The 144,179-nt window shown below is 39.0% G+C and overlaps 9 protein-coding genes and 1 long non-coding RNA gene across 13 annotated transcripts; 5 read left to right on the top strand and 5 right to left on the bottom strand.

Moving 5' to 3' along the window:
• Positions 1–2,713: 2,713 nt before the first annotated feature.
• ano9b (anoctamin 9b) lies at positions 2,714–26,574 on the bottom strand. The gene is made up of 24 exons (XM_042434460.1): positions 26,290–26,574; positions 22,836–22,901; positions 20,467–20,589; positions 20,179–20,315; positions 18,252–18,301; positions 18,026–18,084; positions 17,383–17,462; positions 15,510–15,644; positions 15,066–15,159; positions 14,100–14,160; positions 13,930–14,012; positions 13,589–13,693; positions 11,426–11,590; positions 10,209–10,245; positions 8,405–8,516; positions 7,542–7,596; positions 7,314–7,411; positions 6,758–6,954; positions 6,247–6,399; positions 5,255–5,399; positions 5,017–5,139; positions 4,816–4,909; positions 4,594–4,706; positions 2,714–3,774 (listed from the first exon to the last, which is right to left on the bottom strand). Exons 1-24 carry the CDS (start codon positions 26,308–26,310, stop codon positions 3,741–3,743), a joined length of 2,340 nt encoding a protein of 779 aa, XP_042290394.1. The 5' UTR covers positions 26,311–26,574; the 3' UTR covers positions 2,714–3,740.
• Positions 26,575–29,945: 3,371 nt separating this feature from the next.
• tssc4 (tumor suppressing subtransferable candidate 4) lies at positions 29,946–36,644 on the bottom strand. Its single transcript, XM_042421667.1, has 3 exons — positions 36,537–36,644; positions 34,867–35,004; positions 29,946–31,573 (listed from the first exon to the last, which is right to left on the bottom strand). Exons 2-3 carry the CDS (start codon positions 34,867–34,869, stop codon positions 30,569–30,571), a joined length of 1,008 nt encoding a protein of 335 aa, XP_042277601.1. The 5' UTR covers positions 34,870–35,004; positions 36,537–36,644; the 3' UTR covers positions 29,946–30,568.
• Positions 36,645–38,033: 1,389 nt separating this feature from the next.
• On the top strand, positions 38,034–48,313 carry shcbp1 (SHC SH2-domain binding protein 1). Of its 2 annotated transcripts, none has more exons than XM_042407749.1 (13): positions 38,034–38,372; positions 41,255–41,470; positions 41,592–41,707; positions 42,368–42,576; positions 42,691–42,786; positions 42,875–43,105; positions 43,242–43,419; positions 44,109–44,229; positions 44,387–44,518; positions 44,620–44,738; positions 46,478–46,564; positions 46,860–46,998; positions 47,174–48,313. In XM_042407749.1, the coding sequence occupies exons 1-13, from the start codon at positions 38,183–38,185 to the stop codon at positions 47,500–47,502; spliced, it is 2,163 nt and encodes a 720-aa protein (XP_042263683.1). In that variant the 5' UTR covers positions 38,034–38,182; the 3' UTR covers positions 47,503–48,313. The 2 variants fall into 2 exon arrangements, with proteins under 2 accessions (XP_042263683.1, XP_042263682.1); XM_042407748.1 differs by having other exon boundaries at positions 47,171–48,313.
• A 1,489-nt stretch (positions 48,314–49,802) lies between these two features.
• On the bottom strand, positions 49,803–59,056 carry spg21 (SPG21 abhydrolase domain containing, maspardin). Its single transcript, XM_042407750.1, has 9 exons — positions 58,766–59,056; positions 58,420–58,482; positions 53,363–53,524; positions 52,144–52,224; positions 51,882–52,027; positions 51,682–51,790; positions 50,906–51,013; positions 50,656–50,796; positions 49,803–50,476 (listed from the first exon to the last, which is right to left on the bottom strand). The coding sequence occupies exons 2-9, from the start codon at positions 58,480–58,482 to the stop codon at positions 50,351–50,353; spliced, it is 936 nt and encodes a 311-aa protein (XP_042263684.1). The 5' UTR covers positions 58,766–59,056; the 3' UTR covers positions 49,803–50,350.
• A 2,623-nt stretch (positions 59,057–61,679) lies between these two features.
• On the top strand, positions 61,680–66,578 carry pdcd7 (programmed cell death 7). The gene is made up of 5 exons (XM_042409957.1): positions 61,680–62,829; positions 64,442–64,580; positions 64,708–64,938; positions 65,068–65,155; positions 65,973–66,578. Exons 1-5 carry the CDS (start codon positions 61,798–61,800, stop codon positions 66,115–66,117), a joined length of 1,635 nt encoding a protein of 544 aa, XP_042265891.1. The 5' UTR covers positions 61,680–61,797; the 3' UTR covers positions 66,118–66,578.
• Positions 66,579–67,990: 1,412 nt separating this feature from the next.
• On the top strand, positions 67,991–78,489 carry ubap1lb (ubiquitin associated protein 1-like b). Of its 2 annotated transcripts, XM_042415015.1 has the most exons (6): positions 67,991–68,241; positions 70,824–70,941; positions 72,471–73,070; positions 75,559–75,768; positions 77,689–77,790; positions 77,937–78,489. In XM_042415015.1, the coding sequence occupies exons 2-6, from the start codon at positions 70,837–70,839 to the stop codon at positions 78,069–78,071; spliced, it is 1,152 nt and encodes a 383-aa protein (XP_042270949.1). In that variant the 5' UTR covers positions 67,991–68,241; positions 70,824–70,836; the 3' UTR covers positions 78,072–78,489. The 2 variants fall into 2 exon arrangements, with proteins under 2 accessions (XP_042270949.1, XP_042270954.1); XM_042415020.1 differs by lacking the exons at positions 67,991–68,241; positions 70,824–70,941 and adding an exon at positions 72,031–72,127.
• Positions 78,490–79,349: 860 nt separating this feature from the next.
• Positions 79,350–80,873, bottom strand: kbtbd13a (kelch repeat and BTB domain containing 13a). The gene has a single exon (XM_042410164.1). It carries the CDS (start codon positions 80,856–80,858, stop codon positions 79,350–79,352), a length of 1,509 nt encoding a protein of 502 aa, XP_042266098.1. The 5' UTR covers positions 80,859–80,873.
• Positions 80,874–82,658: 1,785 nt separating this feature from the next.
• rasl12 (RAS-like, family 12) lies at positions 82,659–88,182 on the top strand. The gene is made up of 5 exons (XM_042414507.1): positions 82,659–83,099; positions 83,903–83,959; positions 84,087–84,160; positions 85,243–85,433; positions 87,617–88,182. The coding sequence occupies exons 1-5, from the start codon at positions 82,988–82,990 to the stop codon at positions 87,957–87,959; spliced, it is 777 nt and encodes a 258-aa protein (XP_042270441.1). The 5' UTR covers positions 82,659–82,987; the 3' UTR covers positions 87,960–88,182.
• A 2,806-nt stretch (positions 88,183–90,988) lies between these two features.
• si:cabz01068815.1 (solute carrier family 51 subunit beta) lies at positions 90,989–96,931 on the bottom strand. Its single transcript, XM_042410152.1, has 6 exons — positions 96,911–96,931; positions 94,907–94,948; positions 94,426–94,809; positions 92,537–92,707; positions 92,270–92,360; positions 90,989–92,147 (listed from the first exon to the last, which is right to left on the bottom strand). The coding sequence occupies exons 2-6, from the start codon at positions 94,944–94,946 to the stop codon at positions 91,793–91,795; spliced, it is 1,041 nt and encodes a 346-aa protein (XP_042266086.1). The 5' UTR covers positions 94,947–94,948; positions 96,911–96,931; the 3' UTR covers positions 90,989–91,792.
• Positions 96,932–104,268: 7,337 nt separating this feature from the next.
• Positions 104,269–111,815, top strand: LOC121901454. Of its 2 annotated transcripts, none has more exons than XR_006097293.1 (3): positions 104,269–104,303; positions 104,769–105,015; positions 111,620–111,815. It is a non-coding gene; the product is annotated as an uncharacterized LOC121901454 (long non-coding RNA). The 2 variants fall into 2 exon arrangements; XR_006097292.1 differs by lacking the exon at positions 111,620–111,815 and adding an exon at positions 105,867–106,130.
• Positions 111,816–144,179: the final 32,364 nt, after the last annotated feature.

The following is a 144,179-nucleotide window of genomic DNA, read 5'->3' as shown; positions in this document are numbered from 1 at the left end:
ATGTTGTGAGGGCAGCCGCTATTCTCCAGATGATGTGACTGGATCAACATGGACTCAAGAAAGTGTACAAAAGCTCAGAAGATCAAGATCATGCGGAATGATCCTGCATACATCAGGCAAACATTAATACCTGCTGCTGTTTGATGACTGAGGAGTTTAATCAATTCAAATAAAGGACTTCATACATTCTACAAACAGTTGTGAATGATAATATAGGTAAGAGTTAGACATTAATTGAACACAAGCACAGTCTTAACTCCACTTGCTGTTGACAGTAATGTTTGATCATTATTAATAAAATCTAGCAGGATTGGTTTGTATGTTATTATTTTATTTTGCTGTTTACTGATTAGCCTTTGAGTTATCTGTTCAATTTTTTGAAGTTTATTGAAGGTCTATGTCACACTAACCCTATAAATTAAATCGGTCATTTAACAGCAGCTAATCCAGAATCGGGGTTATTAAGTGACTGTATTTTTATGATGAGATACATGCTGGTGATGCAAAGGGTAAATGTAACCTAACATGAATTTTCACTTTACAGCCAAAAGAAATGGATTGTTGCCTGCAACACACTGACCTGAAGAGAAAACCTTTACATTTTTTTAGGTTTATTTCAAGATTTAGTTTACTTTATGTTAATTTTTTTGTGTTTTGGTTGTGTTTGGTTGCCTTGTCTTGCTTGCATGGCTACATGTACTGAATAGTGGATGTTACGGTACTAATGTTTGCTGTTTCCTGTTGCTCTGCATGACTCAGACACTGTCTTAAGAATGCTTATTTTGTTGCTATTGTCTTACTGTCTGTTAATCCCTTCTGGATTTGTATTGTTTTCATACTGTAGATTCAAAAGTAAACTCTAATGTGATGATCAGGTTAACCAGTCTGACTCAGTCCTAAAATAGTGCTACAGTGCATAAACAATAAAAGCTGACTAATGTCTGACTAATGTGGGACTGTAAACATCTAACTTTCCATCTCAGTTCATGCATTAACAGAGAAACCCCCCAATAATCTTGCTGACAGCACAGGATTGTTTTGGATCCAGAGAAAAGGCTTTAAAGATTTGAGTCAGAGTCCTGAGATCTTTGATAAGAGTTCAGGAAATGGATCTGGATCAACCTGGAATCTTTTACAGATCACCAAAGTGTAGAATGAACTGAAGATGAAAGTGTGTTAAATCCTAAAGCATGTTGAAATATTGAATTAGTGAAATGAAATAACAGAAAACAATTATGATCAAATATTGCTGGAATCAAGGGAACTACAAGGTCTCTTTCTGCTTGTTTCTTCTCCTCATCAGCCTTCGACCTCTAACTTGGAGGAAGCAGGAAAGGAAGGAAAGGAGACAGAAGGTTTTATTTATTTGTATTATTTGGGGGGGTATTTCTATGCCTTTATTTGATAGTTGAAAGTAGAAAGATGACAGTAAATGAGGGGGAGAGAGGGCGCAGTTTCCTCAAGATAGAGGCAAATAGAAGTGAGACAGTAGTTTGTATCTTCATAAAAGTCCTTGACCTATATAGTGGCCCTATCATAAACTGGAGTTCAACAGCCAGTCATAAAAAGTTACTCAAATAATTTTCTTTTATTTGTTTCTGAATTTGAAATGGCAGAATTGGTCTGGCATTAAACTACTACATCATGCTTCTTCAGGCAGAGTGTCTTGGAGAAGATCTCCATGTTGCTTCATTCATGTCATACTGCAGGAGTGACAGTCAGGCTGGCTGGTGTGAAAATACATTTCCAGGTCACAAAGGAAAGGAAGAACTCTTTAAGGGTGATGTGCACACCTGGATACCGTCTAATACTTTCATGCTTGGGACAGAGCTAACATACAGACACAACACATTTCATATGGACATTTTAAAGTCTCAGTAGATCATGCAAACAGGCAAACTCCATGCCATGAGGTGTTCTGAATCTGAAAGGTTTCAAAGATGGTGCTCATATTAACGGTTATGTTTAAATGACTGTACAAAATCATGTGTATGCTAAAAGATAATACAGGGGCTCAAATAATGTAAGGCTTCACAGATCAGTAAGTGGTAAAACAAAAGACAGCCTCTCCTGGTGTCTGATCCCAGAGAAAGCTCAATAATAAAACCCAGAACAGCTGTTTTAATATCAATCCATGTTCCAGATTTAAAGGAATATTTAGAAATTTAGAATAGAAAACACTAATTCACTCTTGCTGGGAGTTAGCTGAGAAGATCAATACCACTCAGCTGGAGCCAGGACAAGGATGTTATTAGCTTATCTTAGCATAAAGACTAAACTACAAACAGCTAGCCTTAACTTACTCTCTCTGAAGTTCAAAAATAAGCCTACCAACAGCTCTAAATCTTTGTTTCAATCCTTTGTTTCAATCTGCAGACAAACCAAAATGTAAATATGATCAATTACACTGTACTACTTGCTTTTAGTGCAAAAAGGCTCTGAAAACCACTGTACACTAGCTGTCCTGTACTTTATTTAGGATTTGATGGAGACCATCAGGTGGACAGAAATGCAACAAATGAATACTAATGTTGCTCTGCACCCGCTGGATATGTAAATGGGTAACTGTTTGCCAACATGTTAGCCGTATTAACTTAAATTAACAGTTTCCTTCCAAGTTTAGCCAACTAAGCTAGGCTAACCACTTCCTGGCTCTCACTCAACACTTAATGCACAAACATAAAATAGAAATAAATGAAACTTTACAGTCCTCCAACATGGAAAATTGTCTTAAGTCTATTTAGCACTTTGTTGAAATATTAAGGCATAGTATGTTCACAACATACTAAAATAACAACATTGACACTAAGTCATAAATACGATCAGAGCAGGAGACTAGACTCAGACTTGCCCTCAGAGACTTGAGACTTAAATCGGGCTTGGACTAAAAGACATAAAAACATCTCTGAAATACAATACACAAATATTAAGAAAAACACAATGAAGGAAAGGAGAAAAAAGTCACTAAGTACTGAACAACCAATTACAGTGGGATAAATGGCTTCTTATATGTTCTTTATTGCCAAAGGTATTGTGTAGCACCTACCAGTTTATCCTCTCAGACCTGGAGAACAGGGGATGTAAAGGTTTCTTCCTGCTCATCCTCTGGTCTTAATAGCAAGCTACATTGACAATCCTTGCCTGCATGTATCTGTATTTACTGTTCAGGTTGCCGTACCATGCAGGGATATTGTATGACGAAATTCTTTGAATGGGACATTTAAGGACTACTTGTACTAATTTGTGGGCTTACTTAGTTGTTTAAGTGGTATAAATCTTCTCACACATTGCCCAAACTATTCCTTTAAGGTTCTGGCTTATCTAGATAACTCAATGATTGTGCTTCTTCAAACAGGTCCCAGACCATAACAACAACATTATCATCTGTTTGCAAAACTTCCATGTAAATGTATAATGACAAAAATATATTCTTTCTTATATTTTAATATATATAAAAAATAACATTCATGTTACTTAGTGGAAAACAATGTATATGTAGTGTTATGGTTGGTCATGACATGCCAGTAGGAGTGAATAAAAGTTAAATAATATCATGCCAGATAAACACAACTTAAAAACTGATAAAATTACAATATTGTACAGCAGTTGAGGGCTGAGGTGACAGCAGTCCAGCCTCAACAGGAAGTATAAATAATAAAAGCAAGGCAACATCATTCCCCTGAGATGTCAATAAGTTGAGGCTTGTGAAAGGATGCAGATCTGAGGGCAGCTGTGGGACGTTAGACGTCTGTTGAATTTCTGCGTTTTATTTCTCTGTGAGGAAAAAAAGAAAAAACAAAACACACACATCACAACTCCCATTATGAAATAACCAGAAGAGCCTGCAAGACTGTAATGTCACTGAAAAGAAGCCAAATCATTACATGAGTAAGGGTTGAGGTCCGAAAAAGCTGGAAATCAAACTTTCATATATTTCATCAAACTGGACTTAACATTGTAAATTCAACCTCCACTGTTATGGTATTTAATTTATTGCACATGTCACATTTAATTTTTGCACACCCCATTTTACAACTATAAAAATTCTACTCTCTGAATAGATTTTACATTTAATTTTAATATTATTTTGTTTTATTTCATTATTTGTTATTACCTTACTTTTGCTCTGTTTCTATTCTTTATTCTTTGTTATTGGGAGAAAACACCAAGACACATTCTTTGTATGCTAGCATACTTGGCTAATAAAGCTGATTCTGAACAGGTGTTGAGATATTTTAGTCTGAGCCAAAGTGATGGACCAACTGATGGACATCGTCATCACTAGAGCCATGATGCAAGCTAGCACAATTTTGAACAGCATTCATCTATGTAACCTGTTTTGTTAAAAAGTCTGCAAGTCACAGTGTTCAAAAATCTAACTTAAACATCCACCACATCTCTGCTAAGCTACACTGTCCAGTCAACAGTTAAATGTCAACTGCTGAGAAGCTTTTACGACTTTACATAGTCTAACTTTTTCTGAAAGTGTTCCCACAACATTATTGTGTATTTTCAGTGATTTACTTAAATATGTTGTGATGTCAGTATTGTAATGTGTTACTGGTTTCTTGTTAGACAGAAAGCTACACTTACTGTAGCTCCTTCCTCAGTCGTTCCTGTTTGTCATGCAGACGATCATTCTTCACCTGAATGGGATTGTTGGGGACGAACCAGGCAGCTATAAACTTACACACCACCACAACATGCTGCGGAAAAACACGGACAAGAAAGAGACACCCAAAAATTATTTAAAATAGGTATTAAAATTAAAATGTGCAACAGTGTCTAAGCCAAATCTATCTAACCAAAATGTACCTCAAACAGGATGACGAAGGCAAAGCGCACAGCCAAGACCAACCAGAACTGAGAGGTCAGAGTGTAGTCCTCATTACTCCTGTAGTCTCTATAGCTGCACAGACATGAGACATACAATTACAGTACAATTTGTCCTGTTCATGCAAATCTGAGTGATTCCTCTGTATGTTTGGACTTAGTACAGTAAGTTGGTCTTCCCACCTGCACTGTGTGACATTGATTTTGTTGTCTATCAGCATCTGATCGTCTAAAAAGTCCTTTCTAACTGCTGGGTGTGTCAGGTAGGCCGTGGACAGAGTGTCATTAATGTAGCCCTGCATACAACTGAACAAAAGCACAGAAGTTGAATTATGAGATACGGCACATGCCAGTATCTTGAGGTGTCTTATATACAGTGTTAACAGGGTGTTTGTACTGTAACAACTGAAATGCTACTGACTGTGTGTGTGTGCTTCCATTGGCACAGGGTCCATAGCGGTAGCGGTAGACGAGGCGTGGAATGAAGTCTGATGAGACTCCAATGACCAGGCCGTTGGCTATCACTGCCAGCACACCAATGGCCTCCAAAACCTTCGTCCATATACCTGCGGGCAGGACACACGTGTGGAAGTGAAGGTAGGACAAGCAAACAACAAAACTAGAATTGATTGTCAACCTGTCAATCAAGCAGACATGCCCCAAAACAAACTTATCTCTTATCCTTAATGTAAACAGGAATCTCAAGTGACAAAAGCTAGTGACATATTTTCAGAGAGGTTGGAGGACCACTGACTGCATTTTGCCTGGGTCATCTTAATGCTGTATATGTGGTACAAAGGATATTTATATGTAATTGCTCACTTACTTCAATGTGTTATTTTTTATGAATGCACTTTATCTTTCATGTTTACAGACACCCCCCCATTCAATTTCAAACCTTTCTTATTTTGAGTATAAAAGGCACAAGATCACCTGTGGGTATATAAGCTCTGGGTTTGCGCTGCGGTCTACAGTTGGCAGTTAACACCTGAACCAGTAAAGCCACTGAGGATCAGCCAGGATCAGGATCAGATATTTTGTTTTTCATTTATTCGTTCAGGATAAAAAAATTCTAAAATATGTCACCCCTTGAGTCAGCTTGCACTCTATGGGTATAACATATGTAGCAATTTTAGTTCAGATTGGTTAGAATTCATGGTAATAGTGGTGAAAAATCACCCCAAGTAATTATTGCTTCAACAATTCAACCATTCTGCTACCAAGAATCCTAAAAACAACAGGTTTATAAATGACCATATGGTGGCACTATTTGCGCAAAAAAAGTAATCTTTTGTTATTTTGCCCATGGCCTAAATTAGCACCAAATTTCTCTCTACACACAAATCTATACAATACCACAGCATGCGCCATTTATCAAGGCAAGACTTATAAACAAACATACACACAGCTCACCAATGTCATTGGTCTTCCTGGGAACTAGTCGACGTTCCAAGCTGACCATCTTGATGGCGTCCAGACGGATCTCAAAGATGTTGTTGATGAGAGCAAGCAGGGGGGCCAGAGGGAACGCTGCCACAAATATGGTGGTGAAACTGAACTGGACCACTAGAGGATGGGGGCAGTAGAAAGTAACATAAAAGACAAATCATATTACAAATAGTTTTATTATTTGGGGCAATTTTACAAAAGATTCGGCATTCAGTTGTTTTCCTTCCTTGGTGCCAAAATTATTTTATTATTATGAATTAATTGTTAATTGATATTAAGATTATATTCAAATAATACATAATCAAAGACATGATGAAATTGCTCATTTTGTCCGCCCAAAGGTCCTAAGGCCATGTGCTGACATTGCTTAATCAGGTTTTGAACCATTTCAGATATACTACATATCAATTAGGGTGAGGTTTGGATCATATTTGTCCAGGAGGTTAGAACTTAGAGGGCTAACTGTGGGACCTACCCATCTCTAGGAACTCGTTAAATAGGCTGAAGGCGTCAGTGTTGGCCAGGTGGTAGTTACGCATCCAGTCCCGAAGTTTGCAAATGTCACACGGTTCAACGCGTCCCTCTTCATCCCGGCAGGCCTTCCTGTAACAGAGACCACACTTCCTCTGCAGCTTCTTTGCAGTGTTTCTGTTGAAACAGCTCTTCAGCCAGCTGGAAAACACAGATGGAAAGTCTGACATGTTTACACTGTGAGATCAATCTGCCAAGTCATTTTAATAACCCTTTTCTGATGAGGTCTTATAAAGTAGATAGTATAGAAAAGGCTGGTGTATCTATTTTCATCAAACTAGAAATGAGAGGAATGCATTTGTTGCTGTGGGTCAAGGGTGAGTGTATAGGGCATCCTGGTTTATTAGCACATATAGTTGCAAAGTGACTGTTTAATGTAGGATGCAGAGAAGTACACAGAAAACAAAGCACCTGTGTTGTCTGGATCAAAATAAATCTGATAAAACTCTGGACTGTTTAATGTTGCCTCACAACGTAACAAAATGAAAAAGCATACTCACGGAACGGTGTACTCAAAGATGTTGTTAAGAGTCTGTTTGAGCAGCATGATAATAGCCATCTGGATAAAGAGGTCTGTCAAACAACCACTAGGGTGGCACTAAAGGACACGCAGGCAGGACAAAGAGCATTACAAAAAGGCATTAGCACAGAATTAACAAATCTAAGGTTTTAGTTTTTTGGTGCAGACATGGTGAATAAATACCTAAAAAGTAACTGAATCTACTCACCTCCTCCAGTCTCCACCCAGCTATACGCACATAGTCTCCTGGATGGCCATTTATCCTATGAGAAGACAACAAGAATTTTAAATCTGTTTCACACCATAGACAAAGAGAGTAAAAAGATGGGCATAGAGTTATTCTGGGATATTTCTGACAACAAATACCTTCCTCCAAACTCCATCTTCAGTTAATGAAAAATACAAAATTCTAGGGTATAAATTATTCAATTCAAAGTTCAGTCAGAGACACAAATGGACTGTACATGCTACAGTATTTGGTGGAAAAAGGCCTATACAAGTATTTCAAATACTACTCCGCCAGAAGGAAATGCATGCAATAAGTTTGTTAGACCTAAAGGATACACACAATGAGTTTCGGTGAGCCACACTCAATGTAAACTTAACTTTTGTTTGTTTACAAGAAAACCCCACAGGGCACCTCTATGCTGCCGGTCAAATAGCTCACGCTAAGTCTTTATTCAGGGTCCAAATCTAGATACAGATTAAATTCTAAGACCAGATGGAAATGGTGTAAAACCCAAAGCTAGCAAGCTCACTCACCAATATATTTTTAGCCTCCACATAATATTGTGTTTGCTTTGTTATCATGTTTTCATTAAAAAAATATTAGTATATATGAATTTTAGAGCCATAGCCAGGACTTTAGCAATACTGCAGTCAAGCCCCATGCACTCCCTCCACCCCAAAAGATCTGCTGGAAAAGACAGTTCAACAAATATATATTGCAATACCTATGAAATGTTTCATACTTGGAAAAAAAGATTGACCGAGCAGGCAAAATTCACGTAACAGTTTTAAAGACTTCACCAAATATATTAGAACTGTCCCTCTGATACAGACACACAGTACCTGCCGAGGAAGAAGGCCACATAGAAGAGTGAAGAGAAGAGAGTGAAGAACTGAAAGGTGAACATTTTGACTGTGAAGCTTCTCTCTGTGGCAGCGGATGAATTTGTCTTCTCTGCATAAACAGGAAACACACAGGTTTGCAAATAGATTCCCAGCAACGCATATGGAATATACAGTGCTGCTTGAAAGTTTGCAAACCCTTTAGAATTTGCTCTATTTCTGCATAAACATGACCTAAAATGTAATCAGATTTCCATTCAAGTCCTAAAACTAGATAAAGAGACATCAGTTAAACAAATGAGACAAAAACCTCACACTTGTTCATTTATTTACTGAGGAAAATGATCCAATGGTACATATTTGTGTGTGGCAAAAGTATGTGAACCTCTAGGATTATCAATTCATTTGAAGGGGAAATTAGAGTTTGGTGTTTCAATCGATGGGGTGACAATCAAGTGTGAGTCTGGGAGGTAGAAGAGAAATCTGGGTTTTCACTGTCAAACTCTGAGCTTCACAACACAGGTTTGTGGAGGTGTGTCATGGCTCAAAAAAAGGAGATTTCTAAGAGTTTGGACCCCACCAGTCGACTGTCAGGCAGATCATGTACAAATTGAAGACATCTAACACCATTGTTACCCTTCCCAGGAGTGGTCAAACAACAAAAATCACACCAAGAGCAGGCGTGTAATAGTCTGTGAGGTCAAAATGGACCCCAGGGTAATGTCTAGGAAACTGAAGGTCTCTCTTGCAGTGGCTACAGCCGATGTTAATGAGTCCACCATCAGGAGAACATTGAACATCAATGGTGTGCATGGCAGAGTTGCAAGGAAAAAAGCCACTTCTCTCCAAAAAGAACATTGCTGCCGTCTACGGTTTGCTCAAGACCATGTAGATAAGCCAGAAGGTGATTGGAAAAATATTCTATGAATGGATGAGACCAAAATCGAACTTTTTGACTTGAATGAGAAGCATTATGTTTGGCGATGAGCAAACACTGCATTCCAGTATAAGAACCTTATCACATCTGTGAAACATGGTGGTGGCAGTATCATGGTTTGGTTTGGCTGCTTTGCCGCTTCTTGACCAGGACAGCTTGCAATCATTGAAGGAGCGATGAGTTCTGACTTGTACCAGCAAATTCTACAGGAAAATGTCAAGGTATCTGTCCGTGAACTGAAGCTCAACAGAAAGTGTGTCATGCAGTAAGACAACGACACTAAATGCACATGTCATTCTACCAAAGAATGGTTAAAGAAGATGAAAGATAATGTTTTGGAATGGCCGAGTCAAACTCCTGACCATAAACCTATAGAAATGCTGTGGAAGGACCTGAAGCATGTAGTTCATGCAAAGAAGCCCACCAACATCCCTGAATTGAGACTATTCTGTAAGGATGATTGGGCTAAATTTCCTCCAAGCTGATGTGCAGAGCTGATAAACAGTTACCAGAAACGTTTGGTTGAAGTTATTGCTGCAAAAGGGGGTCACACCAGTTACTGAAAGCAAGGGTTCATAATCTTTTGCCTCCCACAAATATGTAAGATTGGATAATTTTCCTCAATAAATAAATGAAAAAGATGAAAAAAATGAATTTTTTGTCTCATTTGTTTAGAAAGCAGAAATACAGAAAATTCTAAAGGGTTCACAAACTTTCAATCAGCCATGTATATATTTTAGCTTGTACTAACTAACAATTTTGCTTTACATATTTTTGGAAACAACATTATATTAAAAACATTTGTAGTTGTTTCTATTATACTTTTTAAAAAACATTATAAGGTGTCTTGTAAAAAAAAGTTCTCACCTATGTCACACAGCTTGAGGGACACCCATCTGTTTACCTACAGGAACGTAGAGAGAGAGACACCCACAAACACCCAGAGAGATGTAGAAAAATATTAGTTATTTTATATTAGTTGTAGATATTAGATTTTTGGGAGGAGGACCTCTGTAAAGCCAAGATCTGTACATTCGCAGCTCTGAAGATCCCACCTGCCATGTAGAGCCTCCCCTGAGCCTCCTGCAGCTAGCACCCAGGATAATAAGCTAAACTGACGCCCAGCTCTCATAACACAGCCAGGCTAGGGGTGAGCTGACTGAGTGCTGATGCTCAGTAGTTGAAAACACGTCTGTATGAATATTTTGTCTCAGTTATATGTTTAAACTCTCCCGGGTCACCAAGCAGCTGAGCAGGCTGCCATTTAACCTGTAAGGTAGTTTTCCACCAATCATACAATCTAAAGGCGGGTCCAGGCAGACTCCATTCATAAATCACAGGTTTAAGGGTACTCGGCTGTAGGCCAATGTTGTTTCCTGCCACAACATGATTTAAAGTGTTTTATGTGTCTGTCAGGTACTGCTGCTCCATTCAGCTGACACATAATCAGACTAACATACGTTGATTTTCACAAAAATTTGCTAATACCACGTGGACTGCATACCGTGCTGTTGAGCCACCCTAATTCACTGCAGGGGAAATTCCTTCACTGCGACAGCCTCTGCACAAGACAGAGATCCTGATTATGGACTTTATGTTCTTACTTCTGGCCAGGTGATATTACACTCTTTTGTGGCCATACTTGAGGGACTCCTCAACTCTAGGAGTTAAGGCACAACTAATCCTCCAATAGAGCTCTGTCAGGGTGCCAGCTGTGGTTCCTTGATGATTTGTTTCTTCAAGCAACCAAGCAGAGACTTGTTTTCTTTTCTTTTCTTCACTATGCATTCCTGTGACATGTGAGCCTGAGTTAAGTTTGGCCTACAGTAAGTGGGATGTGGGGCAGTGTTCCACTCAGTGCCAATACAACACATTGTATTTTAGTGATCACATATAATATTATTCTCTCTGAGTTCAGGTTGTGGGTCGGATGAATGAGTTCACTTGAGCCAACGAGATTCAGGGTGGCACTTTAATTTAGTGGGTACCTGCAAAGTACACTTCAGGGTGTTGATTGGAGTAAAAAAGAATCCAGGTTATTGATCTGAGGCTCTTTAGTGCGTTCACTGGTAGAGAATGCTTACCCGGGTCATGATCTGAATGGTGACATAGTGAAGGACAGCTCCCAGCATCACTGCCACAGTGTTGGCATGGTCCTTGATAAAATCCCACTTGCCCTCAGACAGCAAGGGCGCTGCTACCACTCGAAACACCACCAGGGCATGAGCAAGACCGATGATCAGCATCAACTGGAACACAAACACACCAAGATGTTATGTGATACAGCTGTTGTTACTCTTTTCACTTTATTTTCTTTCCTGTAAAACTGCAATGCAATTGGTAGCTTTTTTTGTCTTATTTTGCAATAACTTTCACTCATGTTTACAAATCAGCAGGAGGAATCTGAGCTTGTTTAACTGACTGATATTATGTTACTCCAGGAAGATTAACAGTTATTTTGAGATATGATGCAGTTTCATTTTGGCAGGTAAACATGTGAGCTGTTTGTGAGCATTCCTGTAAAAGCCAGTCATCTGTGCAGATCTCTTCCCATGAAGATATGTTTCTTGAGAGGCATTTTTGCTCTAAATAAAGCCTCCTCTATCTACGAAGCGCTTTATCTCACGCTGCATACTACACCCAACAAAGTCCATAAATAACATGATGAGTTTCAGGTGTCGTTTGGCACTTCAACAGAATGAAAAGTCGATTTCAAAGGAAAGCAAAACTCTTTGCTCTTAACATACACACATCTGCAAGGCAGTTGGTGTTTTGAAGTCAAGCTTTGTTTTAATTTGATATGTAACACTGGTACTGAAATAGATGATTTTAGGTAGAAAAGGTCAGAGACTGGTCAAATTTTCAAGCATTCTTCCAAAGTATTGTGTTGACTGAGCAAAATTGTATGCTCTCACAAATAAGGTGAATGATGATCTAATTTACAATTCATTTGTAAGACTGCAAATTCAGCCAAGGCAAAAGGACTGGGTAACAGTTAAAGGATAGTTCCAGTTTATTTCAACTTGGGTCTTATTTTCAGCTGTAGTTTCTATGAGGTATGACAACACCGTACTCACCAAAGTAATTGCTGAGATCTAGAAGCACAGCAACACTGCTACAATGAAGTCTGACAGGGCGAGAAACAGTCAGACAATAAGACAGATCAGTTAGGTCCAACAAAATTTGTAAAGTCAGCCGGCTCGGCTGGAGAGGGACTCTAGTAAGCATGATCCATTGCCACAAAAATGTGGAAGTATGAGGAAGCCAGTAGAAACTTCTTTTGACATATGTGCCCATTGAAAACTTTCATAGGGATTAATATTGCGCCATTTTAGAACAGGGTGTCCAGTTTTCTTAATACATCCATGGTCAACTGTGGATGTTCAAAACAGATGGTTTGGATGATAATTTAACTGTTTTTGTTTTCTTTTTCACGTACATTTGGCTAACTTGGGGTTGTTTAAAACCTGTCTGATCTTCAGACTGCTCCTGTTCTTTCCTACATCAGACTTCTATCTAATGATATCACTGTGTGCCCCATTCTCAGTCATTACCTTGGTGAGTACAATGTCAATATTAAAGATGCAAGCAGCGTTGAACAGGCCCTTGCACCTCGCCTGCGTCGGAGGGAGCAGCAGCTGTTGTGTTGTTACTGGAGGTCTGTTGAGACGGCTCTGAACCATGTAAATTTCATGTAAATCAGATGATGTTTGTCACATGAGGCTGACTTCCTGTTGTCAGTAGGTGGCGCTATGACTATGGCTCAATATTGACATGTAGATGTGTTCAGGGCAGGACCTTTATCAAGCATGAGAAATTTAGGGCAGATTGGATGGTGTACGTTAAAGTTATACTAACTCCTTGTTTCATGTCGAAACATCAAAGTTTGCCACATCGTCATGGCAACAGCATTCAATGAAAACTCAAAAAGATGGCTGACTCAATGTTTGACTTAAGGTATGGCTACAAGAGGCTTTTTGTGCGTCTGGACATGATACATGTACCCACCAAATTTCGTTCATCTTTGTCAAATTTAAAGGTGGGAGCTTTTAATTTGAAATTTTCACCTTTGAGCCATTTTGCCATGCCCATGGGACTGTTGGACCCCTGGCACTAAAATAAGATTCAAGTTGCAATAAACTGGAGTAAATGTAGAGGCCCCCATATAAATGAAAGTACTGTGTGTGTGTGTGTGTGTGTGTGTGTGTGTGTGTGTGTGTGTGTGTGTACGTGTATAACATCCTTACCATGAGTGTAACCAGTATGAGGACCAGAGTGCTGCGGAAGTAAGAGTGTCTGAACTGTTTGGGTTGACAGTGTGGATCATTGACTATTTCCAGAATCAGTTCCTCCTGTCAACACACACAAGCAGACAGAGATTCACCGCTCAACTCATACATCACGTTCTATTAGCCTACAAGGAATTTTGTGTCTAGGAATCATGTATCTTGTGTCTTGCAGAGATTTTACAAGTGGCTTAACAAGGTAACTTCAATGATCAAGGTAACTGTTTCAGATTTAAACAGATTTGTTTACTTTCAGAATACAGATTTCTCTTTGGTCAAAGAACAGTACAGAAAAGCAGTACCTCCTCCTCACACCAGTCATAGACCTTCCACATGGAAACATGTCTGGCCCTGGTTCTCTTCCACAGCTCCAGGAACAGAGTAGCTGTGAACACAGGGGGAACAAATCAAAGAGGGGTCATCTGGAACATCAGATCAGATTAGATTAGATCAGATCAGATCAGAGACTCACCCCAGATTGCCATAAACATAGCAAAAGCCACAGTTCCCTCATTGTCAAACAAATGGCTGACCTGTGTGGACAAAAATACTTTATTGCATGTATCCCCTGAATTGGCAAGATAACGTATAAATTACAAATTACAATTTTAGGGAATGTCTTAACTAGTAACCTACAGCTCTTACAACTGAGCTGCTAAGAAGTCAAGCACAAGGGCCAGCTTGTGTTAGTTGGTTTGTGGTAATGCAATTAATTATCTGTTCGCTTAAACCCTCCCCTGAAAAGCGATTGTCCAATCTTAGCTTAGCAACCATAACTGTACTACAGGCACTACAGGCCTGTCAAGCATGCTCTCACTGCAGCCCCGTGCTGAAGCGGCTGCATGTGGCTGTAGTAAGAATCATACTCTGTATATAACAGGTTTAGAGGGTTGTGTCTGTTTTTTTTTAGCCTTTTCAAAACCTTAAAAGTGTAAGTGTATCTTAAAAGTGTAAGAAATGGGATGTCTGTCTACTCTAAGTAAGTAAGTAAGTAAGTAAGTAAAGAAGGAAGGAAGGAAGGAAGGAAGTTTATTGTCCACACTGTGGACAATTATCATGGTTTCACCACACAACTTTGATTGGACAACACTAAACAGGACAACTGACAATACAGGACACAGCAACACAATATCTTTTAAAATACATAAATACAGTTAAAATAGTTAAAATAGCTACAGTGCAATAAAATAAAATAAAAGGCTATATTTTAGGTTATTATTATGTAGGAGCAGGGCCTATAAATGCAGTTTACCCCAAATATTAGCTTGATCATACAAACTCATCATGTGATCATTATCATTTTTATACCTAGTAGCTGGTAGGTGTGAATATTTAGCCATGACTGAGCTCTAAGTCAGAACTAGTTTGAACTCACAAGCAGCTGGTGCAAGAGAAAGGTAAACAGAGTAAATTAGTGACACAGATGAGATTAGTTTACCTTTGCATAGGTGCAAGTGTCTGACAGCTGCCAGACTGTACACCTCTTGTCACACCGAGGACACATGGTGATGTTGGACTGACATACTTCCTTACTGAGGACAGAAAGTTAAGACAAATACTCACAATTTAATCTGTGCAATGATAAAAGGGAAAACTGAATGAAAAGTCATTGTCTTTAATAAGAGTCGTGTTGTGGCAGTGATCAGCTGGTGCTTTTATGCATAAACATGCTTAACAGGAAGCGCTGGCTTCTAATGGCTTTCCTAAATGCCAATTTAAGAAGTTCCCTGCTTACCAGATAAAGGCTTGCTGGAAATGCTTTTTTTTATTATTACAGCTAGAAGTCACCATAGTCTGAAATTTTCAAATTCTACAGTTTAAAATTTTAAAACAATAATGATGAAAGGAAATTTAAAACAAATCACTTAGACATCTGACTCACATGAGAGGATTGGTGTTGAAAAAGGCCAACCCATACAAGAACACTACAACACCCAGTGCAGCAGCTGGCACCAATAACTTGGTGTACCAGCCCAGCCACAGGTAGTACAGGGCCACCTTCTCCCCAAAGTAACACCTAGAGAGAGGAAAAATACAGGGAGACATGTTGGAACACAGAAAGCCATAAACATACCAGTGCCTTTAAGAAACATTAATCTGACTTGATCCTTTTCATGTTTTATTGTTTGAATCACAAATTACATCATGAAGACAAACGAACATCTTAGACAAATACAGGACAAGGTGATTAAAAAGTACATATCAGGTTACATGACTTGGTCACATATAACCGCAACATCCCAGTTCGGTTCTAGCCAGATAACTTGAATGCTTGTCACACACACCCCTGTCTCTCTCTTAACCCTTGTTTCCTGTCTGTCTCAACTATCACATGTTCAATAAAGGCAAAAAATGCCAGACTGCCAACACAACAGCAGGCCAAATAAAGCCAAAGCTAATCAGCTTTTAATGGCTTCAAAACAACAATGTTGATGCACTGGATTCTAACTTTTTCTTTTAAGTTTTAAATCTGCATTGTTGCTGCATTGCATTGTTCTTCATTTGCAGGCACATTGCTATGTATCTTAGTGCATTACTGCCACCTATAGATCAGTGGAATAGAGGGAAACATTGCTCCATCCATCTACTAAAGGAAGGAATCTCTGTCTGTATGTCTTTCACGAATTTCATGAACCATTCATCCAATCAACTCCACACTTGGTGGGTGCTTTGCTGGGGAACAAAGGGAGTGCAGCGTCAAATTTGGTGTCATTTGGACACGCGATAGATTTAATATTAATAAATTTTGAATAAATCAGCAGTCAATGAGCTGCTCCGCTCTGTGTGAGTCAGAGAAAAGTAGAAAAAAAGAGAACAAAAACAGAGCTTTTAATCAAGAGTGGACACTGTTACCCTGTGTCTAGACAGAAAGCATAGTGTTAGCAGCATGTTTAGCAGGTCACCACCATCAAGTGTCTACACAGGAGGTGTTCAGGTACATTGTTGAGCGTAGGTCACCCATGTTTTGGAAGCACTCAGAGCCCAGTACACAATGACTGTAGTTACAAACGTAAAACAGAGCAAATACTTCCACGGGCAATTCAAGATCAGTTTGTCTCCGTCTATGTCTATGTCTATGCTCCGAGACCTTGGAGATTTGTGACGTGCCACTACAAAGTACAAATCTTTTGAGCAAACATACCCACTCAAATCCGAACTGAAGGCACAGAAAATAGGAACGATCTAACAGCCCAATATGATCCACTTTATTTTATTTTTAAATGCTACATGAAATGAGAAAATAACATTTATTTACTATTAGAGTACTTAGCCTATTATTTATATCATCTGTGTGTAACAGAATGTAAGTTTCTTTCATGTTGTTGGTGTATATACTCATTCACACATCACATCTGCATTACTTTTTTTATGCGTTGTAGTAGCAGCCAGAGGCCAAGCAATCTGCTTTCCACTGACAAAGATCCTGTCAATCAGTTTTAGAAACCTGTTATCACTTCCCATGTGATTCAGTGCTGTCAAACAATAAAACACGAACAAGTCCAAGGGGTGTTTTTAAAGCCATTGAACATACAGTACATATATGCACGTATGCACTTCAAGCTTGAAACAATTTACTCAATTTGTCTACAATTATGATTACGCATTTTGAAATTATATTTTTGCTAACTGCATGGACTGTACTTCATTTTAGACATTTGTCTCAATAAATGCCACAGGTTTTTACAATGAGCTTTCCTTAATTCACTATGCTAACATCAACAGGGACAGACAGATGGACAGACAGGTAGACTGACTTGACTTCATTGAATGGCTGGCCAGTGAAGAGACCCGACCATCGAGCCCACTTCTTCTTCAGTTTCTTTTGCTCTGTCCTCTGGGAATCGGAGGAAGGGGGGTGGGGGGGAATCAACATAAAGACATCAGGTTTGTAGCTGACATGTCTGTTCACAGTTTATATGTTTATGTGCTGTACAAGGGTCAGATCAAGTTTTACTAGGAAATACTTGGAGGGACCAAGTGATCATTATGTTTGGCACAATTTATTCTTTACTAAGTGTTAAACACACTTTTGCCACTCAGTATTAATCAAAACATGGTTTATTAAACCATGAGGATGATTTAATGAGAGTCTTCCCTACTGCTGCTGCTGTTACGGAGTGATAACTCAATTGATAGGATGTTTGTGTAATTTTTAGCAGTTACCACAATTACTGTAGTCTTTTCAATTTTATATGTCTGGCTTCACTTTATACCAAATAAGTCCTAGTTCTGATCCTGCATTTCAACTAAAAATGGCAGAGTCTTTACCTGCTCATCATATTTACAAAGACTCTGAAGCGAACTAATACTGCTTCATGCTCATATAGTTTTTCTGTTTAAAGATGGATACAATAACAGCAGCAGTGGTTCAATCAAATGAGTCAGAGGTTTTCTCACCTCATGGAGGCAGAACCCGGTCTCAAACACATCCTTCATCAACAGTTCCTTCAGGTTCTCTGACAGAATAAAACACAACATTAAACAATGAAAAGATGCTGTGTGGGATTTTTAACTGTCCCACAATACAAAATGTTCCACATTTATTTGTGATGTTACGTTGTTCAATTATAGTTAAGTCCTGCTGGTTGCTGTCACAGATTACCTCCTTATTAATCACACTCACCTCCTGTGTTGATGAAGGTATGATGAATGATGAAATTGACAATTCGGATCCTGAGAAAAACAATAAAAAGGTTTAATTATAGTGAAGAAAGTCTATGTGCAGGACTGGATTATTAGGGTCAAATTGAGTAGGTTCATATTACGTTGTATACAACGAACGGTTGTTGGTATATGACTTGTACTGATGGTACATCCAACAGTCTAAAATTAGGCCTAAAATGAATTATTTTGTGTGCAAGGGCAGGATCACATTAATGACCAGGGTTTTGGAATTAAAAACTTCAAGTTCAAGTTTACACTGCAAAATGAATGTGGCCACATGCGTCCCAGACCACCTCCGAATGTGGTCTGAGTGATTGGATCTCAATGCATCCTCAATGCGTCATGGGTGCGTTCACACCTGTGCTTAGAGCTGTCCACTTGTGATCAGATCACACAAGATGGATGTTAATGCCAGGTGTAAACAGGGCCTCTGTGTGTGTGAGTGTGTCTGGTAGAACAGTGCTACAGATGTTACATCTGCTTCTCCCAGACATTAAATTTAAGGCACAGCTTCCTCTCCCACAGTTGTCCATCTGCGATGATATGTGCTGAGGGTATTTTTTAAAAATTTCCACTCCCTCCTCCTGTATTTTGCACGTCTAAACAGGAACTGGGCTTGCTGCAGTAGTCGGTGTTACTGGTGTTACATGGTGTTCTGGCATACACCGATTACATTATTTGCCACAATCCCTGCCATCGTTTTGCTTTTTTTAAATGCAAATAAAGCCCATTTAGTTCATATTCGTGTATCAGCACCCACGTTCATCAAATAAAAAAAGGAATTTGTAAAATACTAAGCGTGTTATCAATACTTAGTTGGATGATGGATGCTGTGAGACATCTGTCCTCCTTCCTGCTCTCTGTTGTAAACACATGTAGGTGTTAGCGAGCAGCTGCTCTCATGTCTCCCCTGGTCTCAGTGCTTGTTTTCGTCAGAAACTCTCCCGCTCTCTGCCTGCTCAGCCTGCTCTCGGTGTGTCTCTCTCCAGATGACAGGTGGGTTGCTCCATTTCTGGTTCTAAGCAGCGGTCGTCCTTTAGCTTATCCCCATGTCTGTGTACACTGCAGACCGGCTGTACACAGAGGAAGACCGGCTGGAAGCAGCCTGAAGCCCACCGTCACTAACTCGTAAATAAGGGGAAGATCTAAACTAGTGATCTAATGTTCAAGATCAAAGTAAGTGCTCTACAGATAATGAGCGTCATCAACGAATATCTCATCTTGTAGGATGTCCACTGTAACCGGTAACACCGGTATTGTCACAAGTTTATTAATCTATGGGAAAATTTTCTCACCATAGCATCCCTAACAGGAACACCTTAAAATACATACTGCATGAGACCAAACCTTGCAAAATCTTGGTGTGGTCATTTAGTAAATAAGGAGGAATGCAGTTTGACTTTTTAGAGTACAAAAAACTTTGGCAAAGATGTAAGAGTGGTATCAATCCTCTTATCTGATTCTCAGTAAGAAAGCAAATAAGCATATTTTAGATGTCAAACTACTCCTTCACAGGAAACCATTTGTGCGGAAGTAAGTTGGAAGTATTCATGACCAAGGGCCATTACATAAGCCTGTAGTGTTGTTACATTATACAGGATACTTCCCTACCTATTGCTGTGTCGATGAACATAATGTTATCGTTAAAAACAACTTTTTCACATGATAAAACCTTTCAAGGACCAGCGGCTCCACCAACTTCAGTTTGCTAATAAGTATCAGGTGTAACATGGGGAGATAGAAAAGCAGTTACATAACTGTAGCTTTTTCTTGAAACAGCACGCCAATCGTCAGACCAGCATTTCCTGGAACCACCTTTACAGGATTCGCCATCGTGTGTGGTTGTGACAGTGGTGTATGTATGTATTTGTGTGTGTTTGTGGTACCTTGTAGCCTGAGTGATGCTGCCCCGATCATCTCCACTCCAGTTGCAGGAATCAGAGACCTTGAGCAGGTAAATGTAGTCTTCAAATATTTCACTGGGGGCACGTAGGCCGTAAAACACCTTGTCTTGGACGATTTGCTAATAAATGACAAGACAAGCATCAGCAGGAACACTACACCCTCTCAGAGTTGTAAGCTTTTACTCATACACTCATTCACACAGTATTACATCACAAGCCAGGGAATGATGTTTTGTAGATACTTGGAAAAGGTGAAGGAATGAGACTCACGGTGACAACGATTTTTTTCTTTTCCAGCTGCTTTATAAAGGCTCGCTGCTTCTGAGCCCTCTGGTCTGTGTCATCCTCAACTTTGTGGGCCACCAGTACATAGTCAAATGTCCTTTGGGTGGGCTGTTTAAAGACAAGATACATCCAGTGAAAATGGAGACTAAAGACAGGAACACACAAGAAAGAAATCAAAACTGATGTGACTTTTGCAGATTTCAGTCGTCTTCTTTCATACTTTTTGTGAAGCAGCTCAAAAATAAAGTACTGTATCATCCTAAAATAAATAATAATGAAATTGTGATGGGTCTATTTTTCAGACAAGACTCACAGTCTGGGTCAAACCTGGGCAACAGTCTTTGTTAACTAGGTATGTGGTGATAAATGGGATACAATAGCAGTGTAGCAACAGTTTGCAACGCTGGAAGTGCTGCCATTAAGTCAATTTTATTTGTATAGCCCAATATCACAAATCACACATTTGTCTCAGGGGACTTTACAGTCTGTACAGCAATACAACATCCTCTGTCCTTAGACCCTCGATTCAAATAAGGAACCCCCCCCCCCCCCCCCCTAAAAAAAACCCAAAAACTTTTAATGGGGAAAAAAATGGATCCCTCTCCCCTCCTGCCTCTGTATAAATGAAACAATCCAAGAGAGTTATGCTACAATAGTTCTATAATTAATCCCAGCTTTGTGAAACTATATGTTTTGTTTGTGTTGTTATCATCAGAAAGGAGCTGATGAACCTCTTTTTTCATTTGGAGGTATTGGTCATATTGTATTATACTGCATTATATTCAAAGGTGTTACTAATATTTTGTCTGCCTCGTTTACATCTATGTACACATATACAAGCATGTGGACACCATCTACTGAGCACTTTTCGTTTTTGTTTTTCATGGCTACGACTAGGCACCTTAGTTCCTGTTAATCTCAATGATACAGCATGCAATGACATTTTTCAACTTTGTGACAACAGATTAGGGAAGACCCTTTCCAGTTTCATCAAGAAAAGTTTTCTCCCAGTTTAGTGTGGAACAACTTGACTGGTATGAATAGAGCCCTGACCCCAACCCCATCCAACAACTTTGGGATGAACTGGAATGCTAACAACGAGCCAGTCCATATCACCCAACATCAGTGTTCAGGTAAACAGATTATATTACAATATAATTCTCACCCAAAACGACTGAATTGTCCTGAGGAGTAGAGGTTGGTGGGGCTGTTAAATTTTTGATTGCCACTATAAACAGATGGAAACTTAGTTAAAGGTGCTCTACGGAGATATAGTATTGCACTTCCATGAAATTGGAGAAACAGATTAAAAAAAGAATGAGCAACCTTTAAAAGGGCCAGATCCTACACTTCCCATAATGCAACTTGATAGCGTCAAACTTCCCTGCCTGGTAAGCATTCACGTCTTTCAAATTGCATGCCCCCAGTTCATAACGCAAACTTTCTTATACAAATTTGAAGTCTCAAGTCTAATCCAAGATGACATCATCAGATTATAAAAAGCTCCTCCAGAGCCACAGAAGACAATATACAGCTGTGTTCACAGTCTAAGTAGTACTCCTCATGAGTAAACTGGTCTTCAAGTGTAAAATTGCATGAGTGTCTGTTTAAAGTAGTTTTGCAACTGATGGCATTTAGTTTTAACAGCCTCGTTCACTGTTAGATGTCATCAATCCATAATGTGTGACACATTAATAGCCAAGTAATCTCAGTAGTCCACCAGCCTAGTTTAGCACAGAGACTGAAGGCACGCCAAACCTGATAGAAAAAATATTCTTGGAACTACAACAAAGCTGTCTTATCTAGCCTACATGTTGCATCATGTTAGCTTACAAGCTAGTCACTCACTCATCCAATGAGTAAATTGGGTTATGGCCAAAGATGCAGATTTGCTCTGAGTAAAACCCAGAGCAGGTGTTTTTACATCAGTCCATGTTCCAGATTTTGGCAGCTTTCAGGTTTTATTCAGAAAAGTTACTATAAAGACGACTTCATGAAACAGACAGGACAGCACTGAGCAAACCTGGCAACCCCAGAGGACAGAACTTCATGTTGGTCAGATAATAACTCAGATACTTTTTCCACATTTGCTTTTTTGTGCAAATGAGACAGCAGAGAGGCAACAGAAGGACCTTTCAAGACAGCCTGTTTATCTCTGAAGCACATGTCTGATAGCGAACAGCCTCACCTTTTCAACACAGAGTCAAAAGAATCCTTTCATAGTCATGTGCAGATATTCCCTTTTGCATGATTTGATACAGAGCTGACTGATGAGGCCATGCAGAGCCTACAGTTATCTTATTGATGTAGGAAAAGCACAGATGAGAGGAGCAGTGAGACAGGAGGACTCTTACCATTGAAGGAAGTAAAGGCTCTCTGCTGTAGCCATCCTTCCCTCCTTCCCTCAGCTCAATGTCTTCCTTTAACACACACACACACACACACACACACACACACACACACACACACACACACACACACACACACACACACACACACAGAGAACAGGTCAGCAATAAAACAACAAACAAAGGCAGGCTTCATGGCAAGTTGTTTTATCATATTACCCTGAAGGTTTTATATTACCATTAACCATAAAATGCCTGACTAGAGTGAAATACTGTGATACTCAATTAATAATTGATCCAAATTGATGCAGATACATTTTCTGTTAATCAATTAACTGACTAGTTGTGTCAGAGTGAAAGCACATACTGAGTGTTTATCTTGAAAGCTACTTGAAGATTCCCTCCTGATATGTTTTAAGACATAAAAATACTGTACTTGGAATAATAATTTGTGTCTGATTTGGTTTTTCCACAAAAAATTTCAATTACTTAGTTAGACATTCCTGAAATGATATCTACTCTTTCCTGAGAGGAAAAAGTACATTGCCAACTCAGATATTGTGTAAATGTCCTGCTTTGTTATTAAACCAGACAGTGTAAATACTGGTAAGTGAAAGGTGTGTATATCCATTGATGATTCCCAAAGTCTTTGCTCAGTAGGTCAAATGTGAAACCTGTTATCTGTTTACCGAGAGCAGTTAGGGTCACACCCAATGCTAAAGGTTTCACTATATGAATGGAAGTCACCGCTCTCCTAGAATATTAACAGCTCAGTTAATCAGATTGTCCTAACTGTAAGTGGCGTGAGGTCAATAAAAGTGTCCGTTACAATATTGACTGCTGAAGAGAAGACAGCGGTGGGTGAGAGAGGGGAAAACAAAAACGAACACCTGAACATGATGGCAGTTTCACTGCCGGGCAGGTCGGGACCTGCAGGCTGCTAAATGTCAGTCGTGGAGAAAGACAAAAGCCATACTGCACGCTGCTCTATCAAGAAATGCTTTGCTTGACTGTCCAGGAAACATTTTAGATGTGACAAAAACGTGTCATTATAGACGTATAAAGAATCAGAGGGATAATTTAAGATATCTACATTTACATTTGTCCATTAGTGGTATTTTCATATATACACTCAGTTTATTAGGCACACATAAGTAAAAAATAATGCAGTGTGATATAACAGCCCTGAATTACATCCTACCTTCATCATTTTCTGTTTTAGTTGGAACTGTTATACATAGGTGTTCATTCAACCTATTATTGGTTTTGGAGGCTTTAATTTGTTGTGCTGTTTAAGTGTATTAGTGGGCTAGTGTTTCTAATATTTAGTCTCCTGTCATTGACATTTGAGTGTTTGATTCAGATTTTTGAATTCTGACCAGACAAAAATCTATTGTGCCAGATGCAACTCCAACAACACTGGCTGGTAGAAGCAACTGTATCTCCTCTTTCTCAAGAGAATACATTATAGAAAACAAGGGCAAGGGCAAAGGAAAGTACTCTGAAGTGGAAAGAGGTCATCAAGGAATTTTGGGGAACAAGAGCTTCATTTGATTGGCCTCTGCTCCAGACATGCACTGATAATTACAGATTTAAAGAGAAAATACAGCAGCCACTGTGGCCACAAGTGATTATCCAGGAACAATGGTAAATGCTAAACATAACACTAACACAAGTAAACAAGAGTCATAAAGCCAGTGGACTGACTCGGAGAAGTCAGTTACAGGACAAACATTAGCTAACATTAGTTAATATTAGCCACCATAAGCTCCTGGTCACGCCAGACCAAGAAGGGCTGTGGCAGTAAAAACACATTGTACTGAACTGATTAAGGGTGCGTTTTATTTCTTATGAATTTATATTTTGCATTTGTAAGGAACAGAATGTGTCATTTTCTTCTTTCAAAACTTACAAAGCCTTATTTTATTTTATTTTTTTTAAATAATGTCCAATATTTCTCTAGATTTTGCTTCACAAATGTGAATATTTGCTGTTTTTCCTACTCTTCTTTGATATTAAACTGAAGATCTTTGGGATTTGCAAACGACATTTGAAAACATCACCTTAAGCAATCATCACTATTTCCTGACATTTTATAGACTAAATGATTCATTGATTTATCAAAAAAGTAATCAGTGGATTAGTCAATAATGAAAATAATCATCAGTTGCCGCCTTAGTCTGCTTGTTTCAACATGTCTTGATGTTTCACAGTGCTTTTATGTCATACTTTTACCTGCTGCAATATTATACAAAATTGAAATGTTAGATGGCTTATTTGGTATTGATGAATATGTGGAGATCTTGAGTTGACTTTAAAGTGAAGTTTGTACAGGTTTGAACCAGTGGGTCTGGCAGCTAACAGCTTAGAATAATGCATCAGTAAGAATATGGGTTAGCAAAGTTAATTTTTGCTTATCCCAGATGTAAAGCAGAAGTGTGAAGTTTCATACATACATTTTTTAAGTGCACCAATTTGTTCTATGAAAAGTTACGTATGATTTAAGGAAAACTCCCAATGAACTTCATAAAGTTTGGGGTCACCTGTTAGATTACTATTTTTGATTACTACTCGACTACTTTTGTGTTTTGTCCATCATGTTTCGTGTGAGCGTCAACTGACATTTATATTTGTGTTTTTGTTTGCCTATTATTGGGACTTGGATACTTGCTTAATATAAATTAGGGGAGTTTTGTTCTTTGGGGAAAAAATACATTTTTTTAAAATTATTTTTAAATATTATTATTTTTTATTTATTTTTAAAAGGCACAATGTGACAAACACACAACATATTTGATAAAGTAGTATTAGAGCCGACTCATGATACTTGTTTCGTTATCTGTTTTCTTGTCTTTTAATGAGACTAAATATTCTGCTGGATTGTAACTGTTTTCACACACAGAAGTCCTTACTTCAGTAAAAAATAACAATAGAGTGTTTAATATAAGTTTAACATTGGTAAAATACTGAAATATTGTCAGTAAAATCCACTTCAAGCATCAAAGGTTGTTTTAGACAGCAGAGCAGTCCCTGTTATCTAATGTTATATTATTGGATTAGTACAGTATTACTGATGCATTCACAAGAAAACGCGATTTTAATTTTGTAGTATAATATAATCTAATATAAACTACTTTATATACTGCTGGGCAGTTTAAGTTTTTGCATGCAAAACGTTTGATCACTGACATAATATACATTTATAAATGTACCTGCATGTCTCTATTACACTATCTGTAAAGTAACCCTTAAGTAAAACATAACGTTACCATAAACATATTGTAGTGGAGTAGTGGTATGAAGTAGTTTAAACTGGAAATACTCCAGTAAAGTACAAGTACTTCGAAACTGTAACATTACTCGAGTGAAGCAGACGGTTTCAGGTTAAAGTCAGGCTGACAGCACAGTTCACTGCAGAGAAGATAAAAGTTCAGTTACTAACCGACAGCTGTCCGCTTACCTCGACAGTCTTGTAATACATGTTGGAAGTTGTCCCGACGTTGATGTGAAGCTCGACAACTAACTACATCCACCAAGAAAACATATCGTCCTTCATCCAGCTGTCCGTCCTCATTACTCCATCACTGCATTTTTAAAATGAACCAATCACTCGCCGAATTACATTTATCTACTTTATAAGCGTGCTGATGACTTCGTTTCCGCATTTCTGAGCGCCAGTTATTTACAGGTGAGTGCGGGTGCGTGTGTATGCAGAGGTAAAGGTGCGCGCTCTCACCCGGCCGGACCTGGTGACATCATCACTTTGCCAAGCCTGAATAATCTGAAGTTGCATTCAAGCTCCGCGGGAGAGATGTGAGCGTCGTTAGAGATCTGTGTTTAGCCTGCTGGATGCTTTTCAGCTCAGTTTTCAGATGGGAGACAATATAAGAAATTATCTTCGTCCCAGCTTTCAGATGATAGCAGGACTAAACACTCTGTGACTAACTATTCACATTCATAGTCCTACATTTCAATTTTGTTTCATCAATTAGGAAGCAGACAAAGAAACAAAGAGTAAAAGTAAATGATGCTTCTCCAACTTAAATCACACACAAAAAAATCTAATTTATTTAACTCATTCTTCTTAGGAATCACAATTACCAATTTCTGAGGAAAATGTACTAAGAGATGCCATGCTCCCTCAATGTTTCTAGTTCGTTTGCAGTACCTATGTCATTTTTTTCTAAATACAATTACCTATTGGGTTTAGTTTTATTTTTCCAGTTAAGAACTATAAACCTCTTTGCTATATGCAAAATACATATATCAATAAAAAACAAACTGGCTCTGTTTCAAAGAGCCATGCAGTTTACACACCCTTCAACCAGAAAACATAAGGGGAGGAAATCAAACCTTTACCATCACAAGTTTTAATATTAATTCTTCTGCATCTTCCAAAGAGAGAATACTGAGTCTTTGGACCACACCATTATCTGATCTGTCAGGTAAATTCTCCATATAGAGCTGAATTATGAGCAAGAATGTCTCAATGTCATAATTTCAGAGAAAAAAATGATCTTTACCCAGCACATAGGTAATTAACCATCATTTCTAAGCTAGCTTTAGGCAGTATTAATCACAGTTTAAAACCTTCATAGTCTATCAGCTTAACAAATGCTCTTGTAGCCATTTCAATAAGCAGGATTTTCTATATGTTTGAAATTGGGTGCATACGTGCACTGAATGTCTCACAATTATACATGAAACCAGTGACTCACTCTTTCATCACCTTGAAATAGTCACAACACATATCCTTACTGTGAAGTTGGGCTTGTTCCATGAAGCAGATTGGATGCCATAGCTGAGTGAGAGGTGTGTTTACATCAGTCCAGGTTCCAGATTTGCAGGAATTCCAGGTTTTACTTAGCAAACAATATGCCAGCAGCTCAGCAAACCCAATTCTTGGGAAAAGTAGCTGCACATGCCTTATATATATATTGTTATTAGAAAGCAGCTGGTCTGTTTTTAAAGGCACACAACTATCATTCAACTTCTCATTTTGCTATGTGTAACCATGACACCGAGCAGCAGGGTTTCTTCCCATCTGACAAGAATGCACCATGAGGTTAAAACATCACCATCATTTTCTTATTATTGGCTTACAGCCAGCAGAAAAATGAGGCAACTTCACAGTTTTTTCAGTCTCAATTGCACTGACCTCACCATCCTCTGTAGCTGCAATGCAAAACTCCCTTTAAAATGCAAACAGCTGATGACTTATAGCACACCATCTGAACAGCGTGATCATTTACTTACAGCCTATCAGTATGCAAACAGTGACTGTTAAACACTAGATAAAACTAAACACTTAACCAGGCTAACTTGGTTAAATCGGCTTAACTGGACCAACCTGTGCCTGCTCTTAAAAAACACACTCTGGTACACAAGATAATGTGTTGCTTTTGTCCCACTGTGACCAAATATCACATCATTTTTAATTCACCTGACAATAGAGGCATTAGTCTACTGAGTAAATATAATGTTTGCTATAGTGCATTTGGGACATTTATTAACACTTACAGCAGACTGATATCCACTCCTTTTAAATCTACTTTAATGCGGTCCGAATGCTGCTGAAAATAATTTGCCACATTTCCATATAATGCATAATATAAAACTTAGAATACATGATTATAGGATAATAGCAGGGAAAACACGCTAATGATAAATGACAAAAATAAATGACAGCTCTGTGACATTTAGTTATCCCAGTAAGCCAGAGAACCAGCATACAGTGTGCCGGGCTGCTGAAGTGGCACTCCTACACACAATGCAGCACTTATTAATGGTATTAATTGCACCTGTGTATGATAAGGAAAAATGTCTGTCGTGAGAAAGTTGTTGTGTATCGAAATTGCATTAGATTGTACAAGTATATATGATAAACTGGTAATTCAGTGTATAATAGGAAGCAAATCCAGCCATTTATTTTTGTCAGCAGGGCAGCTCCTATTATTATTATTACATTAAAAGTCATTTGTGTAGAATTGTTATGTGATTATAGCAACTTTGAAATTTGATGGTATAACTTTTGAGGGGAAAAAATGAGACAATCTAAGTCAATCAATTTGGTTACTAATGACCTGGGTCAGGTTGGTGGCGGCGTCAGCATCAGTCTGTTTTGATACCACCTCTCTGAGTTATTAAAGTCAGAGATGTTCAAGTCCTACACATAAGGGCTAATGTAAGATTTAAAAATCATAAGTTTGATTCTCCAGGTTTCTTTAAACAATCACTTGGGTGACTACTTAAGTCCCCTATAAACCTTTGCTTCAAATTATGTTAATGATGAATAAACCAATGTGAAGCTTCTGTTAAATGCTTAAACATGAGCTCATTGAGTCTTTTATTTGTCATGATATCAAGTCCAGGACATGAGTACTGCAGTCCTTTAAGATGGTGATGACACTTTTTCATGGCAGAACAAGTCTTCAACCATGCTAGCGGCTCAGTCAGGCTGTACTTGAGCTAAATGTTCAAACCATCAGCATGCTTCGAACATTTGCATGGTTTGAATGTCATGCTCACAATAACACTAACATGCTGTTGTTTAGCAGGTACTGTATACTGTTTACCATGTTCACTGAGTTGGTTTACTGTAATAGTGTGCAAACAATTGCAAATTAGGATTAGCTGAGGCTGTCGTGTCACGAGATTTGCAGGTATTTGGTTATAGAGCAACACATTGCACAAAATCAAATCTTGACCAGATGATGGCATTAGATAAAAAGTCAGGAGATCAAAGTTATTATAATTCGTCATCTGGGGACCATGAATGTGTGCACCAAATTTCACAGTAATCCATCAAATAGTTGTTGAGATATTTCACTCTGGATCAAAGTGATGGACAGACATTGCCATCCCTAGAGCCACGCTGCTAGCATGGCTAAAACATTGTTGGAATGACCTTCTATGCTTGGTGAGAGTTAGTCTGCTAGACTTTTATCACATTTTTCCCCTATGCTGATGTAGCCTACAGTATACATGAGGATATTATACATACTTCCCAGTTTGCTTATTATTCTAGTTTTCAGTTAGCCAAATTTTTTTGAGTGTTAATGAAAACAAACAAGCCTTAAATGTGTTTGAAAAAAAATACAGTAGACATAATACAAATCAATATTTTTTATTCAAGATCCAAGGTATTCCAAAAATCAAAATATGCAACAAGGAATAAAAATCAAATACAAATTAATGACCAACAGTGTTAAAATTCCTATACTGTTTCAAAGCTCCCTTCCCTTGACCAAGTGATGTTGGTTCCTCCACTAAAAATAAAAACTAACTGGTCCACTACCCAAATGTCTCCTCAGTCCATCACTGTAAGCTGTGTTTAAGGGATGTCTTGACATACCAAATAGTTCAACATTGTGCTGAAGGATTTGTTTCAACACAGACAAGTGGCCTAAAATTAAATGGACACCCTTATAAATCAAATCTGAAACTTAATAAGCCATAACGATGATGATATATGACCTTGTAGTGTTTGCATTTATGAACTGACACTGAGGACCAGAGAATCATTTCTGCGACTCAGAGATTTGTTGACACAACTAAGACGCTGTATGAGTACAGTACAGTAGAGCTGCAACATTTTCTAAATTGGACTTTTAAGATTTGACTGGACAGTTTTTCAAATATGGAGCAGTTGTGTGATGAGGGGCATAGCTTTTTACAATGGCAGAAGAAGTGACAGAATCGTATGGTGGTGTGGTTGTGAGGCACCAGGCCTGCTATCCTCAGTCCTCTTGCCGTGAGCTCTTCCTGTAGTTCTTCTGGTTCATCTTTCTAAAGGAGGCAAAGCTGGGGTTGGCCTGTTCTTTCTTCTCTTCCACTTCCTCCTCCTCGTCCACACCTCTTTCTTTTTGAACACGTTTCTTTTCCTTTTCCTCAGCCTCTGGTTGACCGATGGCTGCCCTGGTCTGTTTAACCTCATCCTTCCCTCTTACACTTTCCTCTTTGCACTCATCTGTTCTCCGTCCTACAGTCTTCTTTTTCTCCTTCCCCACTGCGTACTCATCTTCCTCTTCCTCCAGGTGACTGAGGCGCATCCCTTTCTCCTGGCCTCTAACAGCTGATGACTCATCAGCAGGCTTCTTGGCCAGATGGCTGGGCTTGGAGAAGATGATCTTCTGCTGGGTGCTACAGAAGGAATCACCCTGGCTGTCGGGCTGTGGCTCTTCTTTCTTCTGTTGCAGGCTGGCCAGGTACTGGTGGGCCACCCTGCTGTTGCCTCGGTCACTGGTCTCAGCCACATCCTCCAGGCTGTAGTGGGTCCAGCGATCCGGGTTCACTAGGTAGTCTGGTACTCCTCTCTTCTTTGCTGGTGTGGAGCTGCTAGGCGGAGGCTGGCTCGTCTTGCGGCTGGGGGCTGGAGGCAGAGGCCGAGCAAACACTCCGTCTATAACGTTGTCCTGGCCTAATGATGAGGAGGCCAGCTTGGCAACACTGTCCAGGCAGTCAAAGATGCTGTGGCTGCGGCTTGAGAAACCCGAGCTCCCTCCTTTCAGACTGAAGGTTTTTTGTCCAGCAGCTGGAACAGCAGCCCCAACCTCCCCGTCATCGTCGTCCACGTCCAGTTCGGGGTCAAAGGGTGCACCGCAGGGTTGTTCTTCAGGCTCAGATTCATCACTTGCTGAGAGGTCATCGACATCATCATCAGCCTTTAAAATCTTGCTGAGCTCGCTATTTTCCTGACTGCACATTTTAACACGAAGATTCAGAAGGTGAGCTAAATCAAGAACCTGGAAAGGGTATGAGAGGATTACTGTTGGTTGACAAAGAACTTAACTGGATTTTCACCCTAAAAAATTGAGAAAGATAAATCAGAGTCAAGCATAAATGATATTCAATTGTTTTAGGCAAAATCTGGCCATAAGTGTATGTCCAGGTAGTCAATGATTAATTTGTTAGTTGCAGAGCTGTGTGAGTGAGTGGTTAGAGTGTAAACACAGTCGTTAACGTTATCAGTAACACCTTTGCCTTTCATGCTATGACAAATGAATTATGCTTCTGAAAAAAAGGCCTATACCATCACAAATACAAGATTATCATGAAACTGATGCTTCCATGTTAGGTGATATAATGTTGTGACAATCCACTTGAGGTCAGTCAAGTGTAGCACAGTAGTAGGTGATGAAAAGTGACAAAGCTAACATGGCTTTTTTGTCTCTTATGAATGGGTCAGTCCCAATGCCCACACTTTATGTATTTGCCAGTAGTCAAGTGGCTACCTGTGTAAAGAATTCCCAGTAACTGCCAGTCTGGAGGTTTATCAGAGAACACTGAGACACGCTCGATTAAGGCCATCCAGAGGCTCTAACATACAGTTAGGTCCAGAAATATTTGGACAGTGACACGATTTTCATAATTTTGGCTCACAATGGATTTGAAATGACACAATCAAGATGCAACTGAAGTGCAGACTTTCAGCTTTAATTCAAAGGGTTGAACAAAAATATCGAATGAAACGTTAAGGAATTGCAACCATTTTTGTTCACAGTCCCCTCATTTCAGGGGCTCAAATGTAATTGGACAAATTAAAATAATCATAAATAAAATGTTTTTCAAGAATCCTTTGTAGGCAATGACTGCCTGAAGTCTGGTACTCATGAACATTACCAAATGCTGGGTTTCCTCCTTTGTGATGCTTTGCCAGGCCTTTACTGCAGCTGTCTTTAGTTGTTGTTTTTTTCATGGGTCTTTCTGCCTTAAGTTTTGTCTTCAGCAAGTGATTTGCATGCTCCATCAGGTTGACAGATTGACTCTGCCATTGTATAACATTCCACTTCTTTGCCTTAAAAAAAACTTGCTTTCACACTATTTTTTGGGTCATTGTCCATCTGTACTGTGAAGCGCCTTCCAATCAACTTTGCTGAATTTGGCTGAATCTGAGCAGACAGTATATCCCTATAAACTTCTAGGCTTTTTCTTTTTAGATGTTTTTTGGCAAAGTCTAATCTGTCTTTTCTATTCTTGAGACTTATGAATGGGTTGCACCTTGTGGTGAACCCTGTGTATTTGGCAGAGTCTTCTCTTTACGGTGGACTTGGATCATGATATGCCTACTTCCTGCAGAGTGTTCTTCACTTGGCGGAATGTTGTGAAGGAGTATTTCTTTACCATGGAAAAGATCCTGGTATCATCCACCACTGTTGACTTCCGTGGACGTCCAGGCCTTTTTGTGTTGACAAAACACTCCTAATGTTCCCACTATCTCTCTCATATTGTGGGTTCACAGCAACAGCTTCCAAATGCATTTTTTTTTTTACCTGCTCAATTGATGATGCACCAACAAAGGAATAGCCCACACTTGTCCATGAAACAGCTTTTGAGTCAATTGTCCAATTACTTTTGGACCCTTGAAAAAGAGGTGGCTACATAGTAAAGAGCCGTCATTCCTAAACCTCTCCTCCAATTTAAATGTGAATACCCTCAAATTAAAGCTGAGAGTCTGCACTTTAATTTATTAAAAGTGCAATTCAATTTAATATTCATTATATAACTGTAACTTAAATATCTTTCCGTAAACAGCTAAAACAACAAAACTTGTGTCAGTGTCCAAATATATATGAACCTAACTGTATATGGCTACATGGAGCTCAGATGCTTTGTTGGTTTTAGTTAATTGATCCACACACAGGTGTTGTGTTTCCTGATTAGACCTCCTCTCTCTGGGCGTGTGCAGACTGAGCTTGATCTCCTTCATCTCCCATTTTCTTTGTTGTACAGTCACATTATACTTCATGTTCACTTCATCACCCTTTTGTTCAGCGGTGACTGTGTGGATGTGATGCACTGGGTTTGGAAACACAGGTGTCACTTTTCTAGCGTATGCTAAGTGTAATGTTACACTAACAGACTCCAAACTGCAGTATCACTCTCACAGACTGTTTACAGTTGGAGTGCCCTGCTCAATATTTATTTAGAGCTGCAACAAATAGTTGATTAGTTGATCAACAGAAAATTAATCGGCAACTATTCTGATAATTGATTAATCATTTTGAGGTCATTTTTTAAGAAAAAAATGCCAAAATGTTCTGGTTCCAGCTTCTTAAATGTGAATATTTTCTGTTTCCTTTAGTCCTCTATGACAGTAAACTGAGTATGTTTGGATTGTGAGCTGCTGGTTGAGACAAAGCAAGACATTTAGGGTTGTATCTTGGGCTTTGGGAAACAATGATTACATTTTTCACTATTTTTTTGACATTTTACAAACCAAACAACTAATTGATTAATTGAAAAAATAATCAACAGATTAATCGATAATGAAAATAATCATTAGTTGCAGCTCTATATTTATTAAATACCAAACATCAGAGCTGTGACATCATATATCTTGTTCAGGCCTGCACTTGAACTTTTTCACAGCAGATATTCTGACTTGTCATAGCAGGAAAAGCACAGTGGTACTGTGGCATGTCAAAATGTCTGCAGTGAAAAAGGTCAGTTATATTAACAGGACATCTACCTTTATCACGCCATCATGTTTTCTTTGGTTTCTCTTGTGTGAACTAAAGCATGATGATGGCCCTCTGAACTGTATAAGTAAATGAGCAAAGTAACAGGTAATATGACTTGCTATATGAGACTTCAAGTTTATAAAAGGAAAGCACAGCCACACTTGATGAAATATGTGAGATTATATGTGAATGTCCTCTGCTGTAGACACAAAAACAACGCACTGACAATGATGTCCTTAAAATGGTTACTGTGTGAGTTATGTACACAAACCTGTTTTTGGCTTCATCTAGGGTTTGTTTGTTTTTTCCCTGGCAGGATTACAACAAATGTGTCAAAAATGTTGAATGTGTATGAGGGCTTGTCAGGATCATTAAGAAACCTGTTAAGGGTCTCATAACCTGACTTCACTTTTAAATATTGTGTCAAAAAACATCAGTGGTGATATTCAGCCACCATTAAAGGAATTTATAATTGAATGGTCTTGGTCATTATTTCAATCAATTATAATAAAGGTTATTAAAAAACCGGGTACCACCTACACCTAGTAAACTCCGTGAAGAGTATGTGTGCATACCATGTTTTTACTCCTGCTGAAGCATCCATGTTCTTTCCTGGCTTGCAGACTCACTTGTTCTTTATGAAAAATTTAGGAAGATGTTGTTTGGCTCAGACATCAAACTCCCAACACACTGCCTTTCTGTTGGTTTTCAATCTGAGATTTAAAGCAGGCACAAATTCACACATTTAATCATTTAAACAAACCAGATATAGAAGTGATTTTAAATTCAAAAACGGGCAAGACATAATCCAGCTGAGACAAACATAAAGCATGGAGAGGGGAGAGATCATGTTGTAATGAGAAATGTAACAGTGATCATATGACATAATGACATACATGAAGAATTGATTTTTGATAACTGAATTTTGTGAAGGTGTGAATGTGAGGATGAATGTGTTTGTTTATATGTGTTAACCCCTGTGATAGACTAGTGAGCTGCCGCACAATGCATGCTGGGATAGATTCTTTCCCTCAGTGACCCGGAACCAGAACAAGAAAAACAGGTACAGAAAGAAAGACGAACAAAACTGCGTCAGATGTTATCAACTCAAATGTGCAAGGCTCCTGTTTATGCTACTGTCACATTACGCTGTCAAGTGTATATAATGTGTGTGTGTGACATGTTTACACTTAGCACAGACTGGAAGCAGAGGGACACTGTCAGCCTAGTTCAGTCAAAAGTGGAAACACACAACTCAGATTTGTATCTTATTAGCTATCAAACTACTCTGAGTTCCAAGTCAGCAGTCTGAGTTAGTCATATCAAGTGGATATCTGACACATTTACAGCCTTTTTAGCATCAAATTCCCTCTTTGTGTTTCCAGTGTTTCCCTGTTGAGCTGCGGTGGAAAAATATTAACAAAAAGAGGAACTTTGGCACTACAAAGAAAGTATTGTTGATAGATATCTACTTGATTTGACTCATTTGGATGCTGAAGCTTTATATTAGCTTCAGATAAACTTTCAAATACATTTTTGCACAGAAGGAGGACTGTGGATTTAGTCCCCCATCACTTACATTGTAAGTGCATTATGAAGGGATCTTCTAATGGTCAGTATGAACAGGAGGAATGATTACAACAAGAAAAAAACAAACATGTTCCAGTGTTCATTTGGACACCTGACTGTTTTTATTCAAGACAGACTTGAAAAATTGTGAACCTATCCCTTAATGTCTCTGGACCAGTCAATCATTATTTGTGAGCAATCTGAACAATTTAAGATTATGATCAATACACGTCATAATTTCTGATGCACTGTATGAAAACTTTTTTTTTTTGCTTTCGAGTACCTGCCTTCATCTATGTAACCTGTTTGTACCCACAGTGTGGATGAGACAGTCCGGCATGGTTCCCATAGAAAAGCTTAGAGAAGCTTAATAGCTAACTCATGTAAATTACTGGTGCAACATCCTACGGAACACCAATACACTGAAAATATAAATTTCTGAGATGGACCCAGCTTTCTCTGGGACGGAGCGTTGAAGACGCATTAGCTAAAGATCCGGTGAATATTCCTCAGCATGCTAATGCTAACTGATGTGGTGGTGCATTGGCTTAAAAGGAGCTGCACAGCGGCTCCGTTACACTGCTTCAAACAAAGGACACCGCAGACTTTACTTTTACATATAGTATCAAAACATTTCTTAGTTTTGGGTCAAAACGCCGCGGTTTTCCGGGTTTACCTTACTGCTGGCGCCACGACCCAACCAGGTAGTGTTTCACCAGTCAAACACTTTCTTCTTCTCCTGTTCTGGTGTCGGCCACACTAAGCACGATTTACACAATGCTGCCTCCAGCCGGACACAGGCTGTAGTTACATATGAAAGCCGCTACTCCAGCTTTTTTTTTTTTTTTTTTTTTTTTTAGGACAAACGTGTTTTATTTCACAAGATGTCTCCTACTTCACTGTAAATTTTCAGTGTTTTTGCACTGGAGGCTTCAAGTTTTCACATCACACTTGTGTAAATTGAATATTGGACCAGAATTGGTTCCAAACTAGTTATGATTCACAAATCATGCATGGTTGTACAATCAACCCATAGAGTAGGGTTGATTGTACAACCCAACATGCTGGGTCAAAGTAACCTAGCATTCGGTTTGTCCATACAGTATTTGACCCAGCATGTGGGGTTGATTTTCCAACCAAACTTATAGGTAGTGAAAATTCATTGCTGTGTTGAAGATAATGCACAGTTTAAGTTTTGTTTTAAAAGACTATACTAGTGTTTCTGCATTTTTTCTTCCCTATTATAACTTATATGTACATTACATTACTGCCAACTTAGTACCACAGTGTCTCGCATATGTTGACTTTTTCCTACCTTCTAGGCAACAGTTGCTTTCAATTCATTTCTATGTAGTGCAGGACAATATTCAACTTGCAGAATTCCTAAACTTACTTGAGTTAAAAGCAATAATAAAAGCAGACAGGTTGAAGTATTTTTTCCAAATGATCAGTGTATTTTCTTTTTCAATTAAAACAATGCAGCATTATCCATGTAAGCAATCGCTATTCAATGTCCTCATCACAAGTCTTAAAACACTAACACAGTGAATTCAACTCTTAATAGTACAAGTGGCAGTTAATGTAAATTCTGTTTCTAGGTCTCTGCAGACAACTGTTTGGGATGAGAATGTCCAGTACTTTAAAAACCTTACACATGTCCACAATACCAAGCAGAGTGTGTCTGCTGAAGTGCCTGTCCGCCAAAAACAAATGCTTGAGAGCATTGGCTGTTGTCTTTATAGCCAAGGAAGAAAGGGAAGGGAGATCCCAGCTTTATGGAGAACCATAATGTTGAATACTTAACAAATAAATAAGAACAAACAAAAAAATCTTAACACAAGGTCCAAATTGTTCCTGAAACTTTCAGCCACATCTAGTGGCCTTTCTCAGTGGATGGAGTTACTCATTTCTTAAGGAGACAAATTTGTTATCATGTGACCAATTTCTCTCACATGGTAACAGCTGGTTCTTTCTTTCTTTTAGGAACTAACTCTGATCCACCACCCAATCCACTATGAACAGTAAAAAAATTGCTTAAAAATTGTACATTTAGCCCGTAAACAGAAGAAGGAGGACCTGCGCATGCCCATTTTCTTTCCCTGCTCCCATTGGCTCACAGGAGCTCGGGGGCGGGAGTCGCGGCAGTTGTTCGTGTCTCGATTGGCTGCTGAGCTGCAGACCGGGGAAAGTTTGAAAGTAACTGGGTGTGTGCAGTTAGTTTTTCTGTTTGTGTGTCAAACTGACAAAACATTGCAGCGCCACTGGCTTTTAGCACATTGAAATTTACGTGACAAAGTATCAAGCAGTTCTTTTTAATTCTTCATGGAGCAAGCAGCGCTGGAAAACCCGTCTGCTGCGGTAACGGTTTCGGACAAGACGAAGGAAGAAACTGCAGACGACATGACGGACATCGTCGTAGTTGATTTGGAGTCGTACGTTAATGTTGAACTCGACATAGAAAACAAGAAAGGGAGCCCCGAAGCTGGACATAATGTTCATGATATAACTCAAGGTTTGTGTAACGTTTTGCCCTTGAATAATGTTGAAATATGTACAGCAACGTAGGTTCAATGTCACGCCAAACATTCAGGTTAACTTAACGTTAACGTTACTTGGCTGGCTCATATTATCACCAGCTAACGAAGCGTTTTGTTTAAACACTTAATGTCCATAATTAAGATGGTCAGTCTATATTCGTATCAGTTCCTTCAGACCGCAAAACATGTGACCAAACGCTGTTCAAAAATCGGTCTCATGTGCATCCAAGACAAGTGAAGGTGATGAAACTGACATTAACTTACTTACTGAGAACTACTAATGATCTCTATTAGTTTGTAAACTGGTTCCTAAGCACATAGTGCTATGCAGTCTGGAGTGACACCTCCCAGTAACTTAAACTGGGAGGCTTGGTAGGTATTGATTGATGATAAAATGTCACGGGACTGTCCATGTGTCAGTTGTTATACTTTCCTTTCACCTCATCTCCCTCTATGATGCCCCTCAGTTAATCCTAATTTTTTTCTTGTCAAGGCTGAGGTATCCCTCTATGAGAACATGTCGTCAGAAATGATGTAATCCATAATATTACAGTTGTCCAGTCCACTGGTGGTGTAGTAAGAGCTGATGATGGTTGTGATCGTAGTAGTTACTCATACAATAAGGTAGCCTACTTCTGTGGGTTCAACAACACAGAGATCTGTGGGTGAGAGAGATCCAGAAACAACACATTTAACACATAAACACAATCTCTCTCACACACAGACTACGTAGACCATGATACCATGAATGTCCAATACTCAGTTGGACAAGCTGAAACTTTCAGTGATACTGGTGGTACTGGTTTCACCTGTTAGCAAAAACAGTGGAACCTAGTGGAAGAGTCATGTTTAACATCAAGATCTTTTGAGACAATGTTAGCCTTGAGCTGTGTCACAGTAAAATACACCAATAACTGCACCAGCTGTCCAATTTAATTTTAATTTAGCTTTGTTTCAGAGATTTATACAAATGCACTAATGCCCGACAGTAGAAACTCCATAATCTCTAGTCTCTCACACACACACACACACACACACACATTGAAAAACAGAGCTTATTGTGCCATTTGGTCAAATTTTGGGTTGAACATGGTGTAGCTGATTTGCTGTCATTTCAGCTCAGGTTAATGTAGCTGATCTAGCTGAAATATTTTAACAGACATATAACAGATTTTTCTGTAACCATCTCTACTGTATGTCATGTCAGCATGCAAATCTGTTATTCTGTGTTTCTTCTTGAGGTTGTTTCTGGACACAGGCTGCATTTCATAGAAGTACCCCTGCTGTCCTATCTGGACCTGTGTTCTTTAAAAATGTTATTTAATGTTTTATGTAATTTAACAGTACTTTGCAGAGTACACCTATATGTAGATCTGGGAAAACACAATTCTAGATCAAGTTTCTGACAGCTTTACCACATCTGCAGCTGAAAACTGAAAGTATATTTATCAATTAATCCATTCACCGAAATCATAAGCAGTTTTGCTAATTGGTTAGTCATTTATCAACCATGATAAACATTAGCTGGTCCCAGCTTCTTAAATGTGAGTATTTGCTAATCATCTCTGTTGTAATCATAAGTCAGTCAATCAGTTGATAATTAGATTAATCTGTTGACTATTAATTGTAAAAAAAACAAACAACAAAACTTTATTTGTGGCAGCTTTAAACTCATCAAAGTCTATATAAATCAAAATGAGCCTTTTTCACAGCAGACATTTTGCCATATGACAGCAGGTGTTAATACTGAAATGAACGATGGCTGAATTCCATGTAGCTGCTTCAGTTTCAGGGTCCTGATGTTGTTCATGCTGACAAACTGTCACACTGTCATGACTTACTGTCAATCACAGAGCCATGTTAATGTCATTAGTAACACCTGTAATTTTCCTGCTGTGATAAGCCCTCTTATATATGATGTCATAAAATTGGTGATAGAAGTAGGACTATGAAGTTATTTAAAACTGATATAATCATAAAAATACATTTTTTGTAAATTAAAACTGCACTCTTATTAGTTCAAACTAAACTTATGCAGTTTATCTGTGTGCCACCAGACGGCACTAAAGCATAATCTATGAAGAGACCTTCTCCCTCCCAAACTACTGCCTATTAGTGCTGCTCTTTGTGAATTGGACTGTTTTTGGAATGAGGATCATTTGACAGAGGCCAATTGTGTGCCAAATGTATGCATATTTTTCTAATTTACATATGTGCAAATAACAAAGGAGCACTGAGACGCTATTTGCTACTACTTGGTGCATTTCACCCTTTGTGGGTGCTTTGTGAATGACAGTTTCTTTTTGTCTCATTGTCTCAGGTTGAGCGCCAACAAAAGCTGCGCAATCCTTGTGTGAATTCGCCCCTCTGTTTGCTATCCATAAGTTTTAGTTGTTTTAGTTATCCATAAGTTTTAGTTGTTTAATCAGGACAATACACTTGATTTCTACCTCGCAGGCTGCTAACTCAAAAACGATGTACACAATTTTACTATATTTTAATTTACAGTTAAATAATTTATTTTACAATATTTGTTTTCCTAAGAAGGAGCACTCTCAGCACCATGTTGGCTTTGAGCAGCAGAAAGACACAATACACTCCATTTACTGAAATATCAACAGTGTGGTGTTTCTGTCCTTGACCAAGTGTACAGACACTGACTTTGCAGAGCGACTTTACCACATGACAGCTGGGAGTTTCATGCTGTAGTTTGAGGGGTTTAAAACCCCTGGAAACCACCAAACAGCTGTGCATCACAGACTATCATCCTGCCTTGCCTCGCCCCTTCAGAGGTAGAGAACGGGAAGTCTCATCTATCCCAACACAGTCCTTAAGCTACACTTGTTTTTCCCAACAGCTCTGTTTCAGAATGAAGATGAGGAAGAGGGTGAAGAAGAAGAGAGTGATGATGATGGGGATGACAGTGGCACAGACCACTTCAACACTGACAAGTCAGGGACTCAGCTGCAGAGATGTGAGCGCCACGGGATGAATTCAGATCTCCCTGACACTTTCCAAACAGGCCACCTCCTGTTCTACGAGAGGTTCAAGGTGTACCAGGACTACATATTCGGTAAGAACAAACACACTGGAATAAATGAGCACTGAATTTCAAATAGAGTCATTAGATTCCTGGTCGTAGTCCTTGTGTGTGTGTGTGTTATCTTTTGTCTGATCTTGCTGTTTGTGTGTAGGTGACTGTAAGCCCTCAGAGGTGAAGGCCTTCACAGCAGACTACCTGGAGAAGGTTGTGGAGTCGTGTGATTGGCAGGCTCTGTGGTCTACAGATGTCTTCGATGTTCTGGTGGAGGTGAGACAACGTTTCAGATACTGTTGATATTACAAATTATACACTGACCTTTATTATCACCCCACTTGACCTTATTTCAATAGCGATCCCTTGTTTAATCCTGAGTCAGAACAGGGCTTCGAGCTAGTCAACAGTAAATATAAGGAAAAACACAATGGCACTGTTGTTGTTTCTTTGTTTATGAAAGTTGCATCTCAAACGCTGTCGTCAGATTTTAAGGGAAACTTTGGTATTTTTCAGCATGGACCATATTTTCACATCTTTTTGTGTCTAAGTGACGGGGCACTATTACTTTGCAGCCTGTTTTGTGGCTGCCAGCTGAAGCGCTCTCGCTCAATACTGAACCAGTTTCAAAAATTGATGTCCCCATTAGTCACTCACATAGAAAAAGATGGGAGAATAGAAAACATGCCAAAAATCTTACCAAGTACATTTTCATCTACCTCTTGAGTATATCTGCAAAACAATATAGATGGAAACGTGCTGATTTGCACACGACAACTTCTTAGAAACATCACCAATGAAAAGGGTTTGAAGTCATTGAAATCACATTCAAGTTGTTCACTCAAGCAGCCATCAAAATAAATCTGTGTAACCTCACAGGCAATTCAGGTCTTTAAAATGTTACTGCTACTGCTGAACAGGTGTTTGTAATTTTAGGTATGTGATGTGGACTACCAGGATCTGAAAGCGTGTGTGAAGCCAGTGCTGCCTCTGCAGTTTGAGGCCCGAGGCTGTGAACTCAACGAGGAGGCCATGAACACTGTGCTGGAGGCAACTCGACACAAGCTCCCCCTGCAGGAGCTTCAGGTGGTCTATGAAGAGTCTGGAGACTTTGACCAGACTGCCCTGGCCATTGAGCACCTCAGGTGACTTTGCCGCATTTTGCTTAATTGAACCCTTCACTGGATTCCAGTCTGATAAAGTTTACTGGCAAGTTTCTCTCATCCTTTTAATTCCTGCCTCCTTTCCTCTATTTGCAGATTTTTCTACAAGCACATCTGGAGGCAGTGGGATGAGGAAGACGAAGATGATGACTTTGACTACTTTGTTCGTTGTGTGGAGCCTCGTCTCAGGCTGTGAGTACACTTTGTGTCTCAGTGATGATCTGGCATTTTGTGATAGTGCATCCCCATAAACCCAATTTTAAAATGTTTCTTCTCTCAGCTACTACGACATCTTGGAGGACAGAGTCCCATCAGGCCTGGTGGCAGAGTACCAGTCCTTACTGGAAAACTGCTCCCAGTGCTTCCAGCAGTTCTTGGTGCTGCGCAGCGCCCTCAGCAGCGACTCTGACTCTGAGCCAGACAACGTGTCCATGGTGGAGGGCCTGAAGCTCTGCGATCAGCTGGAAACATTCAAACGCAAGCTGCACATCATTGAGAACCCTTTGTTAAGGTAGGAGACTTGTCGTTGCAGAGGTTCGTGTATATGTCTGTCAACCCCCATCTTTCAAACTACCCACCACTGTTTTATCCAGTTTCTACACCACCTCAACATCTCTTCTCCTTTATCTCCATCACCTCCACTCCAGGTATGTGCTGGGCTACAAGGGTAACACCAGGCAGCAGTGTGTCCAGAGCCGTGGGCTGAGAGCATCAGGTATCAAGGTGGTCCATGTGGTCACAGCCTCCTGCACCAGCTTTCAGCTCCAGTCCCTCCTCAATGACAGGCTGCTGCCTCAGTGTTCCACTGAGGACACTGAAATCCAGGTTAGTAGCAGACAGCTGAGCCCCATCTGTTAATGAAAAAATACATAGGAAAGTAAGTAGGCTACACTTGTTCCAATGTGTCAGATACATTTAGTCAACACTATTCTGCTGCTCATCTTAGTTTCAGGTTGTTGTTACAGGTTGGTTGTGAACATTATTTAGGCCTCTTTAGTGTTCCTCCCTTCTCAGCTAACAAAAGGTGATTATAGTGGTCCAACACATAAGGTGAATGTGGGTAAAAATACTCCCAGCAAGACAACACCCAGGCCTTCAACCTGCTCTGAACACTTAATTTGCAAAGTTACCTCTACGTCCCCCTCATGATGACATCAGACCATTCGTGGATGCCCGCAAATGGCTGTCTGTTCCATTCCAGATTGTATAGGCAACATTTTTGTGCCTTTTCAACCTTTTGTGCAATGACCGCCATCTGTACAATTATAATAATTATTTTTTTATATATCTTTATTTGCTGTTTTTACTGTAATGGAGCCTACCAGCCAAAGTATTTCACACGATTGTACTTGTATAACCAGAGTGACAATAAGCATCTTGAATCTTGAATCTACAAGCCCGCAGGAACTGTGCCAGGCTGTGAATCCAATTTGACATGGTGGCTGTGCTTTGTCACACAATCAGATAAACAGAGTGCAAGCTGTGCAACTCTCCTAAGGTGTGTGTGTGTGCAGTTCCATAGAGACCCTGTATCAGCAGTGGATTCATGCCATCAGGGCGACATGGTAATTATTCTCCCGGGGGTCTACAGTGTTACCAGCTCCATCTTCCTGCCAGACTCCATCAGTATAGAAGGTAAATGGTGTAGTGTATCTAGATGGAGGGTTTAAATGAAGACATCCAGAGGGGTTTAAACATCATACTGCAATTGTAGAGAGTGTATAATTATGTCATCTCACACTGACCAGTTTCTTTTTTCCCTGCTGGTTTGGTTCATGTCTATATCTGCCAGGCTTCGGGCTCCCTGATGAGGTGGTGATCGAGAAGAAAAACAAGGGTGACTCTTTTGTTGAATCCACGGGAGCTGATGTCAGAATGTCCAACATCAAGTTCATTCAGCATGACGCTATTGAGGGCATTCTGTGTGAGTATAGCTGTTGCGTCCATTTTTGGGGCGTAAAAACAATGAAAGTTATTAGGTCACGGATAATCTCTTGACATTCTCACTTCCGGTTTGTTGACTAGGTGTGCGTCAGGGGAATCTGAACATGGAGAACTGTGTTATGCAGTGTGAGACCACCGGAGTTATTGTCCGAACATCTGCCCATCTCACGATGAACATGTGTGACCTTTATGGCTCCAAGGTGAGTGCGTGATGAGACAAAACTCTACAAAACTTTTTAATTTCAGCCTGTTTTCCAAATGTTTTTTGGCTTGTGGTCAAAGCTCTTCTTAAGGTGTTTTCAAACCTATAGTTGGTTCGCTCTGCTTTGAATCAGTGAGTTAGTTGGTAAATTTGTTGCGTTTTTCCATTGGTTCAGTTTGTATTCACACAGAAAAAAATGAAATTGAACCAAAACGCATCCCTAAAAGCCATGTGTGAATGGTCACCCATTGGTTAGTCGTGTCTCAGGGAGGAGCAAGAACATAAACACAGGAAGAAGGTCCTGAAGTCTTTCTCTTAGACACAGAAGACCACCCAACTTTTTCATACAGGATGCACTGATGAGTGCTAAAAACATCACCAGTAATAAACCTGAGAGCAGGATTGTAGATGCTCCTAAATGCCCAAATTTTGAGAAGACCAAGGTCGGACTTTGGTTTCTTCTCTGGCTAGCTGCTCATCCACACCCCAGCATGCAAATCACACCTAACTACAGGATCCATTAAACTCAGTCTTGCAGAGTACGCCTTGTAGTTGGGTTGGATCGAGGTCAGATCATGTTCCCGCAACAAATGCACTGCTCTAGAGTTTGTTTGGGACCAGACCTGTGTTCAGATCTGCCCAAATGAAACCTACAAGGAAGAAAACCAACTAGAGTCCCGTTCAACTGAACTAAACGATGCAGGTTAGAAAACACCCTTAAGCTGAACTTCAGAAACAGCTGTCAGGGTGATTTTTACATTGGTGAATTTGTCTGTTTATGGTTTTAGATGATCCAAAAACATTTTTATCATCTGTGTGCTGCTAAGTGAGACAGATGAACTGTTGATCCACTGACAGCACACTCAGAAATGGACTGTATTTAGTATGCATGCTGTCTGGTCTGAGTATCACACACTGCATACTGAAGACATGCTCAGAATCAGTGTGTAGTCAGGACGTGGGACAGTGTGAGTCTTGTTCTGAGGGTACTACAGAAGCACACGTCCTCTTTTGAGCTGGTACTGTCACTTGGTATGTTGAACAGGTTTTCAGTCATGCACCAGCTCTTACAGTTCTTTTGTGATTGATGCAGTCTGTGTCACACCAGTTCTGAACATACAGTAAAGTGAGTAACCTCAAGATGAGAATGCAGAACAAACTATCCTGATGTCAGAATATGTATAATAAAGACAATGAAAGAAGTTATAGTTTACATCACAATCTGTGAAAAGTTTAACTTACCTGTACTGCACAGTGTATGCTCTATAGTATTCTGTATTATCTCTGTGGAGAAAAGAGTGTCTATTTGTCATCAGTCAAATGTGTTGATCATTGCAAATGTGACTTAAAGTCTGATACAGTGGCCAATATAGTTTATTGCAGCACGAATCTGTGTATGTCTGCTGATAAATAAGAAATTGCAGTATAGAAACATATGAGGTAAGCCTGAGATAAGTACTCAGAAAAAAGACAGTTTGAGCATCTGCAATTCCATGATGACTGAGCAAACTCAAAAGCTCCAGACCAGCTACTGCTGTTCTCAGATGGAAAATGTTCCACTCAGAACAGACAATATCTTTCTCTCATCACAAATGTTTGATTATGATATGTGTTTTATTTGAAAATAATCATCTGCTGATATATGATTTTCCTTTTAAATCGGCCTAAAAAATCCAGTTTTGGTCATACTATAGTCATTGTGTACGTTGTCGGTTATGTTGCATGTGTTGTATGCAGGGGGCTGGTGTAGAGATTTACCCTGGCAGTGTATGCAGTCTGGTTGGCAACGGCATCCACCACTGTAAGGACGGGATCCTCATCAAGGTGAGAAATGAAGTCATCTGCCAAGCTAATTACATGCACCACACTTATGCTATAAAACTGTATTATTAATGGAAACGTCTGTGATTATGCCCATAAAGACTTCCATATTGGTTTGATCTTATGTTAATCTAACTTTAAACCTCTTTGAACCTTGATCTTCCTTTTCAAATAAGAACCAAATTGATAATCTTTAGATGACTATTGTTGCACTTTAGAAAGGTTGGAGCACACAGGAAAAATAAATGTTTCAAATTGAGTAGGGTATTTTTAAAGTTTGTGTTGTCTGCCTCTGCAGGACTTTGCTGATGAGCTGGATGTGATGCCGTCCATCACCATGGAGAACAATGTGATCCACAACAATGAAGGCTACGGGGTGATTCTAGTGAAAACCGGAAACAGCCAGGCCCAGAATGTTCCTCTTGACAAAAGCGAAGGTAGGCAGAGCCCTGAGAGTCAGAATATACTGTGAAATTAAATGATGTTTTATAACTAGTGGTGGTTGATGAAGGGTGAAATATGCAGCTAAAAACAGAAAAGGAACCAGGCTGGTTTGCCTGCTTGTAAAAAGTACAGAATCAATACATTACCACCTTTTTTTCCCCCCAGAAGAGCCTGCAAAAGAAGATGCTGGACAGACAGCTGAGTGCAAACCTGCAGGTGTCACAGATCCTCAACTCATCACCACAGCAACAACCCCGACCACCAGCAGCTCAGCAGACGTTCAGCCCATGTCGACAGAGAACAACAACGGCACGGACAGCGAAGTAGCCACCACCTCAGGCAGGAAGTGGCAGTTTTGTCGGCAGCTGAGCAGAAACAAGGAGGCGTCCTGTAGCAGAGCCGTGCAGGATCTGATGGACCATGAGATTTTCGTCTCTATCCAGGGAAACCAGTTCAGACGCAACGGCATGGGCGACTTCGGCACCTTTTTCTGCTGAGAAACCTATTTGAGACTGGCTGAAGGTCAATACACCAACTAACAAATGTCTTTTAAGATCATTTACCATCGACAGGGTATTTTTGAGCAATAGCTTAGTATTTTAGATGAAATTAATATTGCTGAAAAATATTTTAGCTGTCGACTGAGCTGATTCACGAGTTTGATGCTCTGTAATGCAGTGAGCATGATGTGATAAGCTGATTATACACACACACACACACACACACATTATAAGAGCACATTGCCTTCCTCTGTTGAAGTAATGGTGAATGGATCCCCAATCTTGAACTTGCACAAATGCTTTTATCTTATTTATTCCTCTGTGCTCTCAACGCGAAGTGTAAAGCGTTTTTACTTTTTTTTTAAAATGCATTATTAGTTTGAAATCCACTTGTCACTTTGTATGCAGTTTTGGGGGCTAGACTAAAATCTAATAAATTTGGGTTGTCTTTAAGGTGGTGGCTTGTTGAAACCAGTGCACTTTTAATAATACCAAGTTCCTTGTTCACAAAAATATTCTTTATTTCCATTGTTATGAGTTGTATATAATTTTCACTTGGTGCCTCAGGTGTTTTTAAAAGTTTGAGTGATGTATTTTATGGTAGCGTGAAGTTTTAGAAATATTCATGTTCACAGATTTGCTCTGAAACTAATAGCCAAGTGAAACTAAAATGAGAGGTTTATGTTTAGATTGAGACAAACACAACTGATGATACAAATGAGTTAGTCTTAGATTGAAACTGCTACTTCTGGGAATTGTTAGTATAATTAATTTCCTGGAGATTAAAAAGTGGTCATTGAAACCTTGATATGTGTTGATGCAGTATGACTTATTACATAATCTTTCTACAGTGTGTATCTGTTACAATGTGTCAACACTGACCTCTACGCACACACACTGTGAGCTACACACACTGGCTGTCTGAATTGTTTTTAAAATTAGTGTGCATCATCATCATCATCAATCTGAGTTAAGACTTGACACCAATGACTCGTGACTTCACATGGACCTTTGTCTTGGAATCATTTGATAACCTCCGATATTTGCATGTGAAGATGTTCTTTTCTTTAGCGGGAACACATGAATAATGTCATTTTACTCACCATCAGTAACCAATAGTCTTGATAGCTGACTTGTAAATGTAAAGAATAGGTTTTAAGATGTAAATTCTAACCATTCTAATCAGGCTGCAGATTTCCTACAAGGGGCAGCTCTTCAGTCAGTGTTGCCATCTAGAGGTAAAGAGTAATATCAGCTGCAATTTTAACACGTTACCCGAACGAAAGAAATGAAGCACTATGTTCACCAGCTAGTTGTTAACTGTCCGTTTGCTGCTTGATGCCGAGCACAGTGAAACTGTAAAATCAAAAACAACCAGCTGAAAGAGGCTGAAATGCTCTGTAGAGCAGACGGGACCTGAAAAGTTGTGTTATAATTATCTGTTGGTCTGTCACTATCAGTGACACCTTCCACATTACATGCGGTGATGATCCATGTTTAATATAAAAACATTGACTAGCACAGCTAATTATCCAATAGAAATACAGTTCAGCTTGGGGCTGTAAACACTTGTCAGCTTAAGATAAGGAATGAATGAAATGAGACTTGGCTCTGATAGAATTAGTGATAATGGAAGAAACACAGGCGAGCTGCACATTATCAGACTTCAACATTCAACGTTTTTTCTACTGAAAACTACAAATCAAGATAAAACATCTCAGTGCAAAGGATATTGACATTATCGCTTATAAAAAGGTGCAAGACACCATTTCCTCTTTTTCTAAAATGCACATTTTCAAAATACCAAAAGGTCACACAAGTGGCGCAACAATAGAACAGGGGAAGACAAATAAATATATCTGCAAGGGGTTCTGAATGATGGATCAACCACAGTGAGGTGATGTCACATTTGTAGTGCGAAGCAGTGTCAGGACAAACATCCACCTTTTGGAGGCAGTGACAATCTTTTAAGTTATGTACCAGTTTTCTGAACTTGAACCTACAAAAAAAAAAAAATCCCCTGACACTTACTTTTGTTTTTCCCAATTACAAAACAGTATTTGTGTCTAGTGGCTGAAACATCAGCGGTTCAACAGATGCACTCACTTACAGAGACACTGCCTACTCAGTTCACACTCCACCAGCATGTTACAAGCCGGTTGAAAGCTATTACACACTTCTCACTGCTCACTCACAACATGCCCCAAAACAAATGAACTACAGTGGTGTGTTAAAGAGAGCTCACCACCACCATCACCAGGACACACAGGTGAAAATAACAAAACATCACAACATGAGAAATTCAAAAAGTTAACTGTATTCCAAAACAAATGGAAAAATGTAACATAATCTCATTTAATTACACAAACATTTCAGATACATGTTTATCCGTAACCAGTGTGTTAATCTTTTGACTTTGTGTTAACAGTAAACCAGTTCACTGCTGGTAGTGTTAACCAGAATATATATTAATACATATAAATGAACACTTTAGGCAAACAATTCAGGCAATATTATGAGTGCAACAATTATCAAATTCATTCCACATAAGGCAAGGTGTCATATGTTTTTTAAAGCAAAGCGGCCAAGTACCATTTATGTACAAGTAATTATCAAAATATTGCTTCATCTGTAAAATAAAAATATACTCATTTGACTAGCTGATTGACTATTGCGCTCCATAGAAAAACCTGCCACAGTGTTGATCTGGAGAACGTCCTTTGAAATGAGCTCAGGAGATGAGTGAGAGAGACTGTGGGGAAATGGTTCAAAAGAGTCAGAGAGAAGGGTCACAGTTCTGCTGCTCTAGACTGTTGGGGGGGACGGGGGGACGGGGACGCCGTCTTCACTGTTCGTCATCAGAGTCGTGGTTTTTGCTCAGGTGGCTCTCCTGGACCTCCAGCTCTTCAGCGCTCACCATAGCAGGGTTGATGGCAGCGTAGCGTGTCCCGTGAAACTGACGCAAATGAATCTACAGAATGAGACACAGCACACGCAAACAGTACTACATCACTGACTCAAGGTGGATCTTTCATACTTGGGTGACAATTTAAAAAAGGACAAATCTAATGAAAAGACCCCAACCAACAACACAACATCCCCTGCAGTGCAGCACCAGCATTTGTTCCTGAACCATGAACTGAACCTTACTTGTATGTAAAGGTTGACTTCTGCACTCCGGCACAGGTAAGGAAAGTTTCCACCTGTTTTCAGATGAGCTCGTCTGGCGTTTGGATACAGTTTATACATCTCCTCCTTGGCCTCCAGTGAGAGCGCACTCTGATCAAACACCTGACCGTCGTGAACAGATAAACACATCATCATTTAGCTTCAGCACAAATATATATAATATGGATGATCTCATGTTTACTGTGTCAATACATGAACGCTTAACACTTACGTCTATAATGGTCACAGCAACCTCTTTTATTTTGTGGGGTTCCACATAAGAGTTCTGACAGTTCAGCGTTAGCCGGGAGGCTAGCTCACTTTGGTTTAGAGTCTCCAACTACAGCAGACACAAAATATGGAAAGCAGAGGCACATTAAAACAGTAGACACTCTTCAACCATATCAGACAAAACAGCAAATAATCTCCAAATCACAATGTCTGACTGTTTGCTACGATGCAGAGGTGAAGATGAAATGTACAAATTGTTGAGAGGTACAGTATTTGAATGCAAACATACGAAAATATTTTCACTTAAGCAATAAGGTTTCACTTTGTAAAGAAAGTTAGCTTAGCATAAAGGCTGGAAGCAGGAAGAAACAGTTAGCCTGGTTCTGTCCAAAGTGTCATGAACACAAACAGTAATGCAAGATCAAAAAATGTGTGGTTGTAATACTGAAACTATTTCAATCTATCCGTGTCACACTTGTGCACCATCTCGTGCTATAGTGTGATTTGCCAGATACAGTCAGTGAGCACAGCTTTTGGTCACTAAACCCAGAAATAGTTCCAGCATGCCACTCCCCACAAAACCACAAGTGTCATTTTTACATTTCACATCAATGTTAGCACTGGAGGCACTTATGATTCCATATCATTTAGCATTAGGATTAGCATTAACCCTTTTACTCCACTTCTATACCAAGAAAATCAAATAAAGAGGTGGTGTTTTTTTAACTACTCATTACTCTAACAGCTCATTAACACATATGAACACACAAGCCTTACCCTATCAACCATGAAGTCAATTGCGTCGGCCATTTTAGGGTCCACAGGTCCTTTAGCAAAGTTCCCCAGAACGATCTTCTTCAACATGAAAGCTGGCATCAACCAAAAACTGAGGAGGAACAGAGAAATGAAACATTATTAAATAGGGGAAAATCCGCCGTGTAATCAGTGGAAACAAGCTGCTCACATGAACAGAATACCTGTTTGCCGTCCACGTCTGGTTAAAGATGGACGTGTCGCTGAATGAATTACACAGTATCAGCGAGTGCACCCTGGGGGACTTGTGTGTGTATTCTGCAAACTTCTGGGCCAAGAATCCGCCCAAGGATGCGCCGAAAAGATGAACCTGGGGCAAGCGAAAGAAGATTATCATATTATAATAATTATATTATTATTATTATATTAACATCATGGAAGAAAAGATAAGTGGCATGTGAGGTGATAGGAAAACCACAGGCTTACTTTATCCAGCTGCAAGTGATCGAGAAGCTTCCTGAAGCCGTCGCAGAACTCCATGAGATCCCAGTACACCGGATACTGCAGCTGAGAGTGATAAAGCAACAGCAACAAGATAATCATGCTGTAAATATGGCGAGTTTATTAATCAGGTCAGATTAGTAATCACCAGGGTTGGTAATGAACCTCAATACTATTTGAGCAGCAGCAAAATGTGTCAGGTGCATCAAGTATCAAAATGAATTGAATTTATTCCCTTTAAGCTGTTTTTATGTAGCCAAACTTCTTGTATAACTGATTGTGTTTGGAATATTTGGTTAAGTGAAGAAAGTATTTTGTAGAAATTATGTCCATATTTTTCAAAGAAAGATACTGAAAAACATTTTGGTTCTTGCACCTTACTGAAACATACCAAACCCAAACTACTGATCACAGCTCATGAATAATGAACCACATCTTCCAATGTCTGATGGTGAATGTATTACAATCTCTACAGCAAGGCCTGAAGAGGAAATAGTCTTCATGTGAAAAGAGTCAGTCTGGAATGATCTTAAACTGAATCAGGCTTAAACTGTTTTATAGCTCACTCAGACCTCATGAGATCACACTAAAGGTCAAGTCTGGGTTATAACTCCTCGTTTATGACTTTGAAACACAAACCTGAGACATCAAGCACAGATCAATTCACAAAGAAGGAAACTGACATGTAAAAACGAAACAGTGACATTAATGACCTTGGAACAGCACGTATTAAACATTATATATGTCCCATAAAATAATAAAGCAAAATGGAAAAAAACATCACCATAAACACAGAGGAAGAGAAGTAGAGAACAGTTTGTGGTCGTCGGGAGGAATAGGTTTGACCTAGTTTCCATGATAACTTAAGTCGGACTTATTTAAACCTCCTTTATGAAACAGAACTTCCTGAAAATAATGTGACCTTTATACAAGAGGTCATTTTATACTACCAGCGTACTGGATTTACTACTTTATTATTTAGCCATTTTCACTGGTTCAGCTCTCACATCTAAATGAGTCTATTGTGAGTTGAATCAACATATATGGTAATGCTTTCCAGGTTTACACACTTCTGTATATCTATTGACCCAAATAAGAGACACTTTTTTCTGAACATGACGTCTGAACAAGTGGTTTTATATTCAAAGACTAGATATTTATGTATTTACATGGCAATTACATACATTGTTTGTCATGAACTCACCGAGATGACTCTATAGCCCCAGCCAGTCAGAGCCAGCACCTGCTGGAAGAAAACCTCTGCGGTTCCACTGACTGGAGGAAGGAAGATGATGGGACACCTGATGCTCTTCGGGCCTGCATCATACAACGACCACACTTTGCTGTCGTCGTCATCAACAATAATCTGACGGAGACAAAAAAAAAAACAAAACAAGACAATATGTGCTGTTATTCATACTGAATGTATGTTAAATGTGGAAAACTGTTTGTTTAAATGCTACTTGAATACAGCTCATCATTTTATTTTATTAAGGTTTAACATAATGGACGCTACGAGCTAGTTATGACCCAACAGACTGTTTTACAGTTGATCTAATCTTCTGAACTGGCTCCAAATATGCAATTATTTGGCTTGAAGATGGAGACCAAACATGCTACAAAGCTTTCCAGAAGCCTTCATCACAAAACATGCTCAACTTAGTCTGACTCTGTGTTAAGGCTTCACTGAGTCTGGAGAATATATGATATGAGATAAAACAGTGAGCAGCAAAACGTGATTTACAGTGAGGTGAAAGAAGAACAAGAAGCTGTAGAAACACAAGGAATAATAACATTTTAAGTCAGGCTAAGGCCATAAATAAGAGAGGAAATATGTTCTACTTGTCTGTTAACATCCATCTCATTTTTACACATCACTTTATTTTAAAGTCAGTACTTCTGTCCATGTCGGCTGTTGACAGGTTTTGATCTGATCCTCTGAATTAGCTGTGCAGCATTGGTTACCATGGTGATTTGCACTTGTTGAAAGTGAGTCAGCTTCTACCAGAAAACTGAGTTAAGCACTAAGACAGCTGGATAACACACTAATGCTGCTTCATGATACAGACACAAAGGCTGCTGTGTATAGTTTAAATTAAGATTAAGAGTACAAAGAGTTCACATAATAAAAAACACGTTTTTTGACCACACTAACCGATAACATACCCATGGATAATGATTAATCCACTACAAGTGTTTGGACTGTGGGAATAACTAAAGGCATCATGGGGGAAACATTATGTCATTAAGCTGAAATTAACGTGTTCATGTGTAAAGCTTATTGCAGACTGTTAACACAGTCGTGGTTTTACTGGGACGCTACCAGAGTGCTGCTATCATGTCACTATTTCATCTCATCCCATTCATCATCTGCACTATTATCTATTTTCATATTGTCTTAGCATGACTGTGCTGATTGTGTGTCATTCACTGTGGTTATAATTACACCTGGTGGTTCAGAAATCTTCAACCGACAACACACAGTGACTCATGAAGCTGGCTCCACATCCAAACGGAAATGTTAACAAATCACGGCCTCTCTGAAACCAGACCTGCGGGCGATTAGCTGGACATGGTGTAAACTAATCCAACACTGACTACAGCGGGTCACAGAACTTATTTGTATCAGTGCAACACAGCTGACTGTGCTGAGATAACGCGATGTTATCCAGTGATATCCGATACTGTAGCTCCTCAGACTGTCCTGAAAGCACAACTTTTTACATTATTAGGCTTTTCAATGCACTCATCTGTTTCAGTTGTTGGGAATCAGTCTGCTGGCCTCTTGTGACCCTGACACACCTGACAGCTGTTTTATGCTCTGGTTTTACTTCCACGCACATGCAGTTTGTGTTCATACAACAGTAAGCAGCTCTGTCCTTCACCTTACTATTTCTGGTTTTTTCTGATATTGATTTTGAGGAAGTTAACCTACAGACGTCTTGTACATACCGTAGTTTTAAACCTGGTGCGTACTGCTACGCTGACAACCGTTCATCAGCTTTTGTTTACTGTTGACATATTTTCATCATTTATAACTGGTAATGATAACTGATGATGGTGCTGTATATGGCAGTAGTGTAAAAAGTGATACCATGACTGAACATACTTTGAATAACACGTTAATGTTTTGCTTCCTTCTCTCTCGCTGTCACAGGAACAAACACATACACTAACCTCAAATGACTCCACTAATAATAAACAGCATCAGTGCTTTATTCTCACAAATCTTACATTAAAATCTGATACTGCTGATTTTTTTTTGCAGTGAATCTGTCAGTTATAACTTGATGCTTGTGCAGTAAAGAGTTGTGATCAATAAATAAATTTAAAATAAAAAAAAAGCAACGAACTCATGCAGGAGCCTCACATTCACATACAAGCATTATGACACCGGCTTTTTAAATAACCAGGGGAGAGCCGTCTACACCGACTGTAATGTCAGCATGATTCAGCAACTTTTTACCCTTTATGCATTAAAATTGTATGAGACATGTTTCTACTCTAACATCATGCAATATGCTAAAAATGAGGAACGTTTGCAAGCTCTAAAACATAAAAATGTTTGGCAAAACAGTCAAGACAGGAAAGATTAAGTTTACTAATCAGGTTTTACTCCACATTTGGTTTTTCTTGTGACATATTGAATACTTTTATGTCTTCAGGCCTCTAAATGAAACAATCTGCTCTCGGTTCATTGACATACAGTATACAACCTGTGATGATAACACCAGCAGCTATTACTTTATTAAAAAAAAAAAAAGGTCACAGGCCAAAAGGTGTATAATGTGCAGACTGTGCCATAGTTACTGTAAGCATGTGACGGTCTGACTCACTGACTGTTTGACCCAACTGTGCCTCCTGATGAACATGTGCTGTGAGACTCTCAACACAGACGGAGAGGGAATCATCGTTTTAACTTACTCTCACAAAGCACTATTCTAAGGGACTCAATGGCTCACTGAAGCCAAGTGTGAAACTTAAAAGTCACTTTGAACTGTCATAATCTCACTAGTGACAATGTGGTGAGGCTGCGGTCTGAATCAAAGGCAGAAACTCTGACAACCGGGAAGGAGAAATATGAGCTCTCGTTGGTCTAAATGACAGTCAGAGCAATAAAAGTAGGAGGTCACCGACTCCGTAAAGAAAAAAAACGTGGTCAGGAGGGGAAAGTATCTCAGTATTAACTCTCTTGTTACTGTAGTTAAGCAGCTTATCCATTAGTCATTCCTTTTTGTCTTAATCCTTCTGATTTAGTATTGTACTCAAGTATTTTTGAAAAGGCAACAATGCCTGATCAGTTGGACTTTAGTGTTCTGTTCATTTTGCTTTGAACCAGTTTATCATCATAAGACAGTTTGTGAGAAAGCTCTCTAAACACGATCTATGAAGTTGGTTTAACAAGTGGTTTGGTCATGAATGCAGACCTCCATCACAAATGAAGAGTGGCTGAGCTGATTGCAGAGCAGCACTAAACAAGACATGGACATGTGGGGCAGGAGATCGCTCAAACATCATAACTAAATGTCCAAAATCAATGCTTCCAGCTCCTAAAAGCACTGTAACCACACACTGAAATGGCTGAACGTTATATTCCTTTCCTGCCACTGCACACAGTAATGACCTCAAGCCAATGAAGATGTTCAGACGCTCCAATAAAACCACTGGGACATGAAACTGGTGAGAGAACGTAACACATAAATCTATTAAATATGGAAGAATAGCTCCAGAAAATAAGGCTGAATGTAAATTTATGATAAATTATCCGCAGTTGTGTTGTTTCCATAAGCAGTGGTGGATAAAGTATTCAGATATTTTACTTAAGTAAAAGTAGAACTACTACAGTATAAAAATACTCCCATTACAAGTAAATGTCCTGCATTTAAAATCCAAATTAAGTAAAGGTAGTGAAGTATTATCAGCTAACTTTACTTTAAGAATAGAGCAGTGACTATATTAAATACATTTAATAAAGTGCATTCTAAATACTGATGCATCAACATATTAACAACATGTTATTATTGTAACTGCTTGAGGTGGATCTAGTTATAACTAGAGTATTATATAAGGACCACAAGATAAATCTGATGAGGTGATACTGTAAACTTGGTAAGAGAGAAGAAGAGAAGAAGAATCTCACCATGAAGAAGAAGAATCTCACCATGAAGAAGAAGAATCTCACCATGTGAGATGTTTAGAGTGTTATTTGAATGGAAATGCTCAAGTAAGCTCAAGGTAACCTTTAAAAATGTTTTGATAAAAAAATCTCTGCACACCTGAATATGAGACAGGTGTGTCGCAGGAAGGTGCATCTTAAAAATAATGAGAGGAACTCCCGCACACTGTCTCGCTTACGGCTGCAATATTTATTGGATCGCAAAGTTTCGGCCTATCAGATCTTCATCAGGTATATGGACAGCATCACACTTCCATATCTACACACATAGGAGCTGCTTCAATCATCCGGTCAGAGGACTACAGAGATTGGTTTGACTGATGAGCACCTTGAAATTACTTACTGTTATGATGGTGCCCTTATACACAAGGTAACCCTCAACAGAGCTACATCTGTGTTTTTACTGGAGTAGTTTACAACATGTTATCTTTGTTTTTGTTATGCCAGAGTAAAATTCATGGACCATTACATCAACTCAGCAAGAACTCCCAAGCACACTTTCAATCTCTACAAGGGATCAGGAGAATCACAATAGCTTGTTGGATCTGTGATAACAAATGTTTTCATGCTCAATATAAAAAAGAAGAGGAAGAAAAAAAAAAACATGTATTCCTGTAGCAAATGACTTGGCTATTCATCCTGGCACTGACCAACTCAACACTACTGAAATAAAAACAAGACAAATATGCAAATCTAATCATTCTCCATGACAATGATCAGCCACTGATGGGTTTAACAACAACCACACGTCCCTGATTAACACAGTTTCATTATCACTGAATGGCCACTGAAATTAACATATCAGCAAATACGTCAAATACTTAGGCAATATGAAACTAATAATCCCCATAGCGTTTACTTTAAGAGCATTGCCATGTTTATTTACCTGGGAATGTTATTTATGTCGTACAGCCAATCTATTTCAATATTTCTATTCATTCATTATATTTTTCATTGTAGGTATTTATGTATACTTGTTTCTGTCGTACATATTGAGCCTGTCCCTCCTCCCGTGGTGATCTGCATGCAGTAGGCTCATCAGGCCACCATCACAGACCTGACCCCAAAGAAAAATCGCTACTTACTCTTTTCAGCGGCACTGTGCTTCTGAACCAGTTATAGTCAGGAGACACTTTAATCTCCTCCATCTGTGGGACACATTCAGAGCAAATCATTAATTCATTTTTTTAAACAGCTGAATTGCGCAGTTAGTTCACTAATGGAGCTGGGAGTACAGTACAACAAACACCTGGCTCCTCTCTGTTAGCTAAATTGCTAACGTTAGTCTGCATTAACGACACATTGGAAATAAATATGAGTGGCCGTTGGGAGGAAACACTCGGCTGTTAAATGTTACGCTGGACACTCAATGACCAAAAATGACACACAGCACATTTACTGTGTCTAAGTACGATCTGTGGTTACAATTACCGTGTCGTTGTGGATGTTAGTCACCGTGTCGGTTGATTTTTATCCATATCTAGGTAGCATTTTCTCCGGCTGCCTGGTCATATGACTCGAGTTTCGCCGACTTCCGCAAAGATTCAGCCTCCCGCTTGTGTTTGCCACCGCCTATCGACCACACACACACCGCGTCTGTCTCACAGCCATACACAGGACAGCATTACTACACCATTGTGTCACCACAGTCCGTTTACAGAGGCTATCTGTAATCTGCTACCTTTTGTTGCTACTGCTCGCACTTTGCGCGGCTCTTACAACTACGCATGCGCACACGCCCACCCGTAGTTAACCCTAAAGAGATAATAATAATCATCATAATAATGCATTTGGGCTGCGCGTTTCATTCGCAGTGAATGTGAAAGTGCTACAGCGTTTAATACATACAATAAACAACAGGAAAAAAGGCTTCCTGAATGGAGAGGTATTTAAGTCTGGTTTAAAGAGTCCATGGTTTCTCATCCTTCTCCTTCTTTTCTCACCTCATCTCAGCTGGAAACTACTGTCAGAAATATGAATGAGTTCTTGAGCAAACTCATAACACTAAAATAAAGATAAATTCTAGTGTTTGTTTGTTGACTTATATTTAAAGTCTGAAAGCTTCCTTAGATAATTGGGAAATGTTCACGGTCTATATCTGATATATCTTTACACACATTATGGTACAACAATTTGGAGTCTTGAAGGACGAATTCACAATATTCAAGTCTTTCTTAAAACAACAGTCAGGAGCCCAAATTAACATTGACATAGGTTTTTCTTGCTGTAATTATTCCTCCTGTTCATACTGACCATTAGAAGGTTCCTTCATAACACACTTACAATATAAGTGATGGGGGACAAAATCCACAGTCCTCCTCTTGTGTAAAAATGTATTTAAAAGTTTATCTGAAGCTAATATGAAGCTTCAGCGCCCAAATGAGTCAAATCAAGTAGATATCTTTCAACATTACAGTCTTTTTAGTGCCAAAGTCCCTCCTTTTGTTACTATACTTCCACCGCAGCTCAATAGGGAAACACTGTCTGAGGAAACACAAAGAGGGAATTTGATGCTAATAAGACGTAAATGTGGTAGATATCCACTTGATATGACTAACTCAGACTGATGAAACCTCATATAAGCTTCACATCAACTTTTACATGCATTTGTGCATGCATTTGTGTATAGCCAGTATGAACAGGAGGAATGATTACAGCGAGGAAAACCTCTCACAGTTCATATGGACACCTGACTGTTGATTTAAGACACACTTGATAAATTATGAGCCTGCCCTTTACAGGGGAACAAATGAAGTATAAAGGCTATACAATAGCCAAATTAATACAGACAAACATTTATTCAGTATTAACAAAAATGCAGTTTCTTTTCTCAGTTCAAGTTCATTTGTTATTAGCAGAGTCTTTCGGTCCTGATCATTTCATCTGATGTGCCTTAGATGCTCATTCTCTAACACATTTGCAGTTATTAAAATGACCTCAAACCAAGTAATACACAATAAGTCTGGGGCCATTGGTTCCATTGAAAGTCTGAAGGTCCTAGGGCAGCTGTTTGCTTTTTCCACTTAGTAATTCAGCCTTGCTTACAAATGTCATAAATCTAAAACGAATCTAACATTCTTTAAAACAGTTAGTAGCAGTAGTGGAAAGCAACTGTACATGTATTCAAGTACTGTACTTTACATAAAGATTTTCATTTTATACTACATTAACCTCCATTATTAAATGTCAGAAAACTAGACTGCACTTATTCAAGAGTTTAAACCTGCAATAACCACTTTTTAGCCACTGTGGAACAGTTAAACAAGCTGTAAACACAATATTGATATAATCATCACCTTTTATATTTATATGGTTCGCATGCTGATTATCCACACATCCAGCAGATATGGAGCATCATTAGCATTTATCTGGAGTCATGTTCGTGGCCTTGATAAATGCAAGTCCAATATTCACTCTATGTTTAACTCTGTTTGGTCTCCACTAACTGAGGGCAATATCTGGCTCTTTAGTTGCTAAATGCTCCAATCGTTCACCAGCTAGTTGTCTGTCTGCTGGTGCTGGACAGGTGGTGTAAAACAACTGCCCGCTGCTGCCGGAAAACCAGAACAATGGGCTAAAAGAGACTGTGAATGAAGCTCTGTAGAGCTGAGGGGAACTGCAGAGTCGGCTGATGTGGGTTCATCCAAGCGACCCCTTTCACACACAATACTGTGATCTATTTTTAATATGAAAACAGTGATTGTAGCCGCTGCAGGTTACTGTGTAGATTCAGATACATACAAAATATATGATCTCTTTGCTCTAAAAAGTCACTATGCTACTCCAATTCCAGAGTTGTAATACTGGAGTCATACTTTTTGTGCATATGTATTAACGGAATTTATTTATACAGTCTAAGATATTGTAAGTGCAGTTTTAAATGAAGGCTCTTGCTTGTAATGGTGTATTTTTACATTGTGGAATGCTACATTTGCTTCACATGTACTTATCAGGACTCCCTTTCTTCTTTCCTCTCCCATTAATCAAGCTCATAACACTTTTACTGTAGTAGGATTTTTCATGCAGGACTTTTACGTGTAATGGAGTATTTTTACATTGCTGTTTTAGCACTTTTACTGAATTAAAGGATCTGAATACTTCTTCCACTACTGCTCTCTGGAGTAGCAGTACTGCTACTGAGTGGATTATCTTGGTTAAATAAATTGAATTAAATAAAGAACCCGAATAATTCTTCTGTTATACTGTATGTATTATGTGTTTTTACAGTACAACAAGCAACAACACTGGTATGATTCTTTGGTACTGAAGTCATAGGCTGCAGTACCACATTCAGCCTCTACCGGTAGTTGGGCAGTAACCTACTAAACGACTCAAAGCTGCCGCAAAGAAGAAGGTAAAGACGTTATGACGACATCACGTAAACATGGCTTCTACAAGGATTAGCTAGCTAGCTACTTTGTAATTTAACGAGTCTTTTCTGTAGATTAAGTGTACTGTTGTGCATGAAAATGGACAATACATTTCACCACGGTCCGCCAGAGAAGCAGCAGCCTCCTGTCTATCATGGCGGCTATGTGGAGACAGCGTACACCGCCAACAGGGCGCCTCCTGATGCTGCACAGGAGGACCTCACTGCTCCTCGGTGGACAGCCCCCCAGGGATATGACGGACACTCTTTCGGATTCAGGTACGATTTTCCTCCACCGTCTCCCGTAGCAGGGGGTTTCGGAGCCCCCCACTTGGCTCCTCCATACGGTTTTGATCCCTCCGTCCCACCGCCTCCTCTCGGCTGTCCACCACCCGGACACTTCCCGAGTATCCCCCCTCACGCCCCGGGAAACACATACAACAGCCCGGGACCAGCGTTTCACACATATAACCAGCATTTCAGACCTGGTCCGCAAACTAACCAGTATGACTTCCACTCAGCCGTAGAGTCCGGTCAAAAACAGCAGCAGGAATATCAGAGTTTCTCTGAGAGAGGAGCTCTGTTCGGCCATAGCTCGTTTCCTCCTCGGGTTAGGGACAATGACAGGAGTCTGGAGACAATTAAACAGCCGCAAGATGAAACGGCTCTGCAGAGGAAGCAGGATGAACAGTGGGTTAAACATTTCTTACAAAACAGAGGCAAGTCTTCCAAGAGCCCACGGACCCAGCAGCCACACCAGCTCAGTGTTCCTGAGCTGAGAGAAGCTCTCTACAGTGCAGCTCAGCTCCTCTCACAGCTGTCTGAGTCCTGTGAGAGCCTCAAGAACAACCTGGAGACTGACTGTGCCTGGACAGACTCTTATCGACTGGCTTTAAATGTCAAAACAGAGCTACAGGAGAAACTGAAAGTTCTCAGCGACGGTGAGCGTGTAAGTGGCTTTCAAGCTAAATTGTCCCGTATTGCTAAGAGGAGGGCCCGGAGACTGAGGGCCAGGAAACTGCTGGAAATGGAGGAAAAGGAGAGAGAGGCGCGCATGGCAGAGAAAGAGGCTGCCATAGATAAATGGAGGATGAAGCAGATACATGAAGTAGAGGAGAAGAAGAAGGTAAGTGCATTTATAAATTAAAGCTGTATCATTTTGGGTCATTTTGGGGGCAGAAGAGGACCACAACAAGCTGAAAAACAAACACCTCTAACATATTATCACTTTATAAAGCTGACAGGGAGCAACAACTTGATTCAGGCTTGGATGCTCACTACAGCCAGACTCATACTGGAGTTTTGAGGCTGATAATGGTAAATGGACTGCACTTATACAGCACCTTTCTAGTCTTCCAACCACTCACTCAGAGCTCTTTTTATACTACAAGCCACATTCACACAGACATTCATGCTGATGGCAGGCTGCCATGCAAGGTGCCAACCAGCTCATCAGTAGGATCTAATCATTCACACACAAGTGGCGCAGCCATCAGAGCAATGTGGGGTTCAATATCTTTCCCAAGGGCACTTGGCATGTGGACTGGAGGAGCTGGGAATCAAACCGCTGATCTTCCGATAAGTGGATGACCCGCTCTACCTCATGAGTCACAGCTGCTTAATATATCAACCTAGCTATTTATCAGTCAGGCTCTAGTGCTTACTGTTTTCCAGTTTAGAAAAGTGCCTGTGTGCTGTTCTATAATGGAAGAAAGAAAGTTAACCCCAGATAAATACTGGTGAAATAAGCCCATTTTGACTCGGTACACAAGAATTAGGTGAAAAAGATGCCTCCCAAATGAAACCTAATCTCTTTCAAACCCTGAGAACAACCCTGAGTGTTTAACATGCTAGATGCTCCGCTATGTCCAGCAGCTAGTTGCTAAGCAGGTAGTGAACTGTGAGTTTGTCTGAGCTTTTTGCTCAGAACAGCTGCCTGCTGCTGCTGGAAATAAGGTTGATGAGAACAGTGATGGTGAAACATCCAGTAAATGTGCTGTCAAACCAAAACAATGTGCTGAAATAGGTTAAAAACCTCTGTAGAGATGCAGTCGGGAAATAATTGTCTGTGGGTATGTCTCTATGAGGTACTCCTTTGACATAGTCATTTTACTTAAATGGTGGTAAAATACAGTGAGAGTGAAAGTCAAGACTTTGTTTACTTACCTCTTGTGGTATGTTGCAATGCAAATAAGTTTTTATTTCCTCATTCCTGCCTCTACCCCAATACAATGGAGGGAATAAGATTTAATATGCATCACTCAAATCATCCTAGTTTTCTATACCAGTCCTTCAGGGCTGCAACTAACGATTATTTTCATTATCGACTGATTTGTCGATTATTTTCTTTATTAATCGATTAGTTGTTTGGTCCATAAAATGACAGAAAATGGTGAAACATGTCAGTCGCTGTTTCCCAGAGCCCAAGGTGACGTCTTCAAATGTCTTGTTTTGTCCACAAAAGTTCACAATTCAAAGATATTAAGTTTACCTGTTTTTTTTTCTTTAAAGAAACACTCAAAACAATTAATCGATTATCAAAATAGTTGGCGATACAGCACATAATCTATAACTCAGATCTCATACTGTGACAAATTATCGTTCATGTAGACATGGTAACTGTGAACCACAATAGCTTTCTGTAAGGATTTTGTCACAAAGAGATTAAAGAAAAAGATATTAATGAATTACTGCCCAGCCCATATTCAGCTTTTTTTCTCTCTGTTTCCATCTACCAGGAGCAGGAGCTGAAGCTGGCTGCAGACTCTGTTTTGTGTGAGGTGCGAAAGAAGCAGGCAGACGTGAAGAGAATGCAGGACATCCTCAGATCTCTGGAGAAACTGCGCAAACTGAGGAAAGAGGCAGCATCAAGGAAAGGTGAGAATTATTAATTATTATTAAGGTTTTCAGCCACTGAAGTCCACACTGTACACAACGACATCCATCCAGTTTATCAGCCTGTATAAGGTGAGACAAAAAGTAACTTTGACACTCTGTGTGGCAGGTATCTTCACTGACCAAGAATCTGACGAGGCATTCAGCAGCCGGCTGGAGAAACTGAGGTCTGTGATGAAAAAGAGGACAGCTGTGTACTCGGCAGAGGAGAAAGCCTTGATGGTGATGCTGGAAGGAGAGCAGGAGGAGGAGCGGAGGAGAGACATGGAGAAGCGACTGAAGAAGGAGAGGGAGAGGCAGCTGCAGAGAAAACACAAAGTAGACGGCATGCTGTTTGGAGGTAACTGCAGTGGTTTCATCAGTTTAGAAAGGGTATAATTGATTCACAGGCGTTTTTTTGTGTAATTGTGTTAATTTTCCTGTGGGTAAATAATAGATATAATATTGCTGGCACTATGTTTTTCCCCAGATGAGATTCCAGCTAATCCTGTCCTGCAGCCCTTCAGAGAATACTACACCCAGGCCGAGCGCTCACTGCATTCTTTAGTACAAATAAGGTTTGTGTTCTACTTCATTCTTGTTGCATAACAACAATACTAGTCAGAATAATAATAACCTGAATAAGAATAATGACTTTGCTCAGCACAGTAAAAAAAGTTATGGGAGCCCAACAAGGACACAGGAAATAAATAAATAGATAAATAAATATGTACCATAAATTAAAAATAAATAAATCATTAAATTGATTATTTATTAAATCATTCTTTTTGCATTTATTTATTTCTCTATTTACTCATTTCTACATGTATTAATTTTCCTCCATATTTTCCCACATTTATTTCCACATTGATGTCTACACCTATTTATCTATTGGAAATAAATAACTGAAATAAAAACATACATTTAGGAATAAATGCTTGAAATGTGTTAACAGGAAAATACGATGTGGAAACAACTGAATTGAATTCAGAAGTGGATTGAACAGAAGTAATCAGCAAAATGTATTAATCTTTCTTGTAGTTAATCTTTCTTGATTTGTATTATTTTTTTAGTTATTGTGCATATTTATTAATTTTTTATATGTTTCCTGTGTCCATTTTTGGCCTCCATATTACAAAAATTGTGACCATGTTGCCCTGAGAAATGATTGAGCTACTCAGAAGAGGAAAAAGCAGGATTGTACCATTATGTCATGAAGCATAATGTGTTAGTGTTGATGTTCTTACTTTGGTACCCTCTGGTGGTGGAATGAAGAATGACACAGTAGCAGGAAGAAATGTGCACCACTTCTTCATTTAGCTGTTGAAATTAACTTAAGGATGATACATCCAAGTCTTACACAGAGACGAAGACTTCAACATGTTTTTCTTTCAGGAGAGAGTGGGACGTGTTTCTGGTGGCAGCGGATCATCCTGACGGTACCGTGGTTCCTCAGAACTGGGTCCTGCCAGATGCCCCGTCAGACCAGGCCTGGGCCTCGGCTCTACTCAGTGCCGACGTCGAGTGTGACGGCCTCTGACTGACTGTGTGTGCTGTTGAGATGTGGCTGACAAAGAAAACTTGAATCTTCTGTCACACTTGTTGTCGCTTTGGTAAGGACAGTAAACAGAATCCCAAGAAAACACCTGCAGATGGACATCTGTAGAAAGTGACATGTTGAACAAGCTTGACAAATCAAAGGATTACTATCAGTTGGGATTTTTCATCTGGTTTTTCTATTTAACATTTTTAATGTTGCCCTGGTGTTCAGTTGGGGTTTGATAACTTCACTTTCCATTTAGATTCAGTAGTGGTTAATTGGGTGGTTAATTGCTAAGGTTAACATAACCTTTACATGAAAAGACCTCTATTGTTGTGCCATAAAAGTCACTCTGGCTAGTTTACTTACTCAGGTCCTGGTAACCACTGAGAATGTAACTACACTTAACTTATCATTAACTGAAAGAGACAGTGGCAAAATACAGTACGTTTTTAAATCCATCATCTGTCTTTGCCTCTTTATTTTCCATCTCACTGCTGACCCCCTGAAGGTCTGCCACCATCATGAGGAGAAACAAACTCTGTCCAGAAGGTTCATGTGATGTATGATGACACATGTGTGAAAAGTGCTAATGAGATTCAAAATGACAAGTACAACTGCACAAACCAACGTCTGGAGCAGATTATTTTATGCTTCCCAAATAAAATGCAGTTTAATTCTCTTTTTGTTCTGGCAAACACAGAAAAGATGAAAACTAAAAACATTAACATGTATTTTTATTTTTTTTAATTTGACAAAGTTTATCTCCCCAGGTCTTTTTTGTTTTTGTTTTTTTTTGTCTGTATCGTCTGTGTTTTCTCATGACAGTAATACAAAGAGAGATCATTTTTTTGCTATGAAAATAGAACATAAAAACAGAATAAAGAAATTAAGTTTATTATCCACCAGTAAATTATTTCTTGAGTTTTTATGTATGTTTTTCTAAACTTTGCAGATAACTTTCTGAATGAACAGGATAAAGGATGACATCATGATTTTCATTTTGTATGAATGTGTGTGAATGATTAGCTTTCTCTGATGGGCAGGTTGGGACCTTGCATGGTAGCCCCTGTACCCATTCAGCGTATGAATGTGTGTGAATGGGTGAATGTGATTCGTAGTGTAAAAAGCGCTTTGAGTGGTCGGAGGACTAGAAAGGTACTATACAAGTACAGTCCATTTACCATTTTACCATTTACACTCACAAAAACAAAGTGTTAAATGATATAAACAACATACTTAGGATTTTATTACTTAACCAAAAAAAAAAAGTTTGTCCTGAGGGTGGTGCTAGAGGAATGAGCATGGGGCCATGAACATCAGCGTTTATCTTATTAGGAGCTCTGTATATTTAGTAACTCGTAAACTGTATTATGAGACGTCCTTTTTACTATGTTGACATTGACCTGAGGTTGATGCACTGTAAATGTGCCAAGTGGAATTTTTATCCTCCAAAGAGCTTCAAAGTGCTCAGCAAGTATAATCACCATCTGACTGTTAGACCTTTGGATTTCTTATGTACAAGTTAAAATTTTGGCCTGATGGTAACGGTGAAGGAAAAGTCACAGGGTCATCAAAAGAGCGAGTATGATTCATCCTCTGGGGATCATGATTATGCAAAGCAATTCAAAAGTTCACTTTGGAAATACCTCATCATGGACCAAACCATGGACCAAAACTTATAAAGTTGCTAAACTGGTTTTGGATCTCTTGCACTTGTCCTGCTATAATACAATAAATAAGAGAGAATGTAATAGAAGTCCCAAAGATAATATCCACCTGCGCCTACGTCACACTGTTTATGTTCACATTGTTCCTCTATGATCCTTAACAACATCATACTGTCATCACTTAATACAGACCTTTACTTTGTGATGTCTGGCTCTGACTTGTTTTTGTTTACTTCCTCTGTGGTCCTCTCTGCAGTCAATATGTGCGTGGAAGGTAAAGCAGCTGATGTATGGCAGTAGATTAGTGATCCAGGTGGCTATCCTTAAGGCTCCTTCTCTAATATTGTCGGCGGTCAGAGGCTGCAGACAGTAAAGCCTCAGAAGCCCACAAACACCTGAGAGGTGATAAACAGAGTCTGAGAAGAGAGGAAGCCACAGCTTGAAGAAAACACAGGTAGGCTGATTGTTGTATTGTTTTATTATTGGATTCAATGACACATAATCTTTGAAATATGAAAATATACAACTTTTATATGTGCAGTTTAAATAGTAAAATAAATTATGGAATTTACCGGTAATGGAAATTATACTATTTATTTATTCAAACTCAGGACTCTTCTGGTAAATTGGTAGATAATTACAACATGTAAAATCATATATCAGGCTATTATACTGTGTAAGGTCACAACAGAAAGCTATGAGTCTGTCAAGTCTTTTCAAACTTATTTCAATGAACACTGAAACAGGGTTTTCTTGCAATAATCATTCCTCGTGTTAGAAGATCCCTTCATAATGTGCTGACAAGTGATGAAATCCAGTCCCTCTTTTTATTACTATACTTCCACCGCAGCTCAACAGGGAACACTGTCTGAGGAAACACAGAGAGGGAACTTGATGCTAAAAAGTAAAGTAAATGTGGCAGATATACTTGACTGGACTGGACTAATATGTGGATTTTGGCCTCCATCACTTACACTGAAAGCACATTTGAAGGGGATCTTTTAATAGCCAGTATGAACATGAGGAATGATTACAGCGAGGAAAACCTCTTTCACTGTTCATATGGACACCTGACTGTTGTTTTAAGACACGCTTGAAAAATTGTGAACCTGTCCTTTAAATACTTTTGTTATCTATTTCTTTCTTTGCTCCCATATCAAAAGTGGGAATAGAACACAAGAATATCCAGTAAGCAATGTCCTTTTTTATTTGCCAGGACACAGATGTTAATTGTTGCTTTTCTTATGTGAAGTCTTGTGTAGTCCTTTAACTGGGCTATTTGGAAAAGGAATTTGTATCATATATTTACATACATTTCACCTTGAAATCTAGTGTCACCTGTTAGATTCTCTGTTTACCCGCGTCACTAAAAACACAATGAGCTTATGGAGCAGCTGGCCTCTCTGGTCCTGTAAGTCCTGGACCATCTGGCCTGTCGGGAGCATGTGTTGTGTTTTGGTGCTACTGGAGCAAATGTCTGATTAGCTTTCACAGGTCGGTGAGGATGGAGGAGACTTAACATACCGGCATTTGCCTCATCACAAGTCCGTGTCTGCCTTATGGTTTACTCACGGTCATACAGCACAACATGTTTCGTGACATGTGTCGGCTATTGGACAGCAGCCACCGGATCACTCATCGAGGCTATTTAGAAATGTCTAATTTAATTTCTCTCACTATAAATATGAAGGCTGCATGTGAGGCTGAACTTTTGAACACCTTCTGATTGACAAATAAGCACCATGCTGCCTGGTTGTTTAGCAAACATAGTGTTTTAATCCCTAATCCTTTGCCTGCACATAATTCCCTCTTCATTGTGTAACACACCCAACCAGTATAGAAAGTACAGAGGTGTAAGACAGGTATTTCTGTGAAAGTATTTCTGGGAAAGTAAATCTAATTTAAGCTTGTCTCTCCCAAGCTGTTACTGTGCATGGACCAAACTGTCCATTTACCTACTGTAGTACACTGTATGTGATTGAAGAGTTTCTTCACTTTATCTGTTTGGTCACATGAACTCTTCCACAGTGCTGTTGAGGCAACACTTGTTCTTCTTGAGACTTTGTCTAAACTTTGTGTTTTGCCATCATTTGTCTGTATGCTGGTGTTCTCTGCCAGTCGCCCCTTAAAGCTGCAGTGTGGGACTTTTACATATAAATGAATGTCTGTTACATTCAAGCCCTTGCCAGATGAGTTCACATAACGCTATTAAGCCTATCACTGCCAGATAAATCTCTCTGTATTTCACAATATACATATTTAAGTCTGGTGTTGGGTATGACTTTATTGCGCTGGCGCATCAGTAGGCCAAATATTTTTTCCTAGGATGGCAAAGTCATGACCCACCCTACTCTGCCTGATTGGCTAGTACTTGTTGCCTTCGTTGGTTGGGTTGGTTAGGTAAAGGCATGAGGAGTGAGATTGGTCATGGTTAGAGTAAGAATATCATGGCAAGCCAATCAGAAGCAGAATAGGGTGACTTCGCCATCCTAGGAAGAAAAATATCACCACAGGTAGTGATGCGTTTTACGTCTACCAGAAATTATTGGCTTCCTGTCAGATTTGCTGGGGAAATTACATCATACTGATGGATGCTCAGCCCTCAGGTATCTTCATCGGACCGCAAGGTTACTAGGTATGCATGGCTAAAAGCGGTTGTAATTTTCACTGTAGGACTGATAATATGTCACTTTCTTAAGTTTTAATATTTTTTCAGGCAAGAAAGTAACAATTACAGCCCCAGTATGTGGTCAGTTTGTCCAAATAACACCTGTTTGGAAATTGGCTCTGATGTTTTGAGCTGTGAGGAGCCGCTGGCTGGGTGAGACCAGCCCGTCAGCATATGTCATAAAGCACCTTTCAACAGTGTTTTTGTAATTACTCTCACTGCCAGAAGAGGGAGACAACAGTTCCGCACTGCATGTTTAACTATAGTCAGTGTGTATGTCATGTCTTGACATGGGAGTGTTGGTGAATGGTTTTCAAGAAGAGATAAAAAAAAAAGTCAATGTCACATTTTCTTTGTCTCTCTTTCAGTGAGTTGAGCAGTATGGACGGTGTTCCTCTGAAAATGCCACAGGTTTTCCCTCAAGAAGTCAAAGATGACGTGAAAGTTATTGTCCCTGATTACCTCACCATCCTGCAAGAGACAGAGGTATGTGTGTTTTCACTGTGTCTGTATGTGTACAGTATGTGACACAAATTTCACTTTTTATTGCCATGCCATTTGTCCAATGGCCCATTATTCTGAAACCCCAATAGTTTGAAAACTTCCCACTGGACTGAAAGCCCATTATTCTGACAGCCCGTTATCCCGAAAAACAAAAGCCCAATGCTGCATTAGCCTGTCGCTCTGAAAAAACACACTCTTCCTGGAGTTTTTTGTCCTTAATATCTTAGCGAATTTTGACATGCAAATGCAAAGATACTGCTTACAAAATGCTTGCTTTTTAGTGCATTTAGTGCATACTGACCCTAACCCTAACCTTGACCCCCTAACCCCCCTAACACACTAAACCAAGATGGTAAACTCGGGTTAACATTATAGACTACCTGCTAAATATCAGCAGATTATCATTGTCACTGTGAGCATGTTAGCATGGTGAGTTAGCAGAAGGTCAAAGCACTGCTGTACCTAAACACAGCCTCACAGACCTGCTAGTGTGACTGTAGATTTATTATTAGTCTTGTTCAGGTATGTTGTCATGAGCTGGTGTTGGATAATCAACTTTAAAGTTAATTAACTCAAAGTTTTTTGCTGATGGTGCTAAATTAAAAGTCAAGCGATCACCATAGTCAATAGGAATCATCTTCTGGGGACCATGAATATCTGTACCAAATTTAATAGCAGTCTATCTAATAACTTAAGATATTTAATCATAGACCAAAATGTTGGATCAAAACACTTACTGACATTGACACAAGAGTCATGATGCCATAATGTGGCTACAATGTCATAGACTGTGTTGCTTCAAAGGAGAGAGGAGAGAAAAAAGAGAAAGATACAATGTTGTTGACTCATTAGTGTTATGGAATTTTTCATCTTTAAGGGCTAAGAATTTGGTTATATTGGGTCAAGCATGGGCCTTGACGTCACTCTAAAATTCTTAAGCAGAAGGAGACATTCTCTCCTCTCCTTGAGACTCAGAGTAACTGTGATGTTTGGGGAAGCAGAAGCCTTTCTGATAGAGAGTAAATCGGTGTTGCCGTGGTTACCAGGGTCAGAGGGGGGCCTTCCTAGACAACACAGATAGGTGGCTGCATGGCATAATCAGACATTCAATCCAGAATATGCTGACAGTGACCTGAAGCTCCATGCAACGTGACCTGAACTAACACTGGTAAAGTGCAGTTCCTTGTTTAGAAACTAATGAACCAATAGACTAATTTTTCATATTGTGGGGTCATCTATTGGAGTTAAAGACCAAAAGTCAGATCTTCATCTTCAGAACAGTAAGAGACGACATCAGGTGCAGACAACCTTGATGTTACTGTTTCTGTTCTCCGCTTGGGCCAAGTGCTCAATAAATATTCTCAGCATAAGGCATCGAAGGCTTCTGGACACTTTCTTCACTGATGAGTTAACCATTAATCAGTGTTTCTCCACAACAATTAGGGACTTTAGTGAGGGAGACTGAAACTGCAATGTGCATTTAACTGACATGTTCTTTCTCCACGTGACAGTATGAGTTCAGTCTGGAGAACTGGGTGCTAACCGGGCTGCAGAGTGGCTTCACCAACCAGCACCGGCCTCAGGTCTCCTCCTCTGCATCAGGAGTGCCGCCGTCCTGCCCGCCCTACTGGATGATGTTCAGTAGCCCCCAGCAGAGCCGCCTGGCCAGCCGCCATAGCTCTGACTTCTGGGAGCCCAATCCTCGACAGAGATCCCGCAGCCTCAACCCTGCTGTCCTGCGCACCAAGTTTGTCATCTTGGACTCTGAAGATGAAGGAGAAAGCGCTGCGCAGAAAGCAAAGGCACCTTTGCCAGCGGTAGCCTGCTTGAGTGGAGACCGCTCTGCTGCGTCATGTCAGCGTGGCCAGAGGAAAGCACAGAAAGCCTTTGTCCCAGACCTCCTGAACCCTCCTGCCTGCCTGAGCAGCCTGCCACACCAGCGCAGGAAGAACCTGCGCCAGTGTTCCCTCTCAGGGCTGGAGACATCCAAGCAAGATGATCCCAAAACAGACAGCCAATCAAAGAGCCCATCCCCACACAGAAACCCTAACACCAGATCCAAAACAATCGATAGGCTCCCCAGCATCAACAAGCAGACGCCAACACATATGGTAAGGGATAAAACCCTGTAAGAAATTTTAAAGTAAAAGATAAGTTTATGCTCAGGAACCATTTTAAACCTGCAGTGCGGAACTTTTACATATAAATGAATGTACGTTACATTCAAGCCCCTGCCAAACGGGTTCACACAGTGCTGATTAAGCCCATCACACAAGATAAATCGCTCTCTCTAAATCTCTGTATTTCACAGTATACCAGAGTTTTTTTTGCAGCTCTTCTAGACTTTCCAAATGTTATCTGACTGAATGGATCAAATTCTGATGAAATGAATCATTTCACAGGGGTTGTGTGATGCTCAAAAAATGTATCCACCATTTTACAGCTGCAACAGTAGCGACGGAGTAGGCTACAGCGGAGCCTATGACATATGCACATGTTGCTATTTTTTTGTAATTACTCTCACACAAGTACATTCAGAGATTTTATAGAAGATGATACTGGTCCAGAATGTGTTTAAGCTAGTGTGGAAATGAGAAGTATCTCACACAAATCAAGAATGGTGCTGGATTAAAGAAAAGTATAATGAAATGAAAAAATCTGCACACTGTCTTTGCAGCAAATACAGGAAATACAATACAATAATAATCATTAATTAGAAAAATACATACAGTGCACATGCAGTAATACAGTTCTTTTTTTAATTCTCAGCACAGTGTATTTGAAAATAAAACAATGAGGTCAAAGTGCTTTTAGTGATTACATTTACTGTACATTAGATGAACAGTGTATCAATATGAAAACACCAAAACAGACTTAAAGCTGCACTAATCAATGTTTGAAAAATTGCAATGTCTAATGTGAAAGACCTGTGGCAATCCCACAGAAAATTATCAGCTGACTCTTCAATTTCCCTTGGCTCTACATGGTGTGTCGGAGTCTTTCAGTTCATTGTTTTGGTTTTGCAGTCTGCAATTTTACTGTTTTGGTTCTCTCTCACTGTTCACATCAATTATATTTTCCAGACGCAGCAGGCAGCCGTTTTTATCAGAATAAACTGTGGTAAACCCACTGCACACTACCTGCCCAGCACCAAACAGCAGCCAGACAGACACAGTTAGCAACTAGCTGGTGACAAACAGCAACCCCTGGAGCTGAGAAATTAAGCCAATGCCAAAGTGCCAAAAACTGCAGTTCTTCGAATGGCTACTTGAGGCTGGCTCCAGAAGTGTGTCAATCCACATAGACCCCCAGCTCCACCCTCTTGTCGAAATATGGTCACTTCTGGCTCCAAAAATCCAAGATGGCGACAGTCAAAATGCAATCTCGAGGCTTTAAAACAAGAGTTACAGTCTATGGTTGGTGAACAGCTGGTGAGGCATAGTGGTGCTTAAGAACCAGATATTTTTCTCAGGAGTTGGTGGAGACCAAAACAGAGCTCAACTGAGAGTGAATATTGTACTTACATTCTTCAGGTGATCAGAAACATGACTCAAAATAAATGCTAATGTTGTCCCATGTCGGCTAGATGAGTAAATTAGGCATATCAATGTCATATGGCCATAATATGTTATATGATTTTTGCATTGCCCCCTAGTGGCCAAAAAGTAAATGTCACTGTTCTAATATTGCGGACTGCACTGTGTCAGCACACACATTTTTATACAAATATTTTAGAATTTTAAAAAAAAAGAAAAAGAAAAAAGAAAAAAACCCATCAAAAACCTGGCACATTTCAATATGTTGGGGTTTGCCCAGAAGTTTTAATGAGTAACATGTGTTTCAGATTTCTTATTCACTATATGTCACCATGCTTGAACCAAGAAAGTTCTATGTTATGTTGACAATGTAGCCTTATGAGTGAGAATTTATAATGTGACTCAGGGAAGGCTAATGCTTTGGACTCGGTAGTATACATGGCCCTCACTCTGGGTCCCAGGAGATGACTATGAATACAGTCTAAAGCTCGGGGCTTTACCTTTCGTGAGCCATACTATAAACTTCTGCACATAAGCCAGGAAAAGACAGGGATCACTATAGTATCAAGTACCCTCACTGGCCAACACAGCAAATGTAGAATTAGCTTCACCTTATTTATATTCAAGTTGGCATAGATTTTAACCTTGAAGGCTCAATAACTCAGTCTTTAAATGTCCTTTGATTCTTTGGCTTTTGTGAATGTCAACACTGTCAGATGGAAAGGAAAATCAATCTTTTTTCAGCTCACATTTCCAAAATGTTTTCAGGGATCTGCACTCTAAAAATAGACTGTGCAAAGTCTGGTCCCTGAATCCAGCCAGGTTATAAGAGGTTCATCAGGATTAGCAAGTGGAAGTACACTGAAAATGTCTTTCTCAGCAAAGCTGCATTTCAGGGTTCCCATGCTCAAACTTGCTATCAAAGTTATAAAATGTCAAAATCAGATTGAATTTGGATGCCTACCCCTGCCTCTCTTGTTCCATTTCCCCACTGCCTTGTTCTTTTCTGTAAAGATACACACACTCAGGCAACATTTGCTCAATACTATCTGTTCTTTCCTAGAAGTCGCTCAGCCCGGATTCCTGTAGAAATGTCCATGTGGCTTCACACCATGTGGGTCTCCCTTCTTCTGGTTCGGACTCGTCAGCAGAGCTCCTCTCAGCTCTGAGCCCAGAGGAGAGAGAGCTGCTTGGGGTGATCACTGCCAGGGGTTACCCCCTCCGCACTGCCATTATTGCCCTGCAGAAGACAGGCCGGCAAACCCCGGAGCAGGTCAGTTAGTGACACATAAGCCTTTTGACTGTCTGCCCTTCATTCAAGCTCATTAGAGATCTGAGAGCAGATGTTAGCTGACTCTAATCGTTTACTGTAGCTTTACAGTAGGACCTGTTTCTGATATTCCATTCAAAAACAGCTGTTAGCAGAGAATTGGAACCTAAAAGGGAAAGTGACTAATAGGGTCAACAATTTTTGAAATTGGTCCAGTATAGAGCGAGAGCACTGTAGCCGGCAGCTGCAAAACGGGCTGTAATGCAATCCCTTGGGGCAGTAGTGCCCCTTCAATTTACGTCAACTAAAAGTGCTTGTTTTTGCCACTGACAGGTTCAGATTAATATTATAAGTGTCTGACAACATATTTTTCAACAGATATTGTTAGCTACCAACAATTGATGATTTAAAGTGTCTGTCACAACACTTAGGGGGGATCCATTGGACCATTAAGTTCGTATTCCACTGACAATGTGGTAGCTGGTTAGCCAAGTTTGCTAACGTTAGCAGTGATTTCCACCAGGCTTTACTTTCTTGTTCAAATCATTTCAACACCTGCTGAGTCATTGTTGGCTCCCACACATTCAGTGTTGTATTTGTCCCGCATTGTAGAAAGGAGGCGGACTAGCCTGTGTTGGCTGTCTTTCTTTCATGAGTCCAGATATGGTGATGACAAACAACCAGACAAAACTCACAGCAAAAGGTAGTCCCATAACCTATCAGCACTCTGTACATGATTCAAATCACAGAGTATGGAGTCAGAGTAACATGCAGAGTCCTGAACTAGCGGTGAGGGTGCTGTCACTGCAGAAAAGTAGGAGCAAAGATCTGCCAACTAGCGATGAAACAGAAATACTGTATACTAAGCCACTTTAAGCCATTGTAAAAATAGACCTCACATCCTCACAGTTTCCACAGCCTGCTATGTATCATGTGTTTTCTCATAACATCGCCTCATGTCTGCTCAGGACTTGAAATAAATTACAAGTGGTTGATGGGAAAGAGGGCATATTGCGGAAATGCCTTTTTTTAACATGAGAAAAATGAGCAAGTGAGATAGCACAGGAGACATGGATGGACACAATCTTATTTATAATTTGATACAAAGATAATTTTCAGTGCTTTTATCTTATCTTACTAATTGGTAAGAGTCTGTCAGAGAGTGGATTTGGATTTTAGATCTGCCTTTGTTAGCCTGCATTCCTCACTGTATCTCTTTTTGCCTTTCCCTCCTCAGCAGTCAACAAAAGCTGATATGGCAGCTAGCAAATCACTTTAATAAGAGTTCATCAGCAGGGAAAAATTACTTACTTAATGAACATAATAATGTCTCTCACTGGCTAGTGCACTGTTGGACAGGTCACACTGCTCTCACACATATTGTATATCACTTCACTGATGTCACAGCGTTGTTTATTAATCTCAGAGAGACGTGGTTTAAAGGCAACCTTAGCCTCTGCTTAGCTCCTAAACTGATTTATAGATATTCTTTTTCAAAGTGCTTTGTGACAAAGACTGATCACTCAGGGGGATAATCTTCATTCAAATTTACAGCACATTGCAAATTCATTCAATCGATTTATAGACATTGGATCAGGTGGATTAGTGTGAAAGGCTAAAGATGTTAAGCTATAATCCTATAGACACAAGCCTCTCTGAGAAACATCCACTGGATGTCTCAGACGTGACATGTATAATAATAACAGGAAGATAATATGAGCTATAACCAGATGGTTAGTGGTCCAGTATTAATAGCCATAATAGGGCGGGTTCTAATTAGGTTAGCTTTTTCCCTCAGACCCATTGATTGGTCAGAGAGAACATGTTTCATTTGACCACCATTTTCCTTGGTTTTTGAACATATTTTTGCCACAAGATGTCGATCCATCCTATATTAACGAATATTTGTGTGCCTTTTTTCAGATCTTGAGCTACGTGGTGGCATGTGACCATCTATGTCAGCTGGGTTATGATATGGCTCAGGTAGAAGAGGCTCTTGAGATGTTTCAGAATTGTGAAACAAAGGTAAGTTGTTTTGGAGGTGCACAAAAGCAATGCAGACACCTATAGTGACCAACCTTAGAGACAAAAAGACTTTGATTCATAATTTGATTTATTTAAAAATTGTACAAAAATATTGTGGAAGAACATAATTATATCTTGTTCTTTAGGCGCAGGAGTTTCTTCATCTCCTGAGCCAGTTCAATGAGATGGGCTTCCAGCAGAATGCCATCAAAGAAGTGCTGCTCGTCCATGAAAACCACCGTGAGCGGGCCCTGGAGGAACTAATGATGCGTGTCGCGTGATGGCAGATCAACACAAAGACTCACATAACTGAATGGCAACCTGATATATTTCATATAATTATCAATGCAAGAAAATATGAAATTCCTATTGATTAAGGCACTCAAGAAAAAAAAAAAAAATACTAAACACAATTCATTATAGTTGAGGATTTATGGTGGCCTTTACACAGGAAAAGTATATTCTTAAAACAAATGCTTTTTCAATAAATATTGCAATTACAAGGAGGATATGATGTGCCCATATTGCAGATTTTTTTCATTATTTGTTTATTGTCATTTTACTCATTATTTGGCTAAAAGTGTTAATTATTATATTCACACTTTTTTATGGTCTAACTTATATTATCAGTGTAACAGTCTTAAGTGATCTAAGTAGCCCTAATTGTGTCAGATTAATTAAAGCTACATTACAACACTACACCATGGCAGTATTTCTTCTTGAATTAACACTTCATTTATCTACACACATGTCAACATCTTATAACAACACAAATGCTCCTTACAGGTTTCTATTTTTATTTCTAATTTTTTTCCTTGTGTTTTGGCCTTATCTAACCCTGCTTCCTAGAATGAATCCATCTGGGAAATCACTGTTATGCGTGGCTTGTTTTCTTTGAAAACAGGAACAGTGTCCATCAGGGACTGGTTCCCACAAGGAGCTTTACTAAGCATCAACAGAACATATTCTAATTCATTCAGTTTAACAACCCTAAAACCAACTTGCTATTGGTTAAATTAAAGGAAAACTCTGGTTTATTACAACTTAAGTCTTATTTTTGTAGTTTTGCCCATCATATGATAACACTCTAAACTAATTTCTGTGATAGGGAAATGTGATATTCCTACAAAGACATCATACGGGGCAGGAAACACAAGCAGTCAGAAGATCAGACAGGTTGTAAACAAGTTTAGCCAGATTATCTATACCACTTTCTTTAGAGGTAAAACTGCAAGTGAGCACAGCCAAAATGTCAGGACTGAAGGATTCTCAGTTAGTACACAGGAAAATTGCGTGTGAACACAACTAGGGTAGGTAGGGTATGTCTAATAGGGAGGTCAGTCTCTAAACTGTGATGGACAGTTTGGGTAATCATTTTCTCCTTCCCCTTTGTTTTCTCTTCAAATGTGTTTGTCTGATTTTCCGACTGTTGATCTTTCTTGAACCTTTAGACTGCTTTTTATTGATGACCAAATCTACCAAAAGAAAATCCAGGTTGTGATTAACTAGAATTATCCTTTAAAGGAAAAGCAGCTAAATCAAGTAATTTTCAGTAGTCCTTAAATATTATCAACGCATTGCATTGAGAATCTTGGACAGTCAACTAGGTCTCCAAGGTTTTGGCCTTTAGTCAGATCTGGAGACCTTCCCATGAGGGGGATGGTGGCTTTCGGCAGCCTCATCAGAAATGTATAAATGGATCCAATCCTGCCAAAACCTGTCATCTCACACTTGAGTCTCCATTTGTAATCCTCAATTGTGTACTCTGTGGTCACCTTTCTGCTGAGGGTGAACACAGAGTCTCCTCTGACCACAGCAGTAAACAGAGAACCTTTACTGTTCCCGTACTGGCCTGACATGGCCGTCCACTGACACGAACTCAGGTTGTAGCAGTCCATCACACACAGTAAGAAGTCATCACAGGGTCCATTGCGCATCACATACAAGTTATCTTTATGGGCCACCATATAAAGACCATAACTCTGTTCGCGGATGAGTGTGGTGACCAGAAGCCACTGGTCCTTTTCAGGCACATACTCGTGTATTTCTGTAGCCCCCTTGCCTTTCCAGAGACAGATAAAGATCCTGCTCATGGCTACAGCGGACGCCACTGAGGCTGCAGGACAGGGGAGGTGGGAGACGAAACTCCAGCTTCCATTAGACACTCTGTACCTTTCCACAGATGACAAGGCTTTCTTGTCGTATTCACCTCCTATGGTGTAGAGGCAGCCCTCATGACCTATGAGAGTGAAGTTGTAGCGTAGCTGCTGGGGGCCAGCAACTGTAGACCATGAATTAGTTGCAGGGTTGTAACAGAAACCAGTTTCTACTACCTTCTTGCTCATACTGTGCACCCCTCCAATGATATAAAGCTTATTGTCAAGGACTGCTACACCTGCCATTGTGGTGCTAGTGTTCACAGGTAGATGCGTGAGGACCTTCCATTCTTTGTGTTCTTCATCCAAATAGCAGACTGTCCTCTGGAAGTCCTGCAGTAGCTCAGTGGATGGTGAATGGCTACATACTGCCATATAGGTACTTGGGATAAGAGACTCGATGTACTCTAACAGCTTGTTAGGTAAAGCATGAACATCTTCCTTCAGGTCAGTGTATATATCCCTGATGAATAAGGCTGAACTGTGGGAGAGCTCCCATACACCATAGGTAGCAGCTGTGTGGTACATGAGTAAACAGTTTTCAGAATTGACAATATTGATCAAGTGCTTTGTGAGAGCTGGCACCTGGAGAAAAGCCGTACACTCAATTGCCTCTACAATCTGGTCGCTGTTCAGCATGGGTCGCTCCCCTTCCAGGACTCGCAGCATGACAAGGAAACCCATAGCCCCCACACAATGCAATTGGATCTCTTCCTGTTGGCATTCTCTCATTCCTGACTGGAACAATGCTCTGAAGTACTCACAGTTCTGAGCAAGAATGGTTTTATCCACTGCAAAAATACTGTCCCGAATGTTCACCCTCAGCCTGTCCAGTGGCTTGCAGTGTCCTGGTTGCTGGCTTAAATCAGGGCAGCTGCTGGACTCCATCACCTCCCTGCTGTTGATCTGCATTACATTACTAGCTGAGCTGCAAGGTCAGAACAAGAAATGTTTGATCAAAGTTTGATCAAAATCAAACTGCACATCCGTGGTGTTTTAACACATATTGCCAATGAGATTGCTTGCCTCCTATCCAGAGCAGATGGTAGTTGACAGGGTATTCACTATTTGTTTTCACAGCCATGAGAACAGACTCTATACATAGCAGGCAGACGTGTGACACAGATCAGTACATTATGATGACATGCAGTCAAAGGAAAAACCAGTGTTGCCCCACTGAAAGAGGAGACGGATAATGGCAGGGTTGCAGTGAATGTGCTGGAGATTCATATTGCTCTTTGTTTGTGGCTGACAGTTTGGGGGCAGCTGAAGATTTGTCCTTGGGCAGCAGGAGCAGTCAAACTATAACAATAGGTTGTTCCCCTGAGTCACATAGTGCACATGCCAGTATTTCAGCTGTCATTGAAAATTTGAATGCAGAACATGCATGGCTTATACTTGTAATGGAGTACCTACCTACCACTGTGTTACTGCCACTTTTACTTGAGTAAATCATTCAAAAAATATTTTCCTTATTGCCTGGAAGATAAAGGTAAATGTATAATCTATAGTAAAGTCTTCTACAGGCTGTAAGACTTGCCACTCCCAGGTCTGAGTAAGTGCAGAGGAAGTGTGTAAGATTGTGTCCAAAATTTCATAATGACATTGAATTTTTTAAATTGTTCTACCATCTGATACTGTAGCTTTGGTGTTAGCCTATACAGCAAACAATGTGACATGACTGTACTACATACCTGCCACTTCCACATGGCTTTTATTCATTCAAATCATTAGTGAAATAAGCAGCCATTTATGGCACCATACATGGCCAACAGGGGGCCCTAAAGAAGAAAATAATAATAATAATAAAATTAAAATTAAATATATATGAAAAAATGTAACAAAGTACATTTATTCAGGTACTATACTTTTTGAGGTATGTTACTTGAGTATTTCCATTTGATGTTACTTCTTACTTCCACTCCATTACATTTCAGAGAGCAATACTGTACTTTTGTGCTTTTTTACTCCACTAAATTTATTTTACATTCATAGCTACTAGTTATTTTTCAGATCAAGACTCAAGATAATTTTGTCAACTCATCCACACATAAGTACACAGTAGGGATGAAATTTTGTTTCTCTGGGGTCAGTGGTGCTACATTTAACATTAAAGCAGAACAGATGATGTATTTCAAATTTGGGGATGAATAGGGGAGGTGAGAAGGGATGAATACTTTTTACAGACACTGTATGCACTGTGCACAGTATACAGCACTGATTGGGGCTATTTCGCATAATGAGTACTTTTAATACTTTAAGTACATTTTGCAACTAATACCGCTTTTCTTTTACTTAAATACGATTTTGAATGCAATGCTTTTACTTGTAAAGAAGTATTTTTATATTTTGGAATTGCTACTTTTAATTAAGTAGATCTCAATACTTACTCCATCACTGTTTATAAGTCACTAATATGTCAAGTATATGTGTATGTGTTTTTCTTGCTTTAGGAGGTAGTCTGAGCTGAGGGGGACCATAATTTACCTTGGGCCCCAGAAAAGCTTGGACCAGCCCTGCATGGAGGGAAAAAAAACATAATTGAAAATATAAACAAAACATCTTTCATGACTTTAAAAAGTAAAATATCTATCTTTACAAATGTCTTACGTATCTTACATAACATCATTATTTCACCTCAGTGAATCAGCTGCCGTTTCCACTGAAGTCCAGGTTTTACAAGCTTGGTTTTGAAGTCTTTTTCCTAAAATGGATAAAATGGAGAGGCCGCTGCATCAGTTGCGCACCAGACTTTTTTTTTTCTCCTCTCAGTGTTTTTTGGAGGAGCAGAATCACACAGTGGTCAGAGCACGCTAGCTGGAAAATTTATGTTTTTTGGATGACTTTTATCTGTAGAGGAATTTTTCATTTTCATTATTTGGACTTTTCCCACACTTGTATGCATGGAAAAAAATGTATTTTGTGATCACATCCTGTCTAAAGAGACATTTATTTTTTATTCATTTTATCATTATCATCAGACCATGAATGCTAGACATTGTCAGACATAAGGATTGGAATTCATTTGATGGAAGGTAATCATGTCCATGATGTTTGGAAAAGCGAAGACTTGTAACTTTGCTGCAGCTGCTGAGAGAAGTCCTGCTGAGTGCAACCTGGTGCTGCTCGGGGTGATGGGCACAGGGAAATCAGGTTGGACCTTATTTGGATTCAAATCTTTAAATATTCAATGACAAGAAATGTTAAGAAACTGAGATAATATTTTGCCTTACTCTCAACTTTAGGTTGACGGATTTTCTAATACAGTTTTAATATAGTTATATACATGTATGTGTTTTTCATCTTGTTTTAGGAGGTATTTTCTAATATAGTTCAGTATTTACATACAATACTGACTGAACAAGCTGCAGGTAATTAGCTATAGTAGGTTATCAGAAAAATTAATTTCCACTGCTGAAGCCTTTACAAATGTTTGTTTATACGCCACAAAGCTATAATTTCCTAAAAAGTATGCAGCAGACTGCAAATACACAAACCAGAATAATTACAGTGGAAGAATAATTTATATTTTATTAAAATGTGAATATGGACAGCAGAGGCATAGCTACTATTTTCCAGCATAAGTTCATAAGGAAAACATCTTGATGTAACTTTATGCAGTTTCTTGAGTAACTATTTCTGTTATAACTAATTGTAAGTCTAAATGACAAACATTTCTTCCTGCAGTTAATAGCCACCTTCATTCAGTTGCTTTGTTGTTTTTAGAGTATAAACTGTTGTGTCCATTACATATTTCCATGACCCTCTGTGGCCACCATCCAGATATATTTATACTTTATGAGTTTCATCGTGTAGTATTTTGGAAAGCTGATGCCAAATGGGAAAGTTTATGTAGCAGTGATTTTCTCATGGCCCTCACTGACCCCAGACCCCAGAGACTCTGCAGTCAGACAGTGTTACGTCTTCACAAGAATCCCTTTCCCCTTGTTTTGCAGCACTGACTGTGAAATTCCTCACAAAGCGCTTCATCAGTGAATATGACCCCCACCTAGGTGAGATTTCTCTTGTCTCATTTTAACCATATGACATAGAAAACATTAGGATGCACTTGTGAAAAGGACAACAATATGATAAATAATTAGCTCTTCTTTGTTGTTTCCTGAATTGGCTGCAATCTAGAGGATATTTATTCATCAGAGGAGATTGTGGACCAGCAACCAGTCATGGTGAGAGTGATGGACACTTGTGACCAGGTATGAAAACACCATGTCTTTATCAGCTGAATGAGACCAAGCAGAGTGTCAGTGTGGGCCAGGAGGACTTAGAGATTTTAGTCCGTTTGCTGCAAAACATATATACTCTACTGCTGATCTTTTTCCACTTTCAAATCAAGTCATGTGAAGTTTATCTGTCTAGCCCATTAACCTTCTTAACTTAGTTCAAGGAAATAGGAAATCAGAAATCATTAAAAAAGAAATAAAATTATAGTCAGGAGTTGCCAGATTCGGGTTTCAATTGTGCAATATATTGACAAAATTAGTGACCCAATAATGACACACACTATACATATAAAAATAATAAACAATGTTGCACACATTACTTTAACCATAACCAAAATCATGTGAAGAGTAACCAAACCTTAAAACCATTTTTGAGTGAGGGCTGACATCTGCTGGTGAAAAACAGGTATATCTTCATCAGGCTTCATCAAGACAGATGAGACAAAATCCAGTTCAAATGTATGAAAGTTCAAGAACAGTGAGGCTGAGCATCAAAGCAAGAACCAACAGAAACTGATCTCCAGCAACATATGCAAATAATACACATTTAAATAACACGCACATTAAATGCTGACAGTCAATGAAAATACAGGTAAGCCTTCAAAATGCAGAATAAAGCCTCACACTGACCTCTTCACAATGTTGCTTTCTATTTAAAATTCTTTTTTTTTTTTTTTTTTTTTTTTACAATTCATTTTTTAAACTACATTAATGACAAATACTTAATGGAATAACATTATTTATTCAAGCAAGTTTAATACCCATTCAGGGTTATTTTCACCTCATACAGACAGACAGAAACAAAGGCTTAAAGGCCTTAAAGGTAGGAACAACATGCTCAAATATCTTCAAAACTATGGACTTGGAAAATGGTAAACAGCAGTCTAAAGCGATTTTTGTATGCAAGGACATACAGTGTAAAAAAACTGCAGTATTGGAGTACTTTGATTTTTGGGTAATTTAAAATACTAAATATCATTACAATATCTGTAAATTCTGTTAAAAAAAAAAAAGATCTGCTCAACAGTTTTGAAAGTATCTGTGTCTGTCTGAAGGATGGTCCAGTGAACAGTGAGCGCTATCTGTCCTGGGCCAGTGGCTTCCTCGTAGTCTACAGCATCAATAATATGGTGAGCTTTGAGGGCTGCCAGCAGTACCTGGAGACACTCGCCCTTCACAACAAAACCTTCAAGAAAGAAACTCCCATCATCCTGCTGGGGAACAAGCTGGACATGGACAGATACAGGTTGGTATCTGTGTTTGTGTGTGTGTCACTTTTTTCACTTAACATACAGTATTTATAAAGCACACAGATTAGAAGTTTATGCACCTCTTTCAAAAAACATTATCCATGTTTTGTGATGCAGATTAGGATACAAATTGCAAATGACACCAAATGTCATAATGCATTATTGAAATTAGCAAGCTTGACTAAAAAGACACAGTATGCAGACTTTCTTGTTATGCATCAAAGAAAGAAAACCTGAGAATCTTTTAATTCGATTTCTGTAATATTAAAATAACATATTTGGAGGATTGTGCAGCTGTGGCAGAGCAGGTAGTAAGTTGGTTTCATTAGAACACGTAAGGACTTTTGAAGGGCAAGATGCAGCAGAATTTCTCATTACTTTGACAAGGCCAAGGAGTGAATGCTTCCTCATTTTGTCGCAGCTGGTGGCAGGCAGTGTACAGTTTGTAGAATTTAAAACCTGCAATAACAATAATAGCAGAACCAAACTGATAAGTGGATATGGTGAACAAACAGTTGCCTATTACACATCCACCAGTCACTGAGCAACATTAGCATTCGTTTGGAGTCGTGTTTCTGTACATATTAAGTCTACATTCAATCTACTTTTACTTCTGTCTTGGTCTCCACCAACTCCTGAGAACAATATCTGACTCTTTAGCTGCTGAATCCACCACTATGTCCACCAACTAGTTGCTATGTGTCTGCTGTACAGTGCTGAGCAGGTAGTGTACTGCATTAGAGCCTTTTCACTGATATAGCTGCTTTCTGTGGCTGAAACTACACTAAGAGAATAGTGAGAGTGGATCAAAACAGTAAAATTGAGGGCTGTAAAACTAAAACAGTGAGCTGAAAAACACTACAACACTTTGTAGAGCTGAATGGAACTGCAGAGTCGGTGATAATTCTCTGTGGGTTCATCACTAATGACCCCTTTCACATACAACTAGTCATGTGATGCATTGTTAATATAAAAATATTGATTGCTACTTTAACAAGACTACAAGTCAACAGTGGCAGTGCTAGCAGCTCTTTGAAGATGGACTTGTATAGGCACAGGGGTGCTTTGAGCTAAAGTCAACATGCTAACACTAAAGTAGCCCCGTATCCCAGGACTTGCATCCATATTTGATGATTCTGCATGTCGTGATGTACGCCTAGTGCCAACAGTCAGTGCCAATACAGAAAGTAGTGTGCCCTTTATGTAGTGAGGCAGAAAGTAGGGGTGTGGAGGTCGGGTGGTGGATGGGTGTGTAGGACAACTGACTGTGATACAATAGTCCTCACACAGCTACAGTTAATGTTCTCATTTTTCTTTATTTACCATAACCACAATCTTTTCTCTTAACTTCAAGTGTTTTAATCGCATAACCACAACTATATAGCTTAACTGTTTATTTGTTATAGCTGTGATCTTTGCGTCACTTGAACCACACAGTAGTTGCAATGCACAGATATTAGAGAGTGAGAATTTGAAAAATGTTGTCATGGGATATAATCTAAGGTTTTTCAGAATCATCCAGCATCAGTGTTTCTAGTCTGGCAGATTGGTTGTGACAAAATTAAGCTTACTAATATTTAACAGATCATGTTAAACTTGTTCATGATCTTTGTCCTAGTGTGTGAGCACTAAACACACAGCACAGCTGAGTCTGATGGAAATGTCATAAACTAAAATTTAAATAAAATTGGTCATAAACCGAAAAAGGATTGGATAACTTGATCTGGTGATGGCACTAGATGAAAAATCAGGAGATTGCCAACATTACCTCAATTCATCCCAGAGGGAACAGGAATGTCTGTACCAAACTTTATACCGTCCATCCAATAATTGTTAAGACATTTCACTTGGATCCAAAAATGTCAATCTCATGGTGGCACCAGAGGAAAAGGCAAGGATCCCTGAGGTCATTAAATTTCATCGTGTAGGATCCATGTCCTGTGCCAATCCATCCAGTAGTGGCTGAGATATTTCAGTCTGGACTTGAGACTCAAGCTGTGACTAAACAGTACATGGTATGCGTGGTCTGGGTACACTGTCTGAAATGCCTCCTATCCCTTTCGGGATAACTAAAGTTGTCTGGATCTGAATCTGAATCTTAGGACAGTAAGATTACACTGTATGTTTTAGTGGAATTGTATTTTTACTGTGGTACTTGTCAAACATGATTTCTTCTCAGGCAGGTGAGTAAGTCTGATGGTGAAGCCCTCGCCTCTCGTTATGGCTGTTTGTTCTACGAGGTGTCGGCCTGTCTGGACTTCCGCTCCGTGCAACATGTCTTCTACGAGGCGGTGAGGAGGGCGAGGCGGGACGGGAAGCGTGGCTGTCTGGTTCCAGCTGTCTACATCAGTGAGGACAGAGCGCTGCTCAGTCTCTCCTCGGCGCCCTCCTTCACCACCCCCTGCTACAAGGAGCTGCCAGCCCCTGCCACGGCCAAGCTGGTCACCGTGAAGACATCCAGGGCCCAGAGCAAACGGCGGGCTGCCACACTCACCCTGCTCAAAGGCTTCAAGATCTTCTGATCCCCTCCCTGTTATCCTCTCTACTGACACTGCACTAGAATTACACTGTGAAAGACTAATGAGATAATGTAGAGAGAGTAACATTGATCACTTTACTTTTACTTACATATGAGGTGGACACAATAACATGAACACTTGTACAATACACAGACGGGTGACAAATTAAAGAAAAAACATAAATAAATGAGTGGAGAACATTCACAAATACAGCTTCACTGAATGGTTTGATGAGTATGAAAATGATGGGAATCATATGCTATGACCTTCACCAGCACCATAGTTCAACCCAACTGAACACCTATGAGAAACTTTGAAGCAATGTGTCCACACTCTATGTCCAGGGGTACTGAAGCTGTTCTGGAGGCTCCTGATGGCCCAACACCCTACTGAGACACTGTATGTCAGTTTTTCCTCTAATTTGTCTCCCACCTGTAACACAACCCAATCACGCTTGTCTTGGAGTCAGACTAAAAGTAAACACAGACTGAAGAAGAATGACTGTCTTCAGTGTGCTGCTGTTTCGAGGATTTTTGTTCAGTCCAGCACTAGGCCCATATAAGCATGATTTATAAAGTTAAGGTTTAACCAGGGAGTAACTTACTGTAAGTCAGTTCAGCTTACAATAGTGCTGTCAGTCACCAGTGATGTAAGCTCCAATGCTAAAATCTACCAATTTGACAATTTACTCCTTGTGAAAACAGCATGTCAGCATGTTTTGACAGTACTTGCATCCCAAATGCACAATCACTGTGGTTCCATGGATAAAATGGCAGAAGAGACTTGCTTGTTTGAAATGCAAGCCGTTATGTGGTTGGTGTAGACAACTCTATTGATTAACATATAAATATTTGGTCAGATGCACATGAGACAGATGAGAGAAAAATATGTCTGAAATGCCTCCTATGTAAACGTGGTATAAAGAAGAGTGGCTTGGGCTAAAGCAACCCAGGATAGACTCAGGAACTGTCATTAGATGCATAAATTTTAGTCTTAATATACATACCTTTACTATTGTTAAACTTGATTTGTTTCTCTTTAGCTTTTCTCTACAACCTCCTCTGGGTCACCACAAAGCTTCTGTGCTTCAAAAACTGTTATTTTCATGTTCATATACATTTTTTATGGGCAACTAGCATTATAGAAAATGCTATCTAGGTTTAGAGGATAGGTTCAGAGTTTTTCCAAGTCTGTCTTAAAATAATACTCTGGTGCCCATATGTACAATGAAGCAGGGTTTCCTAATCATAAAACTTCCTCCTGGTCACACTGGCCATTAAACGATGCCTTTCTAAAGTGCTTCTAATGGAAGTAATTGGGGACAAAATCCACAAGCCTCATTCTGCAAAATACATTAAAAACTAAAGCTAAGATGAGGCTTCAGCTGTCTGAATTAATTAAACAATGTTTACTTGTTGAGCTGCAGTGGAGGAACAGTATCATGGAAGCACATCAGGAAGGGATCTATTAATGGTCAGTACGAACAGGGGGAATGATTAGAGCAAAACCAGTTTTAATGTACATATGGGCACCTGACTAAATGTGAACCTACTTGAAAAATTGTGAACCTACCCTTCAAGACCTCAGTAAGCTTCAAATGCAGTGCTTGTTGGATTGTCTAAGAGTGTCCAAAAACCCTGTTTCTGAAGGCAGAAATAACAAAAATTTACAATCTTTGTGGCAGTCGGATGCAGCCAGGATGAGGCTATGGCAGCCAGCTTTTCCTTGCCTTTGAGTGAGGCCATTCTGAACAGGTATGAAGCCCTTAGACACGATTGGACAACCTAGTTTGTTTGGAGCATGTGGAAGCCTATACAGTAGCAAACTAGTTGATTTGCATGGCTCAGGAGCCAATCAAAATATTTGGACTACATGAATGGTGACAAATAAAGAAATCATCACAGGAAAGCACATGAATTAAATGATTTATTGATGCATGAACGTTTCAGGCAGACGTCCTCCCTTAGTGTGTAAACTGGCTACAGTGATATATCCAAGGACAGGTGTGTTTTTATAACATAATCAAGTGCAAAAATGTAGCCAATTGAGGGAACCATATTCCACACACAACAATAATCAACACACACAAAGCTATACACACTGAGATCATTGATAGTGTCATCAACATCAAATAAATCAATGATAAATCCTCATTCAGGCCACAAGGTGGTTAATGGATCAAAATTTTTTCATGATTCTCTGCCCTACAGGGAGATCTAACCCAACTCACTGTTCATAAAATCAAGCTAATTAACACTGCGATTATAACTACAGGTGACAAATCAAGGCAAGAGAAAATCAGTTTTATTACTTCATTCCTGTTGTGAAATTCAACTTGAATCTCTTTTGTTTTTATCATATTTATACAGTGGCCCTGCAAGATATATGACTTTATGAATCTTATAATAGAATCATCTCTATTGTAATAGGTGTGGCTTGTTGTGTTATTGGACTGTGTGACACTGTAAGGTGTTCATGTTATTTTGACCACCCATGTAGAGCCTACCAAACCAGTCACAGTAGAGGCTTTTTCAACACATCATCATAATTAAACAACCACACAGGTCGATTGTATCAGGCACTCCAGAACGACACATGGGTGTTTTCTAATATGCTGCCTCTATAGGTGCTTTCCAAAACTGTTACACATCACTGTTAAAAAATAATAATGTTTTATGGTGTGACAATGCTGTGGTTAAGATCTGGTTAGATTTAGGCACATAAATCTCATGGTTAGGGTTAGGGAAAGATCATGGTTTGGGTTAAAATGATCACTTGAAACGTGGTGTGGGTTAAAGTTACTACTTCCTTAAAGTCAGACAACCTTTGTTGTCATGGCAACAGTAAACACCCTCACAATCATAGTTACGTTTTTTAAAAAACTGCCCTGACTCGCAGTTGAAAATGAAGTGAAAACATATGAAAACATAAGTTTAATCTGTACACAAACAGAAATATAAAATTTGTGATTTTAGGAACTATTTCTGGAACTGGAACTATTTCTTGATGAACAAACAGTTAATTCACCCAGCACTTCTGCTTTCAGTGTGGGATGCCAGATATGAGTGATAACAGGTTTAGTAAAGGTCTCAAGCACAATGGTACCAAAACTGGTAAAATTTGTGAAAATGAGACTCCGGGAAGTCACTGCGCCTGTCTGTTCTTTTCTAAGAAATCGTTACAGGATTGTACATACTGAACTTCAAAGGGGATGGTAGCCAGTTTTTGGAATTATGGGGGAGCCAGTAGGGGCTAAGATCCCCTTAAAGAGACCTCTTTCATGCAAATATACAGTTCATCGTTCAGGAGTATTTTATTTTCAGCAATATGAATATACAGTAACAAACTACTCTTCCCCATGTCACAAAACACTGTTACCATATAATATACACCCTTTAACATTTGCTCCTTGTTTGGGCTGATTTGCCTAAATTAAAACAAATTGATATTTTTTAATCTTTATACCCTTATTATGACTTTGGATGTAACCTGTTCAAAGATTTATTCCAGTGTTTTATTAATTACAGGCAGGGAGACAACATATCTTTAAGGTTTCAGTTCTATACTCAGTTATTTTCATGATCAGTTGTTCTGTTTAGAGTTGACAGCAATGACTGAAAACACAAGAGTTTTATCCATCAATACATATATTACATGTTCATATACATGTTGTTCTTCATAGTATTAGCAGTCCATGACAGTCAAAGCTAGCGTGCCAGCGTCCTGCAGGCAGAACAGTTGGTGGTAAGAGGTTAAACTCGCAGACACTGTTGTCACATGTTGAGATTATCCAGACCTGTTGTTAAAGCAGTAATCTGTAATCTGTGCTAAACTCCTCACTTCATGGTTTCGTCTCCTTCATGAGCCTCCAGCTCAGCAGCTGAGACCTCCTCCTGTTTCTCCTCCACTACTTCAACCTCCTTCTCCTCCTCCGGCAGCTCCGCCTCAGCTACAGGATCCGAGTATAGGCAGGAGGTGTTGCCATTTTTCCATGTGACCATGATGTCCCCTGCTTTGAGCTCGCTCACCTTCTCATTGGACAGGGAAGCCTCGGTACCCTGCAGCAGCCTCTCTGGGGATGGTGTGCTGGCACTGTTCTCTCTGAGCTGTGAAATGACCCGCAGCTCCTCAACCTCGCTTTTGTGAGCCAGAGCAGCTGCTGCTTTGTACTTTGCGATCTTTTTTCTGTTCCTGTAGGGGAAAAAAAGACACAACTATCTCTCAAAATGACATACAGTATGTTAATTTTCCTACTGTGTGTGTCATCAAAACAAGTGCTGCTAGGAAAGTGGACTTTTTCAGAAAGTTCATACTTGCTGGCCATGGCTCCCATTCCCAACAAGAGAAAACCAACAAGAAGGCAAATGAAGGCAAGACCCAGCAGAACAAACTTCCATATAGTGGCTGTAACAGGAAGAAGACAACACTCTTTATAATATAGAATAGGACAGATAAGCAAAGAAGCAGATGTAAAATATGAGAATCAGAAGGATAACATACAAGAAATCAAATTTCAGTTGTTGAAAGCGTGACATGGTGCTGCAAATTTTCGTTTTCCTTTTTTTAAGAGCAGTACTCACGGTCCTCGGTACGATAAAACCAGCGGAGGTACTCTCTCTCCTCCTGTGTCATGGCTCCCACCTTGCCTGTCTGCTCTGCAAACTCAAACTCGTCTGGTTCATCAGACGCCCTCCTGGATCCTGCAAGAAGCCCAGACATACAGACACTCTGCATCACAGCACATAGCAGCACTCTTACCTTTCATTATCATCAGTCTCATGCTACACAATTCTCAAAACCTTTTTATTCCAACCAAGTCAAATCATTGATCATTTGTTGTAAAAGTTAATTTATGTAAATGTAACAGTGTCTGTCAAAACAGCAATTTTACATTTGGAGCCGTCTTTCAGGGTTAGTGTGATCAAACAAGTTTTTTAAAGGTCACATACTTTGCACTTTTCCAGTGTTTGAAATCTTGACATCCATAAGAAAATGTTTTTGTGGTTTGAAGTACCAAAGCCATCTCCAAGAACAACCAAGAACAGGCTGTTTTGTGTCTGCTCAATGCCCCTCTCTTCTGATTGACTGACTGTTTTCTGCCTGATGCATGCCCAGGCCAAGCACAGGTAATGGATTGTAGCTTACTGTAGCTACCGTAGGTAAAACCAGGGCTCTGAGTAAAACTCACTGGTAAATTGCGATGGGCACCACTGAGTATAATGTTATCCAGACATTTATTGTAAAAGTAAACTTCTGTTGCCACTGAGAGAGTGAATCTCTTAATGTAATGCTAAGACTTGCACAGCTGCACTTTATCTTACCCGGAACTACACTTTATTTGCTTCTATATTTGGCATTGGTCTTAATCTGATCTTCAACTTTTCATGCAAAGGATGGTGTTTCTGTTTTTGGCTGCTGTTTTTATTATTTTTTGTATAGTTAATTTTAAATATTCTGTTTTTATTCATTATTTTTTATGTATATTTTGCTTTTTATGTCCTTGACTATTGATTGTTGCTGCTCATTGATAAAGTCAGTGTATTCCTGTTGTCTGTTTGTTGTGCCTGCCAGCAAACCAAGTTTCCTTCGGAATAATAAAATTGAAGTTGATTAATTGCAGACTTGGGGGACAATTCTCTTTGGGTTTGTCACTATGAGTGACACCTTTCACATAACACACATTCACTTGATCTATTTTTAATATAGAAGCATTAAATATGTGTGTTAAGACAAAGATTCTCAATAATAATAATAATAATAATAATAATAATAATAATTACCTAAAATGTACAAGGCTTTCATTTGATTTCATTCAAATGTATAAGAAAATTAAGCAAGCTAATAGCTAATTTACTCATTTATATCCTGAAATAACAATATTCTGCTCAAATAAGAACAAGCTTTGTGTACAAGTGTTTTATGGGTTGTCCAAAATAAAGAATGTGCCACTGTCGTAATTAACAGGAAAGCAGGTTGATAAAACAATTGCTTTAATTTCTAGTAAAGCTTATTAATCACCATGAAAATAAATTAGGTTAACGCTTGTCTGCTCCCTGACTGAGGAGGACAGAGTGAATGCTTGGTCTGACACTACATATACAGTCATTCTCTGCAATATTTAGGTCCAGTTTCAGACCTTCTATGTTAGAGAATGTGTAAATGAAAGTTTAAAATTTAAATGAAAACTGTGAGTCTGAGGTCTTGTAGTTTGTAGCCCAAATGGACAGACTGTGTGACTGATTACAATTATCTCCCTCTGCCTCTGTCACTGCAGTCTTGTATGATACAATGGCACTGAGATGTTTCTATTAAAAGGTAACATAAACCACTTCATTTCACACTTCATTTACACTACTTCTCAGTGATGTGCCTGCATGTGGATGCACATTTCTCTACCTCAATTTGGTCTGGAAACCATTCAAAAATGGAGACTAGAAATCTAATTTAATTCTTCTTTAAAAATTCTTACTGAGTTTTTCCTGGCAGATGTCCCCTTCATCAAGAGATCTCCATTTTGAATGTTTGCTGTCTTGGGACAGAGTCAGACGCCGGCCGTCTATGGAAAGCAGCATTGAGGTGTTCCTGCTGATCAGTCTGTCCCTGTCACAGTCCCACATGAGCCCTGCAGCATCTACCTCTGGATCATGGCAGGACTGGGTCTGGATAGGTTTTCTGTGCTGGGCTGACAAACATCTAGACGATCCAACACACATCAGCATGTTCTGGTCTACCCAGACCCACTGCTGAGACTTTGAGTCCAGGTTGCACTTCTTCAGCAGAACTTCACCTGCAGGTGCTGTGTCCTCCAGGCACAGGCTGCGGCGTGTGTTGTGGATCAGGAAAGCCTTCGCCCCTGCAAGTGTGGTGATAGTGCCATCACATTTCGTTTGTTACACTGATACTGACATATAAATCAACTTTAAATTAGTCTGAATTAAGTATTAATTTACCTGGCAGGAGGAGAAACAACACGATCCAGGCATTGAACATATCTAAAGAAGTTGAAGCATTGTTATCAGAAATCACAGCAATTTCAGTCTTTTCATTTAAAAGAGCAAGCATTGACAGTAGGGTGGCACGAGTATATTACCATGTTCTCAAACACATTACTGTCTCAAAAAATATATCCAATTTTCTGTTACAAATAAATTATTACTATGCAGCATTTGCTTAGTAAAGTACTTTGTTTCCTAAAGGGAGTCCTGCTCATAAATTATAATTATTTAATGTGGTGTTCCTCAAGGTTCAGTCCTGGGCCCCATTCTTTTCTGTCTGTACAACTATTCTACCATCCACTATGCAGAATTGGCTTCCACTGCTATATAAATGACACATAGCTTTATATCTCTACTTCACAGGCCTTCCTGACATCTAGAGAAGACGTAATCTTCAGTTGGATCAAAATACTGCAGCCAAGATCTTTACAAAAGCAAAACTGTGCATATCAGAAAGTGTGCATATCACCCCCCATACTAAAATCTCTCCACTGAATGATTAAATGAAAGAATAAATTTTAATGTACCTCTCAGTGTTCTCAAATCACATTATAGTCTCGCTCCAGACTCTGGAGCAGCCTCTAAGTAGTCAGACACCGCGTGCACTGCGCTTACAACTGATCCTTTAAAACTTGCTTCTACCTCAAAGCTTCTACCATATTTTCCTTACCTAAAGTTATAATTATTCATGTTTTATGTTAATTTTCATCTTTTGTTTAGCACAAAATATTGTAATATTATTGTTATTATCCAGTAAGTTTCAGGTAAGAACACAAATACATATATAGTATATATAGTCAATTAGTTTATTGACTTATAGATCACAACACAGTTATAAAAAATAATTTTACACAAATGAAAATATTAGGTTCTACTAAAATAAATGTTCTATCTGGTTGTTTGTAACATACTGTATGTGATTTTAGTTTTAGGTTGCTTTTTAATATCTGGCCGGGGACTACAAGATGAAAATTAGCCTCCTAGGCTAACTCTGGCTCATTGACATGTATATGTTCATCACTGAGCACTTGAGCACACTCTCTGACAAATAAAGTAATAAATGAAATGAAGTGAAAAGTTCAAGCAATAATCCATATACAGTACAATTCTGTCAGTATACAATTACCCAACAATACAGTCATGCTCTAAAGTTCTCAGGCAAGTATGCAACATGCATAAAACTCTCTTATCTGCCTATAAACAGTGAACTAAGATAATTTGAGTTATGGTGCAATTTTACTCAGATTTCGTGAGTCAGGGGACATAAAAATCTTTCTTCCTGTATGATGGTATCAGACATGCACACGTTCATTTGGTGCATGACTCCATCCTCCAAGTTCAAAATGCTAGATAGATGAAACCTTGTAAACATACAATCTAATTAAAAACCACTATAGTTGCTCTAGTTTACCATTTACAAGTATTTTCAAATAAATGTAAAACAATTAAATAATTCCTATTAGAAACATCTGTTGGCCAACCATTTCAATTAAACAGAACCTTAATAAGTAGTTGCCGATTTAATATTAAATGAATTCTCTTTAAAAAATCTGAAGAATGTCACCATTATAAAATATGTTAAAATTTACTTTACTGCATACACATTTGTTGAAATTACATTTCAAAGAAAAAATTAAATTAAAGCTGCAAGCAGCGTTGGTCGGGACCTCGCAAAACTGAAACAGCTTGAAAAAGATTTCATACCACATGTTTTGCAATTCAATCTGCAGGACAGTTTCACAATTACAAAAAATAAAACAATGATCAATGTTACACTGTATATCAACCATACGTTATACTAACCAAAGCTGAACATCATGAAATGATACACTGAGATTATTTTAATCATCACATTGCTTTGCTGATGTGTGTATTTTTATTTCTCATGTCCTATCATTAACTATCAATAGTATAGAATAGAGTTAGTCAGTTATGTATCAGTTGTAAAAGTCTACTCACTTCTGTGATGTTCAGTCAGTGGTTGGGATGAGAAGGGAGGGAAAGACTGGCTATCTAGCAAACAGAGAGTCAAAACAAGCTTTCCGAAGTTCATGGGGAGGAGCCTGCAGATCATTTAATTACGCCACCCTTTTTCTGAACTGTGAATCTGACATGTAAAACTGCCATCATAAGCACAAAAATTGCACTGGAAAATATATTATGTACTTATTTGTGAGGAAAGTAAGCAAATGCAGAGCTATTTTAGCAGTCTGTACCATATCAGGTATAACTTAGTAATTGCAGGGAAATTGAGTGTTGAAATACTGTACATACACCATCGCCACATGATTATAAATTGACACTCTCTCCAGGCTCTCTCATAAAGGCACGGCAAAGCTTTTAAAGCAAAGTTCAGCCAGTTAAATTTCAGGTCTTTGACCTGGTTGCTTGGTTACTGTTTAGATAGCCTTGCAATAACCTTGCCTTTAGTGTTTGTGAGGGTATGTGACTCATTGGTCAAATGCCTTGCACATACAGAAAGCACTAACATTCAGTTGTTATGAAATTTTATTTTTATAGCAGAGGTATAGGGAAAGGTTAATAACCTCTGTGTCATTTCAGGAATGAAGAGGAGAACGTATAAGTTTGCAGCTGTTGTCTACAGCCAAATTATTCAAAATATGAGAACAAGTGAGCAACCAGTGAGTGGTACAATGAACAGTCTAAATCTTTATGAGCCAATAATTATGAGTTTCTCTTTCTCTTTCTTTTTCCTATTGGAAATAAGCATCATTTGGCTATACTTTAACAGATGCTTATATACATGTAAGCATGCGTGTAACATTATATACACACAGTACATAATTTCTGTTTGTCTATGAAAATGATTCCTTAGTCTTTTTTTCTTTTAAAATTAATATTTCAAATTATCTCAAAGTCTTAACCAGCACGGTGAAAGCCACTCAGCACTGTCAGTGATCAGTATTCATGCCCCCTCTGCTGGACAGTTTGGGTTACTGCACTTATAAAGCCTTAAGTGATTGTCCTTTTCTTAGGCAGTGTTACTTTGCATTTATGAACGATAAGACATCCAATTTAAAGTGCCTTTCAAGATAGCATTAAAAGTAATTGAATACAAAAGCCTACTAAGTTGTTTTTGTGCCTAAATCTAACCAAATTATAACTGGAACTAGAAAACACATGTATGTGTTATGCTGGAGTGCAAGAACCAATTAAATTGGATTTTCAATGAGCAGAGAGAAACTTTCCACTTTTAGCAGATGAATGTGAAACAACCGTCTAGTGTCAAACTCTGCAAATACATCACTCTGCACAGTGAAGCTCAAACATTCAACTGTAGGATGACGAATGAAAACATATTTTTGAGTGAAGGGGGACTTTAATTACTGACATTTTAGGCCCTTTAAAGCATGTTGCAATGTCTTCTTTTTTAAAAAGTATGGGACAATGTTTCATTTCTTTCCTATTATTTGAATCAGCCTATATGAACAATTTACAATCCACATAGAAGCCGAATCTGTCAGATGATAGTGCCTGAACCACATCCCATCTTTAATAAAAAAGATATTACATCAGCCACATATATCAGTCCAAACCAAGTGTCCCCCATTAAGGCCAGTGAGGGGACAGACTGAAAAACAGCATGCAGGGGATAGAAGGGACGAAGAAATAGATATGGAGAGTGATGGAGGATCAGAGAAGAAAGGAGAGCGTGTAATTAGATAGGAGGAATGAGAAAAGGGACGGAGAGAAGGTTCAGGTTGTGGAGGCAGCGATGATGGCTGCGTCTCAATCAATTCCAGCCTGGCACAGAGCTCCGCAGAGAGATACTGACATGATGTAATTTTCAAGCGCTGATCGACCTTGCCCATGCTGTCACTCACACTGGCATTCACACTCACTGTTATGCTGAGATGGAATTTTATCCTCCACCCCTCACACCTTCATACATTAACCCCTGCTCCTCTTTCTCTTCTTCCTCCTCCTCTTCTTCCTCCTCCTCCTCCTCCTCAGGCCTTCAGCTGTGGCTTTACGACTTAGTCATGACTATGGTCATATCTCTAGGGAAACATGGCATTGTCTCTTGAGTGAGCTTGCTGGGTGGTCTTGCATTTTGCTGATTTGCTATCATTGTCCCTGACACACACACACACACACACACACACGCACACACACACACACACACACACACAGGCCTGGCTTCTCTTTACAAATCTGGCACTGCATCAGCACTTGAATTTCTGTAATTGGTAAGCCTGGGAGTGCTCCAGTGCAGTTCAGATCCAGTAATTGCTTGTTTGGCTCCAGGCAAATTACCTTCATGATGCCATCATTTAGGTGTGTGTGTATTTTTGCCAACCATGTGTCAGTATATTAATAGTAGTGTTTGCTTGCAAAAACGCTGGTGTGCACATCTGCACAGAATAGTTTCTGTGAATAGTAGTTCAGTTTATGTTCAGAGCCCAAATAAAGACATTTGTGACAAAATGAGCTCTATACCAGAATATTTAGGAGATTCTTTTCTTTTCTTGCGTAACATGCAAAAATGATTTTAAAAAGCAGCTCCCTGACACTCTTTGCTGCACTGAAGAGCTTTCACGTATTTATAGGCAAGTTGTAAAAACATAATAAAGCTGATAGCTACGTTGGATCTATTATCTGGTATCATAAATCATTAATCATGAAAGAAATCTGCACATTCGATACTTTCTACACTCTGCTGTTGACAGATGATCAACTTGTGATGCCATTTATATTTACCATGAGTAGCTGATTCAAGTAAACAACAAGCTTGCACACAGGGTTGCAGTTTCAACACTTAATGTTAATTTGTGAGTATAACATCCTTGTGTGCAAATGTGTTGATAAAAAAACAGCTGTGCAAGAGACATGTGGTTGGACTGTGAGCAACAGGAACATGTAGTCAGATTTCAGTCAGTTAACCATTTACAAACTAGCCTTCAACCTCCAGCTGGCCACACACAGTTAGATTAGCAACTGGAGAAATTTATTAAAGAATTTGCACCACTTAAAGCAGCTATGATGAATATTTTTATAGTAACAATATATGAATTTGTAATGTCAGAGGTATCACTCGTAGTGATGAACCCACAGAGAATTATCAGTGACTCTGCAGGTTCTCTCGTCTCTACGGCGCTTTATAACACGTTTTAGCTCATTGTTAAGCTGTCAGCCTGCAACTTTACTGTTTTACTTCACTCTCAGCACTCTCATAGTGTTGTTTTTGGCTGCAAATATTTTAGTATATATTGTGCTCACATGGTGCATAGTGTCAACTATGGTTGTGTTTAATCAAAATGACCACAAACTGACTGACACAAAAATACATGGTGTAAGTAACAATATCCTCACATTTGAAAAAAAATGAATAAAGCTGCTTTGTTGAGTTTGCTGTGTGCACTATGCTTACTGGGAACTACTGGGAGTCCACAGAGTACCAACACACTGCAGAGAGGGTGGGAGTAGAGGGCACATCAGTAGTGGCGAATCCGTATCGGTGGTTCAGCCATTGGTTCTGTGCAAACGTGGTGGTGAGAGCCCCAGCAGCTGAAAGCATCAATTTATTTTCCAGAAAAGCTTATTGAAATGACAGAGCAGATCAGAGGCAGAAAATGAAAGCTAAAAGACAGATGTGAGAGAAGAGGAGCTTTCATCCGTGAAATGCCTGGAGAGGAACCTCAAAACCTGAGCATTTAACATCAAACTATATTATAGATTATAGGAGATACATTGTAGGTTACACAGCAAACAATAAAATGTAAAATGTAATAAATATGTAGTCTATGTGTATGGCTTAAAAATGTCACTCATAATGTAATCATTTTTTGTATATAATATGATAAAAATGATCCTGTTTGCACTGGTTATAATGATTTTGTTGCAACTCATGAAAAATTTAATAACTTGATACACTCACTGGCCACTTTATTAGGAACACCTGTGCAATCTAATGCAATCCAATACAACAGCTTTGCCATTAATTCTACGTTTACAAAGCTTATACATTTTCAGTTTTTGTTGACATTGTCAGAAAGATGGTAATTCTATTTTATGTTTATTATTGAAGTAGTAGTGGGTGGTGGTGTACGGGAGTGCATTATATTGAAAAGACTTTCTAATATTTTGCCCCCCTCATGTATGTTAATGGAGTGGACAAAACATTTGGAACACCATGTGTTTTTCTATGATCATTTTAACTTATGTAAAGCGTCTCTGGATACCATGAAAAGCGCTTTATAAATAAAATGTATTATTATTATTATTATTAATAAGTGAGTGTACTGACCTGAGCAAAGTAGCATTTCATTTTTTTATCAACTGGTTTTTTGTGCTATTTCCTCTTTCCAGATTAAGGTACACAGTCTCAATGTGACAAGTGACACAGCTTAACAGTAGCTACAAGTTCATGCTTCCCTTCAGGGGTGTGAATAGAGGTGCATCACAGCACACCTCTGACTACAACCAAACACGATGTGGTTGGTTGCTCTTGACCTTTTCTAATACAGTGGAGCCAGTGGAAATATTTGTACTTTTAAGATTAAGTTTTGTATTTCCAGCAGTGTTACAGTAATGTGACTACTTTTTTTCAGTAATGAGCACTGTAAGAGATGACATTTAGAAATTCAGTAATTAACTTACAGTTTCTAATCCCAGTAACTCTCTGTTACTTCAACAGTTCAGGGGTTGACTGGTTTGTTGTCTTACTGGTAGTTTGATGGTAGTTTTTACCATTATGTCCAGAAAACTCTTTCAGAGTGTGTTTCTTCTGTAATATGGCAAAAAGTTTTTTCCAGGCTCAGACGTGCCAATGAGCTGCTTAACTTGAATAACACAGATATTCAAGGTCTTCCTGAATCTTTCCTCGCTCTGTTTTGTAGAGTGACACCAGCCACCCTGCAAAGAAACCTCGTCTCAGCAGCTTGTCTCATGGTTTGATAACTACCCAATATCTTGTTAGATAAAGCATACTGCATAAATTACTGTCTCTAATTTGGCTTCCTTATAGTTTCATTAAAACTGCCTCTGAAATGTTTTGTCTTCCTGAGGTTGAATCAGTGATGTAGCAGGTTTGTAGCACAGCACATCTATGTGTACATAAACAGACACAGCAGATGCATGTGTGCAGGTATACAATACTACATAAATCTATGTGTGTGTGTTGTGTGTTCACAGTGTGTACCTCCTCTGTGTGCACTGTGCAGTCATGTGTATACATGCTGTCACGTCTGGCTCAGCTCAGTCTGAGCTCCTGCTGCACTGGACCATAAATCAGACTGGCATGACTGTCTCAACATGGTGGATCAGTAAGGAGCTGCTCTGGCATGTTGCACCCCACCCTCCCCCTCCACCACCAACCCCCCATCTGACAATGAATCATATCAGGATAATAATGAACCATTTAACGTCCTGTGTGTTGATTTATCAGATGTGCTGGAGTGGCTAATTTAAAAATATAACGCCATAAGTCATCCGGCAACTGAGCAGTTTGCTGGCTGGCTGCCCTCTGTGGAGTGTGTGAGAGTGAGTGTGTGTGTGTGTGTGTGTGCGTGTTGAGGGATGGTGACTGTATCCCTGTGTGTATGTCCGTTTGCTCCATTGTTCTCCAGTTGTTGATCTGGGCATCATTAGGGAATGATTAGAATGTAAAAGAGGGAATATTTTACCACATACTGGGATCATTAAATGCTGAGCCTCCTTTTGCTGTCAAAGTAATTGTCTGCAGTACAACTGGCGTGGTATTGAGTTGATCATTTGCAAAGATGCCTAGAGGTCCAGGTTAAATTCAGACTCTCAGTCCAGTTTAACAAACAGAGAAAAAGCCTGAAGGCATCTGGTGGAATGGTGGATAATGGTAACCAATAACAAAGAGCCAGACTGTGACAGGATCATGACATTATCACCCTCATTGTTTTTCTCTCTGTGTTCTGTCACCTGACTGAACACTTGCTTATGTATTATATATTGTTCACACATATGCATGTCTGTTTACTATTAATCTCACTGCTGTTTTGACTAGCATTTTGTTCCATATTTTACTCATTATACTTCTGTCTGAAACAGTACCTCTTTGCTTGTTCAACAAAAAAAAAAAAAAACTTACTACACAGATTTCCATATTTTCAATTTTCACCTCTGTTTTCCTTTGTTAAGAACACATGCTGGCTCCCAGTGTATGTGTGAGTGTTTGAACAGTAAGATTGCAGGCATTGTGGCAGCAGTCATTCTAATCTATCACCTCTGCGTGAGCCAGGGAGAGGTGAGAGAGAACAGGCTACATTTCTTAGGTCAGGGTGTTGGGAGAAGAAATGAGGGAAAAGTCCGGGGGGAGACTGTGTGAAGAGATTGTTTTAACATGTGCATGCTAGTCTGGATCTGTATATGTCTGTGTGTATAGTTTATGTGATGAGATGTTTGCCTTTGTGACCTCCCACCAGAAAAGGCAATCCATAGAAACTCTGGAGTACTTTCTGAGGGCTATATGAATACCAGTCTGTGATTGTTGAGTACATGCAGCCAAAACCTCATCCATCCATCAGCTAGTACTACTACTCTTCTGTGCAAAGTATCTCCCTGTGCACAACATGTGTGTCATGCTGGTTAAATCTCATGCAAATTAAATCACACATTTTTCCTTTTGATTCAAAAAGTGCCTGGGAAACATGGAGAATCAATCGCATGTAAATTATGGGGAAGGTGTAGATAAAGACATGACTTTCCAACCCTAAAATCTCCAGAACCTCACAAACAATTGTTTAAACTAGGTGTTGTAGCTAGTCTGCATGGCCCATTTATTATTTCATACTCTTCAAATTTGGTGAGACCAATTTGGGACAATGTATCAGGGCCAACCACTTAACAAACAAAACTAGGATAAGCAGGATAAAAATACCAAACGAGACAAGAAATACATTTGCAAAGAGTTTGTAAGAGGTGGTGAGTGGCGACAATGGCTGTCCCAGGCTATCTTAGCAGAGATGTCTTTGGATAATTCATGGCATAGTTAAGGTACAATTAGTAAGTGTACTGACTGCAAATCGTTTCCATTATATACACACAGGCTAGCCTACACAGACATACAAGGGGGAAGGGAATAAACAATTATCTCTATATCACAAATTAACCTTAATTCCAACAAAGATTCAAATCAAGAAACTATTTACAACCAAACTAACTATCAAAAGCAAGAAAAATAAACTTTAAGTCCTAAAGTAATTAAAGTTAACTGGATCCTGAAAGGCAGACTCCCCTCTGGCATGCCCGGTTGGCCTCTTCCACTTCCTGCCTGCCACAGTATAAGAGGCCATCTTTACCGGCACCAACTCTTTTGGCCAGAGGGAGGACTCGCTGGATCCATGAAAAAAAGACAAAGGTAAAGCATGATTTAACACAAGCAAGAAATATTAAAAACAGAATGTTAACCAAAATGCGTAGACTCAAATTAGCAAACAAACTGTCAATAATAATAAAGTGTGTGCTGCATGAAAACAAAGGACTATACGTACTGTGATTATTTGAAATGTTTGTATGTTAAGTGTTAACAAGAAAACTACTAACACTTAGCGCTGACATGTGGTGCGGCCACCACACGTATTGTGCAAATAGAGTATGTTAATATACAATGTAACACTGCAGTAGAATGATTTAGACTGGCCAAATTAATTACACCTCACCAGATCAGACCAATCCATCTGCAGGGAACATACCAAGTATCTTCTCATGTCTGTGGGTTGGAGACTTTAGACATACAGTACATTACAAAAGATTTGAAAACAAATACAAAATATGATGACTTTATTTAGAATTTGCTTATTTTCTGTTCCTTCAAACTGTGTAGAAAAAAGTCTCCAGTTCCTACAGTGTGCACCTGATGTGGACGTAAACACACTCAAGTAAAAGCCAGAGTCAGAAGAGCAACTGCACACCACTTGAACACTTGACAGCCAGTGGTTTAAAGGTGTCAGAATGCGTCATCCAAAGTGCTTGCTGGAACGTCAAACAGCATCTGAAATTGGGGGGCTGCATCTGACAATTGTTGCAACTTTCTCAAACTGGCAAACAGTGATTGGCAAGTGTGTGTGGAGGTAAGACACTTGGCAGAATTTGAACATATTTTTGTGTATACAGCAAGAATGCTGTAAAGTGTGCACCATCATCCCCATATGAATGGTTCATTGCATCTCATCCTTCTCTGTGATGGCCGGCTTTTCACCCTGCCTTTGAGTGTGTTTATTTGGAACAACTATTAACACTTTGCCATAGGCATGGTCGGACCATACTTTGTATTTACTTATCATACCCTGGCCTTCTCACCTTGCTGCAGTGACGTGGAAGTGTACTCTAGGGTGTCACCTTTCAGTTATCCAGTCTTGCTGATCATGTGGCCAGTATACTTTCAACCTCTTGTTCCCTGCTGACAGAACCGCAGGACACACTCTTCTGCCGTTACGACAGCTGTGTGTTCAGACATGCTTCTCTGCACACCACTATTGTGCTGAGCTGTTATTTATATACCTGTGCTCTTCCTGTTAGCTGGAAAGAGACTGACCATCCATATTTGACAGTTCTCAATTACAGCCTGTCTTCACCCACAGAACTGCTGCTCACTGCATGTTTTTTTTGTTCACTGTAAGCTTCAAACAGTGTAGCAGGCAAAAATCTCATGAAGACAGCTGTTTACAAGAGGGAACTGTTTACATTGGACACCATCACTTATACTTGATCTGTATTGGACATTTATACGAGGCATGTTTATCTATCCCTCTCAGATGATTCAATGCATATCTAGATACATTGTCCTCGATATATTTCAGAAAACCATAAATGAATTTGTAACCATGTGATACAGTTCGATCTGGCTGCGGTTTAATATTGATTCAGTTCATATTCAGTAGGATTTGTATAAGGCCAGAACAGTAAGTTTTTTTTTTTTCAGTGTCATTGGTTTTCAGTCTCAACTTTCTGTCAGCATTTTGGTGAAGAGAGGAGGGCCTACATTACCCAGTATGCCTTGCAGTCCAATGAAGATATCCAAGGGCGAGGGCATCATGGTGAAGATTTTGAGCCAGACTCTTGTAATTTTCGCTCTATTATTAAGCGTCCTCCCCAGAAATTGCCTAGTTCTCAACACACCTACCTGACTGTACTGTGACAAAATAATCAACTCAAAGCTCCACTAACACTTTTTTCTCACAAAAAATAACCTTGACAAAGAGATGCAGTAGATTATGTTATTCAGTCTGTAATGTAGCTTAATAAAATAAAACAAAATTGAATATAGACTGATGCATTCATTTTAATACATTCATATTTATTGAAATGTGGTGATATCTGTACATATAGACCCCAAGAGGCAGCACTGTTGTAAAGCTTCACTTTACATTCAGACAAACTAATGTGGCAGCTACAGTTGTTAGATTTCATCTGTGAGACCAACATTTATCTTCCAAAAGGAATTATATCATATATCTAAATGCTGCAGAGACATTACAGCCAGCGTTAAATCACTAAAGGGCTGCACAGATCAGTTAATCCAATCATGCTCTCCCCAGGATGATGATGCAGGACTCAGGCTGCTAACAGCTGAGATGACCGGCTGGTATCACCCGGTCAGTGGCTCCTCATATCTCCAAAAACGTTGCAGCAGATTTAAACTGACCACATATTGGGAATCTACATGGTTAATTTCTTGCCTGAAAAAATATTATAGTCTTAATAAAGTGACATTAACAGTCCTAGAGCAAAAAAATTACAACACTCAAAATCAACAAACGGTGACACTGAAAACACTGACAATGTAAAAAAAAAACAAACTAATACTGAAAAACAAGACATGACGAAAAATCTGAAGATTGACATTGAAAAACACATAATGCAAAAAATATCAAAATAAAATATATATTTTTTTATTCTCCAGTGCCAATACAACTTTTTCCAATGCAAGTGTTTCAGTGTTTGTGTTCACAGCTTGTTTCTGCTGCCCCCAAGTGGCCAATAAAATCAGTTATTGCAGGTTTAAGATAAAAAATTCAAAAAGTTGATTACTGTGCATATTCAAGTTTTAGGAGCCATAAGAGCAGAAATTCAGACAAAATACATTAATTCACCAAGGACCTAAAAACCTAAAAGAAATCATCAAGATAACATTGTTTGCTATGTTGCTCTTCCTGGTAATTTTTCTGGGTTTTCTGGATTTTACATGGAATTTGGGTTGTATCTGTGATTGTGTTAGGATACAAATGTATTTCTGACTCCTGATTGGGTTTTCTGATACGTATCAGTTTTTCTTTACACCCCTAGCTGCAGCCACATGATTCAGAGTTAGGAGGACCTGGTTAATAAGGTGTAGCTACTTTAAGTGTTTGTATGCGCATATTTCAGTGCCTCATTGCTGTTTTCATGTTGAAATTGTGTTCTTTTGTGGATTGTGTCAGACTCAGAGCAGGCACAATTGTAGTTTGTAGATAAGGTGCCAAATAACATTACCATATGGATTTATATGCATTTTTCCTGCATGGTAAATATTAGGATGCGTGTACTGGGAGCTGCGTGTTCATATCCATTCCCTTTATGTAATCAAAAGACATCGGGGGAACTAGAAGCCTGTGTCATTAATTTTCCTTTTCAGTGCATTTTGTATCCCACATATATATTCTGCACACATTTTTGCTCTCCCTCAGCCAGAATGCATGAGTAGGTTTCTCAGTGCCAACCACGAGCTATATTTGTTATGCTAATTTCAAAACAAGTGGGAGTAATTAATTGATTGGGTGCATGGAGGCCCTCCGGGCATAACTTTTCTCTGCTCTTCACCCGTCTCTGAGCCTCTCCTGGGATGAGAGTGTTATTCCTAAGGCAGCAAATTTTGCTGTTGTGCTGATTACAAACGTGGCACACAGACGCGCTCCTAACTCTTTAACTTAAGCGGATAGCACAAGTGACTCATTTTTCTTTTGGTATCCTCGGCTGACCCTGCCAGCAAATACCTATGTAATTACTGCCTGTGACTGGTGTGAACAATTGGCTGAAACATACCTGAGTTTTGGTCTCTCACACCAAGGTCAAAGACTAGTATCTTGTATCCTTTCTGAGCACAATGAGTTGACCATATAATTTGAATTTAGGAGCAGTCAGTGGCAGATGAAAAATATCATCCCTGAAAATATGGCTTTGGGGCCAAAAGGAAACGGGCTAAAGGTGTAAACAACCTTTTATCATGTGCAATTAACAGGCAGCTATAATAAATCACGGCTGCTCCGTGTGTCACATATATTAATGACTCTCTCTTTCTTATTGGAGAAATTAATTATTTACAATGCGCAGGCAGAGAATCAAATCCCACAGGAAGAAATCTCTTTCAGTGTAATATAGCTGCAGAGGGAATCTGATATAAAGCGCATGACACACTATAATCTCTTTCTCTAGGTGGAAGATGTATTGAAATGCTGAGTTTTGTGATAATTCTCTGCAGTAAACGTTTTTCCATTTCATGTATTCATAAAACACATTAACAATGTGGCATACACAATGCACTGATTGGGTTTGCAATGGCTTCATTTGGCTCGACGGGAAGAAAGTATGACCTCTCTGTTAACTTTTTTCAAATACTGGTAAAATTCTGACAAATGGCCCATATTTCATTTGTTGAGGTGCAAATGAGGTCACAGTTTAAGACTATATACATGTCTTCTGTGAAGCTCTGGTAATAGCACATAAAAACAATGCTGTCTCATTAGTACTTAATGATACAGGTAGTGAACTTTCCCCAGTGGATGTTTGTTTGGTGGTTCGTTCAGCAAACTAAGTTGCAGGACAAGACCTGTGTTGATGTTTGTAAGTAAGATAAGGAGGAGACTTCACCAGGAAAGCTAATGTGGGTTGTTGTTCAGAGTCTGTGGCTTTTGTGGAGCATGATGCAATCAGGCTCAGTGTGACCGTCTTCTCTGCCTGTGATAGAACACCGCATTACTGCTTTATGCAAGATTCGATTTACTGTATCAAAATAATGTGTTCATCTATGTAGACAGATAATGGAACAGTATTCAATCAAATTAATGCAAAACTGGGGGGCAACATCATGAAACAAACATAAAATACAAATTTCTCTCTTTTGGTTTTTGATTTTTTCTCAAAGGAGAACATGGGACAAATGATTTACAGAGCAGATAAGTATGCAGTAGCAGACCAAAAAACCCCCAAAAATATCATTTCAGTTGGATTGTAAAGGAAGCCCAACAGTGAAAGACAAAGGCAAACTGTGGTCTTTTGTTGAGGTCACATGCTTTGTACAGTATGTCTGACTCTGAACTCTCTAAAAGGCTTTTCCTGTGGTGTAGCAAGGTTGTGCTACTTTGCTTTGCTACTAGAGATTACTTATTCTCACGAGTACAAGAGGTCACACATAGATGGATTTGAGCAAATGATAAAAGCTGTTGTTTTTTTTTTTTTTTTAAAGAGGACCCTTACTGGTTTCTGGCAGCAGTATTTTCTGTTAATGAAGACAACATAGTGAAGGTTGAGGTCATTTTCCCTCTTTCCAGTAATGCTGCACAGATTGTGTAATCTAGCAAAGCCATTTCTTGTGTAAACCCTCTCTTTGCAGTGATTGTCTTTGTGTATCACAAATTGAATATGCGCATGAATGCTTTGTATTACTTTGAGTAAACAGGGGATGCACAGTTCCTGCAAACAATACAGGACATATACATTTGTTTTTCTGACAGTGCTACTAGAGTCAAGGGTTAAAGGATATGTTCACATTTTTTCAAGTCTGTCTTTATACATTAAACCGTAAAGCCGTGAAGTGATCCCTTCCTGGGGTGAGTCTTTTTAGTATGAAATTTCAAAGTACATATGGGCATGTGAGAAGGATAGGATCCTTTAAATCCTGCTGACCTATAAATCATGCAAAGAGCATCTATATACAGTAACCATAGCGGTAACCTCATTTAGGAGTATAATTTTGGTTTACAAGGCTTAAGTTTTCACACATAAACCTAAATCAATATCATGTTGAAAAACAAGTTGGCTTGCCACATAAGGGTATAAATTCATGCCTTACTTCACACATTACTTCAAGAAAGTCCTTTTCAGTGTTTTTATTCCCACAGCATAAGTGGACAATTTCAAAACCTTCAAGATCATGTGCACTGTAAGGCCAATTTAAGTAACAGGCCAATTAAAGAAAAAAAATCAATCATATGTCAAATGTACAATTTAGTTTTTACACTTTAAATACTTCCATTTATTCGACCATTTCAATATAGCTTCAACTGTACAGTCTGCGTTTTTAAAAATTGTATTTATGAAATAAATTTCCAGAATTTTGAAGATATGGCTAAATTCAGCAAGATTAAGCTCTCAATAATTTTTCTTATGTCTGTTCCAAACATTGTTATGAAATAATTCTTCATTGGTAATAATCATTTTCATAAAACAGCACATATCAAATACCACACCACTCATACTACCAATGAATACACAATGCACTAACTGTAGTATTAGCCAAACATACGTGGTGGCTTATACCTGAGAAATAAAAACAAAACAAAAAAATCCAACAACTGTAGGAATAAAAAATACAAAAAAAAAGTAAATACAATGAAATAAATAAGAGTAAGAATAGGAAAAAAGTGGTGACTAAAGTTCTGGCATTGCCTGTATTAATAGTGACCATCTTTCAGCAAACCTGCCTGTTTTCAGCTGTAATCTCGTTTTCTTTTTTTTACCCTGTCTCTCTATTGCGTTATGTTGGGGGTCTGCGGCTTCAACCAGGAAGCTGTTATCATTTTGTTTGCTATTCAAAGCAGAATTCTCAATAAAGAAATCAAATCTCTATCTGCCATATTATCAGGAAGTATACCCAGCATGAAAAGTGCTGGATGTAAAGGTAAGTAAATACCCAAAACCTGTTTAATCTCCTTTTGAACATTCTTCCAGAAATCCAGGAGCTTTGGGCAATCCCAAAATATATGTGTGAGGTTCCCCACCAATCCCCAACCCCTCCAACATAGTTCTGCTTTTTCACCTTCCACTCAAATTCCCTACATAATGGGCTGTTGGTTTATGTCCTGCTTGAAATGTTTCCCCCCAATTTTTTTTATCTGTTATTATAATATTTGTTTTCAACTCCCATTTTTATTTGACATCCATATTGGTATTGTTAGATTTGTGCTGTTGTGCTTTATAAATTTTTGATAGCTCCTTTTTTGTCTCTTCCTCTGTAAATGACATTAACAGTTCTTCTAGTTTGAATAGTGTTTTACAAATATTCTTCCATTTCTTATGTTTCTGAGGGTAATGTCTTCATATTTTCTATGGAGCCAACAACCATTCCCATATTATCTTTTATCACTTTCTCTGCAGATAATGGTAGAGAACTATTAATTAACTAGTGCAGTGCCTGTTCAAAATGTGCCTGTTTGGAACGGGCTGATTGCTTATTATTTCCGCATATGAGAACCGCATATGTATGTATCAAGTGACAAATGTATCAATTAAAATGATAAGCAATTAATAAATTAAATGGTTTTGATCCAGACAGAAACTTCACCAGTGAGACCAAACTGAGATTGAACTGTAGAAGCAGTTTATTTCTGCTTCCAATCAAATGTGTCTGCGCTCCTATTGGAGCCTTCCTGCCTACACTTCTGTTTTGTTCTCATGTGTGTACTCGTTCTTCTCTCTCAGGCAGTTTAACTGAGTGGGGCATGTGCCTTTATCCTGCTCAGCAAGTACAGAAGCCCCGCCCCGCTGTGATGTGACAGTGGTTATATCAAGCAGTCCCCGCTGCACTCAGACACAGAGCTGAGCAGCTCACTGTTCCTTTTCTTTGCCATATGAGGCATGAAATATTTGGTTTACCAACTTCCTTTTCAGTTTTTTATATTCACTCCCAACAAAATGTGTTTCTTGCATTAAAGCAATTGAACATTTTTGTTCAGTTGGTTCAGTATCTTCTTCCTCTTGATGGGATGATTTCAACCGAGGACATTATACAAGATTTAACCTATTCATATTAGTTTAAGTTGAGACCCATCAGCTCTGCACCTCATATAAACCAACACAACTGTGCAAAATTTCACACAGTAAAAAAGGTAAACAATAATCATTTCCTTCAGAAGAAGTAATATACAATAACAAGAGAATATGACTCCCAAAAGTCCCATGGCGAATTCTCTCTGCAGAAATAGCACTATGTGCACATGAAACTTCCCAACTGTTATGAAAAGTTGCTACGCACAAATGATATTTACAAAACAAATATTTCTGTCAATTTACATAGGTAGTATAGTACCTTTAATTAGCTCTGTTTATACTCAATATGCATTATATTAGGCAGATTGCCCAAATATGTTGCAGGACCTCTGCTTACTTATGCATTTATTTATTCAAGTCCTTTCTCTGGTCCTTACCATAATGATCGTGTTAGTGAGTTCATCGATGAGGGCTTGTAGGCCCACCTCTGATGTGTGGCTGCCTCCTCTTCTCCCCCTGTCCTGTCACTGTGGTCCAGCTGCCTTGCATCATCACACTCTGTATTCTCTCCATCCCATCCTCAACATTAATACCCACGTCCTTCAGCATAGGCGCAGCCTCCATTATTGTAGTGAACGTCTTAGTCCCTGATTCCAAAAACACTTTCGGCTGGGAAGGATATGGGAATGTTAAATGGTAAATGGACTATACTTATATAGTGCCTTTCTAGTCTTCCGTCCACTCAAATCGCTTTTACACTACATGCCACATTCACCCATTCACACACACATTCATACACTGATGTCATGACCGATTAGTGGACGACCCGCTCTACCCCCTGAGCCACAGCCACCTTCATGTTCTTTTCGTTTCGTTTTTTTATTATGTCACATACTTGTCTCCTCTTTTTTTTGTATCTCTTGATTGAAGTAGATGGTCCATCCCTCATATGTAGTCTTTTGTTTCTATGCTTGCTGTATTACATAATCTTTCACCTGATAGTCTAGGAAGTGGACAATGATTGCTCGCGGGGAGGAGCAGCGTTCTCTTTCGGTTTGGAGATCAGTGAGTGGTGGGCTCTTTCAATGCGGATGTCCATGTCATCTGGCATTTGCATTGATGAACAATTAAAATCAGTTACAAATCCTATGGTTTTTCCCTCTAGGATGCCATGTATCTGTATTTTGTTACGCTTGATCCCAAGTCGTCACACTTTGCAGATAACTTTGCCTCTTGGTGAAGCGGAAAGGCGACTGATCTTTCCAGTCGTGCTGTCCTTTCGTCTGCATCTCCCAGCCTTTCTTCCATATTTACTGTTTGTTGTTCCAATGAGGCTGTTCTTTCCACCAGTTCCTTCATGTTAGTCTCTAGTCTGGCAAGAGCCTTGTAGTTGTCATTAACCGCTTCTGTGTGCTCTTGTCTTAGCCTGTGCAACTCTGCCAATATTACTGAGTTCTGTTCACAGCAGACAAGCATCTTCCGTGGCATCGTTCCCTTCACCATGTCGGTACATCCGTTATTTGCATTATCCTTCTTGCTTAGCCTCCCTTTTTTCTCCATCTCTTTTTATTAATTTCTTTGTAAAGTTTTTGTGAGTTTGACTCACTTTCTGCCATTAATGTTGTTTTAAAGAGCTGGTTTTAATTGTTTCTTGTAAGAGCTAATTTTTCACCCTGTCTCCTACCACATGGCACCACCCAAAGTCCCAATGTTGACTTTTCTTTTTGAGGAACATTTGAGTTGTCTGCCATGACTCACAAGCCCCTTCATCATCAAACCCGAATGAAGAATCTCGGTGAGTGTACTACGATTTTCATTCATCCAAGTATGAGAAGATACCTACATTTGGTTGGAGTACACCCCCACCAGCCATCGTCCTCTTGGTTATAATTTAACAAATCAAAGACTGAACCACCGTCTCTCTCACACACACACATACACACATATATGTCTTAAGACCAGTGCTACATTCGGTATCTCTCCCAGAGTGCAGGGGCTGTATTTTCATCCTGTCAGTGTTTAATATTTAATGGTCAATATGAGATGCCAGCTTTTGAGTCCCTCCAGTCTCAACAACCACATCTGTGCTGTATAAAGTTATTTGCCCAGAGTAATAAGAGTTATTGAAGCAACACACCAGCATTTATTATTGGTTAGGAGATGCTACGAGGCCTCAAGCTTGTGATGTGAAGGCAGGACCATGATAGCAGGATATTACCGCTGCTATAATTAAAAAAAAAAAAAACTCATATCACCAAGAAGTAAGGGAATTTTTTTTCCATATTCTCTCCAGACTTTTTGCTATAATTTTCAGCCTTACATGTTTCAAAAACCTTCTTTAGGTTTTTGAAACATGTAGGGCTGAAAATTATTGGTGTAGTGGAAAATATTTTCACTAGGGCCAAATTTTCAACTTAAATTTAATAAAAATATTTTTGTCTTTTACTGAGGGACATATATTCCAACCATGGCTATATTTCTATTCTTTATTCTATTTTTATTTATTCTATTTGAGTTAGTCTATTTAATTATTATATATTAATACAATATTTTAGCCTTTAAGAGTATTTGTTTATTTTACCTACCTCATTGTTTTAGTATTGTGTGATATATATATAAGTAGCTGCTGTAGCATTGTAGTTTCCCTTTGGGGTTAATAAAGTTATCCATCCATCCATAAACCTGATTAATTTGTTAACAATTTGGGATAAGCTCAAGATTTTCCAAAGATTTCACAGATCTTGAGTTAAACAAAAACTAAATTAAATATTGATATTTGTGGTCTCTAGAGCCAAGGGTCCCAGAGGCCCCAAAAGCCCCAGGTTTACTCCATGTCATTTGAATTTACATCATTTGTGAAAAGATCATTTGCACCACTAAAGCACAATATCAACTATGACAGGTCCTCCATCCCCCATCTCCGTGCGAAGAGGCCCTCTGTCTCAAAATCTAGTTTAAGACCTGAATTGTTTTAGTTTATATTGAACACATTTGTTGTAAAGCTGTGTTACATATAAATAATACAAACAAAACTGAGGGCAAAGTAGTATGATTCCATCATCATCATCAAATGTAAGGCTGCAACCATAGGGTGACCATATTTTCAAACCCCCAAACTGTGATCTTTAAGTATACCACAGGTTCATGCAGGCACACATGTATATGCTTATGCACACACCACAGGTGTTTATTTCAGCGTTTAGCACACCTGCTTAGAGCACCTTTCAACACCATGGACAACGCCTCAGCAGACAAAAAATTACGTTTGTCTCCCAAAATCCACCAGGGTATTTGTCAGTATGCTGAAACGCAGACAATCCTGGACAAACTGGGACATCTGGTCACTGTATACAACCAAAAATTATTTTCATTATCAATAGGTCTGACAGTTCTTCCCTTTACTGTTATAACTGATTGATTGTTCAGTGTATAAAATGACAGAATATAAAAATGCTGATAATTATGCCTTGAAGTCCAAGTTAACATATTTATTCACTTTTTTTTTCTGACCAACAGACAAAAACCTAAACATGTCAAGTTGACTATCATAAACTGGGAAAATTAGCAAATATTCACATTTGAGAAGATAGTACCAGTACATTTTTTGACATTATCGCTTAAAATGACTTAAACAATGAATCAGATATCAAAATTGTTGCCAGATAATTTTCTGTCAATTGACTACTCAAATAATCATTCATTATTCCCAACCCTCAATCCCTTCAGTTAAATTAAATTACTGCTGATAAAAAATAAACAAAAAAATGCACATTTTGGACTACAATGTTCAAAGTTTCATTCACTTCACTTCGTACTGTGTGTGTTTCAATGCAGGATCAACAGTAAAATTAGAGTTTATCACTGACAAGGAAACAGGAAATTAGACTCAACATGAACCCAGTGACTCACTTATCAGAGAATAAATCAAATGCTAAATTTTCCATCCAAAGCCAGAACCCCATCGCTCTATATGTCAAACATTAACACACAGTCAGACTGAGCTGTCTTACTTTAAAGCAGGTGATTTAGTTTAGGAGCATCTGCCTCTCTATAAAAATGCAAAGCTCATTGACTTTCCACATGACCTGCAACATTTCTTGTTTCCAAATTTATTGTTCATACAGTACATCTCAACTTGAAAATGAGCAGTGTTTTCCTTTAAATAAAAAAAAAAGTCTTTATACATCATTTAAATACAGAATAATAATTCTCTATATTTTTTAATTCTTATTTAATCAGTATTGTTTGTCTATTAAACCCATCAGTTTCAGGTTAATTAATGATTGAAAAAGTATATAATATATAATTATTATGGCAGTACTGTGTATTGTGTTTTTGCACTGGCTACACTTTCTTGCCATTTGCAGTAAATACAGACGTGCAGCAGTGTGCTGTCGATTAATTGCTGTGCCATTTCATCCTGGTCTTTAATTGCTATCGATAAAACCAGAGAAAGAAGCTCAAGATTGATCATGATAAGCTGTTTAAGGTAATAACGCAAAACTGAAAAGGTCACTTTCGCGCACTCAGGAGAGCTTTTATTCAGCTGCCAATCGTTACCACAGACAGGCAGATAAATGATCAGGGCCATGGTGAGAGGACGGGAGTACAGGAGGGAGATTTGGGGATATATTAATTGCTGAAAAACAGATGTATGGAATGTCAAAGAACCAAAACATACATTTTTTTTTAGTTTTTCTTTCGTTTCAGTTTATTGATCCAGTCACTCACACTCATAAACACATTTTCTTCTTCAGTTGCTTATTGAAATTGATAGACAATTTTGCTGTTCTTAGAGCAGTGCCTGTAGTGCGGTTTAAAAAACTGTTTAATCTGCTGATTCTTCTGCAGAATATTGTACTCTCACAAAGAAGTCCCTGTTTTAGTCTTGCTTTTACCACCACTACCATTTTATTATTCCCAACAGTCAGGAAGTGTGAGCAACATCCAGGTAATTACTTTACAGCAAGAAGCTGATTTTTTGGCTTCATGCGCCACAGAGCAACTTTCATAGGAATGAATGTGGCACCATCTTTGAGTCTGGTATACCAGACACATGTTGCTGGGCAACACAGATGCTCAGCTTTGTCTGACGCCATTATTGTGATCAGGGGCACGTGTTGACGGTCAGTCACCATTTAATCACAGCCTCTGTTCAAATCTCACAATCATGCCCAATGACTGAAACTCTTGTGTGAAAATAACTCCATGTAGGTCACATCTGCCATCTTAACTGGAACTCGCATGACGTAATTGTTTGACTGTTGGCTTCAGTGTAGTTGTATGATAGATGTTTGTTAATTGAAGTGTTATTGATTTATGATTGATACTGCTGAAATTAATAAACTTTGTTGTACATTTAAAGTGAAGTTTCCTGTGATTGTTTGCATACACACTGTGATAACAGCTTGATGACGGGGTCAGATTTTAATCTGTCATAGTTCTTAGACCTTACCACATGCTTCTGGAATTGCAGTTCCACTTTCTTCCTATAGTCCCTTTTGCCTCCTCTACTGCTCTTCTTACATTGTAGGCTTCTGCTTTATAATCGTCCATGTTTCCAGACTGCAGCCCTAAGTTTTAGGCTGCAGTGGTGTGTTTATGACATCTCGGATGGTTCTGGTAATCCATGGTTTCTGGTTGTGGAATGATTGAACTGTAGTTTTGGTTGCCATTGCTTCTGTTGTTTTATAAATTAAATCCACCACAGACTCAGTGAATCCATTGATGTCATCGGTGACAATGACAGTGGTGTCCTGGAACTTGCTCTAGACTTTTACTGACCTTTCATATCACTGGGGGCATGCATCATAGTTTGTTTACATATTTTGACCTCAGCAAGATGGCTGCATGGTCACTCTTCCTGAACACAGGTAATGATCCTGTTCTGTATCCATTTTTGAATGGTGTGTGGCAGTGATCCAGAGTGTTTATTCCCCTTGTGGCGCGATAAATATGTTGATGGAAGTCAGGCATAACCTTCTTAAGGTTAACCAGATTGAAGTCTCCAGCTACAATAAGAGCAGCATCAGGATTACTGATCTGTGAGCAGTTCAAGTCTTTGCAAAGAGCCAACAGTTCAGTCTCTGTATTCACCTTTGGTAGGATGTTGACCGCTGTGATAATGACTGATGTAAATTCCCTCGGTAGAAAGTGCGGTCTGCATTTAATTGACAATAACTCCAGATCAGGTGAGCAGGAACGGGATAGTACTCTAATATTTACACTGTCACACCAGTCCTCATGCACCATAAAGCACACACCTCCTCCTTTTTTCTTGCTAGAGTCCTCTGTCCCATCGAATCAATATACAGAAAGTCATATGGTTGAATGCGCTGTCTGGTATTCCACAATTTAGCCAAGTTTTGGTGAAACAAAGGACATTACAGTTCCTGATGTCCTTTTGGAAACTGATGCGGGGACAGAGATTGTCCAGTTTATTACCCAACGCCTGTACATTGGCTAGCAGGATGCTTGGTAGAGAAGATCCATGAGGCCGTGAACGCAGCCGGTGTTTAATCCCTCCACATTTTCCTCTGTGCTTCCTCCAATGTTAAGATGACGCAGAGATGGTCTCGCTTGTCTTTGTGGGCGGGATCATAGCTGGTATTTATCATCGCCACATTTTCCTCAATATTTACATTATTTACTCTGTTTACATTTGAAAACCTTGTCTGGCCAAGTAGCAGAGTCAGCAAGAGGAGTTTCCAAAGTGGTGAGTTGACCTTTTCCCTATCCTGACTCGTATTCATATGTTATCATTGTCCAATATTATCCTATATTGTCCAATATTATTCACAAAAAGTTCACAAAAGTGTACAAATTTAGTGGAGTAAAAACAACAGGTTTTTTTGGGGTTATGTGCTAGACATGGCTTGGTGTGGTGACTTCCTGAAGTTTTGTCGTTACCATTAAGTAGCCAGGCCCCCAGCAGAAACTCAAGAAGTCACTGTGGTGCACCAAGTCATAGTCCAGCACTTAACCTCACGTAAAACCACAACTTTCTTGGTTCTTTAACCTATAGTCTTCTTTATCCCATGATTTACAGCCAATTACCCATAAGGGATCAGTATGCTTCAACAGAAGTTCTTGTTGGATGATCGACCACATTTGAATAACCCCTACTCACACACACCTTTCTGATGTCAGAATTATAGACTGCATCTGACCATTTCTGTAATTTTCAAAAACTGACAGTCTGACATTCTTGCCCGTTTTACTCATTTTTATTGATGATCCAAGTGTGTAGAGGTGAGAGGTCAGACAACGTGTCAAATGAACTACTCTATTTGACCAAGCCCTTAGCCCTGCAAAGGATATGGTTATATGCTGTGGGACAGACTAAGAGACAGATAGACGGACATGGACAGCTATTTGCATTTTGATTCAAACGCCACAGCCAGTGAAGAGAGACGAGGGATGAAGTGTAGGGTGAATAATATGATGCTGGAAAGCTTTTAACTGGTAATTGACTTTTACCCATCAGGAAACATTTAATTGATATGCACTCAGTGCCTTCCATTTCTAAATAAAAAATAAAGTATTTTTTTCCCTCATAAAAATACATTTTGAATTACAGTATGCTCATTTTCTGACCAAACCATTATTCTAGCTCAATCTTGGTATTGATAATAATGATAATAATAACCTTTATAGAGCACTTTTCATGACATGCAGCTGAAAGTGCTTTACAAAAGAAATATAAAACATATATACATATATATACACATGCATATAGATACGCATATAGATGCACACACACACACACACACAGAGAAAGGGCTTGACTCTGCAAAATCAATTGAATTTTTTTTTCCCAAAAGTATTTGGTTATATAACTTGCATTAAACAGGACTTGTATTATGTGACTCTTACTTTAAACAAATGTTTTATCATATAAATCATCAGACAACATTTAAATGATTTATTTTAAAAAGAAATGTTACAAGAAAATAAATGCAAAATAACCAGTAGGTGAGTGAACCAACTGTCTGCTGTAAACAATTTTCAAACTGTATCTGTCCTGCTTTCAGTTTGTTGATTTTGATACACAACACAAACATAACTGAGGAGTTTACTGCAGCTAATAAAGTTATGCTTCAGTCTATCCAAAAACTTCCACTTGCATTTATTGTTCAATTAACTCATGAACTTATGGCTGGCCATTTCACCGTGACATCAGGGCTCACCTGAAAGCCTGCATCTCCACATTCACTAACAAACTGAGTGGTTAGACATGCTGTGGCTAATTTACCTCATAATTAATGTCCATGTTATAATTACCCATATACTAATAACTAATGTCATGTTCCACTCATGAAAAGGGACATCCTCATTAGCAAAGCTGTTACTGACACTTTACTGCTTTTCGGGGTGCATAGACCTTCAATTCACGGACAAGATCATTTGAGATATCTAAAAATACTGGTAAGGACAATTCAGCAACACTCAGACATTGGTTGGGGCATATACCTACTAGCTTTACCCAAATCTATGCCTGTGGTGTAGATGTGAAAAATTGTGACTGACTGGTTAAATCCTGTCATGTTATTGTCATGTAATTTTTGGACATGAACCACTTGATTCCAGTTTGTGCCAGTGCATTACTGATTTACTGTCTGGTAATTCTTAGATAAAATAATTAAAATGTAACATTTTCTCTGTAATGATAATAATACTTCCTGGATTTAAGCCATAGTTATAATTTTCATTATTTACATATTTTATTTTTGAAATTCATTGTTTGATATAACTATCTACTCACTCATGACTTATTTTCATTTTGTCCTCAGTAATACAGATCAAATGTATTTTTAACTCCCTCATGTGGAATTTCACCCATTAGTTGTCTTTACAATAATTGATTGCAGGATATTAATTATGTATTATGTGTTTGTTTGTCATGTATGATGCTTAGTGCTCACTCTATTTCTCTTTGTCCCAGCCTGCTTTCCATCTTTTTAATGTCTCTGCTTTCCTCTGCTTTGTGTGTGTGTGTGTGTGTGTGTGTGTGTGTGTGTGTGTGAGGGGGGTAGGGGGATTGGAGGGTGGCTGTTTAACCAACATAGCCCACTAGCTCATGAATATTAATGGCCCTAACTATCAGGCTGACCTTGCAGAGAAGACAGGAACGGGGATAAATGGAACTGTTTTCTTGTAGTTAGACCTGAAGAACATGAAGCTCTACTGAAGAACCTTAACAATTGTGTGGTGTCAAAAAAGCCTGGCACTGGGAACACTGGGATCTGTTGTTTGATCTGTTAGTTTTGGAAAAGACAGAAGACACTGTAGGCTTATTTTCTTACTCTTAAATGTCAGTCTTTGGCAGCCCCAAATGTTTGTTTGTTTTTTTGTTTTTTACAAAAACTGGGACACTGACAGAGATCAGTTCCACAGTTAAAATGCCCATATTTGGGGGCCAAGAGAACATGGCTTAAAAATGGTGTAAGCATTTAGTGTTGGAAACCTTTGTGGATGTGTTCTTGGTTCTGTTATCATCAGTTTTGGGGTAGTTACTCAGAAAAAATAAATGATCATTAATTGTTTTTTATCCTTCTAAAATTGTAATGAGATCAGGTTACTTATTATTCTATTAGAAAAGTAATCCCATTACTCATCACCTATTTTTGCGTTACTTCATAAAAGTCTAAACAGTCAAGGTAAAAAAAGTAGATATTTTGAGTCATACATAAAACACTACCATCACAAATGTCCCAATGTTATAATTATTTAAGAATACGTGCACATGTGGTCTGGGGTGACTCATATATGCACTGTGTTCACTGTTGTCCTGTTACCAAAAATGATTGGATTAGTTTTTCCAGGGCTGCTGTCACAGTGAAATTATTTGATAATAAGCTGCAGGCAACAGGTGCTTCCTTCAGTTTGGGTAAACTCAAACATCTAAACATGTCATTAAAGTAACCCAACTTAGTTTACTGTGCCATTCCTTTCATATGGAAAATCCGCGGATGCCATGTCTGTCTCTGAGAAGCTGCTGAAAACACCTGCACAGATGGAATGGATTTCCAAGCAATGATACTACTTACATTGTACTTGCATACTTGCATTGTTTGTTGACTGTATGATTAATGGTAAATGCTTACATCTGTTTATGTATTTGTACCACAGGTCTCTCTCTCTCAAAGCTGTTTGTTAAGTCCCACTCTACCAGGAAGTGGCAAAGTGAAATATATCCATGTGTCTTTGCAAAATATGTGGTTCCACAAACTGGGACACATAGTGACTAGATGGTAAACTGCAATAGCTGGTAAGGTAACAAGGTAGCCTAGTCAGTCACATCAGCTCTCTGAGCTTCTATCTGTTTTCTCTGAACCAGGCAGTTTACCAATCCTGGCATTTCTTCTCAGGTGGTGGTGGGGTGGAGTGAGGGGTATTTTAAATAAAGTTAGCAATAACTTTACCAACTTTGCTCTACGGACGCCAGCTCTATAACTTCACACCGACAGATCCTGAGTAACACCCGACAAATTCATAAAATTAGACAAATGACCATTGCATACCTGTCAGGTTAACATGACTGAAATCCGTGAGCCACCCCCACCGCCCAACCACACACCTTGTTATTTAAGCCTTGTTATGTTTTAAAATGGGGGAGCAAACTTGGAAAGATACATAATTGGGGGGTGGGTCTGGGTGTCCTCCAGGAAAAAAAATGTAATTAATTTAAATTAAAATTTAAAACAAACAGCCACCTGCACTAGTCCAGATTAGTTAGATTGAGGGTGCTGTGAAAACCAAGAATGCATGAAGAACAATATTTATTAATTATTGGGTGGATCAGGACAGGAAATGATTATTAGAAGAATGGCTATTTCATATTTGAAATTATATTTATCAAAACATTATGTAGCCTAAAATGGTAGTAGGTTACCTAAAAATCTATTATTGGTAATCGTGAGAAAGATTCAGAGCGACAGAGACATAGAATGTCCCTGTAACTATAGTAACTCACTCTCTCTCCTGCCTGTGTCCGCACAGCACAAGATGAGCCACAAGAGCCAGAAGAGCCACTGACTGAGATTACTCTGAGCAGCATGCATGGAAATAAATTACAAGAGATTTGTGTATATTTCTCACTTTCCCCCTGATGGTCTGAATAACTTGCTGCTGCACAGTGCTGCTGTTGCGCTGTGCTGCTCTGTCTTGTCTGTCCCTGTGCTGTCAGTGTCCTTTTTTTGCGCCCCAACATTATCAGTTATGAATTTGTTTTTCACTTCATGAGAAAAATTGTGGTGTGAGAGTGTATGAAGTGTCAATTGCGTGAGTCTCATGGTTAATGCGTGAAAGTTTGGTTCAACCAAAGTTGAACTTCCCACAAAAGTTGATATTTAAAAGTTCACTTTAAAATGCTGGTGTGACCAGGTTGTTAGGAAATGGTTATGCTGTTTTAATGGAATGCAGTGTGGTGTTTCTGATAACTGGTATACCTTGAGTAAGCAAAGGATTTGAAATGGATCGTGCTTCATACTGTTAATAACTAAAAGAATGCAATGAACGGCCCTGATCTCGTGGATGACTAATATGTCCGTGGATCAGCTCAGAACATGATAGCAGTTTAGGGTTCATGGGCCATCAATAAGAGCTCTTTGTGCCAAATGAAGGTCATCTTACTATGGAAAGCTAAAGTTAAAGTCTTAGCAGGCATTCAGACTAAGGTACCAGTAAAATAATGAAATACAATCCAGGAAGTCTAGTAGGGGCTATAGATTAATGTGTTTAAAAGCGTATCAGACACCAAAACACCGCACAGAAGTAAGTAATACTCACAGGCAGGATTACACTTACAACTCTGCAAAGTTATGACAGTGGCAACTATTTTATCTTTCATCATGACAATCGTGAGCTAAACAGCAGAAACCCTGCATTCACATTGCAAAGTAATCCACCAGGAATGTGTGCTTGCATGTATATAATTTGTCATGTTGTGTTGCACCAAAAGTTGAGCCTGGTTCAACTTTTTTGCTGGATTACCTTACGTTGGTTTGCTGGGCTCTCTGCATTGGCACCCCTGCTGTGTCACTGCACTGCCCCTATTCATATAAATGAATGTGTAGAAGTGAGGATAAATGAGAGGACTGCATATTTTTATGCAGGGCTGATGATGGTCTGAACGCTGCCTTGTCTGGAAAACTGGAGCCAATGATCTCCTGGGACATATCTCTTTTTCATCACTGTACTATACTGATTTGCTTTAGGTTTGCGAGAAATGAAAGGTTAATGAGTAAGGTTAATTTATGGTAAGGATTTTCATTAAGAATTGAATGTATGATTAGGATAAGGTTCAGGTTACCATAAGGTTTAAGATGTGCAATGTAATGGTGATGGTTAGGTTCGGGGTTGAGAATGTGTTGATTAATCCTAGTTTATCCAGCAGTAATGGTGTTTGGTTTGCTGCAGACATTCACAGAAGACAAATTGTCAAGCTTATCTCTGCTGCTCACTGCAGACACACAGATGAAGAAGGTAGTAGTGTTTACAGAAATGCAATATAGATCTCACATTCGTAGGTCTTCCATTCTCTTTTAATGTCTCTGTCATTGCCGCCATCACTTTAATCTTCTCCTCGTGTTTGCTTTTTATGCGCTTTCATCGCCTCCACTTCCATATCATCCCACTCTCTTCCCTCCCCCGTATCTCTTGCCCTCTCTTTCCTGTGCGACAATATGTGTCATAGGATGTGGCCTGCCCACTCACAAACACAGCATCCCCCTCAATGATATGCAAGACTCAGATCCTAAATCCTCCCAGCGCAGTACTCCACGGAGATTCTCTCCCCTTAATGTGATTCTGCCAGCTCTCACCATCTCTGCTTTATGCCACATTTCTATTTAATGTGTTTTTCTTCTCCTGCTCTTTCCACTTCACACAGCTCTATAAAGCAAGATTTTGTAGCATTTCTGGCAGCTACTGACATAAGGGGTCATGGTGAAAGGCACTTGCTGCTTAATACAGAGAGTCAGAGCCCAGGGGGAGTGAAATTGATAATTGAAAGTTGATGCTAAGGGCCAGAGACATGAAGACCAAAAAATGAGGAGATATCCGATAGTTGTTTCCCAACAACAGTTAATATTAATTTCCATGACCTCAATCTTTCCCTAACTCTAATCAATTGAATGTTGAAGCTAACTTCATTTGAAATGAGTGAGTTGAACTTAAGAATGTAATCAAATTAAAATTACTTTTTACAAAGTTTGAAATTTTTAAGTCCAAAATGAAACAAACAAAATCTTCTGTGTCATGGTTCTGTCCCAGTCTGGCTCTATGTCCCTCCACCAGTCCACGAGGTGCCCTTGGACATTTGTTGAACTGGACTGAGTGGTAGTTGGCCCTGGAAGTTGAAACTGATGTATGCTTTCACATTAGTTGTTTTCTTAAGGAAATGTGACTGAGGACTGTTGCTTGCTGCACACTGAGCCTCGTAGAAACTTTGTGCAAAAGTGATCTGCAACTCAGAGCAACAGTTGTCTTTCAGTCCTATTTTTGTTGCTCCGCTTGACAAACTTATTTTTTGTTCTATGCTATTCAGTTTTGTTCTGCCCGGTTCAGTTTTGCTTTGCTCCCAAGGCTGAATATTGACTATTCTTCAGTTCATACTGTCTGCGTTCTGCATTTGGGTCCATCTCCTGCCACTCCCTTGACATCCTGTCCTCTAAGGTTTTAAATTAAAGTGAGTTAAAATGAATGGTAAAATGGATTTGAAATTTGCTTTTTAACATACTGAATATTATACTGAGCTAAATCAAACTTTTAATGTAACAACTTTCTTTACAGTTTAACTTTAAAATGTTACCAATAGGGATTTGCATTCACTCAAAACATTTACTTGGTTGCGGTACTACACCTGTGTGTTAATACTGGTATATCTAGGCATAGCCACTTAACTGTCACAGTATGTATCAATCAAACTTGCATATGGACCAAGGGTGCCTTTATCCTTCATGGTCGACCTGCAGGATCCAACATCACGTGCCTCTTTGTAACTGGTTGAGGCTCTGGGACCAGTCTATGAACATCCTCTGGCCAATACCAGGACATATCATCTCTCATTGGCCAGAAAAACCTGTTTTTGCCAACAAGACTCATGGTTTTCACCAAAGCACAGCTGTCAGAGTCAACATCCTATATGATACCTGGGTAAGGATGGATGTTCCAATCAGTCCTTCATGATGGTCTACAAAGGACTGAGCTGTGGTGGTAGGTGTGCTTGAGAATGCAGTTTTCAAAGGAGTCTCAATGTCACCTGTTCCTTCCAGGTCTACTGTTTGAAGACCAAAACATCTGCAAAGATGGGGCTCTGAGCAAAAGCAACTTAGAATTTGCCAAGAAATCTATTTCACGTGTATGGAGAGTAGCCTGTTGGGTAGGAATCACCAAAATGGACTGTTTGGATCTCATTCCCATACTTACATAGTTTTCTGCAAAATCAATTTGCAAGACAATACCTTGCTCTCCTATATTTTCCTTCAGGGTTCTGAAAGCAGAATACTGAAGTCTGATGTTGTAGATGTATTTTCCCATTTTTATTTTAAGTTGGTCTGAAAAATCATCCATCAGGGTCTGTGGAGTCCCATGGACTTTTTCTTTCACTGTAAAGTGAACTTTAAACTTTATGTTCCATCTTTTTTCCTCTCCTCAACTCCTCAACCTTGCTTCTCCATTCAAACCACCAGGTTTGCTCTTCTGCATCAAAGGCAGAGGTTTGCGGTTCTTTATCCTTACAGTCAGGGCACTGCCTGTAAATGCACTCTTTTGTTGCACTTGTGAATGCCACAAACTTGGTACTTTTTTATCACTTTGTGATAAAACAGTGTGCCTGCCATAAACTGGAGATTTGCATGTATTTTACAGAGGCATATGTCTCTGTCCTTGATTGTTGGTTTAACAAAACAGAAAGTTTGCTTTTTGCAAAACTCACCGTATGAAGCTGTAATTTCTGGATGCTCCATTCTAAACTTCTGAGGTAGTGTTCTCATTGATTCAACCAGGAAGCGCTTTTGAATTCTTTTCTTGTTCTTTGTAATAGTCTCCTTCTGTCCTGTTGTTTATCCTTCTGTTGTTGTCACGCTCCAGAAATGTTTTTTCCTCTGCCTCCTTGCTGATTTTGTTATATTGCATTTTTTGCCTTTTTTCACATTTTTGCATTTGCCTTTTTAACAAAGCTGAACTATTTCTTCAAAACATTACCAGTTACAAATTTGGCGATCACTTGCCAATCTTAAGCAGTGTGCATATTTTAATATTTCTTTTTTATCTGTGAAAAAATTGTGTTGCAAAACATCACATATTTTGTTGTATATCTCTAGCTTCCTTAGGGCATCTTCAAGCTTTGCATTAGTTGCATAAAGACCTTTCCCCGTGTTTTTGCAACCTTTTTCCTCCCTCTTCTTCTCTGTGTACAGTTTTTAGATGCAGGCAGGTGAGGTGTTACAGATGGCTGGGGTTGCAGGGTGAGACATATTCTGGGTCAACTACAATGTCTTCTGGTGACTGTGGTGGTATTGTTCCAGCCATAAATCTCTACTGCAGCTACTCTTTTCAACTTTCTGTGTCTGTTTTGTTGAGAAGTTCACCATTGTCTTCTAATTTTTCTTTGCTCTCCCTCTGACAATTCTGACACAAATTTAACAACATCTTGTTCCTTTTTTCCAGGTCTGTCTTTTCTGAGGAACTCCTGCGAGTTGTAGCAGCTCTGCCTAAGTTCAAACATAGTTTAGTTTGAACATAATTACTTAATTAGGTCAGAGTTTATGCACTACTAACATTTTAAGGGTTGCGCTAGGTGAAATAGTTCCAATGTAGGCATGAGTTATAACTTGAAATTTTACACTTGGCCCTTAGTAGGTGTAAAGTCCTCTGTAAAATAGCGATTGGCATGGTGCATCGTTTCGAAAGGTGGGATAACTTGAAGGAGGTGCGAATTTTACCGGCTGTTTTGCATCGGCAACACATTCTCCGTGATAGATTACACCCCTTGGACATTTATCATGACTTTGATTTATACTTGTGCTTTGGTTTTTCACAAGTGGAGATACAGAGGATTACCAACTTGCTGGCAGCAGACTTGCAACATGACACGGACAGAAATGGCGCCCTCAGTCCTTCCCTACAATTGTGTCTGGCTCCAAGATATTTTGCTACAAGGTCATTTCAAAACTTGGTTGGTGATTCAATTCAAGTGCATAAATCTACTGTATGTAGAGTAATAAGGTAAGTCACACTATCATTTTGTCAGCGCTTTAATGACTATGTACATTTCCAACTCAGACTGACTAACAATATATGACCCATCAGAAACTCTTACCAGATAGCCGGTTTCCCCGACATATTTGGCAGTGTAGATGGCACACACATCAGAATCGAGACCCAAAGACAAAAACGATTTTGTGAACAAGAAGGGATACCATTCATTTAACGCTCAGATTGTGCGTGATGCTGACCTTGTTATTACAAATTCTGTGAATAAATGGCCAGGGGCAAAGCATGACAGCTTCATCCTCAAGCAGTCTAGCCTTTGGAGAGACTTTGAGGCAGGAAGATACCCTGGGAGGTTGCTGGGAGACTCAGGATATCCCCTGCGAAAATGGCTTATGTCCCCATACCTAAACCCAGCAAGTATCAGTGAGCAGTGCTACAGTTCAGCACACACAAAGACGAGAAATGTGGTGCAGTGGTGCATAGCTGTCCTGAAGAACCAATGGGCCTGTTTGGAAAGAGCTTTCATTCAAACATCATTGCGTACATTATTTTGGCTATATATTTTACAAATCAGTGTTAAAAGCAGACTGAAATTCTGAAGTGTTGAAAGACATTGGGCACGGGCTTGTTTTTGCACACACTTATTGAGAATGACAGGTTGTAGCCTGTAACATAACGTTACATTAAAAACAACAATAAACACAGTGATTGGCAACACAACAAGTAGTTTCTTTTCTGAGAGTGTTATAATGTGGTAAATTACAAAGCAATGATAATGAAAAGTACTCACCACAAATGTAACGTAACTAAGTTACAGTCTATGAACTTAAGAAATAGCAATAGCATTATTATTTGGTTAGTGTTAATGAAATATAAAAGCCCTGATTTACGGTAGCAACAACCTTATCCCAGATTGTCAGCACGACTGTTTTCATTCTGTTTATGTACTTTGACAACACGGTAATAAACACTGAATTAAGAATTGTACTTTTCCCTGATTGGCCACAGAAAGTGAAGACGTCATTTTCTGCTACTATTTTGGTTAGTGTAGTACGCCAGTGTAGCTAAGATGAACCTTACGTCTCTGTGGTACAAACAAACATTGACACAGTGTTAGTATCAAACTAACTAGTTTCAACGTACCATTTAGTGTGGACTTTACACCCTAACTTAAGAGAGAACTTATGCACAGCTGATGCAACAAGCTGCTAGTATTTAAATAGATCTGATTTAATCCTTTCTCTGTATGCTTTTGATCTCTCTGTTGTGGTCTTGCATGCTATCTTAAAGAACAAGAGAAGGTGTCACATTTAAGTATCTATTCTACTCTTCTAGTTGACCAACAGTCTTGGCAATGTTTTTAACTTTGCTACCATACAATATGAATTAGCTGATAAAGCTTTTGGCTTAATTGTTTAATTTAATATAGCCTACAATATTTTCAGTGATATAAGCCAACTGTTATGCATTTGGAGCACTAGCATTATTATTTCCATCACAATAAACAAGGTGATGGAAATGAGTGTTGGGGAAATTACATTTTGTCACATTTATATTAGCCTGTTAATGTCTGTTTTAGAGTTAGCATTAAATATACACAAAATACAAAACATAAAATGTTATTTTTCTTATTATTTGTACATTCACAGGAAATATGAGCTGTTTGGAAATTACAGCCATAAAACATATTTTTGATTTAATAAAAAAATGACCAGGATTTGTTGCTATTTCAGTTCTCCCCATTTAGCTAATTCTGTCCTCGAGCCATGTGCTCCACTGTCACATGACTATTGCTGTTAGTGATGGGCAAAAATGAACAAACAAATCTTTTTGAACGAATCGTTTTCGTATCTGGAATGTACCGGGTCAGCCTGTCGAACATACCGAGTGCTCATGATTCCCGGACTTTTCCCACTCATACCGCCCACACCCACTCACTGTTATTATCGTACTGCTCACACTGCCTGCCTGCCTGCTACAGTGGTGCAGTCGCTCAAGACATGAATGAGCACCAATGAATGAGTGGGAATCATTGTCTCAAATGAGAACATCAGCAAGTGACTTGAGTCGAGACAGCCTGGCAGCTACTCACTGAACGAGATCAAATGAACCGTTCTCTTGAACTAGGACGTATGAGTGAACGAGAAGCGACTTAATGGACTTGAGTCAGGACAGACGGCAGGTTAAACTGAACGAGACTGAACGAACTGCTACTCTCTCGAACTAGGAGGTCTGCTACCTGCCCGTCAAAAAGACCTACAGATAGTTGGTCAGTGTCACATCACATTTCTGTAACAGTATTGAGCCTATATAGCCTATCTACATACAAGAGGGATGCTGAATCAATGCATTTAAATGAATATTTTATCTTTATTGATGTAAAGTTATACATGATGACTGGTAATACACAATAAGGTAATACAAGAGAAATTTTGCTGTGGTCACCAAGTATACAAACCCTAAAAAAAAAACTCCCTGAATTTACATTTTGTACATTGTGGTGGAAATGACAGTGACCCCAAGGGACAGGTGTTCTTTTTTATGAAAAAAGACAAAATATTAATATACCTTACAACACGATACATTTCATTAAAATGGGCAGTTAGGTGTCATTTGTATTTGAAATTCATATTAGGTCAATATTAACTTAAGGATTAAGCAGCTGAATGTCCAAAATCTAGTCCAGGGACAAAGGAAATATAGCAAAAACCACACATAAAAGGCCACTTTTTATATAATAAAAATAATGTCTGATCTATCATATAATTTTTGTGTGTTCCTTTTAGTGTCAAATAGTGTAACAAAAATAAAAATTAAGAAATATGTTTTTGTTTTTCTTATTTCTGCCAGGAACACAAAAATTATGATAGTCAAAGAATGACCCAGCTACTGCTACTGCTCATTTCTTTAGCTTTTGTGGGTCTTGCTTAAGCTAGTGGGAGGAGGTAGAGTTATGTGACTTTTCAACTTGCTGGGTGGATGTTTTTTCTTAAGAATGTGGTCACTGTGAACATTGGCCAGACCACCTCTAGATGTGGCATCTGGAAGATCTGATGAAGGATCTCAGAATGCTAATAAACAGCTGACCAATCCACTTGATTACACCCAACACAGTTAAGGCCATGTTCAGACCAACATTAGTACCTTTTCATTCATTTCAAAGCTTTTTCCCTGGTGTGACTACCTGACCTTTTCTCTAACAGCACTATCAGGTCAAAATTCCCTCTCACCAAACATACCAAATATAATAATTACATTATCACTGCATTTACTGAGCGCATTCATGCTCAATGGAAGATAAACCTCTTCTTCTTGTGCCACCCTGGTGCCAAAATGCATATGATAGATATCTCTAAGAACAGCAAAACATCCATTGTGTTGTTCAATCCATCTATCCCTTTGTATTGTTACTGCTGGCTTTGCTCATAGCCATATGCATTGGTTTGTAATACTGACTGACAGCATGGTCAAACTAGAGGCAAGGGTCTTATTTATAGGTATACATGCAAAGAGACCTACAGTACACTGAGAATGAGAAATGCAGGGGCCACAGAGTGCTATTAAGGGACATATCTGCTGAACATTGCTGAGCAGAATGGCTTTAAAGAAGTGGTATGATGTGTCCTTAAGCACAGAATTATCCTAACACAGAAATTGTTTAAATAACCAGAGAATATTCACCAATTTCTGTTGGTGGCTTCCAAGTGAGGCAAGCAAGTTATGTCTCTATTAAGTCTATATAATGTGTCCTTTTGCAAAAATGAATCACATACCACAGAGGTGACATTGCTCTTCAGTCCATTTGTGTCTTCATCACCCCCATCTCTCTGCCTCCTGGAATCTTTATTAGCAGGGGTCAGACAATTAGCCTCTCCTTGAACGGGAGAGTGGAGAAGCTCCTGTTAAAAAGCTCCTCATCAGCCATTCCTTCCATCTTTTCCTCAGCACCTGTTTTATAAATGGGAGGCAAAGAGATCAGAGACAATAAAAAGGCTGGGGTCAATTAAAAATCTACTCTTAGACATGTCACATGTAAGGAGTTTCTAAACAGATAGGTTAAAATCATCTGAGACAATAGACACACATTAAACAGCTGCCATGAGGCCTGATTTGAAAGGTAATGATGAGACGTGGAATGAGATATGGCTAATGCACTGTCTTGCTTGTTTTATGTGTTAATTCACCTCAGTGCATAATTATTGTAGAGAGCGTTGACAAGAGCTCTTTCTAACAAAAGAACTTCCTCAAGGACACCGAAGAACATTTCTTTTTTGACAAATATATTTATTGGCATTTTGAATTTCAGCATGTCCAGACAGAGGCATCTCTGCCTGATGAGTGGTCTATAAGGGGGTTTAGGGTGCAATTAAAATCTCTTGTGATGCTACCTCTACATGAAGAGAAAACAAACTGTTAAAAAAATTTGGCCCATAAACACTGATTAAGTTGTTCACCCAATAAAGCACTTTGTATTATTATATATCTACTACCTGGATCAGTACAGATGTCTTTCACCTGAAAAAGGATAGATTTATGAATGAGCACTGCCACTCCCCTTCAGTGTGAGGAAAATGATGCTGTTATGACCTGCCCTTGCCATCTTCTTCTCAGCCTCAGGACCTCACTGGGTATTAGATGGGTTTCTTGTAGGTACACTATTTTGGATTGCATAATTTTAATTCTAGTCATTACTTTTTTTTTTTTTTTAGCTTAGTTAATTACCTCAGACCCCTGACATTCCACAAAGATATTTTACAGAGATTATTGATAGTTATCATCACTGTGTTCCAAGATGGTGAGAAAAGACCTTGTTGTGTATAGTGAATCACCTTCAATCTGTCCATCAGACACAAACAAACAAACAAAAAAGAAAACAGAAAGAAAAAAAGTACTCTTCCTCTCCCCAAATGAGACTTGAAACACTCCTGCTGACTGCCTTATCAATCTGCGCAGTGTTTCCCACCCCTTCCATGTACAGGCTCCTAAACTAATCCTCAACTGATCCTGTAAAAAGGAGCAGTTGAAACTGACAACCAGTCAATACAAGAACCCATTATCCCCAACCTGTATAGATATTTTGGGGAAAAAGAAAAACAAAAACATAGCAATACTTTTCCAGTGAACGGTGTAGCACTCAAATGAAACAAGTCAAATTTTCCTTCCAATATGTCAATATAAGCTTCTTTCAGGGTCCTAAACATAAACTAAGCTAACTAAGAAGAAAACTAAAAAGTGCCTGCATCTTGTTTTTGATATATTATCCTGTTTTAAGCCCTGACCAAACTTATAATAGATTGACTTAAATGTCACTGCAAATATATCTTAAAGAAAAAAAGAATGAATGCTGAATGTGGTTTTTAATGAAAGTAGACTAGATTAATTAATAATACGGGGCACCAACTGTTAGAGAGCCTCACAGGGGGACACCGACTGTTGGATCTGTGAGGAGCACAGCTGGTTATTAGCAATAATTAATAATTATTATAATAAGGGCTACTAGCTCTGTTCACAATGTATGGCTGTAGGAATAATGACAAACGTCATTTTCAGTAATCAATTTTAACTAAATATGTATCCATTACAACGACAAAAAAACAAACAAAACAAATAACATCATCAAATCCACAGCCAGTGTGTTCTATAAGATAATGTAAACATCACTGGCACAACCAGTGGTCAGCCATCAGTTAAGATGCTAGAAGATTAATTCAGTAATGGTAGTGCTAGGTCTGCTACCTCCTTCTGTCATGTGATTCTCGCCTTGCAGGTTATACTGGTCCCTTGATCGTCTTCCACTCTTTGTTGGCTGTTTCCACTGGTTGGAGAAACTACTGACCAGTCAAAATGGGCATGTCATTTTCCTATATAACTACAATAGCTAGCTACTCAGCTACACCCGTGAAGAAATAGTAACAGAATAATGGCCACAAAAATGGCAATAAGTGTGAATGAGACTGATGCAGCTGTACAGGATTAAAGTTAACTAACAGAAATCACTCTGGAATCATAAAAAACTTTAAGTTTTACTTTAACTGCTCCTAGCAACATGCCACTACCGTATCTTTCATGTCAGAATCCCACAGGCATATCAATGAGCCAGTCAGATGAATGGCTATCTATATATAAAAGAGGAAATAACACGATAATAAGGAATCCAACATTGCATAACCCTCATTACGAGAGTAGCTACAAACACAAATTGGACAACAAATATGTTACAATTCAGAACTACCTCACAGAAACCGCAATCATAACACGCCATGGTTAAATTAAATGCCAAAATTAAAAAAACACTAGCTTCCCTGTGGCTACTATACCGACACAAGACACGGTCTTCTAGGTTTTGAATTGAAAAGGTCGATAACGATTATGTTATCGTAAACTGAAGTATAATTCTCTTCAAAAGACAAAAGTGTCAAGTTGTTCAGGTGTCCAGTCAACATGGATGATCTCAGGTGCATCTGGATCTGGTTTGTTGCAGAGAAAGGTCTCTCATGACTCATAACTTATGCATTTTCTGAATCACATCTTCATACTAGCAAAATGCAAGCTTTCCAGTGGCATGGCAGAAAGCAAGAAGACACAGAAAAAGCAAGAAGAAACCAGCAGCCAGCAGCCAGAGTGGAAAACCACCAAAAACCAGCCTGGAGTCTCAGATAAGAGACTGTTTTAAAGTTTCAGTCTGCCCACCCAGAAGGTGCATCCTGGACAATCCTAGGGGTCGCAGAATTCTGGGGGAGCAGAGATAATCCTCTCCTGTCCATGGACAGGCGGATTGAACTCCATTGATCAAAGTATTTACAATTTAACAATTGCATGATTCCTAATTTGACATTTTTGATAGTAGCTTTAGTGTTCTGAGAGTGAAACAAGCAGAATGGTACTAAACATGATGTTAGTGTTATCAAGGATGATAGAAGTATGTTTGTGGTACATTTCTTGGCTTAGAGGGAGTGGAATAAAAGTATAATTTAAGTACACAATAACACATATTGTGATGTAACATACAATATTAATTGTCCATAAAAAAATCTAAAACTGCGTTTGTAAGTCCATGGGTTTTACAGTCCTCTGTTCTCCTTGATCTGACTGCGAATGGCAGGGGTCCATGCCATTTGTGAGTGTGTGTGTGTGTTCTAGTAAATGTCTGTGAGTGTCTGTATGTCACTGGTGCATGACATATTGTGCAGCATGTCTTGTGCCGTATGCTGGTGTGCCTAGTGATCAGTTCATGGGTTGGTCATTCAAGTCCTGAAAATTGGAGTCCAGGACTAAAGTTGGTGCCAGCTCATCTCTGTGTGACTGGCTCTTCCTCTTAAGTAAGTAACTAATCTTTCATAAATCTGATAGGGTGGGCAACCTGTCCATCTGGGTGGGCCTGCATACATCCAGGCCCACCCGTAGATCCACTTATGCTATTGGGCTTTGGAGTTGGAATTGTCAGTTTGAAATGTAAAAAACTACTTCTCCCCTCTCCTTTTAGATAAACATGCATGGTCGAACAATGTTGGAACTACAATACAGAGAAACGTAAAATAATAAATTGAATGATTGTTTATCATCAGCAATCACAAATAACTGTCATAAATTAAATAATGTAGTCAGGTGTTACATCTAGTTAATAATTCACATTCCTTACATTCCTACATTTCTCTTTTCTTATTGTTTTTTATTCAGCTAAATTATAATAAGCCGTGTTGGCATGAATTGTCCCTCATTTTACTTTTCTCATCCTATCCTAATCTTTCTTTTACATTATCACATTGCAATGCTGTCGCTAAAAAAACTGGTTCCATTCTGCACCTTCCTCCAACCTCAGCTTGACGTGCCAACAGGGTAGCACCACATCAGCTGGCCTGTAGCCACCTCATCTGTCAGCCAGTGAGCTGGGTTGCCAGGGGACAGTTTCCCATTCAAAGCTTTTTGGCTGCAGGGTAACTGCACAGTGTCACTGCTGACTCCAATCAACACATCTCAGCCTCAATATTGTGACTGTGTGCTATGCAAATGATTTGTAATGTAGTAAACGAGTTACTGTATTTCTGCTCCCTCATAATTAAACATTTCCTTATAAAATAAAACTGAACGAGTCAAGTTTAATGTGATATTTTTCTTGAATGTGTGATGATTTAGATGAAATATATTGAGTCAATATTTAGACATGAGATGGTTTATGCCAACAATCGAGCTGAGATGCAAGGGAGGTTAATGGAATTTGAAACTGTATTGCAATGCTCAGTTTGCTCAGAATGCTCAGTGCCGGGGGAAATGATTTTAATTTGATGTGGAGACATGATTCACTCAGGAACCAATTTTCTTTCTAAAACAAAGGTGTAACATTTTCCATCAGCAGGGTTCATTGTGGCAGTGTATAACCTCTTCATATGAATTTTGCAGAATTTGTGTTTTATTAATGATGGTACATACTCAAAAGAAAGAAACTTTAAGTCCAGAAAACTTCAGAGACAAACTCAAATGCTACTTACTTGAAATACTTGTGTTACCTTCAAACAATTGATGTACTTGTGGATTAAAATTGATATTCTACCATAGCGGCCAAGCCTAAACTTAAAGCCAATGAGGGGATGCATAGACAGCTAATAATTGATGCGCTCGCCATAACACCACTTAGTAGTGTCTAGTGAAATAACAGGGTCCAACTTCTGCGTCTTGCTTTTGATGGGATATTCATTGCTCACCGATAATGGTCCTCAACGTATTAAAGGCAAGAATCCACAATCAGTGTGTGCGTAAATCTCCATACAGCCAAACATTTCACCAATATAACAAGGCACTTTCACAAGGCGTGGCGGTCAAAAAACTATATTGTGCTCTTTTGTCCAGCAACACCTGTCACCTGAATGAAAGTTCCTTAATATATAGGAAGTGACCCAAAGCATAAATGGTGACACCTATTGGAACAATTTGGTGCCCCACATACACTTAACTCTGGAAATGGCTCTTAAAACTTACAACAAAACGATTTGAGCCTTGTATTATTGAATTCACCAAGGCCAAAATTGACAAAATGACACAGGGTCCCTTATGATTTGTTCAAGAATGCTCCCACGACTAATTGAAGACAAGTTATTAAATATGGATTAGTGCTGATTAAAATTAATTAGAAAGCAGGGGGGAATACATGTCCTACAATGACAGTGTCTGATAGAATATCCGTATGTTAGTGTTTTGAACAGCACAGTACTGTAGCACATTAATTTATGCTGCACTTTTCAAGATGTGAAAATCTGATTTTGAATCTCAGTGAGGCGCTCTCATTGTAGAGAAAAATAAACTGGTTATATTCATCAAATACATTTTTTTTTATTATGGTACAGATACCACATATACCATTGTTTCTGTACCACATACCATGGTGCACTTACTAAGGTACCATGGTAGTTTTAACAATACTATGGTACTAGTACCATGAGAAAAGTACTACAGTATAGTGCATCCTAGCAGCTGGCTCTTTCGGTACCCAAATGGCTCTTAATTTGGTACCATTTCTGGCTTTTGTAATTCAGCCAAATTTAGCAGTGTTTTGACCAATGATTGGCATGTGTGCACTTGTCACACAATTCAATGTAATTGTACTAAAACTTAAATTTCCAGTATACCATAATTTTATATTATGTTTGGTATAAAAACCTTAAATAATGTAAAAAAAATCTAACACTATTTCACATATGCATTGAATATTTTATTTATACTGTACTATGTGAAAACAGTGTCAGGCCAGTGTTAAAAATGCTAAATGAAATGGGTAAATCAAAGAGAAAACAACTGAGAGCAACTACAGTCCCTCAGAACAGTTGATCGTCAGCCCCTGCTCTGCTTTTAACCTGATGGTATGATCTCTTTCTGTCATCAAACGTGATTGGTCGCACTCAGATACACATCAACACAACATTCAGTCAGTGCATGGGCTGAGCAGTGTGGTGAAAAGATCACCCTATTACTCTGTCTTGTATTAATTACAAAAAAAAAGGAAGAAAAAAGAATATGACTCTCAGACGGGAGATGGCTCCCATTGTTCATGTAAAGGAGCTGGCTCATAGAGCGGACTCGTTCACAAATGACACATCACTAGTACTTATATCATTGTAACTTTTTTTCATCCATATCCATAAAATTTCCCAATGCTATAGTTGTAATCTATGCTGTGTAAAGACTTTTACAGCATTTGCTCCCCTCTGTCCTGCTGTTATAGACATGTCTGAACTTACTGCGATCCTCGACTTGCTCATGGACGTGCCTCATCTGTTGAATGGTGATATTTATGTGAGCATTGACTCTGAAATTTTTTTTTTTTTTTTAAATATTTTTTTTATTGGATACTGGTGTCATGCAAATATCAAATAAAGAACGCAAAACTGTGTTCCAAAATAGTTTTTTCCTCACTTTCTTTTTGGTGTAATGGATGCACAGGATGCCCACTTCAAGGACTGGATGTACTGAGAATCAGTCAGGGTCCAGAGGTAAGAGTATTTTCATATGAGATGATGGGCTGGTATCTTTTGTAAAAATTGGCAGTTGAACCTCTTAGGGAATATTTCACCTTTTCTAGTGAAAGAAAAAACATTAAATCATTTAGCCAGGATATAGTAGAAGGTAGATTTGGGCTTTTCCACTGTTACAGGATACATCTGCGGGCTATGAGTGAGGCAAAAGCAGCAACATCAGAATGTTTCTTAGTGAGGCTGGTTGGTACAAGGGGTACCCCAAAGATGGCTATCAAGGGGCAGGGTTCTAGTGTAATATTGAGGGCTTTGCCTAACATATTAAAGAAGCAAGACCAGAACTCAGCTAGTTTTGAACAAGAACAAAACATAGGAGTATGATCTGCCAGTGATGAGCCACATCTGTTACAGGTATCATGTGTACCTGGAAACAACCTACTAAGCCTAGCATTTGTAAGATGAACCCTATGTAGGACCTTCAACTGAATTAGACTTAGACAGGCACATGAAGATGTAAAGTTGACCCTGGCCAATGCCTCTTCCCACCAATCGTCACATCACATCACATCACATCAAGCTCAAGCTCAAGCTTCTTTTCCCAATTACTCCTAATCCCCGCAAGTGGGGCTGCACATGAGGATGAAATAAGGTCATATAAAACAGAGATCCTATCATGTGCTTTAAGGAGAGAGAGCACCTCACTGGCAAGAGATCCCGCCAGGAACTGAGGAAAGGATGTAAAATGCATGCAAGCATAATTATGAGCTTGAAAATACCTGAACAAATGAGATTGGGGTCAATTATACTTCATTAAAATTCTAAATCTGAGAAACAAGCCAGGCTTCTCTATCTTCACAAAGTAGAAGCTGTATCTAAATTAGAGGGAGCAAATAGGTGGTTATTGCAAATAGAACTGCATGGGATGGGGGTATGAAGTTTGAAATGTTGCCTGAATTAGTTCCAAATTTTCAGAGAACAACTGAAAATTTCTAATATAATTGGGAGAACAAGAAGTCAAGGGAGCACAGACCAGAGCTGCCAGCGATGATGGACGGGAAGAATTGCCCTCCATAATACACCACTCAAGGTTAGAAGAGTTACACCAGGTATGAATTTTTTGAAGATTGGCTGCCTAATAATAAAATCAGAGGTTAAGCAACGCAAGACTCCCATCCCTTTTGCTTCTCTGTAGTACTGCTCTACGTGCTCTTGGGTTCTTGCCTGCCCAAATAAAGTTTTGAAATTGTTTGGTCTAACATTCAGAAAAAAAGATATTGGTAGAAATATTGGAAGACACTGGAAAAGAAACAAGAGTCTGGGCAGAATATTCATTTTAATGGAGTTGATTCTGCCTATCAGACAGAGAGGGAGAGATTCCCAGAGGTTCAAATCAGATTTAATTTCCAACTTGGTAAAATTACTTTTATGGAGAGAGGGGAGGGAATGAGCAATGCTGACACCTAAATAATGGAAACAGGTGTGGGCTAATTGGAATGGAAGGATACCTGGTGGAATTTGCTTAGCCGCCTCATTGACAGAGAAACACTTGCTTTTACTGATATAAAGCTTATAACCCAAGAATGACCCAAAGGTTGTTAAGATTTGTAAAATATCATCTACACAGTTAACCGGGTCTGTGACATAGAACAGAAGGTCATCGGCATAGAGAGAAACTCGATGTTCCAGTCCAGCTCTGTAAATACCTGTGAAGAGTGGGGAGGATTTCAGAGTGATGGAAAGCACTGACAGTTCCACTTGTTAGAGGGAAGTAGTCAGACATTTGGGATTTAGTTGTCACACAGGCAGTAGGGGCAGTGTATAAAAGTCGTATCCAAGAAATAAATTTAGACCCAAAACCAGATTTCCCCAGAACAGAAAACAAATAATCCCACTCAACCCAATCAAAGGCTTTCTCTGCATCAAACAATATTACCATTTCAACCGCTTGAGAGGTGCAAGGAGAAAGTAATGTTAGATGATAACTGCTGTCCTCTAACAAACCCTGTTTGATCTTCAGAGATTATGTCTGGCAGGCAAGGATCCAAATGGCGTGCCAAGACCTTGGCTAAGAGCTTTATATCTGTATTTAGCAGACTTATCGGTCTCCAGCTGCTGCATTCTACTGGATTCTTGTCCTTCTTGAGAATGAGCGAAACTGAAGCTTGATATAAGGTTGAGGGGAGGAAGCCTTGTTTCAATGAATCATTAAACATATCTTATAATAAGGGGGCAAGTAGGTGGGAAAACTTCTTGTCAAAGTCAGCTGGAAATTTGTCTGGACTTGGCACTTATTTTGCATTAATTTAAGACAAGTGGTTATCTCCTCCATCTGTATAGATTTATCCAAATCCTTCTTGTGATCAGAGTCTATAATGGGGATATCTAACCTATCTAAAAAATGATCCATTTGCAGTCTTGTTTACAGGAGATTAGATTTATAGAGATTAAAGTAAAAGGAAGTGAAAGCCGAGTTTATTTCAGTTGGGTCGGTAGTTAGTGAGTGGGAGGAGTCATAGACTTGAGATATGAAGTGAGAGGCTGACCTGCATTTAAGCTGGAGAGCTACAAGGCGGCTGGCTTTATCACCATATTCTTAGTATGTCCCTTTAGTCCTTAAAAGATATTCTGCTTTACCTGTGATGAGCAAGTCAAATTCAGATTGTAGTTTGACCCTTTTGATATACAGATCTGGACTGTGGGAGTTGGAGTACTCACTATCTACTCTGAGAATGGTGTCAATCAGCTCTTGCTGTTTTTGTTTATTTTTCTGGTCAAACATGTACTGTATGAGATAATCTCTTCCTGTATTACAACTTTTAATGTTTTCCATAGCAGAGAGGGCAAAGTTGAATCGTCCTGTTAATTTCAAGGAAGACACTGATTCTTTTTGAGATAAAATCGCAGAACTCATCATTAGCTTGAAGCCCTGTATTGAACCTCCATTGTCTCTGAGTATTAGGTGTCGGTACTAGATCTAAAATGTGTGGGGCATGGTTGGAAATAATAATAGCTGGATTTGCTGTTGAAAGCAGAGTGAAATATTTGCCCAATCCAAGGTTTACGCATTCTGTTATGGTCATTTATACACAGATAGGTCTCTTGAAGGAAAACAATGTCAGTGTTAGAACCATTAACTCTGAAATTTATGTTAAATTCATTATAGCTGACAAAATTTTTCATGCATAAAACTGGTAGGCTTTTTAATTACAGTTTGCTTGAAATTACCAATTTGATGAACACAGTTTTGGAAAAACAATATCACTGAATCAACATTCCACTGAAAGTCAATAACTGAAAATATCATTGCCCACCTTTAGCCTAAACTAATCGTAGCTTTAAACGGAGCACAAAGCTTTATAATAATGATAACTTTATTTAGTACCTTTCAAAACAGAGTTATAATGTGCTTTAAAACAAAAAAAGTAAAAACAAAATAATAAAAGTAACATGAAGACAAGGTAATAAATATGGCCACAAGAGGCAATTCGCAGGTTCACATGTTTTTGCGCTCAACAGAAGGAAGCAGCCCAATTGGACAAAATTAAAGCCATGAGCACCATCGAGCGAGTTTCTGGCTTCATAAAGGTGAGTAAAGTCCCTTCAGCTAGTTTAATTCAGTACAGAGTGAGACAAATCACACACTTGTTTCATCATCACAAAGCCTGCAGCATTTCAGTTATGCAATCAAAGTTCCACCATTTGTCCCCCCTTCATTGGATTTAAGTGAAACTCTGTGTGTATGTTCAGAAGGTAGTGCAGGATGTCTCTAATGAGTTAAATCAGGATTGCTCAAAGGCATTTTGAGTTATGAGCAAATATATGATAGGCCATGCCCACTTACACCAATCAATTTGGCACTTCAGATTTTGGTTTATACTCACCCCCAGAGCATGCAAACCAATTTTGGTGAAACTCTGTCCACTGGGTTTTCAGATACACTTTTATGGGTCAGGCCCAAAATGCTTTGATGGACCTATTCCCAATCATGGACTCAAGATTTATGATGATTGGACAAATGGTTAATGAGTTATGATTAATATTCTCTAAGTCCCGCCCTTGCGAAGATATTTTGGTTGATGGTGACTGATCTTGCTCATTAATAATAGAAATGTGTATCTCAATCCCGCACTGTGGTATACTCACTTTGGTGTTGATAAAGTCAAAATCAAAAAAGTTTTGTTTTTCAATTTATACAAATTGGCAGAATTTGTTGGCAGACTCTTATGGTCCAAGAGGCTTTTTGTAGAGCACATTGAGCTGGACTTGTGTGTGAAATTTCATATCAATTGGACTTACAGTGTGAGGGGCGTGGCCTTTCGAAAATTGAATATTTAGGCATTATCCCCTTTGGGGTTTGAATGATAATAATAATAATAATAATAATAATAATAATAATAATAATAACAATCCAGCACAAACATCATAACTTACTATTAAAACAGTTACACAAAATACCATCAGTTAAGGAAGCCTTGTGGTAAAAATGAGTTTCAGAAGAGAGGATACAGAGTTTGCCCACTTGAGATCCTTTTCTATATCTGCAAATGAGAAGAATGACCTTATCTTGTTTAAATGTCTCGGTTGGAAAAAGCAAGACTGCACCACTTTAGTCACCTGATCATCAAAAGACAACTCTGAATCAAAAATTGCACCTTGGTTATGGGCCTCTTTTTTAGAAGGGCTGATTATAATTGTTTCTGATTTGGAGTACTTCGACTGCAGAACATCCAATTTTTAATTTCAGCAAGGCAGGCAAGGCAGGCAGTGAAAAATCAATATTATTTCTATGAATGATTTTCCCCAGGGGTAGCATGTAGATAAATAAAAAGAGGACCAAGAATAGACCCTTGGGGGACCCCACACAGAGAGGAGCATTAGGGGAGCATCTCCAAGCGTAACAGAGAAAGACCTGTTGAACAGATAAGAGATGAGGCAATCCAAAGACAATTCAGACAGCTGATTTTAAAATGGAGTAAAGGCCTGCAGCAGCAGGAAGCAGTAAGCTGTTGGTGAACTTAACCAGCGCAGTGTCAGTAGTAGTAAATAGTCCCTTGTTAAAGTTTCTGCCTAAATTTCCTCATGGATCTTTCCAATCACATACAAACAGAAGAATGGACATTAATCTTTTTGTCAATTTCTTGACATGAGCTTATCTTTTCTGATGCCCACTGAATAGGGCGTGCATCTGATGTTCTGTTGTTCTGGAGGCTGAAAGGCTGCTGGAGCTCAGGCAGAGATCACTGTACCCCCTCCTCCTTGTTCTCTTGGGAGTTTCTCTTGCTGGCAGTTGCTCAGCAGTGGCTTTCTTTTTTATCCTTGTCTCCTTGAAATTCTCCACTGACCCCTTGGTTGATTCACGGGTGTTTGTGTCAGTCTCATTGTTTCGACTCCTCTGTTTCTTCCTGGGTGTCTCTGTGCTGACCATTCTTAGTCCCCTTTGCTATCACATTTTCCACGGCCACCTTTGTGGGTTTGCAAGTGTGTGATGTTTGTGTGACCCTTGAGCCTCTTCCTGGGTGACTTGTTATTTTTGTGGCTTTCCGTTTATTCTTCCTCACTCTACAATCCTCCCCAATGTTGTTGGGTTCGGT

This window comes from Thunnus maccoyii, chromosome 1, assembly GCF_910596095.1.
Source record: "Thunnus maccoyii chromosome 1, fThuMac1.1, whole genome shotgun sequence".
Lineage (NCBI taxonomy): Eukaryota > Metazoa > Chordata > Actinopteri > Scombriformes > Scombridae > Thunnus > Thunnus maccoyii.
The sequence above is the reverse complement of the archived record's forward strand: the minus strand, read 5'-3'. Positions and strand labels throughout refer to the sequence as shown.

Coding starts and splice junctions, on each gene's coding strand:
- spg21 (XM_042407750.1), bottom strand. CDS start 58,482: ATGGAGGAGATTAAAGTGTCTCCTGACTATAACTGGTTCAGAAGCACA. Junction 52,028..52,143: donor ATCACTTGCAGCTGGATAAA/GTAAGCCTGTGG, acceptor CGCTTGCCCCAG/GTTCATCTTTTCGGCGCATC. Junction 50,797..50,905: donor TTGCTGTGACCATTATAGAC/GTAAGTGTTAAG, acceptor CACGACGGTCAG/GTGTTTGATCAGAGTGCGCT.
- rasl12 (XM_042414507.1), top strand. CDS start 82,988: ATGTCCATGATGTTTGGAAAAGCGAAGACTTGTAACTTTGCTGCAGCT. Junction 83,100..83,902: donor GATGGGCACAGGGAAATCAG/GTTGGACCTTAT, acceptor CTTGTTTTGCAG/CACTGACTGTGAAATTCCTC. Junction 83,960..84,086: donor TGAATATGACCCCCACCTAG/GTGAGATTTCTC, acceptor GCTGCAATCTAG/AGGATATTTATTCATCAGAG.
- kbtbd13a (XM_042410164.1), bottom strand. CDS start 80,858: ATGCAGATCAACAGCAGGGAGGTGATGGAGTCCAGCAGCTGCCCTGAT.
- shcbp1 (XM_042407748.1), top strand. CDS start 38,183: ATGGAGCAAGCAGCGCTGGAAAACCCGTCTGCTGCGGTAACGGTTTCG. Junction 43,106..43,241: donor ATTGAGAACCCTTTGTTAAG/GTAGGAGACTTG, acceptor CCTCCACTCCAG/GTATGTGCTGGGCTACAAGG. Junction 46,999..47,170: donor TCCTCTTGACAAAAGCGAAG/GTAGGCAGAGCC, acceptor TTTTCCCCCCAG/AAGAGCCTGCAAAAGAAGAT.
- si:cabz01068815.1 (XM_042410152.1), bottom strand. CDS start 94,946: ATGTTCAATGCCTGGATCGTGTTGTTTCTCCTCCTGCCAG. Junction 92,708..94,425: donor CATCTGCCAGGAAAAACTCA/GTAAGAATTTTT, acceptor GAAAGGTAAGAG/TGCTGCTATGTGCTGTGATG. Junction 92,361..92,536: donor GTTTTATCGTACCGAGGACC/GTGAGTACTGCT, acceptor TTCCTGTTACAG/CCACTATATGGAAGTTTGTT.
- ubap1lb (XM_042415015.1), top strand. CDS start 70,837: ATGGACGGTGTTCCTCTGAAAATGCCACAGGTTTTCCCTCAAGAAGTC. Junction 70,942..72,470: donor CCATCCTGCAAGAGACAGAG/GTATGTGTGTTT, acceptor TCCACGTGACAG/TATGAGTTCAGTCTGGAGAA. Junction 73,071..75,558: donor AGCAGACGCCAACACATATG/GTAAGGGATAAA, acceptor GTTCTTTCCTAG/AAGTCGCTCAGCCCGGATTC.
- ano9b (XM_042434460.1), bottom strand. CDS start 26,310: ATGTATTACAAGACTGTCGAG. Junction 18,302..20,178: donor AGCATCACTCAGGCTACAAG/GTACCACAAACA, acceptor TGTTTTTCTCAG/GATCCGAATTGTCAATTTCA. Junction 15,645..17,382: donor CAGCCATTCAATGAAGTCAA/GTCAGTCTACCT, acceptor TCCTCTCTCTAG/GTGTTACTTTGGGGAGAAGG.
- pdcd7 (XM_042409957.1), top strand. CDS start 61,798: ATGAAAATGGACAATACATTTCACCACGGTCCGCCAGAGAAGCAGCAG. Junction 64,581..64,707: donor AGAGGCAGCATCAAGGAAAG/GTGAGAATTATT, acceptor TCTGTGTGGCAG/GTATCTTCACTGACCAAGAA. Junction 64,939..65,067: donor AGACGGCATGCTGTTTGGAG/GTAACTGCAGTG, acceptor GTTTTTCCCCAG/ATGAGATTCCAGCTAATCCT.